Source organism: Eucyclogobius newberryi, unplaced genomic scaffold, assembly GCF_026437365.1.
Source record: "Eucyclogobius newberryi isolate DKJ021-1_F unplaced genomic scaffold, fEucNew1.0.hap1 SCAF_3, whole genome shotgun sequence".
NCBI classification, from domain to species: Eukaryota; Metazoa; Chordata; class Actinopteri; order Gobiiformes; family Gobiidae; genus Eucyclogobius; species Eucyclogobius newberryi.
In genome coordinates, this window is record NW_027315945.1 from 43,271,204 (window position 1) to 43,415,382 (window position 144,179).

The 144,179-nt window shown below is 45.2% G+C and overlaps 1 protein-coding gene across 2 annotated transcripts; it reads right to left on the reverse strand.

The window, feature by feature from the left end:
• Window positions 1–3,248: 3,248 nt before the first annotated feature.
• pik3r4 (phosphoinositide-3-kinase, regulatory subunit 4) lies at window positions 3,249–76,051 on the reverse strand. Of its 2 annotated transcripts, XM_072460240.1 has the most exons (19): window positions 75,905–76,051; window positions 73,376–73,550; window positions 70,587–70,756; window positions 69,938–70,311; window positions 61,948–62,081; window positions 59,844–60,054; window positions 55,930–56,277; window positions 55,662–55,715; window positions 50,441–50,575; window positions 45,580–45,801; window positions 45,116–45,289; window positions 44,633–44,778; window positions 36,795–36,998; window positions 30,301–30,499; window positions 9,117–9,205; window positions 8,304–8,511; window positions 4,763–4,928; window positions 4,480–4,644; window positions 3,249–3,390 (listed from the first exon to the last, which is right to left on the reverse strand). In XM_072460240.1, exons 2-19 carry the CDS (start codon window positions 73,547–73,549, stop codon window positions 3,264–3,266), a joined length of 3,300 nt encoding a protein of 1,099 aa, XP_072316341.1. In that variant the 5' UTR covers window position 73,550; window positions 75,905–76,051; the 3' UTR covers window positions 3,249–3,263. The 2 variants fall into 2 exon arrangements, with proteins under 2 accessions (XP_072316341.1, XP_072316340.1); XM_072460239.1 differs by lacking the exon at window positions 75,905–76,051 and having other exon boundaries at window positions 73,376–73,553.
• Window positions 76,052–144,179: the final 68,128 nt, after the last annotated feature.

Below are 144,179 nucleotides of genomic sequence, written 5' to 3' on the forward strand. Positions count from 1 at the left end.
AACCACAGAGTCCCCCTCCACAAGGTCAAGAACCACAGAGTCCTCCTCCACCAGGTCCAGGCTCCTGACACCACAGGAACCAAGTTAGAACCACAGAGTCCCCCTCCACAAGGTCAAGAACCACAGAGTCCTCCTCCACCAGGTCAAGAACCACAGAGTCCCCCTCCACCAGGTTCAGGCTCCTGACACCACAGGAACCAAGTTAGAACCACAGAGTCCCCCTCCACAAGGTCAAGAACCACAGAGTCCTCCTCCACCAGGTCCAGGCTCCTGACACCACAGGAACCAAGTTAGAACCACAGAGTCCCCCTCCACAAGGTCAAGAACCACAGAGTCCTCCTCCACCAGGTCCAGGCTCCTGACACCACAGGAACCAAGTTAGAACCACAGAGTCCCCCTCCACAAGGTCAAGAACCACAGAGTCCTCCTCCACCAGGTCAAGAACCACAGAGTCCCCCTCCACCAGGTTCAGGCTCCTGACACCACAGGAACCAAGTTAGAACCACAGAGTCCCCCTCCACAAGGTCAAGAACCACAGAGTCCTCCTCCACCAGGTCCAGGCTCCTGACACCACAGGAACCAAGTTAGAACCACAGAGTCCCCCTCCACAAGGTCAAGAACCACAGAGTCCTCCTCCACCAGGTCAAGAACCACAGAGTCCCCCTCCACCAGGTTCAGGCTCCTGACACCACAGGAACCAAGTTAGAACCACAGAGTCCCCCTCCAAAAGGTCAAGAACCACAGAGTCCTCCTCCACCAGGTCCAGGCTCCTGACACCACAGGAACCAAGTTAGAACCACAGAGTCCCCCTCCACAAGGTCAAGAACCACAGAGTCCTCCTCCACCAGGTCAAGAACCACAGAGTCCCCCTCCACCAGGTTCAGGCTCCTGACACCACAGGAACCAAGTTAGAACCACAGAGTCCCCCTCCACAAGGTCAAGAACCACAGAGTCCTCCTCCACCAGGTCCAGGCTCCTGACACCACAGGAACCAAGTTAGAACCACAGAGTCCCCCTCCACAAGGTCAAGAACCACAGAGTCCTCCTCCACCAGGTCCAGGCTCCTGACACCACAGGAACCAAGTTAGAACCACAGAGTCCCCCTCCACAAGGTCAAGAACCACAGAGTCCTCCTCCACCAGGTCAAGAACCACAGAGTCCCCCTCCACCAGGTTCAGGCTCCTGACACCACAGGAACCAAGTTAGAACCACAGAGTCCCCCTCCAAAAGGTCAAGAACCACAGAGTCCTCCTCCACCAGGTCCAGGCTCCTGACACCACAGGAACCAAGTTAGAACCACAGAGTCCCCCTCCACAAGGTCAAGAACCACAGAGTCCTCCTCCACCAGGTCAAGAACCACAGAGTCCCCCTCCACCAGGTTCAGGCTCCTGACACCACAGGAACCAAGTTAAAACCACAGAGTCCCCCTCCACAAGGTCAAGAACCACAGAGTCCTCCTCCACCAGGTCCAGGCTCCTGACACCACAGGAACCAAGTTAGAACCACAGAGTCCCCCTCCACAAGGTGAAGAACCACAGAGTCCTCCTCCACCAGGTCAAGAACCACAGAGTCCCCCTCCACCAGGTTCAGGCTCCTGACACCACAGGAACCAAGTTAGAACCACAGAGTCCCCCTCCACAAGGTCAAGAACCACAGAGTCCTCCTCCACCAGGTCAAGAACCACAGAGTCCCCCTCCACCAGGTTCAGGCTCCTGACACCACAGGAACCAAGTTAGAACCACAGAGTCCCCCTCCACAAGGTCAAGAACCACAGAGTCCTCCTCCACCAGGTCAAGAACCACAGAGTCCCCCTCCACCAGGTTCAGGCTCCTGACACCACAGGAACAAAGTTAGAACCACAGAGTCCCCCTCCACAAGGTCAAGAACCACAGAGTCCTCCTCCACCAGGTCAAGAACCACAGAGTCCCCCTCCACCAGGTTCAGGCTCCTGACACCACAGGAACCAAGTTAGAACCACAGAGTCCCCCTCCACAAGGTCAAGAACCACAGAGTCCTCCTCCACCAGGTCCAGGCTCCTGACACCACAGGAACCAAGTTAGAACCACAGAGTCCCCCTCCACAAGGTCAAGAACCACAGAGTCCTCCTCCACCAGGTCAAGAACCACAGAGTCCCCCTCCACCAGGTTCAGGCTCCTGACACCACAGGAACCAAGTTAGAACCACAGAGTCCCCCTCCACAAGGTCAAGAACCACAGAATCCTCCTCCACCAGGTCCAGGCTCCTGACACCACAGGAACCAAGTTAGAACCACAGAGTCCCCCTCCACAAGGTCAAGAACCACAGAGTCCCCCTCCACCAGGTCAAGAACCACAGAGTCCCCCTCCACCAGGTTCAGGCTCCTGACACCGAAGGAACCAAGTTAGAACCACAGAGTCCCCCTCCACAAGGTCAAGAACCACAGAGTCCTCCTCCACCAGGTCAAGAACCACAGAGTCCCCCTCCACCAGGTTCAGGCTCCTGACACCACAGGAACCAAGTTAGAACCACAGAGTCCCCCTCCACAAGGTCAAGAACCACAGAGTCCTCCTCCACCAGATCCAGGCTCCTGACACCACAGGAACCAAGTTAGAACCACAGAGTCCCCCTCCACAAGGTCAAGAACCACAGAATCCTCCTCCACCAGGTCCAGGCTCCTGACACCACAGGAACCAAGTTAGAACCACAGAGTCCCCCTCCACAAGGTCAAGAACCACAGAGTCCTCCTCCACCAGGTCAAGAACCACAGAGTCCCCCTCCACCAGGTTCAGGCTCCTGACACCACAGGAACCAAGTTAGAACCACAGAGTCCCCCTCCACAAGGTCAAGAACCACAGAGTCCTCCTCCACCAGGTCAAGAACCACAGAGTCCCCCTCCACCAGGTTCAGGCTCCTGACACCACAGGAACCAAGTTAGAACCACAGAGTCCCCCTCCACAAGGTCAAGAACCACAGAGTCCTCCTCCACCAGGTCAAGAACCACAGAGTCCTCCTCCACCAGGTTCAGGCTCCTGACACCACAGGAACCAAGTTAGAACCACAGAGTCCCCCTCCACAAGGTCAAGAACCACAGAGTCCTCCTCCACCAGGTCAAGAACCACAGAGTCCCCCTCCACCAGGTTCAGGCTCCTGACACCACAGGAACCAAGTTAGAACCACAGAGTCCCCCTCCACAAGGTCAAGAACCACAGAGTCCTCCTCCACCAGATCCAGGCTCCTGACACCACAGGAACCAAATTAGAACCACAGAGTCCCCCTCCACAAGGTCAATAACCAAAGAGTCCTCCTCCACCAGGTCCAGGCTTCTGACACCACAGGAACCAAGTTAGAACCACAGAGTCCCCCTCCACAAGGTCAAGAACCACAGAGTCCTCCTCCACCAGGTCCAGGCTCCTGACACCACAGGAACCAAGTTAGAACCACAGAGTCCCCCTCCACAAGGTCAAGAACCACAGAGTCCTCCTCCACCAGGTCCAGGCTTCTGACACCACAGGAACCAAGTTAGAACCACAGAGTCCCCCTCCACAAGGTCAAGAACCACAGAGTCCTCCTCCACCAGGTCAAGAACCACAGAGTCCCCCTCCACAAGGTCAAGAACCACAGAGTCCCCCTCCACAAAGTCAAGAACCACAGAGTCCCCCTCCACCAGGTCCAGGCTCCTGACACCACAGGAACCATGTTAGAACCACAGAGTCCCCCTCCAAAAGGTCAAGAACCACAGAGTCCCCCTCCACCAGGTCCAGGCTCCTGACACCACAGGAACCAAGTTAGAACCACAGAGTCCTCCTCCACAAGGTCAAGAACCACAGAGTCCCCCTCCATAAGGTCAAGAACCACAGAGTCCCCCTCCACAAGGTCAAGAACCACAGAGTCCCCCTCCACAAGGTCAAAAACCACAGAGTCCTCCACCACAAGGTCAAGAACCACAGAGTCCCCCTCCACAATGTCAAGAACCACAGAGTCCCCCTCCACAAGGTCAAAAACCACAGAGTCCTCCACCACAAGGTCAAGAACCACAGAGTCCCCCTCCACAAGGTCAAGAACCACAGAGTCCCCCTCCACAAGGTCAAGAACCACAGAGTCCCCCTCCACAAGGTCAAGAACCACAGAGTCCCCCTCCACAAGGTCAAGAACCACAGAGTCCCCCTCCACAAGGTCAAGAACCACAGAGTCCCCCTCCACAAGGTCAAGAACCACAGAGTCCTCCACCACAAGGTCAAGAACCACAGAGTCCCCCTCCACAAGGTCAAGAACCAAAACTTCAGAACAAAAAGTATGGGAGAATCCTGCTCCTGGTACTTCATTAGTTCTGGTCCTGGTCCTGGTTTGGTCCTGGTGCTGGTCTCAACTAATCTGGTCCTGGTCTCACCTGGTCTGGTCCAGGTCTGGTCCTGGTCTGGTCCTGGTCTGGTCCTGGTCTGGTCCTGGTCTCACCTGGTCTGGTCCTGGTCTCACCTGGTCTGGTCCTGGTCCTGGTCTCACCTGGTCTGGAAGGCCTGGACTTTGGGAGACTTGGGGGGCTTGTTGGCCTCGATGGTGAGCAGTTGGATGGAGCCGTTGTCTGAGGCGGCGGCCAGATAATGAGACCCCTGACAGAAGGACAATGTCTTCACATGTCCCCCGAGACGAGAGTACGTCAGCACGGACCTGAAACACATGAGAGGAGGTCAGTACCTGGTGGTGCAGAGAGTACCTGGTGGTGGAGAGAGCACCTCACTGCAGAGAGCACCTGGTGGTGCAGAGCACCTGGTGGTGCAAAGAGTACCTGGTTGTGGTGGTCTTGCCCTCCATCTTCTGACTGTCCCACACTTTGACGGTGCCGTCGTTTGAAGCTGTGGCGAAGATGGAATGTTCGTCTGAAACCCGGATTCTGTTCACAGCAGCTTTGTGCTCATGAAGGTGAGCCACCAGGAGACCTTTAGGATGCCAACCTGAGGAAAGAGAGAAGAGGTAAGAGAGGCCACCAGGAGACCTTTAGGATGCCAACCTGAGGAAAGAGAGAAGAGGTAAGAGAGGCCACCAGGAGACCTTTAGGATGCCAACCTGAGGAAAGAGAGGCCACCAGGAGACCTTTAGGATGCCAACCTGAGGAAAGAGAGAAGAGGTAAGAGAGGCCACCAGGAGACCTTTAGGATGCCAACCTGAGGAAAGAGAGAAGAGGTAAGAGAGGCAACCAGGAGACCTTTAGGATGCCAACCTGAGGAAAGAGAGAAGAGGTAAGAGAGGCCACCAGGAGACCTTTAGGATGCCAACCTGAGGAAAGAGAGAAGAGGTAAGAGAGGCCACCAGGAGACCTTTAGGATGCCAACCTGAGGAAAGAGAGAAGAGGTAAGAGAGGCCACCAGGAGACCTTTAGGATGCCAATCTGAGGAAAGAGAGAAGAGGTAAGAGAGGCAACCAGGAGACCTTTAGGATGCCAACCTGAGGAAAGAGAGAAGAGGTAAGAGAGGCCACCAGGAGACCTTTAGGATGCCAACCTGAGGAAAGAGAGAAGAGGTAAGAGAGGCCACCAGGAGACCTTTAGGATGCCAACCTGAGGAAAGAGAGGCCACCAGGAGACCTTTAGGATGCCAACCTGAGGAAAGAGAGAAGAGGTAAGAGAGGCCACCAGGAGACCTGTAGGATGCCAACCTGAAGAAAGAGAGAAGAGGTAAGAGAGGCCACCAGGAGACCTTTAGGATGCCAACCTGAGGAAAGAGAGAAGAGGTAAGAGAGGCCACCAGGAGACCTTTAGGATGCCAACCTGAGGAAAGAGAGAAGAGGTAAGAGAGGCCACCAGGAGACCTTTAGGATGCCAACCTGAAGAAAGAGAGAAGAGGTAAGAGAGGCCACCAGGACACCTTTAGGATGCCAACCTGAAGAAAGAGAGAAGAGGTAAGAGAGGCCACCAGGAGACCTTTAGGATGCCAACCTGAAGAAAGAGAGAAGAGGTAAGAGAGGCCACCAGGAGACCTTTAGGATGCCAACCTGAGGAAAGAGAGAAGAGGTAAGAGAGGCCACCAGGAGACCTTTAGGATGCCAACCTGAAGAAAGAGAGAAGAGGTAAGAGAGGCCACCAGGAGACCTTTAGGATGCCAACCTGAAGAAAGAGAGAAGAGGTAAGAGAGGCCACCAAGGAGACCTTTAGGATGCCAACCTGAAGAAAGAGAGAAGAGGTAAGAGAGGCCACCAGGAGACCTTTAGGATGCTAACCTGAGGAAAGAGAGAAGAGGTAAGAGAGGCCACCAGGAGACCTTTAGGATGCCAACCTGAGGAAAGAGAGAAGAGGTAAGAGAGGCCACCAGGAGACCTTTAGGATGCCAACCTGAGGAAAGAGAGAAGAGGTAAGAGAGGCCACCAGGAGACCTTTAGGACGCCAACCTGAGGAAAGAGAGAAGAGGTAAGAGAGGCCACCAGGAGACCTTTAGGATGCCAACCTGAAGAGAGAGAGAAGAGGTAAGAGAGGCCATCAGGAGACCTTTAGGATGCCAACCTGAGGAAAGAGAGAAGAGGTAAGAGAGGCCACCAGGAGACCTTTAGGATGCCAACCTGAGGAAAGAGAGAAGAGGTAAGAGAGGCCACCAGGAGACCTTTAGGATGCCAACCTGAGGAAAGAGAGAAGAGGTAAGAGAGGCCACCAGGAGACCTTTAGGATGCCAACCTGAGGAAAGAGAGAAGAGGTAAGAGAGGCCACCAGGAGACCTTTAGGATGCCAATCTGAGGAAAGAGAGAAGAGGTAAGAGAGGCAACCAGGAGACCTTTAGGATGCCAACCTGAGGAAAGAGAGAAGAGGTAAGAGAGGCCACCAGGAGACCTTTAGGATGCCAACCTGAGGAAAGAGAGAAGAGGTAAGAGAGGCCACCAGGAGACCTTTAGGATGCCAACCTGAGGAAAGAGAGGCCACCAGGAGACCTTTAGGATGCCAACCTGAGGAAAGAGAGAAGAGGTAAGAGAGGCCACCAGGAGACCTGTAGGATGCCAACCTGAAGAAAGAGAGAAGAGGTAAGAGAGGCCACCAGGAGACCTTTAGGATGCCAACCTGAGGAAAGAGAGAAGAGGTAAGAGAGGCCACCAGGAGACCTTTAGGATGCCAACCTGAGGAAAGAGAGAAGAGGTAAGAGAGGCCACCAGGAGACCTTTAGGATGCCAACCTGAAGAAAGAGAGAAGAGGTAAGAGAGGCCACCAGGACACCTTTAGGATGCCAACCTGAAGAAAGAGAGAAGAGGTAAGAGAGGCCACCAGGAGACCTTTAGGATGCCAACCTGAAGAAAGAGAGAAGAGGTAAGAGAGGCCACCAGGAGACCTTTAGGATGCCAACCTGAGGAAAGAGAGAAGAGGTAAGAGAGGCCACCAGGAGACCTTTAGGATGCCAACCTGAAGAAAGAGAGAAGAGGTAAGAGAGGCCACCAGGAGACCTTTAGGATGCCAACCTGAAGAAAGAGAGAAGAGGTAAGAGAGGCCACCAAGGAGACCTTTAGGATGCCAACCTGAAGAAAGAGAGAAGAGGTAAGAGAGGCCACCAGGAGACCTTTAGGATGCTAACCTGAGGAAAGAGAGAAGAGGTAAGAGAGGCCACCAGGAGACCTTTAGGATGCCAACCTGAGGAAAGAGAGAAGAGGTAAGAGAGGCCACCAGGAGACCTTTAGGATGCCAACCTGAGGAAAGAGAGAAGAGGTAAGAGAGGCCACCAGGAGACCTTTAGGACGCCAACCTGAGGAAAGAGAGAAGAGGTAAGAGAGGCCACCAGGAGACCTTTAGGATGCCAACCTGAAGAGAGAGAGAAGAGGTAAGAGAGGCCATCAGGAGACCTTTAGGATGCCAACCTGAGGAAAGAGAGAAGAGGTAAGAGAGGCCACCAGGAGACCTTTAGGATGCCAACCTGAGGAAAGAGAGAAGAGGTAAGAGAGGCCACCAGGAGACCTTTAGGATGCCAACCTGAGGAAAGAGAGAAGAGGTAAGAGAGGCCACCAGGAGACCTTTAGGATGCCAACCTGAAGAAAAAGAGAAGAGGTAAGAGAGGCCACCAGGAGACCTTTAGGATGCCAACCTGAAGAAAGAGAGAAGAGGTAAGAGAGGCCACCAGGAGACGTAAGAGAGGCCACCAGGAGACCTTTAGGATGCCAACCTGAAGAAAGAGAGAAGAGGTAAGAGAGGCCACCAGGAGACCTTTAGGATGCCAACCTGAGGAAAGAGAGAAGAGGTAAAAGAGGCCATCAGGAGACCTTTAGGATGCCAACCTGCCAATGGGTGGTTAGGACCTGATAGAGGTGAGGACCTGATGGAGGTGAGGACCTGATAGAGGACAGAACATGACAGAGGTGAGTACCTGGTGGAGGGGGGCGGCTCTCCCACTCGGCGCTCTCCATCAGGTGCTTGGCCATCCTCTCTGCGCTACTCTGTTCTCGCTTCAGCTGCACCAGAGTCTGAAGGTCCGACCTGCAGCTGTGAACCTGCCGCAGGAACCCAGGACCGGACCAGGACTGGACCAACGGGACCGAGGGAGGAACCGAGGACCGCTTCTGAGACTCTGAGGGCTGAGAGAGATTGATGATCCAAAGCCAATGAACCGGGCCTAACCTGGACCTAAACGGGACCGGGCCAAACGGGACCTAAACGGGACCGGGCCTAACCTGGACCTAAACAAGACCGGGCCTAAACGGGACCTAAACAAGACCGGGCCTAAACGGAACCGGGCCTAAACGGGACCGGGCCTAAACGGGACCGGGCCTAAACGGGACCTAAACAAGACCGGGCCTAAACGGGGCCTAAACGGGACCGGGCCTAAACGGGACCTAAACGCGACCGGGCCTAAACAGGGCCTAAACGCGACCGGGCCTAAATGGGACCTAAACAAGACCGGGCCTGAACGGGGCCTAAACGGGATCGGGCCTAAATGGGACCTAAACGGGACTCGGCCTAAACACGACCTAAACAAGACCGGGCCAAAACGGGGCCTAAACGGGACCTAAACAAGACCGGGCCTAAATGAGACCGGAACTAAACGGGACCTAAACGGGACCGGGCCTAAACGGGACCCTGCCTAAACAGGACCTAAACAAGACCGGGCCTAAATGGGACCGGGCCTAAACGGGACCTAAACAGGACCGGGCCTGGGATCACAGGTGTAACAGACTCATACCAAAGCGGAGGCAGCAGTCGGCTCCTGGGACCCGAACATGCTCTTCCACTCCTCGTTCAACGTGGAGTCTTGCTTTGTATGTTTCCGAGCTGCAGATCAGAGTCAAAAGAACCAGGTCAGAACCAGGTAAGAACCAGATCAGAACCAGATTAGAACCAGGTCAGAACCAGATCAGAACCAGATCAGAACCAGGACTGACTGTACATCCTGTGAGTAAACAGAACCAGAAGAGTTATGACTCTGGAGATTGTGGACTTCTATGGAAGAAAGAGCTGAGGAGACGAGTGTGAGGAGACGAGTGTGAGTATGTGAGGAGACGAGTGTGTGAGGAGACGAGTGTGTGAGGAGACGAGTGTGTGAAGAGACGAGTGTGAGTGTGTGAGGACACGAGTGTGTGAGGACACAAGTGTGAGTGTGTGAGGAGACGAGTGTGTGAGGGCACGAGTGTGAGTGTGTGAGGAGACGAGTGTGTGAGGAGACGAGTGTGTGAGGAGACGAGTGTGTGAGGAGACGAGTGTGAGTGTGTGAGACGAGTGTGAGTGTGTGAGGAGACGAGTATGAGTGTGAGAGGAGACGAGTGTGTGAGGACACGAGTGTGAGTATGTGAGGAGACGAGTGTGTGAGGAGACGAGTGTGAGTGTGTGAGGACACGAGTGTGTGAGGAGACGAGTGTGTGAGGAGACGAGTGTGAGTGTGTGAGGAGACGAGTGAGTGAGGAGACGAGTGTGTGAGGACAAGAGTGTGAGTGTGTGAGGAGACGAGTGTGTGAGGACACGAGTGTGAGTGTGTGAGGAGACGAGTGTGTGAGGAGACGAGTGTGAGTGTGTGAGGACACGAGTGTGTGAGGACACAAGTGTGAGTGTGTGAGGAGACGAGTGTGTGAGGGCACGAGTGTGAGTGTGTGAGGAGACGAGTGTGTGAGGAGACGAGTGTGAGTGTGTGAGACGAGTGTGAGTGTGTGAGGAGACGAGTATGAGTGTGAGAGGAGACGAGTGTGTGAGGACACGAGTGTGAGTATGTGAGGAGACGAGTGTGTGAGGAGACGAGTGTGAGTGTGTGAGGAGACGAGTGTGAGTGTGTGAGGACACGAGTGTGTGAGGAGACGAGTGTGTGAGGAGACGAGTGTGAGTGTGTGAGGAGACGAGTGAGTGAGGAGACGAGTGTGTGAGGACAAGAGTGTGAGTGTGTGAGGAGACGAGTGTGTGAGGACACGAGTGTGAGTGTGTGAGGAGACGAGTGTGTGAGGAGACGAGTGTGAGTGTGTGAGGACACGAGTGTGAGTGTGTGAGGAGACGAATGTGTGAGTACACGAGTGTGAGTGTGTGAGGACACGAGTGTGTGAGGACACGAGAGTGAGTGTGTGAGGACACGAGAGTGAGTGTGTGAGGACACGAGTGTGTGAGGACACGAGTGTGTGAGGACACGAGTGTGAGTGTGTGAGGACACGAGAGTGAGTGTGTGAGGACACGAGTGTGTGAGGACACGAGTGTGTGAGGACACGAGAGTGAGTGTGTGAGGACACGAGTGTGTGAGGACACGAGTGTGTGAGGACACGAGAGTGAGTGTGTGAGGACACGAGTGTGTGAGGACACGAGTGTGTGAGGACACGAGAGTGAGTGTGTGAGGACACGAGTCTGTGAGGACACTGCATCATTCTGACACATTATCACTGCGTGTCATGTGACCTAGTGGCAGCATGTAGAGGTTGAACAGAAGTAGTCCCAGGACTGACCCTTGGGGAACCCCACATGTCAGGGGGTGTGGCCTGAGACACAGTTACCAATGTCAACAGCATTTCCTGTTTTCAAGGCATTTGTTTTTTATGCCTCAATTGAAAATGATCTGTATTTTCTTTATACTTGATAGATTCTACAGCGAATACTTCAGTATTTCAACTTAAGTCATAATTCCACAGAAATACTTTTACTTTGGAGTTTTATACTGTCCGTCCAAAAGTACAAATCAGCCGTGTTTTCCCCGCAACAGGAAGTGACTTCAGTTTAACTCTCTGCAGTACAGACATGTGACCTGCCTGGCATTATTCTGCTCTTTCCTCTTGAAAGCCACACGTGCAGAGTCTGGGTCGTTCTTACACTGGGGCGGAAACAAAACCCGGCTCTAGAATGTGCAGCTGTGACTCTGCGTGTGGCGAGCGCTCGCTGGATCCGGCTCTAGAATGTGCAGCTGTGACTCTGCGTGTGGCGAGCGCTCGCTGGACCCGGCTCTAGAATGTGCAGCTGTGACTCTGCGTGTGGCGAGCGCTCGCTGGATCCGGCTCTAGAATGTGCAGCTGTGACTCTGCGTGTGGCGAGCGCTCGCTGGACCCGGCTCTAGAATGTGCAGCTGTGACTCTGCGTGTGGCGAGCGCTCGCTGGATCCGGCTCTAGAATGTGCAGCTGTGACTCTGCGTGTGGCGAGCGCTCGCTGGACCCGGCTCTAGAATGTGCAGCTGTGACTCTGCGTGTGGCGAGCGCTCGCTGGATCCGGCTCTAGAATGTGCAGCTGTGACTCTGCGTGTGGCGAGCGCTCGCTGGACCCGGCTCTAGAATGTGCAGCTGTGACTCTGCGTGTGGCGAGCGCTCGCTGGATCCGGCTCTAGAATGTGCAGCTGTGACTCTGCGTGTGGCGAGCGCTCGCTGGATCCGGCTCTAGAATGTGCAGCTGTGACTCTGCGTGTGGCGAGCGCTCGCTGGATCCGGCTCTAGAATGTGCAGCTGTGACTCTGCGTGTGGCGAGCGCTCGCTGGACCCGGCTCTAGAATGTGCAGCTGTGACTCTGCGTGTGGCGAGCGCTCGCTGGATCCGGCTCTAGAATGTGCAGCTGTGACTCTGCGTGTGGCGAGCGCTCGCTGGACCCGGCTCTAGAATGTGCAGCTGTGACTCTGCGTGTGGCGAGCGTTCGCTGGACCCGGCTCTAGAATGTGTAGCTGTGACTCTGCGTGTGGCGAGCGCTCGCTGGACCCGGCTCTAGAATGTGCAGCTGTGACTCTGCGTGTGGCGAGCGCTCGCTGGACCCGGCTCTAGAATGTGCAGCTGTGACTCTGCGTGTGGCGAGCGCTCGCTGGACCCGGCTCTAGAATGTGCAGCTGTGACTCTGCGTGTGGCGAGCGCTCGCTGGATCCGGCTCTAGAATGTGCAGCTGTGACTCTGCGTGTGGCGAGCGCTCGCTGGATCCGGCTCTAGAATGTGCAGCTGTGACTCTGCGTGTGGCGAGCGCTCGCTGGACCCGGCTCTAGAATGTGCAGCTGTGACTCTGCGTGTGGCGAGCGCTCGCTGGATCCGGCTCTAGAATGTGCAGCTGTGATTCTGCGTGTGGCGAGCGCTCGCTGGACCCGGCTCTAGAATGTGCAGCTGTGACTCTGCGTGTGGCGAGCGCTCGCTGGATCCGGCTCTAGAATGTGCAGCTGTGACTCTGCGTGTGGCGAGCGCTCGCTGGACCCGGCTCTAGAATGTGCAGCTGTGACTCTGCGTGTGGCGAGCGCTCGCTGGATCCGGCTCTAGAATGTGCAGCTGTGACTCTGCGTGTGGCGAGCGCTCGCTGGACCCGGCTCTAGAATGTGCAGCTGTGACTCTGCGTGTGGCGAGCGCTCGCTGGATCCGGCTCTAGAATGTGCAGCTGTGACTCTGCGTGTGGCGAGCGCTCGCTGGACCCGGCTCTAGAATGTGCAGCTGTGACTCTGCGTGTGGCGAGCGCTCGCTGGATCCGGCTCTAGAATGTGCAGCTGTGACTCTGCGTGTGGCGAGCGCTCGCTGGACCCGGCTCTAGAATGTGCAGCTGTGACTCTGCGTGTGGCGAGCGCTCGCTGGATCCGGCTCTAGAATGTGCAGCTGTGACTCTGCGTGTGGCGAGCGCTCGCTGGATCCGGCTCTAGAATGTGCAGCTGTGACTCTGCGTGTGGCGAGCGCTCGCTGGATCCGGCTCTAGAATGTGCAGCTGTGACTCTGCGTGTGGCGAGCGCTCGCTGGACCCGGCTCTAGAATGTGCAGCTGTGACTCTGCGTGTGGCGAGCGCTCGCTGGATCCGGCTCTAGAATGTGCAGCTGTGACTCTGCGTGTGGCGAGCGCTCGCTGGACCCGGCTCTAGAATGTGCAGCTGTGACTCTGCGTGTGGCGAGCGTTCGCTGGACCCGGCTCTAGAATGTGTAGCTGTGACTCTGCGTGTGGCGAGCGCTCGCTGGACCCGGCTCTAGAATGTGCAGCTGTGACTCTGCGTGTGGCGAGCGCTCGCTGGACCCGGCTCTAGAATGTGCAGCTGTGACTCTGCGTGTGGCGAGCGCTCGCTGGACCCGGCTCTAGAATGTGCAGCTGTGACTCTGCGTGTGGCGAGCGCTCGCTGGATCCGGCTCTAGAATGTGCAGCTGTGACTCTGCGTGTGGCGAGCGCTCGCTGGATCCGGCTCTAGAATGTGCAGCTGTGACTCTGCGTGTGGCGAGCGCTCGCTGGACCCGGCTCTAGAATGTGCAGCTGTGACTCTGCGTGTGGCGAGCGCTCGCTGGATCCGGCTCTAGAATGTGCAGCTGTGATTCTGCGTGTGGATCTCATCAGGACCGACCAGCTGGGCGTGGCTGATAAAATTCTGCTTCTTCCATCTTCCTCCGTTCGCACCAATAATACATCCTGACTCAAAAGCACTTGAAGACGTTGACGATGAGGACGTTGACGATGAGGACGTTGACGATGAGGACGTTGACGATGAGGACGTTGTTGATGATGAGGACGTTGTTGACGATGAGGACGTTGAAGACGGTAACGATAGGCCGTTGACCTCTGCATAGAGGTCAGGGGTCATCCTGGACAGTGCCATGTGCAGACAGGATCACACGACAGGCGATGCCTCTGGACTCTGGAGGACCATATCAAGGCTGGAGGCAGTTGACCGTCTTGACCAGTGAAAGTCCAGCATCATAAGTCCAGCACCATAAGTCCAGCACCATATGTCCAGCACCATATGTCCAGCACCATATGTCCAGCACCATAAGTCCAGCACCATAAGTCCAGCACCATAAGTCCAGCACCATAAGTCCAGCACCATAAGTCCAGCACCATATGTCCAGCACCATATGTCCAGCACCATATGTCCAGCACCATAAGTCCAGCACCATAAGTCCAGTCCAGCACCATAAGTCCAGCACCATATGTCCAGCACCATAAGTCCAGCACCATAAGTCCAGCACCATATGTCCAGCACCATATGTCCAGCACCATATGTCCAGCACCATAAGTCCAGCAACATATGTCCAGCACCATATGTCCAGCACCATATGTCCAGCACCATAAGTCCAGCATCATAAGTCCAGCACCATAAGTCCAGCACCATAAGTCCAGCACCATAAGTCCAGCACCATAAGTCCAGCACCATAAGTCCAGCACCATAAGTCCAGCACCATATGTCCAGCACCATAAGTCCAGCACCATATGTCCAGCACCATAAGTCCAGCACCATAAGTCCAGCACCATAAGTCCAGCACCATAAGTCCAGCACCATATGTCCAGCACCATAAGTCCAGCACCATATGTCCAGCACCATAAGTCCAGCACCATAAGTCCAGTCCAGCACCATAAGTCCAGCACCATATGTCCAGCACCATAAGTCCAGCACCATAAGTCCAGCACCATAAGTCCAGCACCATATGTCCAGCACCATAAGTCCAGCACCATATGTCCAGCACCATAAGTCCAGTCCAGCACCATAAGTCCAGCACCATATGTCCAGCACCATAAGTCCAGCACCATATGTCCAGCACCATAAGTCCAGCACCATATGTCCAGCACCATATGTCCAGCACCATAAGTCCAGCAACATATGTCCAGCACCATATGTCCAGCACCATATGTCCAGCACCATAAGTCCAGCAACATATGTCCAGCACCATAAGTCCAGCAACATATGTCCAGCACCATATGTCCAGCACCATATGTCCAGCACCATATGTCCAGCACCATAAGTCCAGCACCATAAGTCCAGCACCATAAGTCCAGCACCAAAAGTCCAGCACCATATGTCCAGCACCATATGTCCAGCACCATAAGTCCAGCACCATAAGTCCAGCACCAAAAGTCCAGCACCATATGTCCAGCACCATATGTCCAGCACCATAAGTCCAGCACCATAAGTCCAGCACCAAAAGTCCAGCACCATAAGTCCAGCACCATATGTCCAGCACCATAAGTCCAGCACCATATGTCCAGCACCATAAGTCCTGGGATCCCACCAGAAAAGTGTCTTGGTCTTTGACACATTGACCCGTCTTCACTTTGGACCATGTCCTCACCACAAAGTGCTGGACTTCTGGAGGCTCCTGAGGACTTCACTTAGATGTTGATATTTTTGCGCTTCATGGTGGAGAAGGCAGTGACTCTGGATCTGTGGCTCCTGGAGACATGTGTGGCTCCTGGAGACATGTGTGGCTCCTGGGGACATGTGTGGCTCCTGGGGACATGTGTGGCTCCTGGAGACATCTGTGGCTCCTGGGGACATCTGTGGCTCCTGGGGACATCTGTGGCTCCTGGGGATATCTGTGGCTCCTGGGGACATCTGTGGCTCCTGGGGACATCTGTGGCTCCTGGGGACATCTGTGGCTCCTGGGGACATCTGTGGCTCCTGGGGACATCTGTGGCTCCTGGGGACATCTGTGGCTCCTGGGGACATCTGTGGCTCCTGGGGACATCTGTGCTGGGGCTTTAACTGAGACGTTTAATATTATATATATCATATATATATATATATATATATATGATATATATATATAATATATGTAGAGCTGGGTTTCCATTCAAATTTCAAAAATCGATTCGATTCTGATTTTTACATTTCAAAATTGTTTTTTTCCGATTTTCTCAGATTCCGTCTGATTTCGATCTGATTTCGATTGGATCTGATTTTGATTGGATCTGATTTTGATTGGATCTGATTTCGATTGGATCCGGGGGTTAATGTTATTAAAAATGAAAAATGTATTTGAAGCGTTTCCTTCAATTCATGACTGTGGAGAGAAGCAACATATTCAAACTAGTATTATATCAATATGAAACAGCAAATCTCACAAGTCTTGTAGTTACTGAAGGTCAAGGGTCAATCCACCTTCAAGAAACATCATCCAGGACTGTGTACTTGTACGTGACACGTGTATACTGTACATGACACGTGTATACTTGTACATGACACGTGTATACTTGTACATGACACGTGTATACTGTACATGACACGTGTATACTTGTACATGACACGTGTATACTGTACATGACACGTGTATACTTGTACACGTGTATACTTGTACATGACACGTGTATACTGTACATGACACGTGTATACTTGTACATGACACGTGTATACTGTACATGACACGTGTATACTTGTACATGACACGTGTATACTGTACATGACACGTGTATACTGTACATGACACGTGTATACTTGTACACGTGTATACTGTACATGACACGTGTATACTTGTACATGACACGTGTATACTGTACATGACACGTGTATACTTGTACATGACACGTGTATACTGTACATGACACGTGTATACTTGTACACGTGTATACTTGTACATGACACGTGTATACTTGTACATGACACGTGTATACTTGTACACGTGTATACTTGTACATGACACGTGTATACTTGTACACGTGTATACTTGTACATGACACGTGTATACTTGTACACGTGTATACTTGTACATGACACGTGTATACTTGTACACGTGTATACTTGTACATGACACGTGTATACTTGTACATGACACGTGTATACTTGTACACGTGTATACTTGTACATGACACGTGTATACTTGTACACGTGTATACTTGTACATGACACGTGTATACTTGTACACGTGTATACTTGTACATGACACATGTATACTTGTACACGTGTATACTTGTACATGACACGTGTATACTTGTACACGTGTATACTTGTACATGACACATGTATACTTGTACACGTGTATACTTGTACATGACACATGTATACTTGTACACGTGTATACTTGTACATGACACATGTATACTTGTACACGTGTATACTTGTACATGACACATGTATACTTGTACACGACACATGTATACTTGTACACGTGTATACTTGTACACGACACATGTATACTTGTACACGACACATGTATACTTGTACACGTGTATACTTGTACACGACACATGTATACTTGTACACGTGTATACTTGTACATGACACATGTATACTTGTACACGTGTATACTTGTACATGACACATGTATACTTGTACATGACACATGTATACTTGTACACGTGTATACTTGTACATGACACGTGTATACTTGTACACGTGTATACTTGTACACGACACATGTATACTTGTACACGTGTATACTTGTACATGACACGTGTATACTTGTACACGTGTATACTTGTACACGACACATGTATACTTGTACACGTGTATACTTGTACATGACACATGTATACTTGTACACGTGTATACTTGTACATGACACGTGTATACTTGTACACGTGTATACTTGTACATGACACATGTATACTTGTACACGTGTATACTTGTACATGACACATGTATACTTGTACACGTGTATACTTGTACATGACACATGTATACTTGTACACGTGTATACTTGTACATGACACATGTATACTTGTACACGTGTATACTTGTACATGACACGTGTATACTTGTACACGTGTATACTTGTACATGACACATGTATACTTGTACACGTGTATACTTGTACATGACACATGTATACTTGTACACGTGTATACTTGTACATGACACGTGTATACTTGTACACGTGTATACTTGTACATGACACATGTATACTTGTACACGTGTATACTTGTACATGACACATGTATACTTGTACACGTGTATACTTGTACATGACACATGTATACTTGTACATGACACGTGTATACTTGTACACGTGTATACTTGTACATGACACGTGTATACTTGTACACGTGTATACTTGTACATGACACATGTATACTTGTACACGTGTATACTTGTACATGACACATGTATACTTGTACACGTGTATACTTGTACATGACACATGTATACTTGTACATGACACATGTATACTTGTACACGTGTATACTTGTACATGACACGTGTATACTTGTACACGTGTATACTTGTACATGACACATGTATACTTGTACACGTGTATACTTGTACATGACACATGTATACTTGTACACGTGTATACTTGTACATGACAAATGTATACTTGTACACGTGTATACTTGTACATGACACATGTATACTTGTACACGTGTATACTTGTACATGACAAATGTATACTTGTACACGTGTATACTTGTACATGACACATGTATACTTGTACACGTGTATACTTGTACATGACACGTGTATACTTGTACATGACACGTGTATACTTGTACACGTGTATACTTGTACATGACACGTGTATACTTGTACATGACACATGTATACTTGTACATGACACATGTATACTTGTACACGTGTATACTTGTACATGACACGTGTATACTTGTACACGTGTATACTTGTACATGACACATGTATACTTGTACACGTGTATACTTGTACATGACACATGTATACTTGTACACGTGTATACTTGTACATGACACGTGTATACTTGTACACGTGTATACTTGTACATGACACATGTATACTTGTACATGACACATGTATACTTGTACACGTGTATACTTGTACATGACACATGTATACTTGTACACGTGTATACTTGTACATGACACATGTATACTTGTACATGACACATGTATACTTGTACACGTGTATACTTGTACATGACACATGTATACTTGTACACGTGTATACTTGTACATGACACATGTATACTTGTACACGTGTATACTTGTACATGACACATGTATACTTGTACACGTGTATACTTGTACATGACACGTGTATACTTGTACACGTGTATACTTGTACATGACACATGTATACTTGTACATGTGTATACTTGTACATGACACATGTATACTTGTACACGTGTATACTTGTACATGACACATGTATATTTGTACACGTGTATACTTGTACATGACACATGTATACTTGTACATGACACATGTATACTTGTACACGTGTATACTTGTACATGACACATGTATATTTGTACACGTGTATACTTGTACATGACACATGTATACTTGTACATGACACATGTATACTTGTACACGTGTATACTTGTACATGACACATGTATACTTGTACACGTGTATACTTGTACATGACACATGTATACTTGTACACGTGTATACTTGTACATGACACATGTATACTTGTACATGTGTATACTTGTACATGACACATGTATACTTGTACACGTGTATACTTGTACACGTGTATACTTGTACATGACACATGTATACTTGTACATGACACATGTATACTTGTACACGTGTATACTTGTACATGACACATGTATACTTGTACACGTGTATACTTGTACATGACACATGTATACTTGTACACGTGTATACTTGTACATGACACATGTATACTTGTACACGTGTATACTTGTACATGACACATGTATACTTGTACACGTGTATACTTGTACATGACACATGTATACTTGTACACGTGTATACTTGTACATGACACATGTATACTTGTACACGTGTATACTTGTACATGACACATGTATACTTGTACACGTGTATACTTGTACATGACACATGTATACTTGTACACGTGTATACTTGTGTATCCTAAACCTAAAGAGACTATGTCGGAAAACTGAGCGTCTGTGGAAAACCTCCAGTCTTGAGGTCAAAGGTCACACCTCAGAGATCTTGTGTCATCAACAATGAAATGATGGAAAGTTCCAGATCTGATTACTTCCGTCAGCTAATAACATCCAACAAGAAAAACCCCAAAGTGTTTGATGTTATTGGCCCCTGGGGGACCAAAATGGTAAATCTCTCTCTTTCTACCGGTGTGTTTCCTGCTCCATTTAAACATGCCATAGTTGAGCCTTTACTGAAAAAAACTAACTTGGAGCCGACAGACCCTAAAGTTTCAGACCCATATTAAAGCTTCAGTTCATCAGATCCTGGAGAATGTGGCTCTGAACAACTGTCAGATTTCCTTGATCAGTCAAACATTCACGACTCTTTTCAATCTGGTTTCCTCAAACATCATTCTACAGAAACCGCATTGCTCAAAGTGTCCAGTGACATTATGATGTCTGCTGATTCTGGAACATGCACGGTTCTAGTTCTGCTGGATCTGTCTGCACGGTTGACCTTTGACACTGTCGACCATCATATCCTGTTGAACAGACTGAGGGACCTGATTGGACTGTCGGGGTCAGTTCTTCATTGGTTTTCCTCATATTTATCCGGTCGGAGTTTTAGTGTTGCTACAAACCAAATCATGTCTGACTCAGCTGATCTGTTGTGTGGAGTTCCTCAGGGCTCCGTCTTGGGTCCCATCTTATTTCTGCTTTATATAATTCCCCTGGGAATGATCATTAAAGAGTTTAGTGATGTGTCCTACCACCTGTTCCTGACGATATTCAGCTCTATTGCTCTTTTAAACCTTCTGAGATCCAGAAGCTGAACTCCTTGGTCAGTTGTTTAGTGCAAATAAAACAATGGCTGAGTCAAAACTCGTTGCAGCTAAAAACAGACAAAACAGAAACTCTGATTATTGCCCTTGATGATGCCATTCCAGGGATAAACCAGTACTTGGGTGTTTTAGGTCAGACTGTAAAACCAAGTCTTAGAAACTTGGGTGTTGTCTTTGACAAAGACATGTCTTTAGAGCTCTAAAGACATGTCTTTGACAAAGACATGTCTTTAGAGCACCACTCGAGCTGTTGACCAGGAACTGTTTCTTTCAGTTGAGGAAAATCTCTAAGCTCAGGAAAATGGTGTCTCAAAATGACCTGAAACTTATAATTCATGCATTTGTGTCTCACGTTTAGACTAATGTAACAGTTTGTTTTCCTCTTAAAAAGAAGGAACTCTCTCGTCTGCAGCTGGTCCAGAACTCTGCAGTGAGGATCTTGACCCGCACAAATAGAAGGGCCATATTTCACCCTCAGAGCCCTTCACTGGAGCCCGTCTCCATGGATACAGTTTAAAATTCTTGTTTTAACTTTTAGAGCTTTAAATGGTCAGGTCCCATCGTACATTATCGATCTGATCACACCGTACACTCCCTCTCGCTCACTAAGGTCCTTGGACCAGGAACTGTTGGTTCCTCGCACCCGTTTTGGGACCAGAGGAGACAGATCCTTCCAGGCTGTGGCCCCCAGACTCTGGAACCATCTTCCGTTCTCCCTACGGTCACTGGACTCAGTTACTGCTTTTAAGGCTCAGCTTAAAACCTTTTTATTTAGTCGAGCCTTTTAAATGCACTTGTTTTAGGGACTGATTTTACTGTATATTGTTGTATATGTATTGTTCACTGTAAAAAAATTTTTGTGTGTTTATTGTTTTATTCTGTGTTTTGTGAAGCACTTTGTGACTTCTGTCTGTGAAAGGTGCTATAGAAATAACATTGACTTACTTACTTACTTACTTGTACACATGTATACTTGTACTTGAACCACTGCAGTATTATTATGCTTGAAAAGAATGAAGAATTCACCCAAAAGCGTTTCTATCTTTGGACGTACGAATCGATAATCGGTCATTAATATGCGAATCGATTAAAATTCGGAAAATCGTTTTTTTCAACCCAGCTCTACTAAAGACTACTGTCCTTCCAGACTCTGTCCTTGGTCCTCCCTGAGCTCCTCCTCAGACGTCTCCCTCTGCTCTCACATGGAGGTGATTAGTTCCATCTGGCGCCTCCTCTTATGGTCTTGTTTACCCGTTGGGAGCGTTCTACAGCTCTGAGGTCAGTGCCAGGACCAACAAAAGGATTTACGAGAAAATAAAGTCACGACCAAGTGTGAGCAATTATTTATAAATGTAAACATGAGTCTGAGGGCCCCGAGCAGGAACCAGAGCTCCAGCATGTCCCGCTCTCTGGGGCCCCCTCTGTCCTTTAGAGAGACTTCAACTAAACCCCTGAAGTATGTAGGTCTGGTCCTCTAGAAAGAACCATCAACACTCTTAGGTCTGGTCCTCTAGAAAGAACCATCAACACTCTTAGGTCTGGCCCTCTAGAAAGAACCATCAACACTCGTAGGTCTGGCCCTGTATAAATAACCATCAACACTCTTAGGTCTGGCCCTCTAGAAAGAACCATCAACACTCTTAGGTCTGGTCCTCTAGAATGAACCATCAACACTCTTAGGTCTGGTCCTCTAGAAAGAACCATTAACACTCTTAGGTCTGGCCCTCTATAAAGAACCATCAACACTCTTAGGTCTGGCCCTCTATAAAGAACCATCAACACTCTTAGGTCTGGCCCTGTATAAATAACCATCAACACTCTTAGGTCTGACCCTCTAGAAAGAACCATCAACACTCTTAGGTCTGGTCCTCTAGAAAGAACCATCAACACTCTTAGGTCTGGCCCTCTATAAAGAACCATCAACACTCTTAGGTCTGGCCCTCTAGAAAGAACCATCAACACTCTTAGGTCTGGCCCTCTATAAAGAACCATCAACACTCTTAGGTCTGGCCCTCTAGAAAGAACCATCAACACTCTTAGGTCTGGTCCTGTATAAATAACCATCAACACTCTTAGGTCTGGCCCTCTATAAAGAACCATCAACACTCTTAGGTCTGGTCCTCTAGAAAGAACCATCAACACTCTTAGGTCTGGCCCTGTATAAATAACCATCAACACTCTTAGTTCTGACCCTCTAGAAAGAACCATCAACACTCTTAGGTCTGGTCCTCTATAAAGAACCATCAACACTCTTAGGTCTGGCCCTCTATAAAGAACCATCAACACTCTTAGGTCTGGCCCTCTATAAAGAACCATCAACACTCTTAGGTCTGGTCCTCTAGAAAGAACCATCAACACTCTTAGGTCTGGCCCTGTATAAATAACCATCAACACTCTTAGTTCTGACCCTTTAGAAAGAACCATCAACACTCTTAGGTCTGGTCCTCTAGAAAGAACCATCAACACTCTTAGGTCTGGCCCTCTATAAAGAACCATCAACACTCTTAGGTCTGGCCCTCTAGAAAGAACCATCAACACTCTTAGGTCTGGCCCTCTATAAAGAACCATCAACACTCTTAGGTCTGGTCCTCTAGAAAGAACCATCAACACTCTTAGGTCTGGCCCTCTATAAAGAACCATCAACACTCTTAGGTCTGGCCCTCTAGAAAGAACCATCAACACTCTTAGGTCTGGTCCTGTATAAATAACCATCAACACTCTTAGGTCTGGCCCTGTATAAATAACCATCAACACTCTTAGGTCTGACCCTCTAGAAAGAACCATCAACACTCTTAGGTCTGGTCCTCTAGAAAGAACCATCAACACTCTTAGGTCTGGCCCTCTATAAAGAACCATCAACACTCTTAGGTCTGGCCCTCTAGAAAGAACCATCAACACTCTTAGGTCTGGCCCTCTATAAAGAACCATCAACACTCTTAGGTCTGGCCCTCTAGAAAGAACCATCAACACTCTTAGGTCTGGTCCTGTATAAATAACCATCAACACTCTTAGGTCTGGCCCTCTATAAAGAACCATCAACACTCTTAGGTCTGGTCCTCTAGAAAGAACCATCAACACTCTTAGGTCTGGCCCTGTATAAATAACCATCAACACTCTTAGTTCTGACCCTCTAGAAAGAACCATCAACACTCTTAGGTCTGGTCCTCTAGAAAGAACCATCAACACTCTTAGGTCTGGCCCTCTATAAAGAACCATCAACACTCTTAGGTCTGGCCCTCTAGAAAGAACCATCAACACTCTTAGGTCTGGCCCTCTATAAAGAACCATCAACACTCTTAGGTCTGGTCCTCTAGAAAGAACCATCACCACTCTTAGGTCTGGCCCTCTAGAAAGAACCATCAACACTCTTAGGTCTGGTCCTGTATAAATAACCATCAACACTCTTAGGTCTGGCCCTCTATAAAGAACCATCAACACTCTTAGGTCTGGTCCTCTAGAAAGAACCATCACCACTCTTAGGTCTGGTCCTCTAGAAAGAACCATCAACACTCTTAGGTCTGGCCCTCTATAAAGAACCATCAACACTCTTAGGTCTGGTCCTCTAGAAAGAACCATCAACACTCTTAGGTCTGGTCCTCTAGAAAGAACCATCAACACTCTTAGGTCTGGCCCTCTAGAAAGAACCATCAACACTCTTAGGTCTGGCTCTCTAGAAAGAACCATCAACACTCTTAGGTCTGGTCCTCTAGAAAGAACCATCGACATACATTTTAATTTTGGGGTGCGCTCTTGCCTCCCAAGAAAGAGGTCATGGGTTCGATTCCCGGACCAGACCAACATCACATGATCTCTCTGGGTGGAGTCTGCATGTTCTCCCCGTGTTACCGGGGGTTCTCTCTGGCTCCTCCCCCCGTCCAATCATATGATGTGTGAGGTAAACATTGGTTAGGGTTAACTCATACTAACTCTAACCCTAACCCTAACTCTAACTCTAACTCTAACTCTAACTCTAACTCTAACTCTAACTCTAACTCTAACTCTAACTCTAACTCTAACTCTAACTCTAACCCTAACCCTAACCCTAACTCTAACTCTAACTCTAACTCTAACCCTAACCCTAACCCTAACCCTAACTCTAACTCTAACTCTAACCCTAACCCTAACTCTAACTCTAACTCTAACCCTAACCCTAACTCTAATGCACTCTTAGGTCTGACCCTCTAGAAAGAACCATCAACACTCTTAGGTATGGTCCTCTAGAAAGAACCATCAACACTCTAAGGTCTGGCCCTCTATAAAGAACCATCAACACTCTTAGGTATGGCCCTCTAGAAAGAACCATCAACACTCTTAGGTCTGGCCCTCTAGAAAGAACCATCAACACTCTTAGGTCTGGCCCTCTATAAAGAACCATCAACACTCTTAGGTCTGGTCCTCTATAAAGAACCATCAACACTCTTAGGTCTGGTCCTCTAGAAAGAACCATCAACACTCTTAGGTCTGGTCCTCTAGAAAGAACCATCAACACTCTTAAGTCTGGTCCTCTAGAAAGAACCATCAACACTCGTAGGTCTGGCCCTGTATAAATAACCATCAACACTCTTAGGTCTGACCCTCTAGAAAGAACCATCAACACTCTTAGGTCTGGTCCTCTAGAAAGAACCATCAACACTCTTAGGTCTGGCCCTCTATAAAGAACCATCAACACTCTTAGGTCTGGCCCTCTAGAAAGAACCATCAACACTCTTAGGTCTGGCCCTCTATAAAGAACCATCAACACTCTTAGGTCTGGCCCTCTAGAAAGAACCATCAACACTCTTAGGTCTGGTCCTCTAGAAAGAACCATCAACACTCTTAGGTCTGGCCCTCTATAAAGAACCATCAACACTCTTAGGTCTGGCCCTCTATAAAGAACCATCAACACTCTTAGGTCTGGCCCTCTATAAAGCACCATCAACACTCTTAGGTCTGGCCCTCTAGAAAGAACCATCAACACTCTTAGGTCTGGTCCTCTAGAAAGAACCATCAACACTCTTAGGTCTGGCCCTCTATAAAGAACCATCAACACTCTTAGGTCTGGTCCTCTAGAAAGAACCATCAACACTCTTAGGTCTGGTCCTCTAGAAAGAACCATCAACACTCTTACGTCTGGCCCTCTATAAAGAACCATCAACACTCTTAGGTCTGGCCCTCTATAAAGAACCATCAACACTCTTAGGTCTGGCCCTCTATAAAGCACCATCAACACTCTTAGGTCTGGTCCTCTAGAAAGAACCATCAACACTCTTAGGTCTGGTCTTCTAGAAAGAACCATCAACACTCTTAGGTCTGGCCCTCTATAAAGAACCATCAACACTCTTAGGTCTGGCCCTCTAGAAAGAACCATCAACACTCTTAGGTCTGGCCCTCTATAAAGAACCATCAACACTCTTAGGTCTGGCCCTCTAGAAAGAACCATCAACACTCTTAGGTCTGGTCCTCTAGAAAGAACCATCGACACTCTTAGGTCTGGCCCTCTATAAAGAACCATCAACACTCTTAGAGAAAATGATACTCCTCTTTTCTCCACTATAAAGAAAGATCGATAGGGTTAGGCTTAGGGGTTTAGGGTTCAGAATAAGCGGCATCGCAAAATGCGACGCAATTTCGCTCAAATGCGATGCGTTCGTCAGAAAAAAGTGTGTTTGTCGCAGCTTTTGTGATACAAAAATGTGTCAATTGTAAAACCAAAGCTCCAAAAAAAAGTACTGACATGACATCTGTAGGACACTGTGTGGGACACATGTAGGACGCTGTGTGGGACACATGTAGGACACTGTGTGGGACACATGTAGGACGCTGTGTGGGACACATGTAGGACGCTGTGTGGGACACATGTAGGACGCTGTGTGGGACACATGTAGGACACTGTGTGGGACACATGTAGGACGCTGTGTGGGACACATGTAGGACGCTGTGTGGGACACATGTAGGACGCTGTGTGGGACACATGTAGGACACTGTGTGGGACACATGTAGGACGCTGTGTGGACATGACACATGTAGGACACTGTGTTGACATGACACATGTAGGACGCTGTGTGGGACACATGTAGGACGCTGTGTGGACATGACACATGTAGGACACTGTGTTGACATGACACATGTAGGACGCTGTGTGGGACACATGTAGGACGCTGTGTGGACATGACACATGTAGGACACGGTGTTGACATGACACATGTAGGACGCTGTGTGGACATGAGACATGTAGGACGCTGTGTGGACATGACACATGTAGGACACTGTGTGGGACACATGTAGGACGCTGTGTGGACATGACACATGTAGGACGCTGTGTGGACATGACACATGTAGGACACTGTGTGGGACACATGTAGGACGCTGTGTGTACATGACACATGTAGGACGCTGTGTGGACATGACACATGTAGGACGCTGTGTGGACATGACACATGTAGGACACTGTGTGGGACACATGTAGGACACTGTGTGGACATGACACATGTAGGACACTGTGTGGGACACATGTAGGACGCTGTGTGGACATGACACATGTAGGACACTGTGTGGACATGACACATGTAGGACACTGTGTTGACATGACACATGTAGGACGCTGTGTGGACATGAGACATGTAGGACGCTGTGTGGACATGACACATGTAGGACGCTGTGTGGACATGACACATGTAGGACACTGTGTGGACATGACACATGTAGGACGCTGTGTGGACATGACACACTGTAGGACGCTGTGTGGACATGACACATGTAGGACACTGTGTGGACATGACACATGTAGGACGCTGTGTGGACATGACACACTGTAGGACGCTGTGTGGACATGACACATGTAGGACACTGTGTGGACATGACACATGTAGGACACTGTGTGGACATGACACATGTAGGACACTGTGTGGACATGACACATGTAGGACGCTGTGTGGACATGACACACTGTAGGACGCTGTGTGGACATGACACACTGTAGGACGCTGTGTGGACATGACACATGTAGGACGCTGTGTGGACATGACACACTGTAGGACGCTGTGTGGACATGACACACTGTAGGACGCTGTGTGGACATGACACATGTAGGACGCTGTGTGGTCATGACACATGTAGGACACTGTGTGGACATGACACATGTAGGACGCTGTGTGGACATGACACACTGTAGGACGCTGTGTGGACATGACACATGTAGGACACTGTGTGGACATGACACATGTAGGACGCTGTGTGGACATGAGACATGTAGGACGCTGTGTGGACATGAGACATGTAGGACGCTGTGTGGACATGAGACATGTAGGACGCTGTGTGGACATGAGACATGTAGGACGCTGCTGTCTCAGATGGAGTCTGAAAGTGGGAGGAGCCACAGGTCAATAACTCTAAACACTAAAGTCTTTTCAGATCATTTACATAAATATTCATATTTACAGTGTCACGTGACACGACCTCGTTTTAACAATCAGATGTGTATTTTGGGCTCAGCCAATCACACGCTCCGAATGTGCTGCTTAGGGACTGTCATCAAATAACAAAAGGAAAAATGGAATGGAAGGTGAAATAGAGCGGTACAATGTGAATAAGACATAAATACACCATGATGGTCGCCACGGCAACCTTTATGTTTCCATCAGAAGCTTAAGACATATTTGTGTAAAGACGATTCATATGAGACTCTGAGAATAATCACCTGATGATGAGGATGTGGACCAAAGTTGTAAATAAAACCGTCTGACTTGGTTTTATTTGCAAGTTGTTGTTTTTTTTAATGTTTAAAAAGTGTTTCAAAGTTCATTTGTTAAGAGTTTTATCAAATTGAATGTTACAAATACATTTTAATTTTGGGGTGCGCTCTTGCCTCCCAAGAAAGAGGTCATGGGTTCGATTCCCGGACCAGACCAACATCACATGATCTCTCTGGGTGGAGTCTGCATGTTCTCCCCGTGTTACCGGGGGTTCTCTCTGGCTCCTCCCCCCGTCCAATCATATGATGTGTGAGGTAAACATTGGTTAGGGTTAACTCATACTAACCCTAACCCTAACCCTAACCCTAACCCTAACCCTAACTCTAACTCTAACTCTAACCCTAACTCTAACTCTAACTCTAACCCTAACACTCTAACACTCTAACACTCTAACACTCTAACACTCTAACACTCTAACACTCTAACTCTAACCCTAACCCTAACCCTAACTCTAACACTCTAACACTCTAACACTCTAACACTCTAACACTCTAACACTCTAACTCTAACCCTAACCCTAACCCTAACTCTAACACTCTAACTCTAACACTCTAACTCTAACACTCTAACTCTAACACTCTAACTCTAACACTCTAACACTCTAACTCTAACACTCTAACTCTAACACTCTAACTCTAACACTCTAACTCTAACACTCTAACTCTAACTCTAACTCTAACTCTAACCCTAACTCTAACCCTAACTCTAACCCTAACCCTAACCCTAACCCTAACCCTAACCCTAACCCTAACCCTAACTCTAACTCTAACTCTAACTCTAACCCTAACTCTAACTCTAACTCTAACCCTAACTCTAACACTCTAACACTCTAACACTCTAACACTCTAACTCTAACCCTAACCCTAACCCTAACTCTAACACTCTAACTCTAACACTCTAACTCTAACACTCTAACTCTAACACTCTAACTCTAACACTCTAACTCTAACACTCTAACTCTAACACTCTAACTCTAACACTCTAACTCTAACACTCTAACACTCTAACTCTAACACTCTAACTCTAACACTCTAACTCTAACACTCTAACTCTAACACTCTAACTCTAACTCTAACTCTAACCCTAACTCTAACTCTAACTCTAACCCTAACCCTAAATATGTCTATGTTGACCCTGCGACGAGTTTGCCACTGTCCAGGATGTACCCCGCCTAAGGCCCCAAGTCACTGGGACAGGCTGCAGTCGCCCGTGACCCCGAAAGGGAACAAGCCGTAGAAAATGGAAAAATAATCTTGAAATGATTGATTGTCACTTTCGTGTTTTGCTGCTCAATTATCAGATGCTTTACAAATTTGAAAAAATGTACGGATTGTTTAGCAGCGCCGCTTTACAGGTGAAAACCCTTCATCTGAGCCTGTTGTTAGGGGTTTAGGGTAAGGGGGTTAGGGTTAGGGGTTTAGGGTAAGGGGGTTAGGGTTAGTGTTAGGGGTTTAGGGTAAGGGGGTTAGGGTTAGTGTTAAGGGTTTAGGGTAAGCGGGTTAGGGTTAGTGTTAGGGGTTTAGGGTAAGGGGGTTAGGGTTAGTGTTAAGGGTTTAGGGTAAGCGGGTTAGGGTTAGTGTTAGGGGTTTAGGGTAAGGGGGTTAGGGTTAGTGTTAAGGGTTTAGGGTAAGCGGGTTAGGGTTAGTGTTAGGGGTTTAGGGTAAGGGGGTTAGGGTTAGGGGATTAGGGTAAGGGGGTACAGGGGTTAGGGTAAGGTGATTAGTGTTAGTGTTAGGGGTTTAGGGTAAGGGGGTAAAGGGTTAGTGTTAGGGGCTTAGGGTAAGGGGGTAAAGGGGTTAGGGTAAGGTGGTTAGTGTTAGTGTTAGTGTTAGGGGTTTAGGGTAAGGGGGAGTTACCTCTCTTGTCGTCGGTGTCGGGGCGTGGCTTGATGAGGTCCACCTGACGTCCCATGATGCCGAGCGTGGCCAGGTCGATGAGTCCGCTCTGAGCGTGCTCAGACTGACTCTGCTCCACCATCGACGCCTTGGCTTTGTTTGACTTTAACATGAAGTCTTTAAGGGCCAGAAGTTTGTCCTCCTCCGACTCTGTCATGCCCTGGAAGAGAAGGACCAGGTGAGGACCAGGTGAGGACCAGGTGAGGACCAGGTGAGGACCAGGTGAGGACCAGGTGAGAACCAGGTGAGAACCAGGTGGGGACCAGGTGAGGACCAGGTGGGGACCAGGTGAGGACCAGGTGAGAACCGGGTGAGAACCAGGTGGGGACCAGGTGAGGACCAGGTGAGGACCGGGTGAGAACCGGGTGAGAACCAGGTGAGCACCAGGTGAGGACCAGGTGAGAACCAGGTGAGGACCATGTGAGGACCAGGTGAGAACCAGATGAGAACCAGGTGAGCACCAGGTGAGGAACAGGTGAGGACCAGGTGAGGACCGGGTGAGAACCAGGTGAGCACCAGGTGAGGACCAGGTGAGAACCAGGTGAGGACCATGTGAGGACCAGGTGAGAACCAGATGAGAACCAGGTGAGCACCAGGTGAGGAACAGGTGAGGACCAGGTGAGGACCGGGTGAGAACCAGGTGAGCACCAGGTGAGGAACAGGTGAGGACCAGGTGAGAATCAGGTGGGGACCAGGTGAGGACCAGGTGAGGACCAGGTGAGGACCAGGTGAGAACCAGGTGAGAACCAGGTGGGGACCAGGTGAGAACCAGGTGGGGACAAGGTGAGGACCAGGTGAGAACCAGGTGAGAACCGGGTGAGAACCAGGTGGGGACCAGGTGAGGACCAGGTGAGGACCGGGTGAGGACCAGGTGAGAACCAGGTGAGAACCGGGTGAGAACCAGGTGGGGACCATGTGAGGACCAGGTGAGAACCAGATGAGAACCAGGTGAGCACCAGGTGAGGAACAGGTGAGGACCAGGTGAGGACCAGGTGAGGACCGGGTGAGAACCAGGTGAGCACCAGGTGAGGAACAGGTGAGGACCAGGTGAGAATCAGGTGGGGACCAGGTGAGGACCAGGTGAGAACCAGGTGAGGAACAGGTGAGAACCAGGTGAGGACCAGGTGAGAACCAAGTGAAGACCAGGTGAGAACCAGGTGAGGACCAGGTGAGAACCAGGTGGGGACCAGGTGAGAACCAAGTGAAGACCAGGTGAGAACCAGGTGAGAACCAGGTGAGGAACAGGTGAGAACCAGGTGGGGACCAGGTGAGAACCAAGTGAAGACCAGGTGAGAACCAGGTGAGGACCAGGTAAGCACCAGGTGAGGAACAGGTGAGGACCAGGTGAGAACCAGGTGGGGACCAGGTGAGGACCAGGTGAGAACCGGGTGAGGACCGGGTGAGAACCAGATGAGAACCAGGTGAGCACCAGGTGAGGAACAGGTGAGGACCAGGTGGGGACCAGGTGAGGACCAGGTGAGGACCAGGTGAGAACCAGATGAGAACCAGGTGAGCACCAGGTGAGGAACAGGTGAGGACCAGGTGAGAATCAGGTGGGGACCAGGTGAGGACCAGGTGAGAACCAGGTGAGGAACAGGTGAGAACCAGGTGGGGACCAGGTGAGAACCAGGTGAAGACCAGGTGAGAACCAGGTGAGGACCAGGTGAGAACCAGGTAAGCACCAGGTGAGGAACAGGTGAGGACCAGGTGAGAACCAGGTGAGGACCAGGTGAGAACCAGGTAAGCACCAGGTGAGGAACAGGTGAGGACCAGGTGAGAACCAGGTGAGAACCAGGTGAGGACCGGGTGAGAACCGGGTGAGAACCAGGTGAGAACCAGGTGAGAACCAGGTGAGGAACAGGTGAGAACCAGGTGGGGACCAGGTGAGGACCAGGTGAGAACCAGGTGAAGACCAGGTGAGAACCAGGTGAGGACCAGGTGAGGAACAGGTGAAAACCAGGTGGGGACCAGGTGAGAACCAAGTGAAGACCAGGTGAGAACCAGGTGAGGACCAGGTAAGCACCAGGTGAGGAACAGGTGAGGACCAGGTGAGAACCAGGTGGGGACCAGGTGAGGACCAGGTGAGAACCGGGTGAGGACCGGGTGAGAACCAGATGAGAACCAGGTGAGCACCAGGTGAGGAACAGGTGAGGACCAGGTGGGGACCAGGTGAGGACCAGGTGAGGACCAGGTGAGAACCAGATGAGAACCAGGTGAGCACCAGGTGAGGAACAGGTGAGGACCAGGTGAGAATCAGGTGGGGACCAGGTGAGGACCAGGTGAGAACCAGGTGAGGAACAGGTGAGAACCAGGTGGGGACCAGGTGAGAACCAGGTGAAGACCAGGTGAGAACCAGGTGAGGACCAGGTGAGAACCAGGTAAGCACCAGGTGAGGAACAGGTGAGGACCAGGTGACAACCGGGTGAGAACCGGGTGAGGACCGGGTGAGAACCAGGTGAGAACCAGGTGAGAACCAGGTGAGGAACAGGTGAGAACCAGGTGGGGACCAGGTGAGGACCAGGTGAGAACCAGGTGAAGACCAGGTGAGAACCAGGTGAGGACCAGGTGAGGACCAGGTGAGCACCGGGTGAGAACCAGGTGAGAACCATGTGAGAACCAGGTGGGGACCAGGTGAGAACCAAGTGAGCACCAGGTGAGGAACAGGTGAGGACCAGGTGAGAACCAGGTGAGGACTAAAGCAGGACTAAAGCAGGTCTAAAGCAGGACTAAAGCAGGACTAAAGCAGGACTAAAGCAGGACTAAAGCAGGACTAAAGCAGGACTAAAGCAGGACTAAAGCAGGACTAAAGCAGGACTAAAGCAGGTCTAAAGCAGGACTAAAGCAGGACTAAAGCAGGACTAAAGCAGGACTAAAGCAGGACTAAACCAGGACTAAAGCAGGTCTAAAGCAGGACTAAAGCAGGACTAAAGCAGGTCTAAAGCAGGACTAAAGCAGGTCTAAAGCAGGACTAAAGCACCCTTTATGATGTTTCATGTCTTTAACATGCTGCAGATGTGAGCCGGATGTTTCTGAACAAAAACATCAAGTTCCACAGAATTTGTTTCTGAGTCAATGTCTGAGGAATCCAGATGTTCAGAGTCAAATTCTGCAGAATTCAGAAGGAGGCCCTCAGACACATTTGTATTGGCCCCCCGGCTTCCTGCTAAGTTGGCTAAGTTGGTAAATACTAATGTTCCAACTCTGACTAAAGGTGAAACAACGTCCACTGCAACATTTGGACTGGTTCACTTCATTGTCTGTCCTCTGTCCCTGTCCTACAGGCTCATTCTGACCTCTGGTGGACACACGGAGAACTACATCCAAAACTACAGTCCAGCAACTCAAGAGTCAGAGAGAGTAAAACGTGCAAACTCAACTCAGCAGAAGTCTACATTTCTCACCCGGGACAGTAGTTTCTCACCCGGGACAGTAGTTCGGGACAGTAGTTCGGGACAGTAGGGCGGGACAGTAGTTTCTCACCCGGGACAGTAGTTCGGGACAGTAGTTCGGGACAGTAGTTCGGGACAGTAGTTCGGGACAGTAGTTTCTCACCCGGGACAGTAGTTCGGGACAGTAGTTTCTCACCCGGGACAGTAGTTCGGGACAGTAGTTCGGGACAGTAGTTCGGGACAGTAGTTCGGGACAGTAGTTTGGGACAGTAGTTTCTCACCCGGGACAGTAGTTCGGGACAGTAGTTCGGGACAGTAGTTCGGGACAGTAGTTTCTCACCCGGGACAGTAGTTCGGGACAGTAGTTTCTCACCCGGGACAGTAGTTCGGGACAGTAGTTCGGGACAGTAGTTCGGGACAGTAGTTTCTCACCCGGGACAGTAGTTCGGGACAGTAGTTTCTCACCCGGGACAGTAGTTCGGGACAGTAGTTCGGGACAGTAGTTCGGGACAGTAGTTTCTCACCCGGGACAGTAGTTCGGGACAGTAGTTTCTCACCCGGGACAGTAGTTCGGGACAGTAGTTCGGGACAGTAGTTCGGGACAGTAGTTCGGGACAGTAGTTCGGGACAGTAGTTTCTCACCCGGGACAGTAGTTCGGGACAGTAGTTCGGGACAGTAGTTCGGGACAGTAGTTCGGGACAGCAGTTCGGGACAGTAGTTTCTCACCCGGGACAGTAGTTCGGGACAGTAGTTCGGGACAGTAGTTTCTCACCCGGGACAGTAGTTCGGGACAGTAGTTCGGGACAGTAGTTCGGGACAGTAGTTTCTCACCCGGGACAGTAGTTCGGGACAGTAGTTCGGGACAGTAGTTTGGGACAGTAGTTTCTCACCTGGGACAGTAGTTCGGGACAGTAGTTCGGGACAGTAGTTCGGGACAGTAGTTCGGGACAGTAGTTCGGGACAGTAGTTTCTCACCCGGGACAGTAGTTCGGGACAGTAGTTCGGGACAGTAGTTCGGGACAGTAGTTCGGGACAGTAGTTCGGGACAGTAGTTCGGGACAGTAGTTTCTCACCCGGGACAGTAGTTCGGGACAGTAGTTCGGGACAGTAGTTCGGGACAGTAGTTCGGGACAGTAGTTTCTCACCCGGGACAGTAGTTCGGGACAGTAGTTTCTCACCCGGGACAGTAGTTCGGGACAGTAGTTCGGGACAGTAGTTCGGGACAGTAGTTCGGGACAGTAGTTCGGGACAGTAGTTTCTCACCCGGGACAGTAGTTCGGGACAGTAGTTCGGGACAGTAGTTCGGGACAGTAGTTTCTCACCCGGGACAGTAGTTCGGGACAGTAGTTCGGGACAGTAGTTCGGGACAGTAGTTTCTCACCTGGGACAGTAGTTCGGGACAGTAGTTCGGGACAGTAGTTCGGGACAGTAGTTCGGGACAGTAGTTTCTCACCCGGGACAGTAGTTCGGGACAGTAGTTTCTCACCCGGGACAGTAGTTCGGGACAGTAGTTCGGGACAGTAGTTCGGGACAGTAGTTCGGGACAGTAGTTTGGGACAGTAGTTTCTCACCCGGGACAGTAGTTCGGGACAGTAGTTCGGGACAGTAGTTTCTCACCCGGGACAGTAGTTCGGGACAGTAGTTCGGGACAGTAGTTTCTCACCCGGGACAGTAGTTCGGGACAGTAGTTTCTCACCCGGGACAGTAGTTCGGGACAGTAGTTCGGGACAGTAGTTCGGGACAGTAGTTTCTCACCCGGGACAGTAGTTCGGGACAGTAGTTTCTCACCCGGGACAGTAGTTCGGGACAGTAGTTCGGGACAGTAGTTCGGGACAGTAGTTCGGGACAGTAGTTCGGGACAGTAGTTTCTCACCCGGGACAGTAGTTCGGGACAGTAGTTCGGGACAGTAGTTCGGGACAGTAGTTCGGGACAGCAGTTCGGGACAGTAGTTTCTCACCCGGGACAGTAGTTCGGGACAGTAGTTCGGGACAGTAGTTTCTCACCCTGGACAGTAGTTCGGGACAGTAGTTCGGGACAGTAGTTCGGGACAGTAGTTTCTCACCCGGGACAGTAGTTCGGGACAGTAGTTCGGGACAGTAGTTCGGGACAGTAGTTTCTCACCCGGGACAGTAGTTCGGGACAGTAGTTCGGGACAGTAGTTCGGGACAGTAGTTTCTCACCTGGGACAGTAGTTCGGGACAGTAGTTCGGGACAGTAGTTCGGGACAGTAGTTCGGGACAGTAGTTCGGGACAGTAGTTTCTCACCCGGGACAGTAGTTCGGGACAGTAGTTCGGGACAGTAGTTCGGGACAGTAGTTCGGGACAGTAGTTCGGGACAGTAGTTTCTCACCCGGGACAGTAGTTCGGGACAGTAGTTCGGGACAGTAGTTCGGGACAGTAGTTCGGGACAGTAGTTTCTCACCCGGGACAGTAGTTCGGGACAGTAGTTCGGGACAGTAGTTCGGGACAGTAGTTTCTCACCCGGGACAGTAGTTCGGGACAGTAGTTCGGGACAGTAGTTCGGGACAGTAGTTTCTCACCTGGGACAGTAGTTCGGGACAGTAGTTCGGGACAGTAGTTCGGGACAGTAGTTTCTCACCCGGGACAGTAGTTCGGGACAGTAGTTTCTCACCCGGGACAGTAGTTCGGGACAGTAGTTCGGGACAGTAGTTTGGGACAGTAGTTCGGGACAGTAGTTCGGGACAGTAGTTTGGGACAGTAGTTTCTCACCCGGGACAGTAGTTCGGGACAGTAGTTCGGGACAGTAGTTCGGGACAGTAGTTTCTCACCTGGGACAGTAGTTCGGGACAGTAGTTCGGGACAGTAGTTCGGGACAGTAGTTCGGGACAGTAGTTTCTCACCTGGGACAGTAGTTCGGGACAGTAGTTCGGGACAGTAGTTCGGGACAGTAGTTTGGGACAGTAGTTCGGGACAGTAGTTTCTCACCTGGGACAGTAGTTCGGGACAGTAGTTCGGGACAGTAGTTCGGGACAGTAGTTTCTCACCTGGGACAGTAGTTCGGGACAGTAGTTCGGGACAGTAGTTCGGGACAGTAGTTTCTCACCTGGGACAGTAGTTTCTTCAGTAACTGTCCGATGTTGGGGTCTTCTGGGGCGGGGCACTCGGGCAGCAAGCCGCTGCGTTGCTTCTGTCTCAACAGCAGGTGGCGGAAGAGGCTGGAGATGTCTTTAGAGCGCAGCGTGTAATCGAAGATGGAGCGACTCACAGGAGCTTTGAGGACGCTGAGAAGAACCAGCTCGTTATCAATCTGAGGACAGAAAGAACCCATGAGAACATGTAAAGAACCCATGAGAACATGTAAAGAACTCATGAGAACATGTAAAGAACCCATGAGAATATGTAAGAAAGAACCCATGAGAACATGTAAAGAACCCATGAGAACATGTAAAGAACTCATGAGAACATGTAAAGAACCCATGAGAATATGTAAGAAAGAACCCATGAGAACATGTAAAGAACCCATGAGAACATGTAAGAAAGAACCCATGAGATCATGTAAGAAAGAACCCATGAGAATATGTAAAGAACCCATGAGAACATGTAAAGAACTCATGAGAACATGTAAAGAACCCATGAGTAAATTTAAGAAAGAACCCATGAGAACATGTAAAGAACCCATGAGAACATGTAAGAAAGAACCCATGAGATCATGTAAGAAAGAACCCATGAGAACATGTAAGAAAGAACCCATGATATCATGTAAGAAAGAACCCATGAGAATATGTAAGAAAGAACCCATGATATCATGTAAGAAAGAACCCATGAGAACATGTAAAGAACCCATGAGAACATGTAAAGAACTCATGAGAACATGTAAAGAACCCATGAGAATATGTAAGAAAGAACCCATGAGAACATGTAAAGAACCCATGAGAACATGTAAGAAAGAACCCATGAGATCATGTAAGAAAGAACCCATGAGAACATGTAAGAAAGAACCCATGATATCATGTAAGAAAGAACCCATGAGAATATGTAAGAAAGAACCCATGATATCATGTAAGAAAGAACCCATGAGAACATGTAAAGAACCCATGAGAACATGTAAAGAACCCATGAGAACATGTAAAGAACCCATGAGAATATGTAAGAAAGAACCCATGAGATCATGTAAGAAAGAACCCATGAGAATATGTAAGAAAGAACCCATGAGATCATGTAAGAAAGAACCCATGAGAATATGTAAGAAAGAACCAATGAGATCATGTAAGAAAGAACCCATGAGAACATGTAAAGAACCCATGAGAACATGTAAAGAACTCATGAGAACATGTAAAGAACCCATGATAATATGTAAGAAAGAACCCATGAGATCATGTAAGAACCCATGAGAACATGTAAAGAACCCATGAGAACATGTAAAGAACCCATGAGAACATGTAAGAAAGAACCCATGAGATCATGTAAGAAAGAACCCATGAGAATATGTAAGAAAGAACCCATGAGATCATGTAAGAAAGAACCCATGAGAACATGTAAAGAACCCATGAGAACATGTAAAGAACCCATGAGAACATGTAAAGAACTCATGAGAACATGTAAAGAACCCATGAGAATATGTAAGAAAGAACCCATGAGAACATGTAAAGAACCCATGAGAACATGTAAAGAACTCATGAGAACATGTAAAGAACCCATGAGAATATGTAAGAAAGAACCCATGAGAACATGTAAAGAACCCATGAGAACATGTAAGAAAGAACCCATGAGAACATGTAAGAAAGAACCCATGATATCATGTAAGAAAGAACCCATGAGAATATGTAAAGAACCCATGAGAACATGTAAAGAACTCATGAGAACATGTAAAGAACCCATGAGTACATTTAAGAAAGAACCCATGAGAACATGTAAAGAACCCATGAGAACATGTAAGAAAGAACCCATGAGATCATGTAAGAAAGAACCCATGAGAACATGTAAGAAAGAACCCATGATATCATGTAAGAAAGAACCCATGAGAATATGTAAGAAAGAACCCATGATATCATGTAAGAAAGAACCCATGAGAACATGTAAAGAACCCATGAGAACATGTAAAGAACCCATGAGAACATGTAAAGAACTCATGAGAACATGTAAAGAACCCATGAGAATATGTAAGAAAGAACCCATGAGAACATGTAAGAAAGAACCCATGAGATCATGTAAGAAAGAACCCATGAGAACATGTAAGAAAGAACCCATGATATCATGTAAGAAAGAACCCATGAGAATATGTAAGAAAGAACCCATGATATCATGTAAGAAAGAACCCATGAGAACATGTAAAGAACCCATGAGAACATGTAAAGAACCCATGAGAACATGTAAAGAACCCATGAGAATATGTAAGAAAGAACCCATGAGATCATGTAAGAAAGAACCCATGAGAATATGTAAGAAAGAACCCATGAGATCATGTAAGAAAGAACCCATGAGATCATGTAAGAAAGAACCCATGAGAACATGTAAGAAAGAACCCATGATATCATGTAAGAAAGAACCCATGAGAATATGTAAGAAAGAACCCATGATATCATGTAAGAAAGAACCCATGAGAACATGTAAAGAACCCATGAGAACATGTAAAGAACCCATGAGAACATGTAAAGAACTCATGAGAACATGTAAAGAACCCATGAGAATATGTAAGAAAGAACCCATGAGAACATGTAAAGAACCCATGAGAACATGTAAGAAAGAACCCATGAGATCATGTAAGAAAGAACCCATGAGAACATGTAAGAAAGAACCCATGATATCATGTAAGAAAGAACCCATGAGAATATGTAAGAAAGAACCCATGATATCATGTAAGAAAGAACCCATGAGAACATGTAAAGAACCCATGAGAACATGTAAAGAACCCATGATAACATGTAAAGAACCCATGAGAATATGTAAGAAAGAACCCATGAGATCATGTAAGAAAGAACCCATGAGAATATGTAAGAAAGAACCCATGAGATCATGTAAGAAAGAACCCATGAGAATATGTAAGAAAGAACCCATGAGATCATGTAAGAAAGAACCCATGAGAACATGTAAAGAACCCATGAGAACATGTAAAGAACCCATGAGAACATGTAAGAAAGAACCCATGAGATCATGTAAGAAAGAACCCATGAGAATATGTAAAGAATCCATGAGAACATGTAAGAAAGAACCCATGAGATCATGTAAGAAAGAACCCATGAGAACATGTAAAGAACCCATGAAAACATGTAAAGAACCCATGAGAACATGTAAAGAACCCATGAGAACATGTAAGAAAGAACCCATGAGAACATGTGACCCATATCCACATAATGGGCTGTGTGAGGGGTAGTTCCAGTCTAAAGGTTCCTGTACCTGTATGATGGGCTGTGTGAGGGGTAGTTCCTGTCTAACGGTTCCTGTACCTGTATGATGGGCTGTGTGAGGGGTAGTTCCAGTCTAACGGTTCCTGTACCTGTATGATGGGCTGTGTGAGGGGTAGTTCCAGTCTAACGGTTTCTGTACCTGTATGATGGGCTGTGTGAGGGGTAGTTCCTGTCTAAAGGTTCCTGTACCTGTATGATGGGCTGTGTGAGGGGTAGTTCCAGTCTAAAGGTTCCTGTACCTGTATGATGGGCTGTGTGAGGGGTAGTTCCTGTCTAACGGTTCCTGTACCTGTATGATGGGCTGTGTGAGGGGAAGTTCCAGTCTAAAGGTTCCTGTACCTGTATGATGGGCTGTGTGAGGGGTAGTTCCTGTCTAACGGTTCCTGTACCTGTATGATGGGCTGTGTGAGGGGTAGTTCCAGTCTAAAGGTTCCTGTACCTGTATGATGGGCTGTGTGAGGGGTAGTTCCTGTCTAAAGGTTCCTGTACCTGTATGATGGGCTGTGTGAGGGGTAGTTCCTGTCTAAAGGTTCCTGTACCTGTATGATGGGCTGTGTGAGGGGTAGTTCCTGTCTAAAGGTTCCTGTACCTGTATGATGGGCTTTGTGAGGGGTAGTTCCAGTCTAAAGGTTCCTGTACCTGTATGATGGGCTGTGTGAGGGGTAGTTCCAGTCTAAAGGTTCCTGTACCTGTATGATGGGCTGTGTGAGGGGTAGTTCCAGTCTAAAGGTTCCTGTACCTGTATGATGGGCTGTGTGAGGGGTAGTTCCAGTCTAAAGGTTCCTGTACCTGTATGATGGGCTGTGTGAGGGGTAGTTCCAGTCTAAAGGTTCCTGTACCTGTATGAAGGGCTGTGTGAGGGGTAGTTCCTGTCTAAAGGTTCCTGTACCTGTATGATGGGCTGTGTGAGGGGTAGTTCCAGTCTAAAGGTTCCTGTACCTGTATGATGGGCTGTGTGAGGGGTAGTTCCAGTCTAAAGGTTCCTGTACCTGTATGATGGGCTGTGTGAGGGGTAGTTCCAGTCTAAAGGTTCCTGTACCTGTATGATGGGCTGTGTGAGGGGTAGTTCCTGTCTAAAGGTTCCTGTACCTGTATGATGGGCTGTGTGAGGGGTAGTTCCAGTCTAAAGGTTCCTGTACCTGTATGATGGGCTGTGTGAGGGGTAGTTCCTGTCTAAAGGTTCCTGTACCTGTATGATGGGCTGTGTGAGGGGTAGTTCCAGTCTAAAGGTTCCTGTACCTGTATGATGGGCTGTGTGAGGGGTAGTTCCAGTCTAAAGGTTCCTGTACCTGTATGATGGGCTGTGTGAGGGGTAGTTCCAGTCTAAAGGTTCCTGTACCTGTATGATGGGCTGTGTGAGGGGTAGTTCCAGTCTAAAGGTTCCTGTACCTGTATGATGGGCTGTGTGAGGGGTAGTTCCAGTCTAAAGGTTCCTGTACCTGTATGATGGGCTGTGTGAGGGGTAGTTCCAGTCTAAAGGTTCCTGTACCTGTATGATGGGCTGTGTGAGGGGTAGTTCCAGTCTAAAGTTTCCTGTACCTGTATGATGGGCTGTGTGAGGGGTAGTTCCAGTCTAAAGGTTCCTATACCTGTATGATGGGCTGTGTGAGGGGTAGTTCCAGTCTAAAGGTTCCTGTACCTGTATGATGGGCTGTGTGAGGGGTAGTTCCAGTCTAAAGGTTCCTGTACCTGTATGATGGGCTGTGTGAGGGGTAGTTCCAGTCTAAAGGTTCCTGTACCTGTATGATGGGCTGTGTGAGGGGTAGTTCCAGTCTAAAGGTTCCTGTACCTGTATGATGGGCTGTGTGAGGGGTAGTTCCTGTCTAAAGGTTCCTGTACCTGTATGATGGGCTGTGTGAGGGGTAGTTCCAGTCTAAAGGTTCCTGTACCTGTATGATGGGCTGTGTGAGGGGTAGTTCCAGTCTAAAGGTTCCTGTACCTGTATGATGGGCTGTGTGAGGGGTAGTTCCAGTCTAAAGGTTCCTGTACCTGTATGATGGGCTGTGTGAGGGGTAGTTCCAGTCTAAAGGTTCCTGTACCTGTATGATGGGCTGTGTGAGGGGTAGTTCCAGTCTAAAGGTTCCTGTACCTGTATGATGGGCTGTGTGAGGGGTAGTTCCAGTCTAAAGGTTCCTGTACCTGTATGATGGGCTGTGTGAGGGGTAGTTCCAGTCTAAAGGTTCCTGTACCTGTATGATGGGCTGTGTGAGGGGTAGTTCCAGTCTAAAGGTTCCTGTACCTGTATGATGGGCTGTGTGAGGGGTAGTTCCAGTCTAAAGGTTCCTGTACCTGTATGATGGGCTGTGTGAGGGGTAGTTCCAGTCTAAAGGTTCCTGTACCTGTATGATGGGCTGTGTGAGGGGTAGTTCCAGTCTAAAGGTTCCTGTACCTGTATGATGGGCTGTGTGAGGGGTAGTTCCAGTCTAAAGGTTCCTGTACCTGTATGATGGGCTGTGTGAGGGGTAGTTCCAGTCTAAAGGTTCCTGTACCTGTATGATGGGCTGTGTGAGGGGTAGTTCCAGTCTAAAGGTTCCTGTACCTGTATGATGGGCTGTGTGAGGGGTAGTTCCAGTCTAAAGGTTCCTGTACCTGTATGATGGGCTGTGTGAGGGGTAGTTCCAGTCTAAAGGTTCCTGTACCTGTATGATGGGCTGTGTGAGGGGTAGTTCCAGTCTAAAGGTTCCTGTACCTGTATGATGGGCTGTGTGAGGGGTAGTTCCAGTCTAAAGGTTCCTGTACCTGTATGATGGGCTGTGTGAGGGGTAGTTCCAGTCTAAAGGTTCCTGTACCTGTATGATGGGCTGTGTGAGGGGTAGTTCCAGTCTAAAGGTTCCTGTACCTGTATGATGGGCTGTGTGAGGGGTAGTTCCAGTCTAAAGGTTCCTGTACCTGTATGATGGGCTGTGTGAGGGGTAGTTCCAGTCTAAAGGTTCCTGTACCTGTATGATGGGCTGTGTGAGGGGTAGTTCCAGTCTAAAGGTTCCTGTACCTGTATGATGGGCTGTGTGAGGGGTAGTTCCAGTCTAAAGGTTCCTGTACCTGTATGATGGGCTGTGTGAGGGGTAGTTCCAGTCTAAAGGTTCCTGTACCTGTATGATGGGCTGTGTGAGGGGTAGTTCCAGTCTAAAGGTTCCTGTACCTGTATGATGGGCTGTGTGAGGGGTAGTTCCAGTCTAAAGGTTCCTGTACCTGTATGATGGGCTGTGTGAGGGGTAGTTCCAGTCTAAAGGTTCCTGTACCTGTATGATGGGCTGTGTGAGGGGTAGTTCCAGTCTAAAGGTTCCTGTACCTGTATGATGGGCTGTGTGAGGGGTAGTTCCAGTCTAAAGGTTCCTGTACCTGTATGATGGGCTGTGTGAGGGGTAGTTCCAGTCTAAAGGTTCCTGTACCTGTATGATGGGCTGTGTGAGGGGTAGTTCCAGTCTAAAGGTTCCTGTACCTGTATGATGGGCTGTGTGAGGGGTAGTTCCAGTCTAAAGGTTCCTGTACCTGTATGATGGGCTGTGTGAGGGGTAGTTCCAGTCTAAAGGTTCCTGTACCTGTATGATGGGCTGTGTGAGGGGTAGTTCCAGTCTAAAGGTTCCTGTACCTGTATGATGGGCTGTGTGAGGGGTAGTTCCAGTCTAAAGGTTCCTGTACCTGTATGATGGGCTGTGTGAGGGGTAGTTCCAGTCTAAAGGTTCCTGTACCTGTATGATGGGCTGTGTGAGGTAGTTCCTGTCTAAAGGTTCCTGTACCTGTATGATGGGCTTTGTGAGGGGTAGTTCCAGTCTAAAGGTTCCTGTACCTGTATGATGGGCTGTGTGAGGGGTAGTTCCAGTCTAAAGGTTCCTGTACCTGTATGATGGGCTGTGTGAGGGGTAGTTCCTGTCTAAAGGTTCCTGTACCTGTATGATGGGCTGTGTGAGGGGTAGTTCCAGTCTAAAGGTTCCTGTACCTGTATGATGGGCTGTGTGAGGGGTAGTTCCAGTCTAAAGGTTCCTGTACCTGTATGATGGGCTGTGTGAGGGGTAGTTCCAGTCTAAAGGTTCCTGTACCTGTATGATGGGCTGTGTGAGGGGTAGTTCCAGTCTAAAGGTTCCTGTACCTGTATGATGGGCTGTGTGAGGGGTAGTTCCTGTCTAAAGGTTCCTGTACCTGTATGATGGGCTGTGTGAGGGGTAGTTCCAGTCTAAAGGTTCCTGTACCTGTATGATGGGCTGTGTGAGGGGTAGTTCCTGTCTAAAGGTTCCTGTACCTGTATGATGGGCTTTGTGAGGGGTAGTTCCAGTCTAAAGGTTCCTGTACCTGTATGATGGGCTGTGTGAGAGGTAGTTCCAGTCTAAAGGTTCCTGTACCTGTATGATGGGCTGTGTGAGGGGTAGTTCCAGTCTAAAGGTTCCTGTACCTGTATGATGGGCTGTGTGAGGGGTAGTTCCAGTCTAAAGGTTCCTGTACCTGTATGATGGGCTGTGTGAGGGGTAGTTCCAGTCTAAAGGTTCCTGTACCTGTATGATGGGCTGTGTGAGGGGTAGTTCCTGTCTAAAGGTTCCTGTACCTGTATGATGGGCTGTGTGAGGAACGGGCTGAGGTGAGGCATCAGTTTGCAGTAAACGTCTGCCACGTTCAGGTGTTTGGCAACGACGGTGATGAAGCCGACGGCGCCGTATCGAATCCACAGGTTTGGATGGCACAGGAACGGAGCTGAGGAACATGAGGTCACACAGAGGTCACAGAGAGGTCACACAGAGGTCATACAAAGGTCACAGAGAGGTCACACAGAGGTCACAGAGAGGTCACACAGAGATCACAGAGAGGTCACACAGAGGTCATACAGGAGGTCACACAGAGGTCATAGAGAGGTCATACAGAGGTCACACAGAGGTCATAGAGAGGTCACGCCGAGGTAATACAGAGGTCATAGGAAGGTCACACAGAGGTCATAGAGAGGTCATACAAAGGTCACAGAGAGGTCACGCAGAGGTAATACAGAGGTCATACAGAGGTCATGTCTCTCAGCACGTGTGTGTTTGGTCTTCACCGATGTCGGACACAAACTCGTTGATGTGTGTCTTCTGCAGGAGGCCCAGGTCACACATGCAGGTCAGAGCGTCCAGAGCTTTGTAGATCACAAACTCCTCTGTGTCACTGAGGCCCTGCTGAAGGAGCGGCTTCAAGATGGACGAGCTCTGCCAGCCAACGTACGCCGCCACGCCTGAAACAGAGGTCAGAGGTCAGAGTCAGAGTTACACCTTTATTTCACCTGGTTTAGAACTGGTTCAGACCTGGTTTAGACCTGGTTTAGACCTGGTTTAGACCTGGTTCAGACCTGGTTCAGACCTGGTTCAGACCTGGTTCAGACCTGGTTCAGACCTGGTTTAGACCTGGTTCAGACCTGGTTCAGACCTGGTTCAGACCTGGTTCAGACCTGGTTCAGACCTGGTTTAGACCTGGTTCAGACCTGGTTCAGACCTGGTTCAGACCTGGTTCAGACCTGGTTCTTACCCACGATGGAGTCGAAGAAGGCTCCTCGCAGGTGCCAGTCGTTCTTGTCGTTGAGGAACGTGATCATGTGACTGAGCAGGACGTCGTTGGCCTTTTGTCGTCCGAAGAACACACAGAGTCTGGTGATGCCCGTGTCCATCAGGCTGTGCTTCACCATGTTCTCCTGGTCTGACAGCAGCGTCACCACCTTCTGCTGCACCATCTCATGGAGCGCCTGCAGCTCTGCACCAACAACACACGTCAACATCGCCATGGCAACCAGACCGTCACCCCCAGGTTCAAAGGTTGAGGTCAGGTGACTCGTAGTTGTCGCTGTAGTTTGTACCTGAGTCGTAGTTGTCGCTGTAGTTTGTAACTGAGTCGTAGTTGTCGCTGTAGTTTGTACCTGAGTCGTAGTTGTCGCTGTAGTTTGTACCTGAGTCGTAGTTGTCGCTGTAGTTTGTACCTGAGTCGTAGTTGTCGCTGTAGTTTGTACCTGAGTCGTAGTTGTCGCTGTAGTTTGTACCTGAGTCGTAGTTGTCGCTGTAGTTTGTACCTGAGTCGTAGTTGTCGCTGTAGTTTGTACCTGAGTCGTAGTTGTCGCTGTAGTTTGTACCTGAGTCGTAGTTGTCGCTGTAGTTTGTACCTGAGTCGTAGTTGTCGCTGTAGTTTGTACCTGAGTCGTAGTTGTCGCTGTAGTTTGTACCTGAGTCGTAGTTTGTACCTGAGTCGTAGTTTGTACCTGAGTCGTAGTTGTCGCTGTAGTTTGTACCTGAGTCGTAGTTTGTACCTGAGTCGTAGTTGTCGCTGTAGTTTGTACCTGAGTCGTAGTTGTCGCTGTAGTTTGTACCTGAGTCGTAGTTGTCGCTGTAGTTTGTACCTGAGTCGTAGTTTGTACCTGAGTCGTAGTTGTCGCTGTAGTTTGTACCTGAGTCGTAGTTTGTACCTGAGTCGTAGTTGTCGCTGTAGTTTGTACCTGAGTCGTAGTTGTCGCTGTAGTTTGTACCTGAGTCGTAGTTGTCGCTGTAGTTTGTACCTGAGTCGTAGTTGTCGCTGTAGTTTGTACCTGAGTCGTAGTTTGTACCTGAGTCGTAGTTGTCGCTGTAGTTTGTACCTGAGTCGTAGTTGTCGCTGTAGTTTGTACCTGAGTCGTAGTTGTCGCTGTAGTTTGTACCTGAGTCGTAGTTGTCGCTGTAGTTTGTAACTGAGTCGTAGTTGTCGCTGTAGTTTGTACCTGAGTCGTAGTTGTCGCTGTAGTTTGTACCTGAGTCGTAGTTTGTACCTGAGTCGTAGTTGTCGCTGTAGTTTGTACCTGAGTCGTAGTTTGTACCTGAGTCGTAGTTGTCGCTGTAGTTTGTACCTGAGTCGTAGTTGTCGCTGTAGTTTGTACCTGAGTCGTAGTTGTCGCTGTAGTTTGTACCTGAGTCGTAGTTGTCGCTGTAGTTTGTACCTGAGTCGTAGTTGTCGCTGTAGTTTGTACCTGAGTCGTAGTTGTCGCTGTAGTTTGTACCTGAGTCGTAGTTGTCGCTGTAGTTTGTACCTGAGTCGTAGTTGTCGCTGTAGTTTGTACCTGAGTCGTAGTTTGTACCTGAGTCGTAGTTGTCGCTGTAGTTTGTACCTGAGTCGTAGTTTGTACCTGAGTCGTAGTTGTCGCTGTAGTTTGTACCTGAGTCGTAGTTGTCGCTGTAGTTTGTACCTGAGTCGTAGTTGTCGCTGTAGTTTGTACCTGAGTCGTAGTTGTCGCTGTAGTTTGTACCTGAGTCGTAGTTGTCGCTGTAGTTTGTACCTGAGTCGTAGTTGTCGCTGTAGTTTGTACCTGAGTCGTAGTTGTCGCTGTAGTTTGTACCTGAGTCGTAGTTTGTACCTGAGTCGTAGTTGTCGCTGTAGTTTGTACCTGAGTCGTAGTTGTCGCTGTAGTTTGTACCTGAGTCGTAGTTGTCACTGTAGTTTGTACCTGAGTCGTAGTTGTCGCTGTAGTTTGTACCTGAGTCGTAGTTGTCGCTGTAGTTTGTACCTGAGTCGTAGTTGTCGCTGTAGTTTGTACCTGAGTCGTAGTTGTCGCTGTAGTTTGTACCTGAGTCGTAGTTGTCGCTGTAGTTTGTAACTGAGTCGTAGTTGTCGCTGTAGTTTGTACCTGAGTCGTAGTTGTCGCTGTAGTTTGTAACTGAGTCGTAGTTGTCGCTGTAGTTTGTACCTGAGTCGTAGTTGTCGCTGTAGTTTGTACCTGAGTCGTAGTTGTCGCTGTAGTTTGTACCTGAGTCGTAGTTGTCGCTGTAGTTTGTACCTGAGTCGTAGTTGTCGCTGTAGTTTGTACCTGAGTCGTAGTTTGTACCTGAGTCGTAGTTTGTACCTGAGTCGTAGTTGTCGCTGTAGTTTGTACCTGAGTCGTAGTTTGTACCTGAGTCGTAGTTGTCGCTGTAGTTTGTACCTGAGTCGTAGTTGTCGCTGTAGTTTGTACCTGAGTCGTAGTTGTCGCTGTAGTTTGTACCTGAGTCGTAGTTTGTACCTGAGTCGTAGTTGTCGCTGTAGTTTGTACCTGAGTCGTAGTTGTCGCTGTAGTTTGTACCTGAGTCGTAGTTGTCGCTGTAGTTTGTACCTGAGTCGTAGTTGTCGCTGTAGTTTGTAACTGAGTCGTAGTTGTCGCTGTAGTTTGTACCTGAGTCGTAGTTGTCGCTGTAGTTTGTACCTGAGTCGTAGTTGTCGCTGTAGTTTGTACCTGAGTCGTAGTTGTCGCTGTAGTTTGTACCTGAGTCGTAGTTTGTACCTGAGTCGTAGTTGTCGCTGTAGTTTGTACCTGAGTCGTAGTTTGTACCTGAGTCGTAGTTGTCGCTGTAGTTTGTACCTGAGTCGTAGTTGTCGCTGTAGTTTGTACCTGAGTCGTAGTTGTCGCTGTAGTTTGTAACTGAGTCGTAGTTGTCGCTGTAGTTTGTACCTGAGTCGTAGTTGTCGCTGTAGTTTGTACCTGAGTCGTAGTTGTCGCTGTAGTTTGTACCTGAGTCGTAGTTGTCGCTGTAGTTTGTACCTGAGTCGTAGTTGTCGCTGTAGTTTGTACCTGAGTCGTAGTTGTCGCTGTAGTTTGTACCTGAGTCGTAGTTGTCGCTGTAGTTTGTACCTGAGTCGTAGTTGTCGCTGTAGTTTGTACCTGAGTCGTAGTTGTCGCTGTAGTTTGTACCTGAGTCGTAGTTGTCGCTGTAGTTTGTACCTGAGTCGTAGTTTGTACCTGAGTCGTAGTTGTCGCTGTAGTTTGTACCTGAGTCGTAGTTTGTACCTGAGTCGTAGTTGTCGCTGTAGTTTGTACCTGAGTCGTAGTTGTCGCTGTAGTTTGTACCTGAGTCGTAGTTGTCGCTGTAGTTTGTACCTGAGTCGTAGTTGTCGCTGTAGTTTGTACCTGAGTCGTAGTTGTCGCTGTAGTTTGTACCTGAGTCGTAGTTGTCGCTGTAGTTTGTACCTGAGTCGTAGTTGTCGCTGTAGTTTGTACCTGAGTCGTAGTTTGTACCTGAGTCGTAGTTGTCGCTGTAGTTTGTACCTGAGTCGTAGTTGTCGCTGTAGTTTGTACCTGAGTCGTAGTTGTCACTGTAGTTTGTACCTGAGTCGTAGTTGTCGCTGTAGTTTGTACCTGAGTCGTAGTTGTCGCTGTAGTTTGTACCTGAGTCGTAGTTGTCGCTGTAGTTTGTACCTGAGTCGTAGTTGTCGCTGTAGTTTGTACCTGAGTCGTAGTTGTCGCTGTAGTTTGTAACTGAGTCGTAGTTGTCGCTGTAGTTTGTACCTGAGTCGTAGTTGTCGCTGTAGTTTGTAACTGAGTCGTAGTTGTCGCTGTAGTTTGTACCTGAGTCGTAGTTGTCGCTGTAGTTTGTACCTGAGTCGTAGTTGTCGCTGTAGTTTGTACCTGAGTCGTAGTTGTCGCTGTAGTTTGTACCTGAGTCGTAGTTGTCGCTGTAGTTTGTACCTGAGTCGTAGTTTGTACCTGAGTCGTAGTTTGTACCTGAGTCGTAGTTGTCGCTGTAGTTTGTACCTGAGTCGTAGTTTGTACCTGAGTCGTAGTTGTCGCTGTAGTTTGTACCTGAGTCGTAGTTGTCGCTGTAGTTTGTACCTGAGTCGTAGTTGTCGCTGTAGTTTGTACCTGAGTCGTAGTTTGTACCTGAGTCGTAGTTGTCGCTGTAGTTTGTACCTGAGTCGTAGTTGTCGCTGTAGTTTGTACCTGAGTCGTAGTTGTCGCTGTAGTTTGTACCTGAGTCGTAGTTGTCGCTGTAGTTTGTAACTGAGTCGTAGTTGTCGCTGTAGTTTGTACCTGAGTCGTAGTTGTCGCTGTAGTTTGTACCTGAGTCGTAGTTGTCGCTGTAGTTTGTACCTGAGTCGTAGTTGTCGCTGTAGTTTGTACCTGAGTCGTAGTTTGTACCTGAGTCGTAGTTGTCGCTGTAGTTTGTACCTGAGTCGTAGTTTGTACCTGAGTCGTAGTTGTCGCTGTAGTTTGTACCTGAGTCGTAGTTGTCGCTGTAGTTTGTACCTGAGTCGTAGTTGTCGCTGTAGTTTGTAACTGAGTCGTAGTTGTCGCTGTAGTTTGTACCTGAGTCGTAGTTGTCGCTGTAGTTTGTACCTGAGTCGTAGTTGTCGCTGTAGTTTGTACCTGAGTCGTAGTTGTCGCTGTAGTTTGTACCTGAGTCGTAGTTGTCGCTGTAGTTTGTACCTGAGTCGTAGTTGTCGCTGTAGTTTGTACCTGAGTCGTAGTTGTCGCTGTAGTTTGTACCTGAGTCGTAGTTGTCGCTGTAGTTTGTACCTGAGTCGTAGTTGTCGCTGTAGTTTGTACCTGAGTCGTAGTTGTCGCTGTAGTTTGTACCTGAGTCGTAGTTGTCGCTGTAGTTTGTACCTGAGTCGTAGTTTGTACCTGAGTCGTAGTTGTCGCTGTGCTGCAGAGTTTCCTCCTGGTCTTCATTCACTTCCTGTTCGCAGTTGTTCACATGATTCTCCTGAACGAGCTCCAAAAACCTCAGAGCGCTCTCAGCCAAGTGAGCAATGTTCTCTACAGAGACCAGAGAGAGACCAGAGTGAGACCAGAGAGAGACCAGAGTGAGACAAGAGTGAGACCAGAGTGAGACCAGAGAGAGACAAGAGTGAGACCAGAGTGAGACCAGAGAGAGACCAGAGAGAGACAAGAGAGAGACCAGAGTGAGACAAGAGTGAGACCAGAGTGAGACCAAAGAGAGACAAGAGAGAGACCAGAGTGAGACAAGAGTGAGACCAGAGTGAGACCAGAGAGAGACCAGAGTGAGACAAGAGTGAGACCAGAGTGAGACAAGAGAGAGACCAGAGAGAGACCAGAGAGAGACCAGAGAGAGACAAGAGTGAGACCAGAGTGAGACCAGAGAGAGACCAGAGTGAGACAAGAGTGAGACCAGAGAGAGACCAGAGAGAGACCAGAGTGAGACCAGAGTGAGACAAGAGTGAGACCAGAGTGAGACAAGAGTGAGACCAGAGTGAGACCAGAGAGAGATCAGAGAGAGACCAGAGAGAGACAAGAGTGAGACCAGAGTGAGACCAGAGAGAGACCAGAGTGAGACAAGAGTGAGACCAGAGAGAGACCAGAGAGAGACCAGAGTGAGACCAGAGTGAGACCAGAGTGAGACAAGAGTGAGACCAGAGTGAGACCAGAGAGAGACAAGAGAGAGACCAGAGTGAGACAAGAGTGAGACCAGAGTGAGACCAGAGTGAGACCAGAGTGAGACCAGAGAGAGACAAGAGAGAGACCAGAGAGAGACCAGAGAGAGACCAGAGTGAGACAAGAGTGAGACCAGAGTGAGACAAGAGAGAGACCAGAGAGAGACCAGAGAGAGATCAGAGAGAGACCAGAGAGAGACAAGAGTGAGACCAGAGTGAGACCAGAGAGAGACCAGAATGAGACAAGAGTGAGACCAGAGAGAGACCAGAGAGAGACCAGAGTGAGACCAGAGTGAGACAAGAGTGAGACAAGAGTGAGACCAGAGTGAGACCAGAGAGAGACCAGAGAGAGACCAGAGAGAGACCAGAGTGAGACCAGAGTGAGACCAGAGTGAGACCAGAGAGAGACCAGAGAGAGACCAGAGAGAGACCAGAGTGAGACAAGAGTGAGACCAGAGAGAGACCAGAGAGAGACAAGAGAGAGACCAGAGTGAGACAAGAGTGAGACCAGAGTGAGACCAGAGAGAGACCAGAGTGAGACAAGAGTGAGACCAGAGTGAGACAAGAGAGAGACCAGAGAGAGACCAGAGAGAGACAAGAGTGAGACCAGAGTGAGACCAGAGAGAGACCAGAGTGAGACAAGAGTGAGACCAGAGTGAGACCAGAGTGAGACCAGAGAGAGACCAGAGAGAGACCAGAGAGAGACCAGAGAGAGACAAGAGAGAGACCAGAGTGAGACCAGAGAGAGACCAGAGTGAGACAAGAGTGAGACCAGAGAGAGACCAGTGAGAGACCAGAGTGAGACCAGAGTGAGACAAGAGTGAGACCAGAGTGAGACCAGAGAGAGACCAGAGAGAGACCAGAGAGAGACCAGAGTGAGACCAGAGAGAGACCAGAGTGAGACCAGAGAGAGACCAGAGAGAGACAAGAGAGAGACCAGAGTGAGACCAGAGAGAGACCAGAGTGAGACAAGAGTGAGACCAGAGAGAGACCAGAGAGAGACCAGAGTGAGACCAGAGTGAGACAAGAGTGAGACCAGAGTGAGACCAGAGAGAGACCAGAGAGAGACCAGAGAGAGACCAGAGTGAGACCAGAGTGAGACCAGAGAGAGACAAGAGAGAGACCAGAGTGAGACAAGAGTGAGACCAGAGTGAGACCAGAGTGAGACCAGAGAGAGACAAGAGAGAGACCAGAGAGAGACCAGAGAGAGACCAGAGTGAGACAAGAGTGAGACCAGAGTGAGACCAGAGAGAGACCAGAGAGAGACCAGAGAGAGACCAGAGAGAGACAAGAGAGAGACCAGAGTGAGACCAGAGAGAGACCAGAGTGAGACAAGAGTGAGACCAGAGAGAGACCAGAGAGAGACCAGAGTGAGACCAGAGTGAGACAAGAGTGAGACCAGAGTGAGACCAGAGAGAGACCAGAGAGAGACCAGAGAGAGACCAGAGTGAGACCAGAGAGAGACCAGAGTGAGACCAGAGAGAGACCAGAGTGAGACCAGAGTGAGACCAGAGAGAGACCAGAGTGAGACCAGAGAGAGACCAGAGAGAGACCAGAGTGAGACCAGAGTGAGACCAGAGTGAGACCAGAGAGAGACAAGAGAGAGACAAGAGAGAGACAAGAGAGAGACCAGAGTGAGACCAGAGTGAGACAAGAGTGAGACCAGAGTGAGACAAGAGTGAGACAAGAGTGAGACCAGAGTGAGACCAGAGAGAGACCAGAGAGAGACCAGAGAGAGACCAGAGAGAGACCAGAGTGAGACCAGAGAGAGACCAGAGAGAGACCAGAGTGAGACCAGAGAGAGACCAGAGTGAGACAAGAGTGAGACCAGAGTGAGACCAGAGAGAGACCAGAGAGAGACCAGAGAGAGACCAGAGAGAGACCAGAGAGAGACCAGAGTGAGACAAGAGTGAGACCAGAGTGAGACCAGAGAGAGACCAGAGTGAGACAAGAGTGAGACCAGAGAGAGACTAGAGAGAGACCAGAGAGAGACCAGAGAGAGACCAGAGAGAGACCAGAGAGAGACCAGAGAGAGACAAGAGAGAGACCAGAGAGAGACCAGAGAGAGACCAGAGAGAGACCAGAGAGAGACCAGAGAGAGACAAGAGAGAGACCAGAGTGAGACAAGAGTGAGACCAGAGTGAGACCAGAGAGAGACCAGAGAGACCAGAGAGAGACCAGAGAGAGACCAGAGAGAGAGACCAGAGTGAGACCAGAGAGAGACCAGAGAGAGACCAGAGAGAGACCAGAGAGAGACCAGAGAGAGAGACCAGAGTGAGACCAGAGAGAGACCAGAGTGAGACCAGAGTGAGACCAGAGAGAGACCAGAGAGAGACAAGAGAGAGACCAGAGTGAGACAAGAGTGAGACCAGAGTGAGACCAGAGAGAGACCAGAGTGAGACAAGAGAGAGACCAGAGAGAGACAAGAGAGAGACCAGAGTGAGAGACCAGAGTGAGACCAGAGAGAGACAAGAGTGAGAGACCAGAGTGAGACCAGAGAGAGACCAGAGTGAGACCAGAGAGAGACCAGAGTGAGACCAGAGAGAGACAAGAGAGAGACCAGAGTGAGACCAGAGTGAGACAAGAGTGAGACCAGAGTGAGACCAGAGAGAGACCAGAGTGAGACAAGAGAGAGACCAGAGAGAGACAAGAGAGCGACCAGAGAGAGACCAGAGAGAGACAAGAGTGAGAGACCAGAGTGAGACCAGAGAGAGACAAGAGTGAGAGACCAGAGTGAGACCAGAGAGAGACCAGAGTGAGACCAGAGTGAGACCAGAGTGAGACCAGAGAGAGACCAGAGAGAGACCAGAGAGAGACCAGAGTGAGACCAGAGTGAGACCAGAGAGAGACAAGAGTGAGACCAGAGAGAGACAAGAGTGAGACCAGAGAGAGACCAGAGAGAGACCAGAGTGAGACCAGAGTGAGACAAGAGTGAGACCAGAGTGAGACCAGAGAGAGAGACCAGAGTGAGACCAGAGAGAGACCAGAGAGAGACCAGAGAGAGACCAGAGAGAGAGACCAGAGAGAGACAAGAGTGAGACCAGAGTGAGACCAGAGTGAGACAAGAGTGAGACCAGAGTGAGACCAGAGTGAGACCAGAGTGAGACCAGAGAGAGACCAGAGAGAGACCAGAGAGAGACCAGAGAGAGAGACCAGAGTGAGACCAGAGAGAGACCAGAGAGAGACCAGAGAGAGACCAGAGAGAGAGACCAGAGAGAGACAAGAGTGAGACCAGAGTGAGACCAGAGTGAGACAAGAGTGAGACCAGAGTGAGACCAGAGAGAGAGACCAGAGTGAGACCAGAGAGAGACCAGAGAGAGACAAGAGTGAGACCAGAGTGAGACCAGAGTGAGACAAGAGTGAGACCAGAGTGAGACCAGAGTGAGACCAGAGTGAGACAAGAGTGAGACCAGAGTGAGACCAGAGAGAGAGACCAAAGAGAGACCAGAGAGAGACCAGAGAGAGACAAGAGTGAGACCAGAGTGAGACAAGAGTGAGACCAGAGTGAGACCAGAGTGAGACCAGAGTGAGACAAGAGTGAGACCAGAGTGAGACCAGAGTGAGACCAGAGTGAGACCAGAGAGAGAGACCAAAGAGAGACCAGAGTGAGACCAGAGAGAGACAAGAGTGAGACCAGAGTGAGACCAGAGTGAGACCAGAGTGAGACCAGAGTGAGACAAGAGTGAGACCAGAGTGAGACAAGAGTGAGACCAGAGTGAGACCAGAGTGAGACCAGAGAGAGACCAGAGAGAGACCAGAGAGAGACCAGAGAGAGACCAGAGAGAGAGACCAGAGTGAGACAAGAGTGAGACCAGAGAGAGACCAGAGAGAGACCAGAGAGAGACCAGAGAGAGACCAGAGAGAGAGACCAGAGTGAGACAAGAGTGAGACCAGAGTGAGACAAGAGTGAGACCAGAGTGAGACCAGAGTGAGAGACCAGAGAGAGACCAGAGTGAGACCAGAGTGAGACAAGAGTGAGACCAGAGTGAGACAAGAGTGAGACCAGAGTGAGACCAGAGTGAGAGACCAGAGAGAGACAAGAGTGAGACCAGAGAGAGACCAGAGAGAGACCAGAGAGAGACAAGAGTGAGACCAGAGTGAGACCAGAGAGAGACCAGAGTGAGACAAGAGTGAGACCAGAGTGAGACCAGAGTGAGACAAGAGTGAGACAAGAGAGAGACCAGAGAGAGACAAGAGAGAGACCAGAGAGAGACCAGAGAGAGACAAGAGAGAGACCAGAGAGAGACCAGAGTGAGACCAGAGAGAGACCAGAGTGAGACAAGAGAGAGACCAGAGAGAGACAAGAGCGAGACCAGAGAGAGACCAGAGTGAGACCAGAGAGAGACCAGTGAGACAAGAGAGAGACCAGAGAGAGACAAGAGTGAGACCAGAGTGAGACAAGAGTGAGACCAGAGTGAGACCAGTTAAATGAACACTAAACAGTCTCTCACCAGCGTATGCGAGCCGTACGATGGTGGCTTCGTCTTGAGCCAGCTGAGCAATTCCTGAGACATAAGTTTGATGAATAAAATAATAATTTCTCTAATGGTCACGTTAGTCTGGACTAAACAGACTCTAAACACAAACCTCAACAGTGACAGTGGCATTATTCAATCTAAATATCAAAAAAGAATAAACCATTTCTGATTTTCCTCAATAATACAATTTATTCATAAATATTCTCTCTAGAAGCTTTGGCTGCAGCTCCAGGACACAAACCTGGGAGAATATACTCTGGGTAGATGTTGGTGTCGTTGCGCGGGGCCCCGTTGACCATGCCCAGGACGCGGGTGAGGGTCCTGAGGGCCTGGGCGCGGATGCGTGGCACGGCGTCGGCGCACATGTGCAGCAGGTACGGCGTGATGCGGTCCAGGAGCACGTCCACGCTCAGACGAGGGCCCAGCCGCAGGACCAGGTCCAGAGCGGCCAGTTTACTGTGGCAGGAGTGCAGCGTCTGAAGGCACGAGGTCAACAAAGACACCAGCACCGTGAGGCCCTGCTCCTCCCGAGAGCTGAGAGAGGCGTCTGGGGAGAGGGAAGGCTCCGGCAGAGAGGACGAGGAGGGGCCTGAGGAGACAGCAGAGATGTTTGACAGAGATCCAAGACATATCACTAAACCCGGTCTAAACCCGGTCTAAGACCAATGTAAACCCGGTCTAAACCCGGTCTAAGACCAATGTAAACCCGGTCTAAGACCAATGTAAACCCGGTCTAAACCCGTTCTAAGACCAATGTAAACCCGGTCTAAGACCAATGTAAACCCGGTCTAAACCCGGTCTAAGACCAGTGTAAACCCGGTCTAAGACCAATGTAAACCCGGTCTAAACCCGGTCTAAGACCAATGTAAACCCGGTCTAAGACCAATGTAAACCCGGTCTAAACCCGGTCTAAGACCAGTGTAAACCCGGTCTAAGACCAATGTAAACCCGGTCTAAACCCGGTCTAAGACCAATGTAAACCCGGTCTAAACCCGGTCTAAGACCAATGTAAACCCGGTCTAAACCCGGTCTAAGACCAGTGTAAACCCGGTCTAAGACCAATGTAAACCCGGTCTAAACCCGGTCTAAGACCAATGTAAACCCGGTCTAAGACCAATGTAAACCCGGTCTAAACCCGGTCTAAGACCAGTGTAAACCCGGTCTAAGACCAATGTAAACTTGGTCTAAACCCGGTCTAAGACCAATGTAAACCCGGTCTAAACCCGGTCTAAGACCAATGTAAACCCGGTCTAAACCCGTTCTAAGACCAATGTAAACCCGGTCTAAGACCAATGTAAACCCGGTCTAAACCCGGTCTAAGACCAGTGTAAACCCGGTCTAAGACCAATGTAAACCCGGTCTAAACCCGGTCTAAGACCAATGTAAACCCGGTCTAAGACCAATGTAAACCCGGTCTAAACCCGGTCTAAGACCAGTGTAAACCCGGTCTAAGACCAATGTAAACCCGGTCTAAACCCGGTCTAAGACCAATGTAAACCCGGTCTAAACCCGGTCTAAGACCAATGTAAACCCGGTCTAAGACCAGTGTAAACCCGGTCTAAGACCAATGTAAACCCGGTCTAAACCCGGTCTAAGACCAATGTAAACCCGGTCTAAGACCAATGTAAACCCGGTCTAAACCCGGTCTAAGACCAGTGTAAACCCGGTCTAAGACCAATGTAAACCCGGTCTAAACCCGGTCTAAGACCAATGTAAACCCGGTCTAAACCCGGTCTAAGACCAATGTAAACCCGGTCTAAGACCAATGTAAACCCGGTCTAAACCCGGTCTAAGACCAGTGTAAACCCGGTCTAAGACCAATGTAAACCCGGTCTAAACCCGGTCTAAGACCAATGTAAACCCGGTCTAAGACCAATGTAAACCCGGTCTAAACCCGGTCTAAGACCAGTGTAAACCCGGTCTAAGACCAATGTAAACCCGGTCTAAACCCGGTCTAAGACCAATGTAAACCCGGTCTAAGACCAATGTAAACCCGGTCTAAACCCGGTTTAAGACCAGTGTAAACCCGGTCTAAGACCAATGTAAACCCGGTCTAAAACCGGTCTAAGACCAATGTAAACCCGGTCTAAACCCGGTCTAAGACCAATGTAAACCCGGTCTAAGACCAATGTAAACCCGGTCTAAACCCGGTCTAAGACCAGTGTAAACCCGGTCTAAGACCAATGTAAACCCGGTCTAAACCCGGTCTAAGACCAATGTAAACCCGGTCTAAGACCAATGTAAACCCGGTCTAAACCCGGTCTAAGACCAGTGTAAACCCGGTCTAAGACCAATGTAAACCCGGTCTAAACCCGGTCTAAGACCAATGTAAACCCGGTCTAAGACCAATGTAAACCCGGTCTAAGACCAATGTAAACCCGGTCTAAACCCGGTCTAAGACCAATGTAAACCCGGTCTAAAACCAATGTAAACCCGGTCTAAACCCGGTCTAAGACCAATGTAAACCCGGTCTAAGACCAATGTAAACCCGGTCTAAACCCGGTCTAAGACCAATGTAAACCCGGTCTAAGACCAATGTAAACCCGGTCTAAACCCGGTCTAAGACCAGTGTAAACCCGGTCTAAGACCAATGTAAACCCGGTCTAAACCCGGTCTAAGACCAATGTAAACCCGGTCTAAGTCCAATGTAAACCCGGTCTAAACCCGGTCTAAGACCAGTGTAAACCCGGTCTAAACCCGGTCTAAGTCCAATGTAAACCCGGTCTAAGACCGGTGTAAAGCCAGTGTAAACCCTGTGTAAACTCGGTCTAAACCTGGTCTAAACCCGATCTAAACCCAGTCTAAACCCAATCCAAACCTGGTGTAAACCCAATCTAAACCCTAGCGCAGGGGTGGGCAAACTGTGGCCCGCGGGCCACATCTGGTCCGCAGGACCTTTCAATCCGGCCGCCAAGTTTGTCCAAGTAATATTTTTTTTAAAAAGAGATGGAAAAAAAAGTTTTTTGTTTGTTTCCCTTCTGTCTGCTCTTGTGTCCTTCACACACATCCTTCTGTCTGCTCTTGTGTCCTTCACACACATCCTTCTGTCTGCTCTTGTGTCCTTCACACACATCCTTCTGTCTGCTCTTGTGTCCTTCACACACATCCTTCTGTCTGCTCTTGTGTCCTTCACACACATCCTTCTGTCTGCTCTTGTGTCCTTCACACACATCCTTCTGTCTGCTCTTGTGTCCTTCACACACATCCTTCTGTCTGCTCTTGTGTCCTTCACACACATCCTTCTGTCTGCTCTTGTGTCCTTCACACACATCCTTCTGTCTGCTCTTGTGTCCTTCACACACATCCTTCTGTCTGCTCTTGTGTCCTTCACACACATCCTTCTGTCTGCTCTTGTGTCCTTCACACACATCCTTCTGTCTGCTCTTGTGTCCTTCACACACATCCTTCTGTCTGCTCTTGTGTCCTTCACACACATCCTTCTGTCTGCTCTTGTGTCCTTCACACACATCCTTCTGTCTGCTCTTGTGTCCTTCACACACATCCTTCTGTCTGCTCTTGTGTCCTTCACACACATCCTTCTGTCTGCTCTTGTGTCCTTCACACATGACGTGAAGTGAATTCAATAATAGATTCAATGGCCTGTATTTGACAGAAAAGTGATATTTTATTTTTTTCCGCTACTTGCCTGGATTTGAATATGGCCCTCGGAGGGGAATAATTGCCCCCCCTGGTGTAGTGGGTCTCACCCCTGGTGTAGTGGGTCTCACCCCTGGTGTAGTGGGTCTCACCCCTGGTGTAGTGGGTCTCACCCCTGGTGTAGTGGGTCTCACCCCTGGTGTAGTGGGTCTCACCCCTGCTTTAGGGTCTCACCCCTGGTGTAGTGGGTCTCACCCCTGGTGTAGTGGGTCTCACCCCTGGTGTAGTGGGTCTCACCCCTGGTGTAGTGGGTTTCACCCCTGCTTTAGGGTCTCACCCCTGGTGTAGTGGGTCTCACCCCTGCTTTAGGGTCTCACCCCTGGTGTAGTGGGTCTCACCCCTGGTGTAGTGGGTCTCACCCCTGCTTTAGGGTCTCACCCCTGCTTTAGGGTCTCACCCCTGGTGTAGTGGGTCTCACCCCTGGTGTAGTGGGTCTCACCCCTGCTTTAGGGTCTCACCCCTGGTGTTGTGGGTCTCACCCCTGCTTTAGGGTCTCACCGGTGCTGAGGCGGTCCAGGATGTGGTCCAGGTCTCGGTGCACCAGCAGCACTCGGTCGTCGGCCGGCTGCAGAGACTCTGTGGTGAACTGGACCATGTAGTTCTGGAGAAAAGAGTAGAAGACGTCGGGAAACGCTCGTCCTCGCTGCTGTTTGAGGTACTCTTCTGCTGAGAGACGCTTTTCTGGATCCAACTGGACCATGTGAGACACCTGCCAGAGAACAGGGTCAGAACCAGGACTAAAGCGGGTCTAAAGCAGGACTAAAGCAGGACTAAAGCAGGACTAAACCAGGACTAAAGCAGGACTAAACCAGGACTAAAGCAGGTCTAAACCAGGACTAAAGCAGGACAAAAGCAGGACTAAAGCAGGACTAAAGCAGGTCTAAAGCAGGACTAAAGCAGGTCTAAAGCAGGACTAAAGCAGGACTAAAGCAGGTCTAAAGCAGGACTAAAGCAGGACTAAAGCAGGACTAAAGCAGGTCTAAAGCAGGTCTAAACCAGGACTAAAGCAGGTCTAAAGCAGGACTAAAGCAGGACTAAAGCAGGTCTAAAGCAGGTCTAAACCAGGACTAAAGCAGGTCTAAAGCAGGACTAAAGCAGGACTAAAGCAGGACTAAAGCAGGACTAAACCAGGACTAAAGCAGGACTAAAGCAGGACTAAAGCAGGACTAAAGCAGGTCTAAAGCAGGACTAAACCAGGACTAAACCAGGACTAAACCAGGACTAAAGCAGGACTAAAGCAGGTCTAAAGCAGGACTAAAGCAGGTCTAAAGCAGGACTAAAGCAGGTCCAAAGCAGGTCTAAAGCAGGTCTAAAGCAGGACTAAAGCAGGACTAAAGCAGGTCTAAAGCAGGTCTAAACCAGGACTAAAGCAGGACAAAAGCAGGACTAAAGCAGGACTAAAGCAGGACTAAAGCAGGTCTAAAGCAGGTCTAAAGCAGGACTAAACCAGGACTAAAGCAGGACAAAAGCAGGACTAAAGCAGGTCTAAAGCAGGACTAAAGCAGGACTAAAGCAGGTTTAAAGCAGGACTAAACCAGGACTAAAGCAGGACTAAAGCAGGTCTAAAGCAGGACTAAAGCAGGTCTAAAGCAGGTCCAAAGCAGGTCTAAAGCAGGACTAAAGCAGGTCTAAAGCAGGACTAAAGCAGGACTAAAGCAGGACTAAAGCAGGTCTAAAGCAGGACTAAAGCAGGACTAAAGCAGGTCTAAAGCAGGACTAAAGCAGGTCTAAAGCAGGACTAAAGCAGGACTAAAGCAGGACTAAAGCAGGTCTAAAGCAGGTCTAAAGCAGGTCTAAAGCAGGACTAAAGCAGGACTAAAGCAGGACTAAAGCAGGACTAAAGCAGGACTAAAGCAGGACTAAAGCAGGACTAAAGCAGGTCTAAAGCAGGACTAAAGCAGGACTAAAGCAGGACTAAAGCAGGACTAAAGCAGGTCTAAAGCAGGACTAAAGCAGGACTTAAGCAGGACTAAAGCAGGTCTAAAGCAGGACTAAAGCAGGTCTAAAGCAGGACTAAAGCAGGACTAAAGCAGGACTAAAGCAGGTCTAAAGCAGGACTAAAGCAGGACTAAAGCAGGTCTAAAGCAGGACTAAAGCAGGACTAAAGCAGGACTAAAGCAGGACTAAAGCAGGTCTAAAGCAGGACTAAAGCAGGACTTAAGCAGGTCTAAAGCAGGTCTAAAGCAGGACTAAAACAGGTCTAAAGCAGGACTAAAGCAGGATTAAAGCAGGACTAAAGCAGGACTAAAGCAGGTCTAAAGCAGGACTAAAGCAGGACTAAAGCAGGACTAAAGCAGGTCTAAAGCAGGTCTAAAGCAGGACTAAAGCAGGACTAAAGCAGGACTAAAGCAGGACTAAAGCAGGACTAAAGCAGGTCTAAAGCAGGACTAAAGCAGGACTTAAGCAGGTCTAAAGCAGGTCTAAAGCAGGACTAAAACAGGTCTAAAGCAGGACTAAAGCAGGATTAAAGCAGGACTAAAGCAGGACTAAAGCAGGTCTAAAGCAGGACTAAAGCAGGACTAAAGCAGGACTAAAGCAGGACTAAAGCAGGACTAAAGCAGGACTAAAGCAGGACTAAAGCAGGTCTAAAGTGGTCCCGTACCAGCTGGCGCACACAGGGGTCTTCGATCTTCATCAGAACAGGTTCAGTCTGGTAAAGGCCTTTACGATACGCCAAGAGCTGAGAGAGATCGAAGAGAGGAACGCCTTCAGTGAAGAGTTCAGCGATCACACAACCTGCACACAAACAACACAACTGTGACACACTGAGACACAAACACAACTGTGACACACTGAGACACAGAAACAACACAACTGTGACACACTGAGACACAAACACAACTGTGACACACTGAGACACAGAAACAACACAACTGTGACACACTGAGACACAAACACAACTGTGACACACTGAGACACACAAACAACACAACTGTGACACACTGAGACACACAAACAACACAACTGTGACACACTGAGACACAAACACAACTGTGACACACTGAGACACACAAACAACACAACTGTGACACACTGAGACACACAAACAACACAACTGTGACACACTGAGACAAACAAACACAACTGTGACACACTGAGACACACAAACAACAAAACAGTGACACACTGAGACACACAAACAACACAACTGTGACATACTGAGACACACAAACAACACAACTGTGACACACTGAGACACACAAACAAAACAACTGTGACACACTGAGACACACAAACAACACAACTGTGACACACTGAGACACACAAACAACACAACTGTGACACACTGAGACACACAAACAACACAACTGTGACACACTGAGACACACAAACACCACAACTGTGACACACTGAGACACACAAACAACACAACTGTGACATACTGAGACACACAAACAACACAACTGTGACACACTGAGACACACAAACAAAACAACTGTGACACACTGAGACACACAAACAACACAACTGTGACACACTGAGACACACAAACAACACAACTGTGACACACTGAGACACACAAACAACACAACTGTGACATACTGAGACACAAAAACACCACAACTGTGACACACTGAGACACACAAACAACACAACTGTGACACACTGAGACACACAAACAACACAACTGTGACACACTGAGACACACAAACAACACAACTGTGACACACTGAGACACACAAACAACACAACTGTGACACACTGAGACACACAAACAAAACAACTGTGACACACTGAGACACACAAACAACACAACTGTGACACACTGAGACACACAAACAACACAACTGTGACACACTGAGACACACAAACAACACAACTGTGACATACTGAGACACAAAAACACCACAACTGTGACACACTGAGACACACAAACAACACAACTGTGACACACTGAGACACACAAACAACACAACTGTGACACACTGAGACACACAAACAACACAACTGTGACACACTGAGACACACAAACAACACAACTGTGACACACTGAACACACAAACAACACAACTGTGACACACTGTGACACACAAACACAACTGTGACACACAGACACACAAACAACACAACTGTGACACACTGAGACACACAAACAACACAACTGTGACACACTGAGACACACAAACAACACAACTGTGACACACTGAGACACACAAACACAACTGTGACACACTGAGACACACAAACAACACAACTGTGACACACTGAGACACACAAACAACACAACTGTGACACACTGAGACACACAAACAACACAACTGTGACACACTGAGACACACAAACACCACAACTGTGACACACTGAGACACACAAACACAACAGTGACACACTGAGACACACAAACACAACTGTGACACACTGAGACACACAAACAACAAAACAGTGACACACTGAGACACACAAACAAACACAACTGTGACACACTGAGACACACAAACACCACAACTGTGACACACTGAGACACACAAACACAACTGTGACACACTGAGACACACAAACAACACAACTGTGACACACTGAGACACACAAACAACACAACAGTGACACACTGAGACACACAAACAACACAACAGTGACACACTGAGACACACAAACAACACAACTGTGACACACTGAGACACACAAACAACACAACTGTGACACACTGAGACACACAAACAACACAACTGTGACACACTGAGACACACAAACAACACAACTGTGACACACTGAGACACACAAACAACACAACTGTGACACACTGAGACACACAAACAACACAACTGTGACACACTGAGACACAAAAACAACACAACTGTGACACACTGAGACACACAAACAACACAACTGTGACACACTGAGACACACAAACAACACAACTGTGACACACTGAGACACACAAACACAACAGTGACACACTGAGACACACAAACAACACAACTGTGACACACTGAGACACACAAACAACACAACTGTGACACACTGAGACACACAAAGCAACACAACTGTGACACACTGAGACACACAAACAACACAACTGTGACACACTGAGACACACAAACAACACAACTGTGACACACTGAGACACACAAACAACACAACTGTGACACACTGAGACACACAAACAACACAACTGTGACACACTGAGACACACAAACAACACAACTGTGACACACTGAGACACACAAAAACACAACTGTGACACACTGAGACACACAAACACAACTGTGACACACTGAGACACACAAACACACAACTGTGACACACTGAGACACACAAACACCACAACTGTGACACACTGAGACACACAAACACAACTGTGACACACTGAGACACACAAACAACACAACTGTGACACACTGAGACACACAAACAACACAACTGTGACACACTGAGACACACAAAAAACACAACTGTGACACACTGAGACACACAAACACAACTGTGACACACTGAGACACACAAACAACACAACTGTGACACACTGAGACACACAAACACCACAACTGTGACACACTGAGACACACAAACACAACTGTGACACACTGAGACACACAAACAACACAACTGTGACACACTGAGACACACAAACAACACAACTGTGACACACTGAGACACACAAACAACACAACTGTGACACACTGAGACACACAAACAACACAACTGTGACACACTGAGACACACAAACACAACAGTGACACACTGAGACACACAAACAACACAACTGTGACACACTGAGACACACAAACAACACAACTGTGACACACTGAGACACACAAACAACACAACTGTGACACACTGAGACACACAAACACCACAACTGTGACACACTGAGACACACAAACAACACAACTGTGACACACTGAGACACACAAACAACACAACTGTGACACACTGAGACACACAAACAACACAACTGTGACACACTGAGACACACAAACAACACAACTGTGACACACTGAGACACACAAACAACACAACTGTGACACACTGAGACACACAAACAACACAACTGTGACACACTGAGACACACAAACAACACAACTGTGACACACTGAGACACACAAACACAACAGTGACACACTGAGACACACAAACACAACTGTGACACACTGAGACACACAAACAACAAAACAGTGACACACTGAGACACACAAACAACAAACAGTGACACACTGAGACACACAAACACCACAACTGTGACACACTGAGACACACAAACAACAAAACAGTGACACACTGAGACACACAAACAAACACAACTGTGACACACTGAGACACACAAACAACACAACTGTGACACACTGAGACACACAAACAACACAACTGTGACACACTGAGACAAACAAACACAACTGTGACACACTGAGACACACAAACAACACAACTGTGACACACTGAGACACACAAAAAACACAACTGTGACACACTGAGACACACAAACACAACTGTGACACACTGAGACACACAAACAACAAACAGTGACACACTGAGACACACAAACAACACAACTGTGACACACTGAGACACACAAACAACACAACTGTGACACACTGAGACCACACAAACAACACAACTGTGACACACTGAGACACACAAACAACACAACTGTGACACACTGAGACACACAAACAACACAACTGTGACACACTGACACACAAACAACACAACTGTGACACACTGAGACACACAAAAAACACAACTGTGACACACTGAGACACACAAACAACACAACTGTGACACACTGAGACACACAAACACAACTGTGACACACTGAGACACACAAACAACACAACTGTGACACACTGAGACACACAAACACCACAACTGTGACACACTGAGACACACAAACACAACTGTGACACACTGAGACACACAAACAACACAACTGTGACACACTGAGACACACAAACAACACAACTGTGACACACTGAGACACACAAAAAACACAACTGTGACACACTGAGACACACAAACACAACTGTGACACACTGAGACACACAAACAACACAACTGTGACACACTGAGACACACAAAAAACACAACTGTGACACACTGAGACACACAAACAACACAACTGTGACACACTGAGACACACAAAAAACACAACTGTGACACACTGAGACACACAAACACAACTGTGACACACTGAGACACACAAACAACACAACTGTGACACACTGTGACACACAAACAACACAACTGTGACACACTGAGACACACAAACAACACAACTGTGACACACACAGAGCCCATGACAGATTTCACAGGAAGTCTCACTCCTCGACACCATTTGACCAAACGTCCTGGGAGGAGTTTGGAAAAACTCCCGAGTCATGCTTAGCAAATTTTGATCCAATATGGCCGACATTTAGTTGGGCGGACGGCGTTGCCGTAGTAACATCTTTCACATCTTGTCACTACCTCTGTGATGATTCTGCGATCAGATTTTGTTTTTGCATAATGCATGTTTTGTACATTTGGGGGCGGAGCTAACCAGAATGTAGAGAGTGACTGTTGGTGGTGAAAAGAGGCGTGGTCCCGAGGTCCTGGTCAGTTACATCAGGGCGTGGCTCCTGGTCAGTTACATCAGGGCGTGGCTCCTGGTCAGTTACGTCAGGGCGTGGCTCCTGCTCAGTTACGTCAGGGCGTGGCTCCTGGTCAGTTACGTCAGGGCGTGGCTCCTGGTCAGTTACATCAGGGCGTGGCTCCTGGTCAGTTACATCAGGGCGTGGCTCCTGGTCAGTTACATCAGGGCGTGGCTCCTGGTCAGTTACATCAGGGCGTGGCTCCTGGTCAGTTACATCAGGGCGTGGCTCCTGGTCAGTTACATCAGGGCGTGGCTCCTGGTCAGTTACATCAGGGCGTGGCTCCTTGTCAGTTACGTCAGGGCGTGGCTCCTGGTCAGTTACATCAGGGCGTGGCTCCTTGTCAGTTACGTCAGGGCGTGGCTCCTGGTCAGTTACGTCAGGGCGTGGCTCCTGGTCAGTTACATCAGGGCGTGGCTCCTTGTCAGTTACGTCAGGGCGTGGCTCCTGGTCAGTTACATCAGGGCGTGGCTCCTGGTCAGTTACGTCAGGGCGTGGCTCCTGGTCAGTTACGTCAGGGCGTGGCTCCTGGTCAGTTACGTCAGGGCGTGGCTCCTGGTCAGTTACGTCAGGGCGTGGCTCCTGGTCAGTTACGTCAGGGCGTGGCTCCTGGTCAGTTACGTCAGGGCGTGGCTCCTGGTCAGTTACATCAGGGCGTGGCTCCTGGTCAGTTACATCAGGGCGTGGCTCCTGGTCAGTTACGTCAGGGCGTGGCTCCTGGTCAGTTACGTCAGGGCGTGGCTCCTGGTCAGTTACGTCAGGGCGTGGCTCCTGGTCAGTTACGTCAGGGCGTGGCTCCTGGTCAGTTACGCCAGGGCGTGGCTCCTGGTCAGTTACGTCAGGGCGTGGCTCCTGGTCAGTTACATCAGGGCGTGGCTCCTGGTCAATTACGTCAGGGCGTGGCTCCTGGTCAGTTACGTCAGGGCGTGGCTCCTGGTCAGTTACATCAGGGCGTGGCTCCTGGTCAGTTACGTCAGGGCGTGGCTCCTTGTCAGTTACGTCAGGGCGTGGCTCCTGGTCATTTACATCAGGGCGTGGCTCCTTGTCAGTTACGTCAGGGCGTGGCTCCTGGTCAGTTACGTCAGGGCGTGGCTCCTTGTCAGTTACGTCAGGGCGTGGCTCCTTGTCAGTTACGTCAGGGCGTGGCTCCTGGTCAGTTACGTCAGGGCGTGGCTCCTGGTCAGTTACGCCAGGGCGTGGCTCCTGGTCAGTTACGCCAGGGCGTGGCTCCTGGTCAGTTACATCAGGGCGTGGCTCCTGGTCAATTACGTCAGGGCGTGGCTCCTGGTCAGTTACGTCAGGGCGTGGCTCCTGGTCAGTTACGTCAGGGCGTGGCTCCTGGTCAGTTACGTCAGGGCGTGGCTCCTGGTCAGTTACATCAGGGCGTGGCTCCTGGTCAGTTACGTCAGGGCGTGGCTCCTGGTCAGTTACGTCAGGGCGTGGCTCCTGGTCAGTTACGTCAGGGCGTGGCTCCTGGTCAGTTACATCAGGGCGTGGCTCCTTGTCAGTTACGTCAGGGCGTGGCTCCTGGTCAGTTACATCAGGGCGTGGCTCCTTGTCAGTTACGTCAGGGCGTGGCTCCTGGTCAGTTACGTCAGGGCGTGGCTCCTGGTCAGTTACATCAGGGCGTGGCTCCTTGTCAGTTACGTCAGGGCGTGGCTCCTGGTCAGTTACATCAGGGCGTGGCTCCTTGTCAGTTACGTCAGGGCGTGGCTCCTGGTCAGTTACGTCAGGGCGTGGCTCCTGGTCAGTTACATCAGGGCGTGGCTCCTGGTCAGTTACGTCAGGGCGTGGCTCCTTGTCAGTTACGTCAGGGCGTGGCTCCTGGTCATTTACATCAGGGCGTGGCTCCTTGTCAGTTACGTCAGGGCGTGGCTCCTGGTCAGTTACGTCAGGGCGTGGCTCCTGGTCAGTTACATCAGGGCGTGGCTCCTGGTCAGTTACGTCAGGGCGTGGCTCCTTGTCAGTTACGTCAGGGCGTGGCTCCTGGTCAGTTACGTCAGGGCGTGGCTCCTGGTCAGTTACATCAGGGCGTGGCTCCTGGTCAGTTACGTCAGGGCGTGGCTCCTTGTCAGTTACGTCAGGGCGTGGCTCCTGGTCATTTACATCAGGGCGTGGCTCCTTGTCAGTTACGTCAGGGCGTGGCTCCTGGTCAGTTACGTCAGGGCGTGGCTCCTGGTCAGTTACATCAGGGCGTGGCTCCTGGTCAGTTACGTCAGGGCGTGGCTCCTTGTCAGTTACGTCAGGGCGTGGCTCCTGGTCATTTACATCAGGGCGTGGCTCCTTGTCAGTTACGTCAGGGCGTGGCTCCTGGTCAGTTACGTCAGGGCGTGGCTCCTTGTCAGTTACGTCAGGGCGTGGCTCCTTGTCAGTTACGTCAGGGCGTGGCTCCTGGTCAGTTACGTCAGGGCGTGGCTCCTGGTCAGTTACGTCAGGGCGTGGCTCCTTGTCAGTTACGTCAGGGCGTGGCTCCTGGTCAGTTACATCAGGGCGTGGCTCCTGGTCAGTTACATCAGGGCGTGGCTCCTGGTCAGTTACATCAGGGCGTGGCTCCTGGTCAGTTACATCAGGGCGTGGCTCCTGGTCAGTTACGTCAGGGCGTGGCTCCTTGTCAGTTACGTCAGGGCGTGGCTCCTGGTCATTTACATCAGGGCGTGGCTCCTTGTCAGTTACGTCAGGGCGTGGCTCCTTGTCAGTTACGTCAGGGCGTGGCTCCTGGTCAGTTACGTCAGGGCGTGGCTCCTGGTCAGTTACATCAGGGCGTGGCTCCTGGTCAGTTACGTCAGGGCGTGGCTCCTTGTCAGTTACGTCAGGGCGTGGCTCCTGGTCATTTACATCAGGGCGTGGCTCCTTGTCAGTTACGTCAGGGCGTGGCTCCTGGTCAGTTACGTCAGGGCGTGGCTCCTTGTCAGTTACGTCAGGGCGTGGCTCCTGGTCAGTTACGTCAGGGCGTGGCTCCTTGTCAGTTACGTCAGGGCGTGGCTCCTGGTCAGTTACATCAGGGCGTGGCTCCTGGTCAGTTACCTGCAGAGAAGATGTCCATGGCGGCCTTGAGCTCGCCGCGGCTCCTCTGGTTGTTATTGGTCAGGTCGACGAGGGGCGTGGTCTGGTCGCTCTCCGTGGCGAACATAGTTCCGTCCACAAACCTCTCGGGGGCGATGTAGCACGTGCGTCTGCGAGAAGTGTCAAAGAAGTAGTTGAAGTCGGCGGGATTGTCCTCGGGTAAGAACGTGGGCTTGAAGCTGGCGAAGTCGGTCAGCAGGATCCAGTTCCAGCTGGTCACCATGATGTTCTCAGACTTGATGTCTCCGTGTCTCACGCCCGACTTGTGCGACTGGTCCACGGCGCTGACCATCTGGAACGCCAACCAGCGCTTCTCGATGTCGTTCAGGAACGGCCTCGAAGGACAAGGAAACCACACGTTATGTTTGAGACGCAATCGTGTCCTCTCACCTGGTGCTGAGTCCTCACCTGGTGCAGAGTCCTCACCTGGTGCTGATGCGGTCGTACAGATTGTCCCTCACATGGTGCTCACCTGGTGCTGATGCGGTCGTACAGATTGTCCCTCACATGGTGCTCACCTGGTGCTGATGCGGTCGTACAGATTGTCCCTCACATGGTGCTCACCTGGTGCTGATGCGGTCGTACAGATTGTCCCTCACATGGTGCTCACCTGGTGCTGATGCGGTCGTACAGATTGTCCCTCACATATTGTCTGAACAGAATGCCGGCCTTCTCGGTGAGCGAGGCTTTGTGGAAGGGAAGACAGTTGTGACACGAGTGAAGACGGATCTTCAGCTCCTCCAGCTCCTGACGGTGACTGGTCAGAGGCAGAGACGGGTCCTGGACACACGGGTCACAGACGGGTCACAGGCGGGTCACAGACGGGTCACAGGCGGGTCACAGACGGGTCACAGGCGGGTCACAGGCGGGTCACAAGCGGGTCACAGGCGGGTCACAGGCGGGTCACAGGCGGGTCACAAGCGGGTCACAAGCGGGTCACATACGGGTCATAGACGGGTCACAGACGCGTCACAGGTGGGTCACACACGGGTCACAGACGGGTCATAGACGGGTCACAGGCGGGTCACAGGCGGGTCACACACGGGTCACAGGCGGGTCACAGACGGGTCACAGACGGGTTACAGACGGGTCACAGGCGGGTCACAGGCGGGTCACAGGCGGGTCACAGGCGGGTCACAGGCGGGTCACAAGCGGGTCACAGGCGGGTCACAGGCGGGTCACAGGCGGGTCACAGGCGGGTCACAAGCGGGTCACAAGCGGGTCACATACGGGTCATAGACGGGTCACAGACGCGTCACAGATGAGTCACACACGGGTCACAGACGGGTCATAGACGGGTCACAGGCGGGTCACAGGCGGGTCACAGACGGGTCATAGACGGTCACAGGCGGGTCACAGACGGGTCACAGGCGGGTCACAGGCGGGTCACAGGCGGGTCACAGACGGGTCACAGACGGGTCACAGGCGGGTCACAGGCGGGTCACAGGCGGGTCACAAGCAGGTCACAGGCGGGTCACAGGCGGGTCACAGGCGGGTCACAAGCGGGTCACAAGCGGGTCACATACGGGTCATAGACGGGTCACAGGCGGGTCACAGGCGGGTCACACACGGGTCACAGACGGGTCATAGACAGGTCACAGGCGGGTCACAGACGGGTCATAGACGGGTCACAGGCGGGTCACAGGCGGGTCACAGGCGGGTCACAGACGGGTTACAGACGGGTCACAGGCGGGTCACAGGCGGGTCACAGGCGGGTCACAGGCGGGTCACAAGCGGGTCACAAGCGGGTCACATGCGGGTCACATGCGGGTCACAGGCGGGTCACAGGCGGGTCACAAGCGGGTCACAAGCGGGTCACATACGGGTCACAGACGGGTCATAGACGGGTCACAGGCGGGTCACAGGCGGGTCACAGACGGGTCATAGACGGTCACAGGCGGGTCACAGGCGGGTCACAGGCGGGTCACAGACGGGTCACAGACGGGTCACAGGCGGGTCACAAGCGGGTCACAAGCGGGTCACATACGGGTCATAGACGGGTCACAGGCGGGTCACAGACGGGTCACAGATGAGTCATAGACGGGTCACACACGGGTCATAGACGGGTCACAGGCGGGTCACAGGCGGGTCACAGGCGGGTCACAGACGGGTCACACACGGGTCACAGACGGGTCATAGACGGGTCACAGGCGGGTCACAGGCGGGTCACACACGGGTCACAGGCGGGTCACAGACGGGTCACAGACGGGTTACAGACGGGTCACAGGCGGGTCACAGGCGGGTCACAGGCGGGTCACAAGCGGGTCACAGGCGGGTCACAGGCGGGTCACAAGCGGGTCACAAGCGGGTCACATACGGGTCATAGACGGGTCACAGACGCGTCACAGATGAGTCACACACGGGTCACAGACGGGTCATAGACGGGTCACAGGCGGGTCACAGGCGGGTCACAGACGGGTCATAGACGGTCACAGGCGGGTCACAGGCGGGTCACAGGCGGGTCACAGGCGGGTCACAGACGGGTCACAGGCGGGTCACAGGCGGGTCACAGGCGGGTCACAGGCGGGTCACAAGCGGGTCACAAGCGGGTCACAAGCGGGTCACAAGCGGGTCACATACGGGTCACAGACGGGTCACATGCGGGTCACACACGGGTCACAGACGGGTCATAGACGGGTCACAGGCGGGTCACAGACGGGTCATAGACGGGTCACAGGCGGGTCACAGGCGGGTCACAGACGGGTCACAGACGGGTCACAGGCGGGTCACAGGCGGGTCACAGGCGGGTCACAGGCGGGTCACAGGCGGGTCACAGGCGGGTCACAAGCGGGTCACATGCGGGTCACAGGCGGGTCACAGGCGGGTCACAAGCGGGTCACATACGGGTCATAGACGGGTCATAGACGGGTCACAGGCGGGTCACAGACGGGTCATAGACGGTCACAGGCGGGTCACAGGCGGGTCACAGGCGGGTCACAGGCGGGTCACAGACGGGTCACAGACGGGTCACAGGCGGGTCACAAGCGGGTCACAAGCGGGTCACATACGGGTCATAGACGGGTCACAGGCGGGTCACAGACGGGTCACAGATGAGTCATAGACGGGTCACACACGGGTCACACACGGGTCATAGACGGGTCACAGGCGGGTCACAGGCGGGTCACAGGCGGGTCACAGGCGGGTCACAAGCGGGTCACATACGGGTCATAGACGGGTCACAGACGCGTCACAGATGAGTCATAGACGGGTCACACACGGGTCACACACGCACATGGGATGCTCGGACGTGGGACACTTGGACATGGGATGACATGGGACGCTCGGACGTGGACGCTCGGACGTGGGACGACATGGGACGCTCGGACGTGGACGCTCGGACATGGGACGACATGGGACGCTCGGACGTGGGACGCTCGGACGTGGGACGCTCGGACGTACCTGAATGGCGAACACTTTGACCACAACCAGTCCCTCTCGATGTTTGGCCCGGGCCACTTTGAAGAAGCGCGTGCTGCCCAGGCTCCGGTCGTACTCGTAATCGTGGATGTCTGAGAAGTAACTGTCCACGGAGAGGATCTGAGACGGAGCGATGCCGGCCAGCTGGTTCCCCATCCTGAAGGTCAGAGGGACACACCAGAGGTCAGAGGGACACACCAGAGGTCAGAGGGACACACCAGAGGTCAGAAGGACACACCAGAGGTCAGAGGGACACACCAGAGGTCAGAAGGACACACCAGAGGTCAGAGGGACACACCAGAGGCACCAGAGGTCAGAAGGACACACCAGAGGTCAGAGGGACACACCAGAGGTCAGAAGAACACACCAGAGGTCAGAAGGACACACCAGAGGTCAGAGGGACACACCAGAGGTCAGAAGAACACACCAGAGGTCAGAGGGACACACCAGAGGTCAGAAGGACACACCAGAGGTCAGAAGGACACACCAGAGGTCAGAAGGACACACCAGAGGTCAGAGGGACACACCAGAGGTCAGGAGGACACACCAGAGGTCAGAGGGACACACCAGAGGTCAGAGGGACACATCAGAGGTCAGAGGGACACACCAGAGGTCAGAGGGACACACCAGAGGTCAGAAGGACACACCAGAGGTCAGAGGGACACACCAGAGGTCAGAGGGACACACCAGAGGTCAGAGGGACACACCAGAGGCACCAGAGGTCAGAGGGACACACCAGAGGTCAGAGGGACACACCAGAGGTCAGAGGGACACACCAGAGGTCAGGAGGACACACCAGAGGTCAGAAGGACACACCAGAGGTCAGAGGGACACACCAGAGGTCAGAGGGACACACCAGAGGTCAGAAGGACACACCAGAGGTCAGAAGGACACACCAGAGGTCAGAGGGACACACCAGAGGTCAGAAGGACACACCAGAGGTCAGAAGGACACACCAGAGGTCAGAAGGACACACCAGAGGTCAGAGGGACACACCAGAGGTCAGAAGGACACACCAGAGGTCAGAGGGACACACCAGAGGTCAGAAGGACACACCAGAGGTCAGAAGGACACACCAGAGGTCAGAAGGACACACCAGAGGTCAGAGGGACACACCAGAGGTCAGGAGGACACACCAGAGGTCAGAGGGACACACCAGAGGTCAGAGGGACACACCAGAGGTCAGAGGGACACACCAGAGGTCAGAAGGACACACCAGAGGTCAGAAGGACACACCAGAGGTCAGAGGGACACACCAGAGGTCAGAAGGACACACCAGAGGTCAGAGGGACACACCAGAGGCACCAGAGGTCAGAAGGACACACCAGAGGTCAGAGGGACACACCAGAGGTCAGAGGGACACACCAGAGGTCAGGAGGACACACCAGAGGTCAGAAGGACACACCAGAGGTCAGAGGGACACACCAGAGGTCAGAAGGACACACCAGAGGTCAGAAGGACACACCAGAGGTCAGAGGGACACACCAGAGGTCAGAAGGACACACCAGAGGTCAGAAGGACACACCAGAGGTCAGAAGAACACACCAGAGGTCAGAGGGACACACCATAGGTCAGAAGGACACACCAGAGGTCAGAAGGACACACCAGAGGTCAGAGGGACACACCAGAGGTCAGAGGGACACACCAGAGGTCAGAAGGACACACCAGAGGTCAGAGGGACACACCAGAGGTCAGAAGGACACACCAGAGGTCAGAAGGACACACCAGAGGTCAGAAGGACAGTTCCAGTTCATGTTTTATCATTATCTGTTCCTTGACGATGAGAATAAACCTTCTCGGATTCTGACCAGTGAAGCTGCTTTTGACGTCGTTCCTGCTAAACTTTTATCATTTATTTACATTTTTGAGTTTGCATCTTGATTTTAATAATACATTATATTATTGCCCTTTTCAAGACAGAAAAAACAGTAAATCAAGAACATGTATTATATTCATCACATGTATTATATTCATCACATGTATTATATTCATCACATGTATTATATGTATCACATGTATTATATTCATCACATGTATTATATGTATCACATGTATTATATGTATCACATGTATTATATGTATCACATGTATTATATTCATCACATGTATTATATTCATCACATGTATTATATGTATCACATGTATTATATTCATCACATGTATTATATTCATCACATGTATTATATTCATCACATGTATTATATGTATCACATGTATTATATTCATCACATGTATTATATGTATCACATGTATTATATTCATCACATGTATTATATTCATCACATGTATTATATGTATCACATGTATTATATTCATCACATGTATTATATTCATCACATGTATTATATGTATCACATGTATTATATTCATCACATGTATTATATTCATCACATGTATTATATGTATCACATGCATTATATTCATCACATGTATTATATTCATCACATGTATTATATTCATCACATTTATGCACATTATGCCGTTGGAAGCAGACTTTAAAGCTGTTTGTACCTGAGGCTCGGGTTTGTCCGGGTTTGTTGATGTCGTTAGCTTTAGCCGCGATGCTAACTGTCAGCTCCGCAGAGACGAACGGATTTTCAGGCCAAACGCCGCGATGTTCTACATGTTTAAAGTGCGTGAAGCTGCCTGAGCTTTAAGACTTATTCTACGTGTTTAAAGTGAATGAAGCTGCCTGAGCTTTAAGAGTTATTAAAAGATGTTACACTGGAGGAAAAGTGACAACTCACTGGAGCTAAACGGGCAGCGGCTGATGTTGTATTTCCGGGTTGGAGCTGTCATGTGACTGACGTCATGACGCAGAGGCAGAACGTGAACGTGACAAACCATCATCTATTATAATATACAAACCATGATATCATATCATCATATAATATCTATTATATAAACTCAGATAGGCTAGACACAATAAAGACTGGAGTTTGAACAAAATCTAGACGGCACAATCTGCTCATGTGTGTATTTGTGTGTATTTGTGTGTATTTGTATTTGTGTGTATTTGTGTGTATTTATGTGTATTTGTGTGTATTTGTGTGTATTTGTGTGTGTGTGTGTGTGTATTTGTGTGTATTTGTGTATATTTGTATTTGTGTGTATTTGTGTGTATTTGTATTTGTGTGTATTTGTATTTGTGTTTATTTGTGTGTATTTGTATTTGTGTGTATTTGTGTGTATTTGTATTTGTGTGTATTTGTGTGTATTTGTGTGTATTTGTATTTGTGTGTATTTGTGTGTATTTGTATTTGTGTGTATTTGTGTTTATTTGTGTGTATTTGTATTTGTGTGTATTTGTGTGTATTTGTGTGTATTTGTGTGTATTTGTATTTGTGTGTATTTGTATTTGTGTGTATTTGTATTTGTGTGTATTTGTGTGTATTTGTATTAGTGTGTATTTGTGTGTATTTGTATTTGTGTGTATTTATATTTGTGTGTATTTGTATTTGTGTGTATTTGTACTTATGTGTATATATTTGTATTTGTGTGTATTTGTATTTGTGTGTATTTGTATTTGTGTGTATTTGTGTGTATTTGTATTTGTGTGTATTTGTATTTGTGTGTATTTGTATTTGTGTGTATTTGTATTTGTGTGCATTTGCATTTGTGTGTATTTGTGATTGTGTGTATTTGTATTTGTGTGTTTGTGTGTATTTGTATTTGTGTGTATTTGTGTGTATTTATATTTGTGTGTATTTGTGTGTATTTGTACCTGCAGTGTGAGGGACCTGCAGTGTGGGGGACCTGCCCATGTGCAATACTGTCATACCCATGTGCAATACTGTCATACCCATGTGCAATACTGTCATACCCATGTGCAATACTGTCATACCCATGTGCAATACTGTCATACCCATGTGCAATACTGTCATACCCATGTGCAATACTGTCATAATCATGTGCAATACTGTCATGCCCATATGCAATACTGTCATACCCATGTGCAATACTGTCAGACCCATGTACAATACTGTCATACCCATGTGCAATACTGTCATACATATGTGCAATACTGTCATACCCAAGTGCAATACTGTCATACCCATGTGCAATACTGTCATACCCATGACCAATACTGTCATACCCATGTACAATACTGTCATACCCATGTGCAATACTGTCATACCCATGTGCAATACTGTCATATACATGTGCAATACCGTCATACCCATGTGCAATACTGTTATATCCATGTGCAATACTGACATACACATGTGCAATACTGTCATACACATGTGCAATACTGTCATACACATGTGCAATACTGTCATACCCATGTACAATACTGTCATACCCATGTACAATACTGTCATACCCATGTGCAATACTGTCATACCCATGTGCAATACTGTCAATACTGTCATAATCATGTGCAATACTGTCATACCCATGTGTAATACTGTCATACCCATGTGCAACACTGTCTTACATATGTGCAATACTGTCATACCCATGTGCAATACTGTCATAATCATGTGCAATACTGTCATGCCCATATGCAATACTGTCATACCCATGTGCAATACTGTCATACCCATGTGCAATACTGTCATACCCAAGTGCAATACTGTCAAACCCATGTGCAATACTATCATACCCATGTGCAATACTGTCATACCCATGTGCAATACTGTCATACCCATGTACAATACTGTCATACCCATGTGCAATACTGTCATATCCATGTGCAATACTGTCATACCCATGTGCAATACTGTTATATCCATGTGCAATACTGTCATATCCATGTGCAATACTGTCATACCCAAATGCAATACTGTCATACCCATGTGCAATACTGTCATAACCATGTGCAATACTGTCATACCCATGTGCAATACTGTCATACCCGTGTGCAATACTGTCATACACATGTACAATACTGTCATACACATGTGCAATACTGTCATACACATGTGCAATACTGTCATACCCATGTGCAATACTGTCATACCCATGTGCAATACTGTTATATCCATGTGCAATACTGTCATACTCATGTGCAATACTGTCATACACATGTGCAATACTGTCATACCCATGTGCAATACTGTCATACCCATGTGCAATACTGTTTTATCCATGTGCAATACTGACATACACATGTGCAATACTGTCATACACATGTGCAATACTGTCATACCCATGTGCAATACTGTCATACCCATGTACAATACTGTCATACCCATGTGCAATACTGTCATACCCATGTGCAATACTGTCATACCCATGTGCAATACTGTCATACACATGTGCAATACTGTAATACACATGTGCAATACTGTCATACCCATGTGCAATACTGTAATACCCATGTGCAATACTGTCATACCCATGTGCAATACTGTCATACCCATTTGCAATACTCTCATACCCATGTGCAACACTGTCATACCCATGTGCGATACTGTCATACCCATGTGTAATACTGTCATACACATGTGCAATACCGTCATACCCAAGTGCAATACTGTCAAACCCATGTGCAATACTGTCATACCCATGTGCAATACTGTCATAACCATGTACAATACTGTCATACCCATGTGCAATACTGTCATACACATGTGCAATACTGTCATATCCATGTGCAATACTTTCATACCCAAATGCAATACTGTCATACCCATGTGCAATACTGTCATACACATGCACAATACTGTCATACACATGTGCAATACTGTCATACACATGTGCAATACTGTCGTACCCATGTGCAATACTGTCATACCCATGTGCAATACTGTTATATCCATGTGCAATACTGTCATACCCATGTGCAATACTGTCATACACATGTGCAATACTGTCATACCCATGTGCAATACTGTCATACCCATGTGCAATACTGTTATATCCATGTGCAATACTGACATAAACATGTGCAATACTGTCATACACATGTGCAATACTGTCATACACATGTGCAATACTGTCATACCCATGTGCAATACTGTCATACCCATGTACAATACTGTCATACCCATGTACAGTACTGTCATACCCATGTACAATACTGTCATACCCATGTACAATACTGTCATACCCATGTGCAATACTGTCATACCCATGTGCAATACTGTCAATACTGTCATAATCATGTGCAATACTGTCATACCCATGTGTAATACTGTCATACCCATGTGCAACACTGTCTTACATATGTGCAATACTGTCATACCCATGTGCAATACTGTCATAATCATGTGCAATACTGTCATGCCCATATGCAATACTGTCATACCCATGTGCAATACTGTCATACCCATGTGCAATACTGTCATACCCAAGTGCAATACTGTCAAACCCATGTGCAATGCTATCATACCCATGTGCAATACTGTCATACCCATGTGCAATACTGTCATACCCATGTACAATACTGTCATACCCATGTGCAATACTGTCATATCCATGTGCAATACTGTCATACCCATGTGCAATACTGTTATATCCATGTGCAATACTGTCATATCCATGTGCAATACTGTCATACCCAAATGCAATACTGTCATACCCATGTGCAATACTGTCATAACCATGTGCAATACTGTCATACCCATGTGCAATACTGTCATACCCGTGTGCAATACTGTCATACACATGTACAATACTGTCATACACATGTGCAATACTGTCATACACATGTGCAATACTGTCATACCCATGTGCAATACTGTCATACCCATGTGCAATACTGTTATATCCATGTGCAATACTGTCATACTCATGTGCAATACTGTCATACACATGTGCAATACTGTCATACCCATGTGCAATACTGTCATACCCATGTGCAATACTGTTTTATCCATGTGCAATACTGACATACACATGTGCAATACTGTCATACACATGTGCAATACTGTCATACCCATGTGCAATACTGTCATACCCATGTACAATACTGTCATACCCATGTGCAATACTGTCATACCCATGTGCAATACTGTCATACCCATGTGCAATACTGTCATACACATGTGCAATACTGTAATACACATGTGCAATACTGTCATACCCATGTGCAATACTGTAATACCCATGTGCAATACTGTCATACCCATGTGCAATACTGTCATACCCATTTGCAATACTCTCATACCCATGTGCAACACTGTCATACCCATGTGCGATACTGTCATACCCATGTGTAATACTGTCATACACATGTGCAATACCGTCATACCCAAGTGCAATACTGTCAAACCCATGTGCAATACTGTCATACCCATGTGCAATACTGTCATAACCATGTACAATACTGTCATACCCATGTGCAATACTGTCATACACATGTGCAATACTGTCATATCCATGTGCAATACTTTCATACCCAAATGCAATACTGTCATACCCATGTGCAATACTGTCATACACATGCACAATACTGTCATACACATGTGCAATACTGTCATACACATGTGCAATACTGTCGTACCCATGTGCAATACTGTCATACCCATGTGCAATACTGTTATATCCATGTGCAATACTGTCATACCCATGTGCAATACTGTCATACACATGTGCAATACTGTCATACCCATGTGCAATACTGTCATACCCATGTGCAATACTGTTATATCCATGTGCAATACTGACATAAACATGTGCAATACTGTCATACACATGTGCAATACTGTCATACACATGTGCAATACTGTCATACCCATGTGCAATACTGTCATACCCATGTACAATACTGTCATACCCATGTACAGTACTGTCATACCCATGTACAATACTGTCATACCCATGTGCAATACTGTCATACCCATGTACAATACTGTCATACCCATGTACAATACTGTCATACCCATGTACAATACTGTCATACCCATGTGCAATACTGTCAGACCCATGTGCAATACTGTCACACACATGTGCAATACTGTCATACCCATGTGCAATACTGTCATAATCATGTGCAATACTGTCATACCCATGTGCAATACTGTCATACCCATGTGCAATACTGTCATAATCATGTGCAAAACTGTCATGCCCATATGCAATACTGTCATACCCATGTGCAATACTGTCAGACCTATGTACAATACTGTCATACCCATGTGCAATACTGTCATACCCATGACCAATACTGTCATACCAATGTACAATACTGTCATACCCATGTGCAATACTGTCATACCCATGTGCAATACTGTCATACACATGTGCAATACCGTCATACCCATGTGCAATACTGCTATATCCATGTGCAATACTGACATAAACATGTGCAATACTGTCATACCCATGTGCAATACTGTCATACACATGTGCAATACTGTCATACCCATGTGCAATACTGTCATACCATGTACAATACTGTCATACCCATGTACAATACTGTCATACCCATGTACAATACTGTCATACCCATGTGCAATACTGTCATACCCATGTGCAATACTGTCAATACTGTCATAATCATGTGCAATACTGTCATACCCATGTGCAACACTGTCATACCCATGTGCAATACTGTCATACCCATGTGCAATACTGTCATAATAATGTGCAAAACTGTCATGCCCATGTGCAATACTGTCATACCCATGTGCAATACTGTCATACCCATGTACAATACTGTCATACACATGTGCAATACTGTCATACACATTTGCAATACCGTCATACCCAAGTGCATTACTGTCAAACCCATGTGCAATACTGTCATACCTATGTCTAATACTGTCATACCCATGTGCAATACTGTCATACCCATGTACAATACTGTCATACCCATTTGCAATACTGTCATATCCATGTGCAATACTGTCATACCCAAATGCAATACTGTCATACCCATGTGCAATAATGTCAAATCCATGTGCAATACTGTCATACCCATGTGCAATACTGTCATACCCGTGTGCAATACTGTCATACACATGTACAATACTGTCATACACATGTGCAATACTGTCATACACATGTGCAATACTGTCATACCCATGTGCAATACTGTCATACCCATGTGCAATACTGTTATATCCATGTGCAATACTGTCATACCCATGTGCAATACTGTCATACACATGTGCAATACTGTCATACCCATGTGCAATACTGTCATACCCATGTGCAATACTGTTATATCCATGTGCAATACTGACATAAACATGTGCAATACTGTCATACACATGTGCAATACTGTCATACCCATGTGCAATACTGTCATACCCATGTGCAATACTGTCATACCCATGTGCAATACTGTCATACACATGTGCAATACTGTCATACCCATGTGCAATACTGTCATACCCATGTGCAATACTGTTATATCCATGTGCAATACTGTCATACACATGTGCAATACTGTCATACCCATGTGCAATACTGTCATACCCATGTGCAATACTGTTTTATCCATGTGCAATACTGACATACACATGTGCAATACTGTCATACACATGTGCAATACTGTCATACCCATGTGCAATACTGTCATACCCATGTACAATACTGTCATACCCATGTGCAATACTGTCATACACATGTGCAATACTGTCATACCCATGTGCAATACTGTAATACCCATGTGCAATACTGTCATACCCATGTGCAATACTGTCATACCCATTTGCAATACTCTCATACCCATGTGCAACACTGTCATACCCATGTGCAATACTGTCATACCCATGTGCAATACTGTCATACCCATGTGCAATACTGTCATAATCATGTGCAAAACTGTCATGCCCATATGCAATACTGTCATACCCATGTGCAATACTGTCAGACCTATGTACAATACTGTCATACCCATGTGCAATACTGTCATACCCATGTGCAATACTGTCATACACATGCACAATACTGTCATACACATGTGCAATACTGTCATACACATGTGCAATACTGTCGTACCCATGTGCAATACTGTCATACCCATGTGCAATACTGTTATATCCATGTGCAATACTGTCATACCCATGTGCAATACTGTCATACACATGTGCAATACTGTCATACCCATGTGCAATACTGTCATACCCATGTGCAATACTGTTATATCCATGTGCAATACTGACATAAACATGTGCAATACTCTCATACACATGTGCAATACTGTCATACACATGTGTAATACTGTCATACCCATGTGCAATACTGTCATACCCATGTACAATACTGTCATACCCATGTACAGTACTGTCATACCCATGTACAATACTGTCATACCCATGTGCAATACTGTCATACCCATGTACAATACTGTCATACCCATGTACAATACTGTCATACCCATGTACAATACTGTCATACCCATGTGCAATACTGTCATACCCATGTGCAATACTGTCACACACATGTGCAATACTGTCATACCCATGTGCAATACTGTCATAATCATGTGCAATACTGTCATACCCATGTGCAATACTGTCATACCCATGTGCAATACTGTCATAATCATGTGCAAAACTGTCATGCCCATATGCAATACTGTCATACCCATGTGCAATACTGTCAGACCTATGTACAATACTGTCATACCCATGTGCAATACTGTCATACCCATGACCAATACTGTCATACCAATGTACAATACTGTCATACCCATGTGCAATACTGTCATACCCATGTGCAATACTGTCATACACATGTGCAATACCGTCATACCCATGTGCAATACTGCTATATCCATGTGCAATACTGACATAAACATGTGCAATACTGTCATACCCATGTGCAATACTGTCATACACATGTGCAATACTGTCATACCCATGTGCAATACTGTCATACCCATGTACAATACTGTCATACCCATGTACAATACTGTCAAACCCATGTACAATACTGTCATACCCATGTGCAATACTGTCATACCCATGTGCAATACTGTCAATACTGTCATAATCATGTGCAATACTGTCATACCCATGTGCAACACTGTCATACCCATGTGCAATACTGTCATACCCATGTGCAATACTGTCATAATAATGTGCAATACTGTCATGCCCATGTGCAATACTGTCATACCCATGTGCAATACTGTCATACCCATGTACAATACTGTCATACACATGTGCAATACTGTCATACACATTTGCAATACCGTCATACCCAAGTGCATTACTGTCAAACCCATGTGCAATACTGTCATACCTATGTCTAATACTGTCATACCCATGTGCAATACTGTCATACCCATGTACAATACTGTCATACCCATTTGCAATACTGTCATATCCATGTGCAATACTGTCATACCCAAATGCAATACTGTCATACCCATGTGCAATAATGTCAAACCCATGTGCAATACTGTCATACCCATGTGCAATACTGTCATACCCGTGTGCAATACTGTCATACACATGTACAATACTGTCATACACATGTACAATACTGTCATACCCATGTACAATACTGTCATACCCATGTGCAATACTGTCATACCCATGTGCAATACTGTCATACCCATGTGCAATACTGTCATACACATGTGCAATACTGTCATATACTGTCATACCCATGTGCAATACTGTCATACCCATGTGCAATACTGTCATACCCATGTGCAATACTGTCATACACATGTACAATACTGTCATACACATGTGCAATACCGTCATTCCCAAGTGCAATACTGTCAAACCCATGTGCAATACTGTCATACCCATGTACAATACTGTCATACCCATGTACAATACTGTCATACCCATGTGCAATACTGTCATACCCATGTGCAATACTGTCATACACATGTGCAATACTGTCATAATCATGTGCAATACTGTCATACACATGTGCAATACCGTCATACCCAAGTGCAATACTGTCAAAACCATGTCAATACTGTCTTACCCATGTGCAATACTGTCATACCCATGTGCAATACTGTCATACCCATGTACAATACTGTCATACCCATGTGCAATACTGTCATACCCATGTGCAATACTGTCATACCCATGTGCAATACTGTCTTATCCATGTGCAATACTGTCATTCCCATGTGCAATACTGTCAAACCCATGTGCAATACTGTCATACCTATGTCTAATACTGTCATACCCATGTGCAATACTGTCATACCCATGTACAATACTGTCATACCCATGTGCAATACTGTCATATCAATGTGCAATACTGTCATACCCAAATGCAATGCTGTCATACCCATGTGCAATACTGTCAAACCCATGTGCAATACTGTCATACCCGTGTGCAATACTGTCATACACATGTACAATACTGTCATACACATGTGCAATACTGTCATACCCATGTGCAATACTGTCATACCCATGTGCAATACTGTTAAATCCATGTGCAATACTGTCATACCCATGTGCAATACTGTCATACACATGTGCAATACTGTCATACCCATGTGCAATACTGTCATACCCATGTGCAATACTGTTATATCCATGTGCAATACTGACATACACATGTGCGATACTGTCATACACATGTGCAATACTGTCATACCCATGTGCAATACTGTCATACCCATGTGCAATACTGTCATAACCATGTGCAATACTGTCATACACATGTGCAATACTGTCATATACTGTCATACCCATGTGCAATACTGTCATACCCATGTGCAATACTGTCATACACATGTGCAATACTGTCATATACTGTCATACCCATGTGCAATACTGTCATACCCATGTGCAATACTGTCATACACATGTGCAATACTGTCATACACATGTGCAATACCGTCATACCCAAGTGCAATACTGTCAAACCCATGTGCAATACTGTCATACCCATGTACAATACTGTCATACCCATGTACAATACTGTCATACCCATGTGCAATACTGTCATACCCATGTGCAATACTGTCATACCCATGTGCAACACTGTCATACCCATGTGCAATACTGTCATACCCATGTGCAATACTGTCATAATAATGTGCAATACTGTCATGCCCATGTGCAATACTGTCATACCCATGTGCAATACTGTCATACCCATGTACAATACTGTCATACCCATGTGCAATACTGTTAAATCCATGTGCAATACTGTCATACCCATGTGCAATACTGTCATACACATGTGCATTACTGTCATACCCATGTGCAATACTGTCATACCCATGTGCAATACTGTTATATCCATGTGCAATACTGACATACACATGTGCAATACTGTCATACACATGTGCAATACTGTCATACCCATGTGCAATACTGTCATACCCATGTGCAATACTGTCATACCCATGTGCAATACTGTCATACACATGTGCAATACTGTCATATACTGTCATACCCATGTGCAATACTGTCATACCCATGTGCAATACTGTCATACACATGTGCAATACTGTCATATACTGTCATACCCATGTGCAATACTGTCATACCCATGTGCAATACTGTCATACACATGTGCAATACTGTCATACACATGTGCAATACCGTCATACCCAAGTGCAATACTGTCAAACCCATGTGCAATACTGTCATACTCATGTACAATACTGTCATACCCATGTACAATACTGTCATACCCATGTGCAATACTGTCATACCCATGTGCAATACTGTCATACACATGTGCAATACTGTCATAATCATGTGCAATACTGTCATACACATGTGCAATACCGTCATACCCAAGTGCAATACTGTCAAACCCATGTCAATACAGTATTGCACAAGGGTATGACAGTATTGCACATGTGTGTGACAGTATTGCACATGGGTATGACAGTATTGTACATGGGTATGACAGTATTGTACATGGGTATGACAGTATTGTACATGGGTATGACAGTATTGCACATGGGTATGACAGTATTGCACATGTGTATGACAGTATTGCACATGTGTATGTCAGTATTGCACATGGATATAACAGTATTGCACATGGGTATGACAGTATTGCACATGGGTATGACAGTATTGCAATCATATGCAATACTGTCATACACATGTGCAATACTGTCATACCCAAGTGCAATACTGTCATACCCATGTGCAATACTGTCATACCATGTGCAATACTGTCATACCCATGTGCAATACTGTCATACCCATGTGCAATACTGTCATACACATGTGCAATACTGTCATATACTGTCATACCCATGTGCAATACTGTCATACCCATGTGCAATACTGTTATATCCATGTGCAATACTGTCATACTCATGTGCAATACTGTCATACACATGTGCAATACTGTCATACCCATGTGCAATACTGTCATACCCATGTGCAATACTGTTTTATCCATGTGCAATACTGACATACACATGTGCAATACTGTCATACACATGTGCAATACTGTCATACCCATGTGCAATACTGTCATACCCATGTACAATACTGTCATACCCATGTGCAATACTGTCATACACATGTGCAATACTGTCATACCCATGTGCAATACTGTAATACCCATGTGCAATACTGTCATACCCATGTGCAATACTGTCATACCCTTTTGCAATACTCTCATACCCATGTGCAACACTGTCATACCCATGTGCGATACTGTCATACCCATGTACAATACTGTCATACCCATGTGCAATACTGTCATACACATGTGCAATACTGTCATATCCATGTGCAATACTTTCATACCCAAATGCAATACTGTCATACCCATGTGCAATACTGTCATACACATGCACAATACTGTCATACACATGTGCAATACTGTCATACACATGTGCAATACTGTCGTACCCATGTGCAATACTGTCATACCCATGTGCAATACTGTTATATCCATGTGCAATACTGTCATACCCATGTGCAATACTGTCATACACATGTGCAATACTGTCATACCCATGTGCAATACTGTCATACCCATGTGCAATACTGTTATATCCATGTGCAATACTGACATAAACATGTGCAATACTGTCATACACATGTGCAATACTGTCATACACATGGGCAATACTGTCATACCCATGTGCAATACTGTCATACCCATGTACAATACTGTCATACCCATGTACAGTACTGTCATACCCATGTACAATACTGTCATACCCATGTGCAATACTGTCATACCCATGTACAATACTGTCATACCCATGTACAATACTGTCATACCCATGTGCAATACTGTCACACACATGTGCAATACTGTCATACCCATGTGCAATACTGTCATAATCATGTGCAATACTGTCATACCCATGTGCAATACTGTCACACACATGTGCAATACTGTCATACCCATGTGCAATACTGTCATAATCATGTGCAATACTGTCATACCCATGTGCAATACTGTCATACCCATGTGCGAAACTGTCATGCACATATGCAATACTGTCATACCCATGTGCAATACTGTCAGACCTATGTACAATACTGTCATACCCATGTGCAATACTGTCATACCCATGACCAATACTGTCATACCAATGTACAATACTGTCATACCCATGTGCAATACTGTCATACCCATGTGCAATACTGTCATACACATGTGCAATACCGTCATACCCATGTGCAATACTGCTATATCCATGTGCAATACTGACATAAACATGTGCAATACTGTCATACCCATGTGCAATACTGTCATACACATGTGCAATACTGTCATACCCATGTGCAATACTGTCATACCCATGTACAATACTGTCATACCCATGTACAATACTGTCATACCCATGTACAATACTGTCATACCCATGTGCAATACTGTCATACCCATGTGCAATACTGTCAATACTGTCATACACATTTGCAATACCGTCATACCCAAGTGCATTACTGTCAAACTCATGTGCAATACTGTCATACCTATGTCTAATACTGTCATACCCATGTGCAATACTGTCATACCCATGTACAATACTGTCATACCCATTTGCAATACTGTCATATCCATGTGCAATACTGTCATACCCAAATGCAATACTGTCATACCCATGTGCAATAATGTCAAACCCATGTGCAATACTGTCATACCCATGTGCAATACTGTCATACCCGTGTGCAATACTGTCATACACATGTACAATACTGTCATACACATGTGCAATACTGTCATACACATGTGCAATACTGTCATACCCATGTGCAATACTGTCATACCCATGTGCAATACTGTTATATCCATGTGCAATACTGTCATACCCATGTGCAATACTGTCATACACATGTGCAATACTGTCATACCCATGTGCAATACTGTCATACCCATGTGCAATACTGTTATATCCATTTGCAATACTGACATAAACATGTGCAATACTGTCATACACATGTGCAATACTGTCATACCCATGTGCAATACTGTCATACCCATGTGCAATACTGTCATACCCATGTGCAATACTGTCATACACATGTGCAATACTGTCATATACTGTCATACCCATGTGCAATACTGTCATACCCATGTGCAATACTGTTATATCCATGTGCAATACTGTCATACTCATGTGCAATACTGTCATACCCATGTGCAATACTGTCAATACTGTCATAATCATGTGCAATACTGTAATGCCCATGTGCAATACTGTCATACCCATGTGCAATACTGTCATACCCATGTGCAATACTGTCATACACATGTGCAATACTGTCATAATCATGTGCAATACTGTCATACACATGTGCAATACCGTCATACCCAAGTGCAATACTGTCAAAACCATGTCAATACTGTCTTACCCATGTACAATACTGTCATACCCATGTGCAATACTGTCATACCCATGTACAATACTGTCATACCCATGTGCAATACTGTCATACCCATGTGCAATACTGTCATACCCATGTGCAATACTGTCTTATCCATGTGCAATACTGTCATTCCCATGTGCAATACTGTCAAACCCATGTGCAATACTGTCATACCTATGTCTAATACTGTCATACCCATGTGCAATACTGTCATACCCATGTACAATACTGTCATACCCATGTGCAATACTGTCATATCAATGTGCAATACTGTCATACCCAAATGCAATGCCGTCATACCCATGTGCAATACTGTCATACCCATGTGCAATACTGTTGTATCCATGTGCAATACTTACATACACATGTGCAATACTGTCATACCCATGTGCAATACTGTCATACCCATGTGCAATACTGTCATACCCATGTGCAATACTGTCATAATCATGTGCAATACTGTCATTTACTGTCATACCCATGTGCAATACTGTCATACCCATTTGCAATACTCTCATACCCATGTGCAACACTGTCATACCCATGTGCGATACTGTCATACCCATGTACAATACTGTCATACCCATGTGCAATACTGTCATACACATGTGCAATACTGTCATATCCATGTGCAATACTTTCATACCCAAATGCAATACTGTCATACCCATGTGCAATACTGTCATACACATGCACAATACTGTCATACACATGTGCAATACTGTCATACACATGTGCAATACTGTCGTACCCATGTGCAATACTGTCATACCCATGTGCAATACTGTTATATCCATGTGCAATACTGTCATACCCATGTGCAATACTGTCATACACATGTGCAATACTGTCATACCCATGTGCAATACTGTCATACCCATGTGCAATACTGTCATACACATGTGCAATACTGTCATACCCATGTGCAATACTGTCATACCCATGTGCAATACTGTTATATCCATGTGCAATACTGACATAAACATGTGCAATACTGTCATACACATGTGCAATACTGTCATACACATGTGCAATACTGTCATACCCATGTGCAATACTGTCATACCCATGTACAATACTGTCATACCCATGTACAGTACTGTCATACCCATGTACAATACTGTCATACCCATGTGCAATACTGTCATACCCATGTACAATACTGTCATACCCATGTACAATACTGTCATACCCATGTGCAATACTGTCACACACATGTGCAATACTGTCATACCCATGTGCAATACTGTCATAATCATGTGCAATACTGTCATACCCATGTGCAATACTGTCACACACATGTGCAATACTGTCATACCCATGTGCAATACTGTCATAATCATGTGCAATACTGTCATACCCATGTGCAATACTGTCATACCCATGTGCGAAACTGTCATGCCCATATGCAATACTGTCATACCCATGTGCAATACTGTCAGACCTATGTACAATACTGTCATACCCATGTGCAATACTGTCATACCCATGACCAATACTGTCATACCAATGTACAATACTGTCATACCCATGTGCAATACTGTCATACCCATGTGCAATACTGTCATACACATGTGCAATACCGTCATACCCATGTGCAATACTGATATATCCATGTGCAATACTGACATAAACATGTGCAATACTGTCATACCCATGTGCAATACTGTCATACACATGTGCAATACTGTCATACCCATGTGCAATACTGTCATACCCATGTACAATACTGTCATACCCATGTACAATACTGTCATACCCATGTACAATACTGTCATACCCATGTGCAATACTGTCATACCCATGTGCAATACTGTCAATACTGTCATACACATTTGCAATACCGTCATACCCAAGTGCATTACTGTCAAACCCATGTGCAATACTGTCATACCTATGTCTAATACTGTCATACCCATGTGCAATACTGTCATACCCATGTACAATACTGTCATACCCATTTGCAATACTGTCATATCCATGTGCAATACTGTCATACCCAAATGCAATACTGTCATACCCATGTGCAATAATGTCAAACCCATGTGCAATACTGTCATACCCATGTACAATACTGTCATACCCGTGTGCAATACTGTCATACACATGTACAATACTGTCATACACATGTGCAATACTGTCATACACATGTGCAATACTGTCATACCCATGTGCAATACTGTCATACCCATGTGCAATACTGTTATATCCATGTGCAATACTGTCATACCCATGTGCAATACTGTCATACACATGTGCAATACTGTCATACCCATGTGCAATACTGTCATACCCATGTGCAATACTGTTATATCCATTTGCAATACTGACATAAACATGTGCAATACTGTCATACACATGTGCAATACTGTCATACCCATGTGCAATACTGTCATACCCATGTGCAATACTGTCATACCCATGTGCAATACTGTCATACACATGTGCAATACTGTCATATACTGTCATACCCATGTGCAATACTGTCATACCCATGTGCAATACTGTTATATCCATGTGCAATACTGTCATACTCATGTGCAATACTGTCATACACATGTGCAATACTGTCATACCCATGTGCAATACTGTCATACCCATGTGCAATACTGTTTTATCCATGTGCAATACTGACATACACATGTGCAATACTGTCATACACATGTGCAATACTGTCATACCCATGTGCAATACTGTCATACCCATGTACAATACTGTCATACCCATGTGCAATACTGTCATACACATGTGCAATACTGTCATACCCATGTGCAATACTGTAATACCCATGTGCAATACTGTCATACCCATGTGCAATACTGTCATACCCATTTGCAATACTCTCATACCCATGTGCAACACTGTCATACCCATGTGCGATACTGTCATACCCATGTGTAATACTGTCATACACATGTGCAATACCGTCATACCAAAGTGCAATACTGTCAAACCCATGTGCAATACTGTCATACCCATGTACAATACTGTCATACCCATGTACAATACTGTCATACCCATGTGCAATATTGTCATACACATGTGCAATACTGTCATATCCATGTGCAATACTTTCATACCCAAATGCAATACTGTCATACCCATGTGCAATACTGTCATACACATGCACAATACTGTCATACACATGTGCGATACTGTCATACACATGTGCAATACTGTCGTACCCATGTGCAATACTGTCATACCCATGTGCAATACTGTTATATCCATGTGCAATACTGTCATACCCATGTGCAATACTGTCATACACATGTGAAATACTGTCATACCCATGTGCAATACTGTCATACCCATGTGCAATACTGTTATATCCATGTGCAATACTGACATAAACATGTGCAATACTGTCATACACATGTGCAATACTGTCATACACATGTGCAATACTGTCATACCCATGTGCAATACTGTCATACCCATGTACAATACTGTCATACCCATGTACAGTACTGTCATACCCATGTACAATACTGTCATACCCATGTGCAATACTGTCATACCCATGTACAATACTGTCATACCCATGTACAATACTGTCATACCCATGTACAATACTGTCATACCCATGTGCAATACTGTCATACCCATGTGCAATACTGTCACACACATGTGCAATACTGTCATACCCATGTGCAATACTGTCATAATCATGTGCAATACTGTCATACCCATGTGCAATACTGTCATACCCATGTGCGAAACTGTCATGCCCATATGCAATACTGTCATACACATGTGCAATACCGTCATACCCATGTGCAATACTGCTATATCCATGTGCAATACTGACATAAACATGTGCAATACTGTCATACCCATGTGCAATACTGTCATACACATGTGCAATACTGTCATACCCATGTACAATACTGTCATACCCATGTACAATACTGTCATACCCATGTACAATACTGTCATACCCATGTGCAATACTGTCATACCCATGTGCAATACTGTCAATACTGTCATAATCATGTGCAATACTGTCATACCCATGTGCAATACTGTCATACCCATGTGCAATACTGTCATACCCATGTGCAATACTGTCATAATAATGTGCAATACTGTCATGCCCATGTGCAATACTGTCATACCCATGTGCAATACTGTCATACCCATGTACAATACTGTCATACCCAAGTGCATTACTGTCATAATAATGTGCAATACTGTCAAACCCATGTGCAATACTGTCATACCTATGTCTAATACTGTCATACCCATGTGCAATACTGTCATACCCATGTACAATACTGTCATACCCATTTGCAATACTGTCATATCCATGTGCAATACTGTTATATCCATGTGCAATACTGACATAAACATGTGCAATACTGTCATACACATGTGCAATACTGTCATACACATGTGCAATACTGTCATACCCATGTGCAATACTGTCATACCCATGTACAATACTGTCATACCCATGTACAGTACTGTCATACCCATGTACAATACTGTCATACCCATGTGCAATACTGTCATACCCATGTACAATACTGTCATACCCATGTACAATACTGTCATACCCATGTACAATACTGTCATACCCATGTGCAATACTGTCATACCCATGTGCAATACTGTCACACACATGTGCAATACTGTCATACCCATGTGCAATACTGTCATAATCATGTGCAATACTGTCATACCCATGTGCAATACTGTCATACCCATGTGCGAAACTGTCATGCCCATATGCAATACTGTCATACACATGTGCAATACCGTCATACCCATGTGCAATACTGCTATATCCATGTGCAATACTGACATAAACATGTGCAATACTGTCATACCCATGTGCAATACTGTCATACACATGTGCAATACTGTCATACCCATGTACAATACTGTCATACCCATGTACAATACTGTCATACCCATGTACAATACTGTCATACCCATGTGCAATACTGTCATACCCATGTGCAATACTGTCAATACTGTCATAATCATGTGCAATACTGTCATACCCATGTGCAACACTGTCATACCCATGTGCAATACTGTCATACCCATGTGCAATACTGTCATAATAATGTGCAATACTGTCATGCCCATGTGCAATACTGTCATACCCATGTGCAATACTGTCATACCCATGTACAATACTGTCATACCCAAGTGCATTACTGTCATAATAATGTGCAATACTGTCAAACCCATGTGCAATACTGTCATACCTATGTCTAATACTGTCATACCCATGTGCAATACTGTCATACCCATGTACAATACTGTCATACCCATTTGCAATACTGTCATATCCATGTGCAATACTGTCATACCCAAATGCAATACTGTCATACCCATGTGCAATAATGTCAAACCCATGTGCAATACTGTCATACCCATGTGCAATACTGTCATACCCGTGTGCAATACTGTCATACACATGTACAATACTGTCATACACATGTGCAATACTGTCATACACATGTGCAATACTGTCATACCCATGTGCAATACTGTCATACCCATGTGCAATACTGTTATATCCATGTGCAATACTGTCATACCCATGTGCAATACTGTCATACACATGTGCAATACTGTCATACCCATGTGCAATACTGTCATACCCATGTGCAATACTGTTATATCCATGTGCAATACTGACATAAACATGTGCAATACTGTCATACACATGTGCAATACTGTCATACCCATGTGCAATACTGTCATACCCATGTATAATACTGTCATACCCATGTGCAATACTGTCATACCCATGTGCAATACTGTCATACCCATGTGCAATACTGTCATACCCATGTGCAATACTGTCATACCCATGTGCAATACTGTCATACACATGTGCAATACTGTCATATACTGTCATACCCATGTGCAATACTGTCATACCCATGTGCAATACTGTCATACACATGTGCAATACTGTCATATACTGTCATACCCATGTGCAATACTGTCATACCCATGTGCAATACTGTCATACACATGTGCAATACTGTCATACACATGTGCAATACCGTCATACCCAAGTGCAATACTGTCAAACCCATGTGCAATACTGTCATACCCATGTGCAATACTGTCATACCCATGTGCAATACTGTCATACACATGTGCAATACTGTCATATACTGTCATACCCATGTGCAATACTGTCATACCCATGTGCAATACTGTCATACACATGTGCAATACTGTCATATACTGTCATACCCATGTGCAATACTGTCATACCCATGTGCAATACTGTCATACACATGTGCAATACTGTCATACACATGTGCAATACCGTCATACCCAAGTGCAATACTGTCAAACCCATGTGCAATACTGTCATACCCATGTGCAATACTGTCATACACATGTGAAATACTGTCATACCCATGTGCAATACTGTCATACCCATGTGCAATACTGTTATATCCATGTGCAATACTGACATAAACATGTGCAATACTGTCATACACATGTGCAATACCGTCATACACATGTGCAATACTGTCATACCCATGTGCAATACTGTCATACCCATGTACAATACTGTCATACCCATGTACAGTACTGTCATACCCATGTACAATACTGTCATACCCATGTGCAATACTGTCATACCCATGTACAATACTGTCATACCCATGTACAATACTGTCATACCCATGTACAATACTGTCATACCCATGTGCAATACTGTCATACCCATGTGCAATACTGTCACACACATGTGCAATACTGTCATACCCATGTGCAATACTGTCATAATCATGTGCAATACTGTCATACCCATGTGCAATACTGTCATACCCATGTGCGAAACTGTCATGCCCATATGCAATACTGTCATACACATGTGCAATACCGTCATACCCATGTGCAATACTGCTATATCCATGTGCAATACTGACATAAACATGTGCAATACTGTCATACCCATGTGCAATACTGTCATACACATGTGCAATACTGTCATACCCATGTACAATACTGTCATACCCATGTACAATACTGTCATACCCATGTACAATACTGTCATACCCATGTACAATACTGTCATACCCATGTGCAATACTGTCATACCCATGTGCAATACTGTCAATACTGTCATAATCATGTGCAATACTGTCATACCCATGTGCAACACTGTCATACCCATGTGCAATACTGTCATACCCATGTGCAATACTGTCATAATAATGTGCAATACTGTCATGCCCATGTGCAATACTGTCATACCCATGTGCAATACTGTCATACCCCTGTACAATACTGTCATACCCAAGTGCATTACTGTCATAATAATGTGCAATACTGTCAAACCCATGTGCAATACTGTCATACCTATGTCTAATACTGTCATACCCATGTGCAATACTGTCATACCCATGTACAATACTGTCATACCCATTTGCAATACTGTCATATCCATGTGCAATACTGTCATACCCAAATGCAATACTGTCATACCCATGTGCAATAATGTCAAACCCATGTGCAATACTGTCATACCCATGTGCAATACTGTCATACCCGTGTGCAATACTGTCATACACATGTACAATACTGTCATACACATGTGCAATACTGTCAAACACATGTGCAATACTGTCATACCCATGTGCAATACTGCTATATCCATGTGCAATACTGACATAAACATGTGCAATACTGTCATACCCATGTGCAATACTGTCATACACATGTGCAATACTGTCATACCCATGTACAATACTGTCATACCCATGTACAATACTGTCATACCCATGTACAATACTGTCATACCCATGTGCAATACTGTCATACCCATGTGCAATACTGTCAATACTGTCATAATCATGTGCAATACTGTCATACCCATGTGCAACACTGTCATACCCATGTGCAATACTGTCATACCCATGTGCAATACTGTCATAATAATGTGCAATACTGTCATGCCCATGTGCAATACTGTCATACCCATGTGCAATACTGTCATACCCATGTACAATACTGTCATACCCAAGTGCATTACTGTCATAATAATGTGCAATACTGTCAAACCCATGTGCAATACTGTCATACCTATGTCTAATACTGTCATACCCATGTGCAATACTGTCATACCCATGTACAATACTGTCATACCCATTTGCAATACTGTCATATCCATGTGCAATACTGTCATACCCAAATGCAATACTGTCATACCCATGTGCAATAATGTCAAACCCATGTGCAATACTGTCATACCCATGTGCAATACTGTCATACCCGTGTGCAATACTGTCATACACATGTACAATACTGTCATACACATGTGCAATACTGTCATACACATGTGCAATACTGTCATACCCATGTGCAATACTGTCATACCCATGTGCAATACTGTTATATCCATGTGCAATACTGTCATACCCATGTGCAATACTGTCATACACATGTGCAATACTGTCATACCCATGTGCAATACTGTCATACCCATGTGCAATACTGTTATATCCATGTGCAATACTGACATAAACATGTGCAATACTGTCATACACATGTGCAATACTGTCATACCCATGTGCAATACTGTCATACCCATGTATAATACTGTCATACCCATGTGCAATACTGTCATACCCATGTGCAATACTGTCATACCCATGTGCAATACTGTCATACCCATGTGCAATACTGTCATACACATGTGCAATACTGTCATATACTGTCATACCCATGTGCAATACTGTCATACCCATGTGCAATACTGTCATAATCATGTGCAATACTGTCATACACATGTGCAATACCGTCATACCCAAGTGCAATACTGTCAAAACCATGTCAATACTGTCTTACCCATGTACAATACTGTCATACCCATGTGCAATACTGTCATACCCATGTACAATACTGTCATACCCATGTGCAATACTGTCATACCCATGTGCAATACTGTCATACCCATGTGCAATACTGTCTTATCCATGTGCAATACTGTCATTCCCATGTGCAATACTGTCAAACCCATGTGCAATACTGTCATACCTATGTCTAATACTGTCATACCCATGTGCAATACTGTCATACCCATGTACAATACTGTCATACCCATGTGCAATACTGTCATATCAATGTGCAATACTGTCATACCCAAATGCAATGCTGTCATACCCATGTGCAATACTGTCAAACCCATGTGCAATACTGTCATACCCATGTGCAATACTGTCATACCCGTGTGCAATACTGTCATACACATGTACAATACTGTCATACACATGTGCAATACTGTCATACACATGTGCAATACTGTCATACCCATGTGCAATACTGTCATACCCATGTGCAATACTGTTAAATCCATGTGCAATACTGTCATACCCATGTGCAATACTGTCATACACATGTGCAATACTGTCACACCCATGTGCAATACTGTCATACCCATGTGCAATACTGTTATATCCATGTGCAATACTGACATACACATGTGCAATACTGTCATACACATGTGCAATACTGTCATACCCATGTGCAATACTGTCATACCCATGTGCAATACTGTCATACCCATGTGCAATACTGTCATACACATGTGCAATACTGTCATATACTGTCATACCCATGTGCAATACTGTCATACCCATGTGCAATACTGTCATACACATGTGCAATACTGTCATATACTGTCATACCCATGTGCAATACTGTCATACCCATGTGCAATACTGTCATACACATGTGCAATACTGTCATACACATGTGCAATACCGTCATACCCAAGTGCAATACTGTCAAACCCATGTGCAATACTGTCATACCCATGTGCAATACTGTCATACACATGTGAAATACTGTCATACCCATGTGCAATACTGTCATACCCATGTGCAATACTGTTATATCCATGTGCAATACTGACATAAACATGTGCAATACTGTCATACACATGTGCAATACTGTCATACACATGTGCAATACTGTCATACCCATGTGCAATACTGTCATACCCATGTACAATACTGTCATACCCATGTACAGTACAGTCATACCCATGTACAATACTGTCATACCCATGTGCAATACTGTCATACCCATGTACAATACTGTCATACCCATGTACAATACTGTCATACCCATGTACAATACTGTCATACCCATGTGCAATACTGTCATACCCATGTGCAATACTGTCACACACATGTGCAATACTGTCATACCCATGTGCAATACTGTCATAATCATGTGCAATACTGTCATACCCATGTGCAATACTGTCATACCCATGTGCGAAACTGTCATGCCCATATGCAATACTGTCATACACATGTGCAATACCGTCATACCCATGTGCAATACTGCTATATCCATGTGCAATACTGACATAAACATGTGCAATACTGTCAAACCCATGTGCAATACTGTCATACACATGTGCAATACTGTCATACCCATGTACAATACTGTCATACCCATGTACAATACTGTCATACCCATGTACAATACTGTCATACCCATGTGCAATACTGTCATACCCATGTGCAATACTGTCAATACTGTCATAATCATGTGCAATACTGTCATACCCATGTGCAACACTGTCATACCCATGTGCAATACTGTCATACCCATGTGCAATACTGTCATAATAATGTGCAATACTGTCATGCCCATGTGCAATACTGTCATACCCATGTGCAATACTGTCATACCCATGTACAATACTGTCATACCCAAGTGCATTACTGTCATAATAATGTGCAATACTGTCAAACCCATGTGCAATACTGTCATACCTATGTCTAATACTGTCATACCCATGTGCAATACTGTCATACCCATGTACAATACTGTCATACCCATTTGCAATACTGTCATATCCATGTGCAATACTGTCATACCCAAATGCAATACTGTCATACCCATGTGCAATAATGTCAAACCCATGTGCAATACTGTCATACCCATGTGCAATACTGTCATACCCGTGTGCAATACTGTCATACACATGTACAATACTGTCATACACATGTGCAATACTGTCATACACATGTGCAATACTGTCATACCCATGTGCAATACTGTCATACCCATGTGCAATACTGTTATATCCATGTGCAATACTGTCATACCCATGTGCAATACTGTCATACACATGTGCAATACTGTCATACCCATGTGCAATACTGTCATACCCATGTGCAATACTGTTATATCCATGTGCAATACTGACATAAACATGTGCAATACTGTCATACACATGTGCAATACTGTCATACCCATGTGCAATACTGTCATACCCATGTATAATACTGTCATACCCATGTGCAATACTGTCATACCCATGTGCAATACTGTCATACCCATGTGCAATACTGTCATACCCATGTGCAATACTGTCATACACATGTGCAATACTGTCATATACTGTCATACCCATGTGCAATACTGTCATACCCATGTGCAATACTGTCATACCCATGTGCAATACTGTCATACACATGTGCAATACTGTCATACACATGTGCAATACCGTCATACCCAAGTGCAATACTGTCAAACCCATGTGCAATACTGTCATACCCATGTACAATACTGTCATACCCATGTACAATACTGTCATACCCATGTGCAATACTGTCATACCCATGTGCAATACTGTCATACACATGTGCAATACTGTCATAATCATGTGCAATACTGTCATACACATGTGCAATACCGTCATACCCAAGTGCAATACTGTCAAAACCATGTACAATACTGTCATACCCATGTACAATACTGTCATACCCATGTGCAATACTGTCATACCCATGTACAATACTGTCATACCCATGTGCAATACTGTCATACCCATTTGCAATACTGTCATATCCATGTGCAATACTGTCATACCCAAATGCAATACTGTCATACCCATGTGCAATAATGTCAAACCCATGTGCAATACTGTCATACCCATGTGCAATACTGTCATACCCGTGTGCAATACTGTCATACACATGTACAATACTGTCATACACATGTGCAATACTGTCATATCCATGTGCAATACTGTCATACCCAAATGCAATACTGTCATACCCATGTGCAATAATGTCATACACATGTGCAATACTGTCATACCCATGTGCAATACTGTCATACCCATGTGCAATACTGTTATATCCATGTGCAATACTGACATAAACATGTGCAATACTGTCATACACATGTGCAATACTGTCATACCCATGTGCAATACTGTCATACCCATGTATAATACTGTCATACCCATGTGCAATACTGTCATACCCATGTGCAATACTGTCATACCCATGTGCAATACTGTCATACCCATGTGCAATACTGTCATACACATGTGCAATACTGTCATATACTGTCATACCCATGTGCAATACTGTCATACCCATGTGCAATACTGTCATACCCATGTGCAATACTGTCATACACATGTGCAATACTGTCATACACATGTGCAATACCGTCATACCCAAGTGCAATACTGTCAAACCCATGTGCAATACTGTCATACCCATGTACAATACTGTCATACCCATGTACAATACTGTCATACCCATGTGCAATACTGTCATACCCATGTGCAATACTGTCATACACATGTGCAATACTGTCATAATCATGTGCAATACTGTCATACACATGTGCAATACCGTCATACCCAAGTGCAATACTGTCAAAACCATGTCAATACTGTCTTACCCATGTACAATACTGTCATACCCATGTGCAATACTGTCATACCCATGTACAATACTGTCATACCCATGTGCAATACTGTCATACCCATGTGCAATACTGTCATACCCATGTGCAATACTGTCTTATCCATGTGCAATACTGTCATTCCCATGTGCAATACTGTCAAACCCATGTGCAATACTGTCATACCTATGTCTAATACTGTCATACCCATGTGCAATACTGTCATACCCATGTACAATACTGTCATACCCATGTGCAATACTGTCATATCAATGTGCAATACTGTCATACCCAAATGCAATGCTGTCATACCCATGTGCAATACTGTCTTACCCATGTGCAATACTGTTGTATCCATGTGCAATACTTACATACACATGTGCAATACTGTCATACCCATGTGCAATACTGTCATACCCATGTGCAATACTGTCATACCCATGTGCAATACTGTCATAATCATGTGCAATACTGTCATTTACTGTCATACCCATGTGCAATACTGTCATACCCATGTGCAATACTGTCATACCCATGTGCAATACTGTCATACACATGTGCAATACTGTCATACACATGTGCAATACTGTCATACCCATGTGCAATACTGTCATACCCATGTGCAATACTGTTGTATCCATGTGCAATACTTACATACACATGTGCAATACTGTCATACCCATGTGCAATACTGTCATACCCATGTGCAATACTGCCATACCCATGTGCAATACTGTCATAATCATGTGCAAAACTGTCATACACTGTCATACCCATGTGCAATACTGTCATACCCATGTACAATACTGTCATACCCATGTGCAATACTGTCATACACTGTCATACCCATGTGCAATACTGTCATACCCATGTACAATACTGTCATACCCATGTGCAATACTGTCATACACATGTGTAATACCGTCATACTCAAGTGCAATACTGTCAAACCCATGTGCAATACTGTCATACCCATGTGCAATACTGTCATACTCATGTGCAATACTGTCATACACATGTGCAATACTGTCATACCCATGTGCAATACTGTCAAACCCATATGCAATACTGTTGTATCCATGTGCAATACTTACATACACATGTGCAATACTGTCATACCCATGTGCAATACTGTCATAATCATGTGCAATACTGTCATTTACTGTCATACCCATGTGCAATACTGTCATACCCATGTGCAATACTGTCATACCCATGTGCAATACTGTCATACACATGTGCAATACTGTAATATCCATGTGCAATACTTTCATACCCAAATGCAATACTGTCATACCCATGTGCAATACTGTCATACCCATGTGCAATACTGTCATACACATGTGCAATACTGTCATACCCATGTGCAATACTGTCATACCCATGTGCAACACTGTCATACCCATGTGCAATACTGTCATACCCATGTGCAATACTGTCATAATAATGTGCAATACTGTCATGCCCATGTGCAATACTGTCATACCCATGTGCAATACTGTCATACCCATGTACAATACTGTCATACACATGTGCAATACTGTCATACACATTTGCAATACCGTCATACCCAAGTGCATTACTGTCAAACCCATTTGCAATAATGTCATACCTATGTCTAATACTGTCATACCCATGTGCAATACTGTCATACCCATGTACAATACTGTCATACCCATGTGCAATACTGTCATATCCATGTGCAATACTGTCATACCCAAATGCAATACTGTCATACCCATGTGCAATACTGTCAAACCCATGTGCAATACTGTCATACACATGTGCAATACTGTCATACCCGTGTGCAATACTGTCATACACATGTACAGTACTGTCATACACATGTGCAATACTGTCATACACATGTGCAATACTGTCATACCTATGTGCAATACTGTCATACCCATGTGCAATACTGTTATATCCATGTGCAATACTGTCATACCCATGTGCAATACTGTCATACACATGTGCAATACTGTCATCCCCATGTGCAATACTGTCATACCCATGTGCAATACTGTTATATCCATGTGCAATACTGTCATACACATGTGCAATACTGTCATACCCATGTGCAATACCGTCATGCCCAAGTGCAATACTGTCAAACCCATGTCAATACTGTCTTACCCATGTACAATACTGTCATACCCATGTGCAATACTGTCATCCCCATGTACAATACTGTCATACCCATGTGCAATACTGTCGTACCCATGTGCAATACTGTCACACCCATGTGCAATACTGTTATATCCATGTGCAATACTGTCATACCCATGTGCAATACTGTCATACACATGTGCAATACTGTCATACCCATGTGCAATACTGTCATACACATGTGCAATACTGTCATACCCATGTGCAATACTGTCATACACATGTGCAATACTGTCATATACTGTCATACCCATGTGCAATACTGTCATACCCATGTGCAATACTGTCATACCCATGTGCAATACTGTCATACACATGTGCAATAGTGTCATCCACATGTGCAATACCGTCATACCCAAGTGCAATACTGTCAAACCCATGTGCAATACTGTCATACCCATGTACAATACTGTCATACCAATGTACAATACTGTCATACCCATGTGCAATACTGTCATACCCATGTGCAATACTGTCATACACATGTGCAATACTTTCATAATCATGTGCAATACTGTCATACACATGTGCAATACCGTCATACCCAAGTGCAATACTGTCAAACCCATGTCAATACTGTCTTACCCATGTACAATACTGTCATACCCATGTGCAATACTGTCATACCCATGTACAATACTGTCATACCCATGTGCAATACTGTCATACCCATGTGCAATACTGTCATACCTATGTCTAATACTGTCATACCCATGTGCAATACTGTCATACCCATGTACAATACTGTCATACCCATGTGCAATACTGTCATATCCATGTGCAATACTGTCATACCCAAATGCAATACTGTCATACCCATGTGCAATACTGTCAAACCCATGTGCAATACTGTCATACCCATGTGCAATACTGTCATACCCGTGTGCAATACTGTCATACACATGTACAATACTGTCATACACATGTGCAATACTGTCATACCCATGTGCAATACTGTCATACCCATGTGCAATACTGTCATACCCATGTGCAATACTGTCATACACATTTGCAATACTGTCATACACATGTGCAATACTGTCATATACTGTCATACCCATGTGCAATACTGTCATACCCATGTGCAATACTGTCATACACATGTGCAATACTGTCATATACTGTCATACCCATGTGCAATACTGTCATACCCATGTGCAATACTGTCATACACATGTGCAATACTGTCATACACATGTGCAATACCGTCATACCCAAGTGCAATACTGTCAAACCCATGTGCAATACTGTCATACCCATGTACAATACTGTCATACCCATGTACAATACTGTCATACCCATGTGCAATACTGTCATACCCATGTGCAATACTGTCATACACATGTGCAATACTGTCATAATCATGTGCAATACTGTCATACACATGTGCAATACCGTCATACCCAAGTGCAATACTGTCAAACCCATGTCAATAGTGTCTTACCCATGTACAATACTGTCATACCCATGTGCAATACTGTCATACCCATGTGCAATACTGCCATACCCATGTGCAATACTGTTATATCCATGTGCAATACTGTCATACCCAAGTGCAATACTGTCATACACATGTGCAATACTGTCATACCCATGTGCAATACTGTCATACCCATGTGCAATACTGTTATATCCATGTGCAATACTGACATACACATGTGCAATACTGTCATAAACATGTGCAATAATGTCATACCCATGTGCAAAACTGTCATACCCATGTACAATACTGTCACACACATGTACAATACTGTCATACCCATGTGAAATACTGTCATACCCATGTGCAATACTATCATACCCATGTGCAATACTGTCATATACTGTCATACCCATGTGCAATACTGTCATACCCATGTGCAATACTGTCATACACATGTGCAATACTGTCATATACTGTCATACCCATGTGCAATACTGTCATACCCATGTGCAATACTGTCATACACATGTGCAATACTGTCATACACTTGTGCAATACCGTCATACCCAAGTGCAATACTGTCAAACCCATGTGCAATACTGTCATACCCATGTACAATACTGTCATACCCATGTACAATACTGTCATACCCATGTGCAGTACTGTCATACCCATGTGCAGTACTGTCATACCCATGTGCAATACTGTCATACACATGTGCAATACTGTCATAATCATGTGCAATACTGTCATACACATGTTCAATACCGTCATACCCAAGTGCAATACTGTCAAACCCATGTCAATACTGTCTTACCCATGTACAATACTGTCATACCCATGTGCAATACTGTCATACACATGTACAATACTGTCATACCCATGTGCAATACTGTCATACCCATGTGCAATACTGTCATACCCATGTGCAATACTGTCTTATCCATGTGCAATACTGTCATACCCAAATGCAATACTGTCATACCCATGTGCAATACTGTCATACCCATGTGCAAAACTGTCATACCCATGTGCAATACTGTCATACCCATGTGCAATACTGTCATACACATGTGCAATACTGTCATATACTGTCATACCCATTTGCAATACTGTCATACCCATGTACAATACTGTCATACCCATGTGCAATACTGTCATACACATGTGTAATACCGTCATACCCAAGTGCAATACTGTCAAACCCATGTACAATACTGTCATACCCATTTACAATACTGTCATACCCATGTGCAATACTGTCATACACATGTGCAATACTGTCATATACATGTGCAATACTTTCATACCCAAATGCAATACTGTCATACCCATGTGCAATACTGTCATACCCATGTGCAATACTGTCATACCCATGTGCAATACTTTCATACCCAAATGCAATACTGTCATACCCAAATGCAATACTGTCATACCCATGTGCAATACTGTCAAACCCATGTGCAATACTGTCATACCCATGTGCAATACTGTCATACCCGTGTGCAATACTGTCATACACATGACTGTCATACACATGTGCAATACTGTCATACCCATGTGCAATACTGTCATACCCATGTACAATACTGTCATACCCATGTACAATACTGTCATACCCATGTGCAATACTGTCATACCCATGTGCAATACTGTCATACCCATGTGCAATACTGTCATACACATGTGCAATACTGTCATATACTGTCATACCCATGTGCAATACTGTCATACCCATGTGCAATACTGTCATACACATGTGCAATACTGTCATATACTGTCATACCCATGGGCAATACTGTCATACCCATGTGCAATACTGTCATACACATGTGCAATACTGTCATACACATGTGCAATACCGTCATACCCAAGTGCAATACTGCCAAACCCATGTGCAATACTGTCATACCCATGTACAATACTGTCATACCCATGTGCAATACTGTCACACACATGTGCAATACTGTCATAATTGTGTGCAATACTGTCATACACATGTGCAATACCGTCATACCCAAGTGCAATACTGTCAAACCCATGTCAATACTGTCTTACCTATGTACAATACTGTCATACCCATGTGCAATACTGTCATACCCATGTACAATACTTTCATACCCATGTGCAATACTGTCATACCCATGTGCAATACTGTCATACCCATGTGCAATACTGTCTTATCCATGTGCAATACTGTCATACCCAAATGCAATACTGTCATACCCATGTGCAATACTGTCATACCCATGTGCAATACTGTCATACCCATGTGCAATACGGTCATACACATGTACAATACTGTCATACACATGTACAATACTGTCATACCCATGTGCAATACTGTCATACCCATGTGCAATACTGTCATAACCATGTGCAATACTGTCATACCCATGTGCAATACTGTTATATCCATGTGCAATACTGACATACACATGTGCAATACTGTCATACCCATGTGCAATACTGTCATACCCATGTGCAATACTGTCATACCCATGTGCAAAACTGTCATACACTGTCATACCCATGTGCAATACTGTCATACCCATGTACAATACTGTCATACCCATGTACAATACTGTCATACCCATGTGCAATACTGTCATACACATGTGCAATACTGTCATATCCATGTGCAATACTTTCATACCCAAATGCAATACTGTCATACCCATGTGCAATACTGTCATACCCATGTGCAATACTGTCATACACATGTGCAATACTGTCATACCCATGTGCAATACTGTCATACCCATGTGCAATACTGTTGTATCCATGTGCAATACTTACATACTCATGTGCAATACTGTCATACCCATGTGCAATACTGTCATACCCATGTGCAATACTGTCATACCCATGTGCAATACTGTCATAATCATGTGCAATACTGTCATTTACTGTCATACCCATGTGCAATACTGTCATACCCATGTGCAATACTGTCATACCCATGTGCAATACTGTCATACACATGTGCAATACTGTCATATACTGTCATACCCATGTGCAATACTGTCATACACATGTGCAATACTGTCATATACTGTCATACCCATGTGCAATACTATTATATCCATGTGCAATACTGTCATACACATGTGCAATACTGTCATATACTGTCACACCCATGTGCAATACTGTCATACCCATGTGCAATACTGTCATACCCATGTGCAATACTGTCATACACATGTGCAGTACTGTCATATACTGTCATACCCATGTGCAATACTGTCATACCCATGTGCAATACTGTCATACACATGTGCAATACTGTCATATACTGTCATACCCATGTGCAATACTATTATATCCATGTGCAATACTGTCATACCCATATACAATACTGTCATACACATGTGCAATACTGTCATACACATTTGCAATACCGTCATACCCAAGTGCATTACTGTCAAACCCATGTGAAATACTGTCATACCTATGTCTAATACTGTCATACCCATGTGCAATACTGTCATACCCATGTACAATACTGTCAAACCCATGTGCAATACTGTCATACCCATGTGCAATACTGTCATACCCGTGTGCAATACTGTCATACACATGTACAACACTGTCATACACATGTGCAATACTGTCATACACATGTGCAATACTGTCATACCCATGTGCAATACTGTCATACCCATGTGCAATACTGTTATATCCATGTGCAATACTGTCATACCCATGTGCAATACTGTCATACCCATGTGCAATACTGTCATACCCATGTGCAATACTTTCATACCCATGTGCAATACTGTTATATCCATGTGCAATACTGACATACACATGTGCAATACTGTCATACACATGTGCAATACTGTCATACCCATGTGCAATACTGTCATACCCATGTACAATACTGTCATACCCATGTGCAATACTGTCATCCCCATGTACAATACTGTCATACCCATGTGCAATACTGTCGTACCCATGTGCAATACTGTCACACCCATGTGCAATACTGTTATATCCATGTGCAATACTGTCATACCCATGTGCAATACTGTCATACACATGTGCAATACTGTCATACCCATGTGCAATACTGTCATACACATGTGCAATACTGTCATACCCATGTGCAATACTGTCATACACATGTGCAATACTGTCATATACTGTCATACCCATGTGCAATACTGTCATACCCATGTGCAATACTGTCATACCCATGTGCAATACTGTCATACACATGTGCAATAGTGTCATCCACATGTGCAATACCGTCATACCCAAGTGCAATACTGTCAAACCCATGTGCAATACTGTCATACCCATGTACAATACTGTCATACCAATGTACAATACTGTCATACCCATGTGCAATACTGTCATACCCATGTGCAATACTGTCATACACATGTGCAATACTGTCATAATCATGTGCAATACTGTCATACACATGTGCAATACCGTCATACCCAAGTGCAATACTGTCAAACCCATGTCAATACTGTCTTACCCATGTACAATACTGTCATACCCATGTGCAATACTGTCATACCCATGTACAATACTGTCATACCCATGTGCAATACTTTCATACCCATGTGCAATACTGTCATACCTATGTCTAATACTGTCATACCCATGTGCAATACTGTCATACCCATGTACAATACTGTCATACCCATGTGCAATACTGTCATATCCATGTGCAATACTGTCATACCCAAATGCAATACTGTCATACCCATGTGCAATACTGTCAAACCCATGTGCAATACTGTCATACCCATGTGCAATACTGTCATACCCGTGTGCAATACTGTCATACACATGTACAATACTGTCATACACATGTGCAATACTGTCATACCCATGTGCAATACTGTCATACCCATGTGCAATACTGTCATACCCATGTGCAATACTGTCATACATATGTGCAATACTGTCATACACATGTGCAATACTGTCATATACTGTCATACCCATGTGCAATACTGTCATACCCATGTGCAATACTGTCATACACATGTGCAATACTGTCATATACTGTCATACCCATGTGCAATACTGTCATACCCATGTGCAATACTTTCATACACATGTGCAATACTGTCATACACATGTGCAATACCGTCATACCCAAGTGCAATACTGTCAAACCCATGTGCAATACTGTCATACCCATGTACAATACTGTCATACCCATGTACAATACTGTCATACCCATGTGCAATACTGTCATACCCATGTGCAATACTGTCATACACATGTGCAATACTGTCATAATCATGTGCAATACTGTCATACACATGTGCAATACCGTCATACCCAAGTGCAATACTGTCAAACCCATGTCAATAGTGTCTTACCCATGTACAATACTGTCATACCCATGTGCAATACTGTCATACCCATGTGCAATACTGCCATACCCATGTGCAATACTGTTATATCCATGTGCAATACTGTCATACCCAAGTGCAATACTGTCATACACATGTGCAATACTGTCATACCCATGTGCAATACTGTCATACCCATGTGCAATACTGTTATATCCATGTGCAATACTGACATACACATGTGCAATACTGTCATAAACATGTGCAATAATGTCATACCCATGTGCAAAACTGTCATACCCATGTACAATACTGTCACACACATGTACAATACTGTCATACCCATGTGAAATACTGTCATACCCATGTGCAATACTGTCATACCCATGTGCAATACTGTCATTTACTGTCATACCCATGTGCAATACTGTCATACACATGTGCAATACTGTCATACACATGTGCAATACTGTCATATACTGTCATACCCATGTGCAATACTGTCATACCCATGTGCAATACTGTCATACACATGTGCAATACTGTCATACACTTGTGCAATACCGTCATACCCAAGTGCAATACTGTCAAACCCATGTGCAATACTGTCATACCCATGTACAATACTGTCATACCCATGTACAATACTGTCATACCCATGTGCAGTACTGTCATACCCATGTGCAATACTGTCATACACATGTGCAATACTGTCATAATCATGTGCAATACTGTCATACACATGTTCAATACCGTCATACCCAAGTGCAATACTGTCAAACCCATGTCAATACTGTCTTACCCATGTACAATACTGTCATACCCATGTGCAATACTGTCATACACATGTACAATACTGTCATACCCATGTGCAATACTGTCATACCCATGTGCAATACTGTCATACCCATGTGCAATACTGTCTTATCCATGTGCAATACTGTCATACCCAAATGCAATACTGTCATACCCATGTGCAATACTGTCATACCCATGTGCAAAACTGTCATACCCATGTGCAATACTGTCATACCCATGTGCAATACTGTCATACACATGTGCAATACTGTCATATACTGTCATACCCATTTGCAATACTGTCATACCCATGTACAATACTGTCATACCCATGTGCAATACTGTCATACACATGTGTAATACCGTCATACCCAAGTGCAATACTGTCAAACCCATGTACAATACTGTCATACCCATTTACAATACTGTCATACCCATGTGCAATACTGTCATACACATGTGCAATACTGTCATATACATGTGCAATACTTTCATACCCAAATGCAATACTGTCATACCCATGTGCAATACTGTCATACCCATGTGCAATACTGTCATACCCAAATGCAATACTGTCATACCCAAATGCAATACTGTCATACCCATGTGCAATACTGTCAAACCCATGTGCAATACTGTCATACCCATGTGCAATACTGTCATACCCGTGTGCAATACTGTCATACACATGACTGTCATACACATGTGCAATACTGTCATACCCATGTGCAATACTGTCATACCCATGTACAATACTGTCATACCCATGTACAATACTGTCATACCCATGTGCAATACTGTCATACCCATGTGCAATACTGTCACACCCATGTGCAATACTGTCATACACATGTGCAATACTGTCATATACTGTCATACCCATGTGCAATACTGTCATACCCATGTGCAATACTGTCATACACATGTGCAATACTGTCATATACTGTCATACCCATGGGCAATACTGTCATACCCATGTGCAATACTGTCATACACATGTGCAATACTGTCATACACATGTGCAATACCGTCATACCCAAGTGCAATACTGCCAAACCCATGTGCAATACTGTCATACCCATGTACAATACTGTCATACCCATGTGCAATACTGTCACACACATGTGCAATACTGTCATAATTGTGTGCAATACTGTCATACACATGTGCAATACCGTCATACCCAAGTGCAATACTGTCAAACCCATGTCAATACTGTCTTACCTATGTACAATACTGTCATACCCATGTGCAATACTGTCATACCCATGTACAATACTTTCATACCCATGTGCAATACTGTCATACCCATGTGCAATACTGTCATACCCATGTGCAATACTGTCTTATCCATGTGCAATACTGTCATACCCAAATGCAATACTGTCATACCCATGTGCAATACTGTCATACCCATGTGCAATACTGTCATACCCATGTGCAATACGGTCATACACATGTACAATACTGTCATACACATGTACAATACTGTCATACCCATGTGCAATACTGTCATACCCATGTGCAATACTGTCATAACCATGTGCAATACTGTCATACCCATGTGCAATACTGTTATATCCATGTGCAATACTGACATACACATGTGCAATACTGTCATACCCATGCGCAATACTGTCATACCCATGTGCAATACTGTCATACCCATGTGCAAAACTGTCATACACTGTCATACCCATGTGCAATACTGTCATACCCATGTACAATACTGTCATACCCATGTACAATACTGTCATACCCATGTGCAATACTGTCATACACATGTGCAATACTGTCATATCCATGTGCAATACTTTCATACCCAAATGCAATACTGTCATACCCATGTGCAATACTGTCATACCCATGTGCAATACTGTCATACACATGTGCAATACTGTCATACCCATGTGCAATACTGTCATACCCATGTGCAATACTGTTGTATCCATGTGCAATACTTACATACACATGTGCAATACTGTCATACCCATGTGCAATACTGTCATACCCATGTGCAATACTGTCATACCCATGTGCAATACTGTCATAATCATGTGCAATACTGTCATTTACTGTCATACCCATGTGCAATACTGTCATACCCATGTGCAATACTGTCATACCCATGTGCAATACTGTCATACACATGTGCAATACTGTCATATACTGTCATACCCATGTGCAATACTGTCATACACATGTGCAATACTGTCATATACTGTCATACCCATGTGCAATACTGTCATACCCATGTGCAATACTGTCATACACATGTGCAGTACTGTCATATACTGTCATACCCATGTGCAATACTCTCATACCCATGTGCAATACTGTCATACACATGTGCAATACTGTCATATACTGTCATACCCATGTGCAATACTATTATATCCATGTGCAATACTGACATACACATGTGCAATACTGTCATACACATGTGCAATACTGTCATACCCATGTGCAATACTGTCATACCCATGTACAATACTGTCATACCCATGTGCAATACTGTCATATCCATGTGCAATACTGTCATACCCATGTGCAATACTGTCATACCCATGTGCAATACTGTCAAACCCATGTGCAATACTGTCATACCCATGTGCAATACTGTCATACCCGTGTGCAATACTGTCATACACATGTACAATACTGTCATACCCATGTGCAATACTGTCATACCCATGTTTAATACTGTTATATCCATGTGCAATACTGTCATACCCATGTGCAATACTGTCATTAACTGTCATACCCATGTGCAATACTGTCATACCCATGTACAATACTGTCATACCCATGTGCAATACTGTCATACACATGTGTAATACCGTCATACTCAAGTGCAATACTGTCAAACCCATGTGCAATACTGTCATACCCATGTGCAATACTGTCATACACATGTGCAATACTGTCATACCCATGTGCAATACTGTCATACCCATGTGCAATACTGTTGTATCCATGTGCAATACTTACATACACATGTGCAATACTGTCATACCCATGTGCAATACTGTCATACCCATGTGCAATACTGTCATACCCATGTGCAATACTGTCATAATCATGTGCAATACTGTCATTTACTGTCATACCCATGTGCAATACTGTCATACCCATGTGCAATACTGTCATACCCATGTGCAATACTGTCATACACATGTGCAATACTGTCATACACATGTGCAATACTGTCATACCCATGTGCAATACTGTCATACCCATGTGCAATACTGTCATACCCATGTGCAATACTGTCATACACATGTGCAGTACTGTCATATACTGTCATACCCATGTGCAATACTGTCATACCCATGTGCAATACTGTCATACACATGTGCAATACTGTCATATACTGTCATACCCATGTGCAATACTATTATATCCATGTGCAATACTGTCATACCCATATACAATACTGTCATACACATGTGCAATACTGTCATACACATTTGCAATACCGTCATACCCAAGTGCATTACTGTCAAACCCATGTGAAATACTGTCATACCTATGTCTAATACTATCATACCCATGTGCAATACTGTCATACCCATGTACAATACTGTCAAACCCATGTGCAATACTGTCATACCCATGTGCTATACTGTCATACCCGTGTGCAATACTGTCATACACATGTACAACACTGTCATACACATGTGCAATACTGTCATACACATGTGCAATACTGTCATACCCATGTGCAATACTGTCATACCCATGTGCAATACTGTCATACCCATGTGCAATACTGTCATACCCATGTGCAATACTGTCATACCCATGTGCAATACTGTCATACCCATGTGCAATACTGTTATATCCATGTGCAATACTGACATACACATGTGCAATACTGTCATACACATGTGCAATACTGTCATACCCATGTGCAATACTGTCATACCCATGTACAATACTGTCATACCCATGTGCAATACTGTCATATCCATGTGCAATACTGTCATACCCATGTGCAATACTGTCATACCCATGTGCAATACTGTCAAACCCATGTGCAATACTGTCATACCCATGTGCAATACTGTCATACCCGTGTGCAATACTGTCATACACATGTACAATACTGTCATACCCATGTGCAATACTGTCATACCCATGTTTAATACTGTTATATCCATGTGCAATACTGTCATACCCATGTGCAATACTGTCATACACATGTGCAATACTGTCATACCCATGTGCAATACTGTCATACCCATGTGCAATACTGTTATATCCATGTGCAATACGGTCATACACATGTACAATACTGTCATACACATGTACAATACTGTCATACCCATGTGCAATACTGTCATACCCATGTGCAATACTGTCATAACCATGTGCAATACTGTCATACCCATGTGCAATACTGTTATATCCATGTGCAATACTGACATACACATGTGCAATACTGTCATACCCATGTGCAATACTGTCATACCCATGTGCAAAACTGTCATACACTGTCATACCCATGTGCAATACTGTCATACCCATGTACAATACTGTCATACCCATGTGCAATACTGTCATTAACTGTCATACCCATGTGCAATACTGTCATACCCATGTACAATACTGTCATACCCATGTGCAATACTGTCATACACATGTGTAATACCGTCATACTCAAGTGCAATACTGTCAAACCCATGTGCAATACTGTCATACCCATGTGCAATACTGTCATACACATGTGCAATACTGTCATACCCATGTGCAATACTGTCATACCCATGTGCAATACTGTTGTATCCATGTGCAATACTTACATACACATGTGCAATACTGTCATACCCATGTGCAATACTGTCATACCCATGTGCAATACTGTCATACCCATGTGCAATACTGTCATAATCATGTGCAATACTGTCATTTACTGTCATACCCATGTGCAATACTGTCATACCCATGTGCAATACTGTCATACCCATGTGCAATACTGTCATACACATGTGCAATACTGTCATACACATGTGCAATACTGTCATACCCATGTGCAATACTGTCATACCCATGTGCAATACTGTTGTATCCATGTGCAATACTTACATACACATGTGCAATACTGTCATACCCATGTGCAATACTGTCATACCCATGTGCAATACTGCCATACCCATGTGCAATACTGTCATAATCATGTGCAAAACTGTCATACACTGTCATACCCATGTGCAATACTGTCATACCCATGTACAATACTGTCATACCCATGTGCAAAACTGTCATACACTGTCATACCCATGTGCAATACTGTCATACCCATGTACAATACTGTCATACCCATGTGCAATACTGTCATACACATGTGTAATACCGTCATACTCAAGTGCAATACTGTCAAACCCATGTGCAATACTGTCATACCCATGTGCAATACTGTCATACTCATGTGCAATACTGTCATACACATGTGCAATACTGTCATACCCATGTGCAATACTGTCAAACCCATGTGCAATACTGTTATATCCATGTGCAATACTGACATAAACATGTGCAATACTGTCATACACATGTGCAATACTGTCATACACATGTGCAATACTGTCATACCCATGTGCAATACTGTCATACCCATGTACAATACTGTCATACCCATGTACAGTACAGTCATACCCATGTACAATACTGTCATACCCATGTGCAATACTGTCATACCCATGTACAATACTGTCATACCCATGTACAATACTGTCATACCCATGTACAATACTGTCATACCCATGTGCAATACTGTCATACCCATGTGCAATACTGTCACACACATGTGCAATACTGTCATACCCATGTGCAATACTGTCATAATCATGTGCAATACTGTCATACCCATGTGCAATACTGTCATACCCATGTGCGAAACTGTCATGCCCATATGCAATACTGTCATACACATGTGCAATACCGTCATACCCATGTGCAATACTGCTATATCCATGTGCAATACTGACATAAACATGTGCAATACTGTCATACCCATGTGCAATACTGTCATACACATGTGCAATACTGTCATACCCATGTACAATACTGTCATACCCATGTACAATACTGTCATACCCATGTACAATACTGTCATACCCATGTGCAATACTGTCATACCCATGTGCAATACTGTCAATACTGTCATAATCATGTGCAATACTGTCATACCCATGTGCAACACTGTCATACCCATGTGCAATACTGTCATACCCATGTGCAATACTGTCATAATAATGTGCAATACTGTCATGCCCATGTGCAATACTGTCATACCCATGTGCAATACTGTCATACCCATGTACAATACTGTCATACCCAAGTGCATTACTGTCATAATAATGTGCAATACTGTCAAACCCATGTGCAATACTGTCATACCTATGTCTAATACTGTCATACCCATGTGCAATACTGTCATACCCATGTACAATACTGTCATACCCATTTGCAATACTGTCATATCCATGTGCAATACTGTCATACCCAAATGCAATACTGTCATACCCATGTGCAATAATGTCAAACCCATGTGCAATACTGTCATACCCATGTGCAATACTGTCATACCCGTGTGCAATACTGTCATACACATGTACAATACTGTCATACACATGTGCAATACTGTCATACACATGTGCAATACTGTCATACCCATGTGCAATACTGTCATACCCATGTGCAATACTGTTATATCCATGTGCAATACTGTCATACCCATGTGCAATACTGTCATACACATGTGCAATACTGTCATACCCATGTGCAATACTGTCATACCCATGTGCAATACTGTTATATCCATGTGCAATACTGACATAAACATGTGCAATACTGTCATACACATGTGCAATACTGTCATACCCATGTGCAATACTGTCATACCCATGTATAATACTGTCATACCCATGTGCAATACTGTCATACCCATGTGCAATACTGTCATACCCATGTGCAATACTGTCATACCCATGTGCAATACTGTCATACACATGTGCAATACTGTCATATACTGTCATACCCATGTGCAATACTGTCATACCCATGTGCAATACTGTCATACCCATGTGCAATACTGTCATACACATGTGCAATACTGTCATACACATGTGCAATACCGTCATACCCAAGTGCAATACTGTCAAACCCATGTGCAATACTGTCATACCCATGTACAATACTGTCATACCCATGTACAATACTGTCATACCCATGTGCAATACTGTCATACCCATGTGCAATACTGTCATACACATGTGCAATACTGTCATAATCATGTGCAATACTGTCATACACATGTGCAATACCGTCATACCCAAGTGCAATACTGTCAAAACCATGTACAATACTGTCATACCCATGTACAATACTGTCATACCCATGTGCAATACTGTCATACCCATGTACAATACTGTCATACCCATGTGCAATACTGTCATACCCATTTGCAATACTGTCATATCCATGTGCAATACTGTCATACCCAAATGCAATACTGTCATACCCATGTGCAATAATGTCAAACCCATGTGCAATACTGTCATACCCATGTGCAATACTGTCATACCCGTGTGCAATACTGTCATACACATGTACAATACTGTCATACACATGTGCAATACTGTCATATCCATGTGCAATACTGTCATACCCAAATGCAATACTGTCATACCCATGTGCAATAATGTCATACCCATGTGCAATACTGTCATACCCGTGTGCAATACTGTCATACACATGTACAATACTGTCATACACATGTGCAATACTGTCATACACATGTGCAATACTGTCATACCCATGTGCAATACTGTCATACCCATGTGCAATACTGTTATATCCATGTGCAATACTGTCATACCCATGTGCAATACTGTCATACACATGTGCAATACTGTCATACCCATGTGCAATACTGTCATACCCATGTGCAATACTGTTATATCCATGTGCAATACTGACATAAACATGTGCAATACTGTCATACACATGTGCAATACTGTCATACCCATGTGCAATACTGTCATACCCATGTATAATACTGTCATACCCATGTGCAATACTGTCATACCCATGTGCAATACTGTCATACCCATGTGCAATACTGTCATACCCATGTGCAATACTGTCATACACATGTGCAATACTGTCATATACTGTCATACCCATGTGCAATACTGTCATACCCATGTGCAATACTGTCATACCCATGTGCAATACTGTCATACACATGTGCAATACTGTCATACACATGTGCAATACCGTCATACCCAAGTGCAATACTGTCAAACCCATGTGCAATACTGTCATACCCATGTACAATACTGTCATACCCATGTACAATACTGTCATACCCATGTGCAATACTGTCATACCCATGTGCAATACTGTCATACACATGTGCAATACTGTCATAATCATGTGCAATACTGTCATACACATGTGCAATACCGTCATACCCAAGTGCAATACTGTCAAAACCATGTCAATACTGTCTTACCCATGTACAATACTGTCATACCCATGTGCAATACTGTCATACCCATGTACAATACTGTCATACCCATGTGCAATACTGTCATACCCATGTGCAATACTGTCATACCCATGTGCAATACTGTCTTATCCATGTGCAATACTGTCATTCCCATGTGCAATACTGTCAAACCCATGTGCAATACTGTCATACCTATGTCTAATACTGTCATACCCATGTGCAATACTGTCATACCCATGTACAATACTGTCATACCCATGTGCAATACTGTCATATCAATGTGCAATACTGTCATACCCAAATGCAATGCCGTCATACCCATGTGCAATACTGTCATACCCATGTGCAATACTGTTGTATCCATGTGCAATACTTACATACACATGTGCAATACTGTCATACCCATGTGCAATACTGTCATACCCATGTGCAATACTGTCATACCCATGTGCAATACTGTCATAATCATGTGCAATACTGTCATTTACTGTCATACCCATGTGCAATACTGTCATACCCATGTGCAATACTGTCATACCCATGTGCAATACTGTCATACACATGTGCAATACTGTCATACACATGTGCAATACTGTCATACCCATGTGCAATACTGTCATACCCATGTGCAATACTGTTGTATCCATGTGCAATACTTACATACACATGTGCAATACTGTCATACCCATGTGCAATACTGTCATACCCATGTGCAATACTGCCATACCCATGTGCAATACTGTCATAATCATGTGCAAAACTGTCATACACTGTCATACCCATGTGCAATACTGTCATACCCATGTACAATACTGTCATACCCATGTGCAATACTGTCATACACTGTCATACCCATGTGCAATACTGTCATACCCATGTACAATACTGTCATACCCATGTGCAATACTGTCATACACATGTGTAATACCGTCATACTCAAGTGCAATACTGTCAAACCCATGTGCAATACTGTCATACCCATGTGCAATACTGTCATACTCATGTGCAATACTGTCATACACATGTGCAATACTGTCATACCCATGTGCAATACTGTCAAACCCATATGCAATACTGTTGTATCCATGTGCAATACTTACATACACATGTGCAATACTGTCATACCCATGTGCAATACTGTCATAATCATGTGCAATACTGTCATTTACTGTCATACCCATGTGCAATACTGTCATACCCATGTGCAATACTGTCATACCCATGTGCAATACTGTCATACACATGTGCAATACTGTAATATCCATGTGCAATACTTTCATACCCAAATGCAATACTGTCATACCCATGTGCAATACTGTCATACCCATGTGCAATACTGTCATACACATGTGCAATACTGTCATACCCATGTGCAATACTGTCATACCCATGTGCAACACTGTCATACCCATGTGCAATACTGTCATACCCATGTGCAATACTGTCATAATAATGTGCAATACTGTCATGCCCATGTGCAATACTGTCATACCCATGTGCAATACTGTCATACCCATGTACAATACTGTCATACACATGTGCAATACTGTCATACACATTTGCAATACCGTCATACCCAAGTGCATTACTGTCAAACCCATTTGCAATAATGTCATACCTATGTCTAATACTGTCATACCCATGTGCAATACTGTCATACCCATGTACAATACTGTCATACCCATGTGCAATACTGTCATATCCATGTGCAATACTGTCATACCCAAATGCAATACTGTCATACCCATGTGCAATACTGTCAAACCCATGTGCAATACTGTCATACACATGTGCAATACTGTCATACCCGTGTGCAATACTGTCATACACATGTACAGTACTGTCATACACATGTGCAATACTGTCATACACATGTGCAATACTGTCATACCTATGTGCAATACTGTCATACCCATGTGCAATACTGTTATATCCATGTGCAATACTGTCATACCCATGTGCAATACTGTCATACACATGTGCAATACTGTCATCCCCATGTGCAATACTGTCATACCCATGTGCAATACTGTTATATCCATGTGCAATACTGTCATACACATGTGCAATACTGTCATACCCATGTGCAATACCGTCATGCCCAAGTGCAATACTGTCAAACCCATGTCAATACTGTCTTACCCATGTACAATACTGTCATACCCATGTGCAATACTGTCATCCCCATGTACAATACTGTCATACCCATGTGCAATACTGTCGTACCCATGTGCAATACTGTCACACCCATGTGCAATACTGTTATATCCATGTGCAATACTGTCATACCCATGTGCAATACTGTCATACACATGTGCAATACTGTCATACCCATGTGCAATACTGTCATACACATGTGCAATACTGTCATACCCATGTGCAATACTGTCATACACATGTGCAATACTGTCATATACTGTCATACCCATGTGCAATACTGTCATACCCATGTGCAATACTGTCATACCCATGTGCAATACTGTCATACACATGTGCAATAGTGTCATCCACATGTGCAATACCGTCATACCCAAGTGCAATACTGTCAAACCCATGTGCAATACTGTCATACCCATGTACAATACTGTCATACCAATGTACAATACTGTCATACCCATGTGCAATACTGTCATACCCATGTGCAATACTGTCATACACATGTGCAATACTTTCATAATCATGTGCAATACTGTCATACACATGTGCAATACCGTCATACCCAAGTGCAATACTGTCAAACCCATGTCAATACTGTCTTACCCATGTACAATACTGTCATACCCATGTGCAATACTGTCATACCCATGTACAATACTGTCATACCCATGTGCAATACTGTCATACCCATGTGCAATACTGTCATACCTATGTCTAATACTGTCATACCCATGTGCAATACTGTCATACCCATGTACAATACTGTCATACCCATGTGCAATACTGTCATATCCATGTGCAATACTGTCATACCCAAATGCAATACTGTCATACCCATGTGCAATACTGTCAAACCCATGTGCAATACTGTCATACCCATGTGCAATACTGTCATACCCGTGTGCAATACTGTCATACACATGTACAATACTGTCATACACATGTGCAATACTGTCATACCCATGTGCAATACTGTCATACCCATGTGCAATACTGTCATACCCATGTGCAATACTGTCATACACATTTGCAATACTGTCATACACATGTGCAATACTGTCATATACTGTCATACCCATGTGCAATACTGTCATACCCATGTGCAATACTGTCATACACATGTGCAATACTGTCATATACTGTCATACCCATGTGCAATACTGTCATACCCATGTGCAATACTGTCATACACATGTGCAATACTGTCATACACATGTGCAATACCGTCATACCCAAGTGCAATACTGTCAAACCCATGTGCAATACTGTCATACCCATGTACAATACTGTCATACCCATGTACAATACTGTCATACCCATGTGCAATACTGTCATACCCATGTGCAATACTGTCATACACATGTGCAATACTGTCATAATCATGTGCAATACTGTCATACACATGTGCAATACCGTCATACCCAAGTGCAATACTGTCAAACCCATGTCAATAGTGTCTTACCCATGTACAATACTGTCATACCCATGTGCAATACTGTCATACCCATGTGCAATACTGCCATACCCATGTGCAATACTGTTATATCCATGTGCAATACTGTCATACCCAAGTGCAATACTGTCATACACATGTGCAATACTGTCATACCCATGTGCAATACTGTCATACCCATGTGCAATACTGTTATATCCATGTGCAATACTGACATACACATGTGCAATACTGTCATAAACATGTGCAATAATGTCATACCCATGTGCAAAACTGTCATACCCATGTACAATACTGTCACACACATGTACAATACTGTCATACCCATGTGAAATACTGTCATACCCATGTGCAATACTATCATACCCATGTGCAATACTGTCATATACTGTCATACCCATGTGCAATACTGTCATACCCATGTGCAATACTGTCATACACATGTGCAATACTGTCATATACTGTCATACCCATGTGCAATACTGTCATACCCATGTGCAATACTGTCATACACATGTGCAATACCGTCATACCCAAGTGCAATACTGTCAAACCCATGTGCAATACTGTCATACCCATGTACAATACTGTCATACCCATGTACAATACTGTCATACCCATGTGCAGTACTGTCATACCCATGTGCAGTACTGTCATACCCATGTGCAATACTGTCATACACATGTGCAATACTGTCATAATCATGTGCAATACTGTCATACACATGTTCAATACCGTCATACCCAAGTGCAATACTGTCAAACCCATGTCAATACTGTCTTACCCATGTACAATACTGTCATACCCATGTGCAATACTGTCATACACATGTACAATACTGTCATACCCATGTGCAATACTGTCATACCCATGTGCAATACTGTCATACCCATGTGCAATACTGTCTTATCCATGTGCAATACTGTCATACCCAAATGCAATACTGTCATACCCATGTGCAATACTGTCATACCCATGTGCAAAACTGTCATACCCATGTGCAATACTGTCATACCCATGTGCAATACTGTCATACACATGTGCAATACTGTCATATACTGTCATACCCATTTGCAATACTGTCATACCCATGTACAATACTGTCATACCCATGTGCAATACTGTCATACACATGTGTAATACCGTCATACCCAAGTGCAATACTGTCAAACCCATGTACAATACTGTCATACCCATTTACAATACTGTCATACCCATGTGCAATACTGTCATACACATGTGCAATACTGTCATATACATGTGCAATACTTTCATACCCAAATGCAATACTGTCATACCCATGTGCAATACTGTCATACCCATGTGCAATACTGTCATACCCATGTGCAATACTTTCATACCCAAATGCAATACTGTCATACCCAAATGCAATACTGTCATACCCATGTGCAATACTGTCAAACCCATGTGCAATACTGTCATACCCATGTGCAATACTGTCATACCCGTGTGCAATACTGTCATACACATGACTGTCATACACATGTGCAATACTGTCATACCCATGTGCAATACTGTCATACCCATGTACAATACTGTCATACCCATGTACAATACTGTCATACCCATGTGCAATACTGTCATACCCATGTGCAATACTGTCATACCCATGTGCAATACTGTCATACACATGTGCAATACTGTCATATACTGTCATACCCATGAGCAATACTGTCATACCCATGTGCAATACTGTCATACACATGTGCAATACTGTCATATACTGTCATACCCATGGGCAATACTGTCATACCCATGTGCAATACTGTCATACACATGTGCAATACTGTCATACACATGTGCAATACCGTCATACCCAAGTGCAATACTGCCAAACCCATGTGCAATACTGTCATACCCATGTACAATACTGTCATACCCATGTGCAATACTGTCACACACATGTGCAATACTGTCATAATTGTGTGCAATACTGTCATACACATGTGCAATACCGTCATACCCAAGTGCAATACTGTCAAACCCATGTACAATACTTTCATACCCATGTGCAATACTGTCATACCCATGTGCAATACTGTCATACCCATGTGCAATACTGTCTTATCCATGTGCAATACTGTCATACCCAAATGCAATACTGTCATACCCATGTGCAATACTGTCATACCCATGTGCAATACTGTCATACCCATGTGCAATACGGTCATACACATGTACAATACTGTCATACACATGTACAATACTGTCATACCCATGTGCAATACTGTCATACCCATGTGCAATACTGTCATAACCATGTGCAATACTGTCATACCCATGTGCAATACTGTTATATCCATGTGCAATACTGACATACACATGTGCAATACTGTCATACCCATGTGCAATACTGTCATACCCATGTGCAATACTGTCATACCCATGTGCAAAACTGTCATACACTGTCATACCCATGTACAATACTGTCATACCCATGTACAATACTGTCATACCCATGTGCAATACTGTCATACACATGTGCAATACTGTCATATCCATGTGCAATACTTTCATACCCAAATGCAATACTGTCATACCCATGTGCAATACTGTCATACCCATGTGCAATACTGTCATACACATGTGCAATACTGTCATACCCATGTGCAATACTGTCATACCCATGTGCAATACTGTTGTATCCATGTGCAATACTTACATACACATGTGCAATACTGTCATACCCATGTGCAATACTGTCATACCCATGTGCAATACTGTCATACCCATGTGCAATACTGTCATAATCATGTGCAATACTGTCATTTACTGTCATACCCATGTGCAATACTGTCATACCCATGTGCAATACTGTCATACCCATGTGCAATACTGTCATACACATGTGCAATACTGTCATATACTGTCATACCCATGTGCAATACTGTCATACACATGTGCAATACTGTCATATACTGTCATACCCATGTGCAATACTATTATATCCATGTGCAATACTGTCATACACATGTGCAATACTGTCATATACTGTCACACCCATGTGCAATACTGTCATACCCATGTGCAATACTGTCATACCCATGTGCAATACTGTCATACACATGTGCAGTACTGTCATATACTGTCATACCCATGTGCAATACTGTCATACCCATGTGCAATACTGTCATACACATGTGCAATACTGTCATATACTGTCATACCCATGTGCAATACTATTATATCCATGTGCAATACTGTCATACCCATATACAATACTGTCATACACATGTGCAATACTGTCATACACATTTGCAATACCGTCATACCCAAGTGCATTACTGTCAAACCCATGTGAAATACTGTCATACCTATGTCTAATACTGTCATACCCATGTGCAATACTGTCATACCCATGTACAATACTGTCAAACCCATGTGCAATACTGTCATACCCATGTGCAATACTGTCATACCCGTGTGCAATACTGTCATACACATGTACAACACTGTCATACACATGTGCAATACTGTCATACACATGTGCAATACTGTCATACCCATGTGCAATACTGTCATACCCATGTGCAATACTGTTATATCCATGTGCAATACTGTCATACCCATGTGCAATACTGTCATACCCATGTGCAATACTGTCATACCCATGTGCAATACTTTCATACCCATGTGCAATACTGTTATATCCATGTGCAATACTGACATACACATGTGCAATACTGTCATACACATGTGCAATACTGTCATACCCATGTGCAATACTGTCATACCCATGTACAATACTGTCATACCCATGTGCAATACTGTCATCCCCATGTACAATACTGTCATACCCATGTGCAATACTGTCGTACCCATGTGCAATACTGTCACACCCATGTGCAATACTGTTATATCCATGTGCAATACTGTCATACCCATGTGCAATACTGTCATACACATGTGCAATACTGTCATACCCATGTGCAATACTGTCATACACATGTGCAATACTGTCATACCCATGTGCAATACTGTCATACACATGTGCAATACTGTCATATACTGTCATACCCATGTGCAATACTGTCATACCCATGTGCAATACTGTCATACCCATGTGCAATACTGTCATACACATGTGCAATAGTGTCATCCACATGTGCAATACCGTCATACCCAAGTGCAATACTGTCAAACCCATGTGCAATACTGTCATACCCATGTACAATACTGTCATACCAATGTACAATACTGTCATACCCATGTGCAATACTGTCATACCCATGTGCAATACTGTCATACACATGTGCAATACTGTCATAATCATGTGCAATACTGTCATACACATGTGCAATACCGTCATACCCAAGTGCAATACTGTCAAACCCATGTCAATACTGTCTTACCCATGTACAATACTGTCATACCCATGTGCAATACTGTCATACCCATGTACAATACTGTCATACCCATGTGCAATACTTTCATACCCATGTGCAATACTGTCATACCTATGTCTAATACTGTCATACCCATGTGCAATACTGTCATACCCATGTACAATACTGTCATACCCATGTGCAATACTGTCATATCCATGTGCAATACTGTCATACCCAAATGCAATACTGTCATACCCATGTGCAATACTGTCAAACCCATGTGCAATACTGTCATACCCATGTGCAATACTGTCATACCCGTGTGCAATACTGTCATACACATGTACAATACTGTCATACACATGTGCAATACTGTCATACCCATGTGCAATACTGTCATACCCATGTGCAATACTGTCATACCCATGTGCAATACTGTCATACATATGTGCAATACTGTCATACACATGTGCAATACTGTCATATACTGTCATACCCATGTGCAATACTGTCATACCCATGTGCAATACTGTCATACACATGTGCAATACTGTCATATACTGTCATACCCATGTGCAATACTGTCATACCCATGTGCAATACTTTCATACACATGTGCAATACTGTCATACACATGTGCAATACCGTCATACCCAAGTGCAATACTGTCAAACCCATGTGCAATACTGTCATACCCATGTACAATACTGTCATACCCATGTACAATACTGTCATACCCATGTGCAATACTGTCATACCCATGTGCAATACTGTCATACACATGTGCAATACTGTCATAATCATGTGCAATACTGTCATACACATGTGCAATACCGTCATACCCAAGTGCAATACTGTCAAACCCATGTCAATAGTGTCTTACCCATGTACAATACTGTCATACCCATGTGCAATACTGTCATACCCATGTGCAATACTGCCATACCCATGTGCAATACTGTTATATCCATGTGCAATACTGTCATACCCAAGTGCAATACTGTCATACACATGTGCAATACTGTCATACCCATGTGCAATACTGTCATACCCATGTGCAATACTGTTATATCCATGTGCAATACTGACATACACATGTGCAATACTGTCATAAACATGTGCAATAATGTCATACCCATGTGCAAAACTGTCATACCCATGTACAATACTGTCACACACATGTACAATACTGTCATACCCATGTGAAATACTGTCATACCCATGTGCAATACTGTCATACCCATGTGCAATACTGTCATTTACTGTCATACCCATGTGCAATACTGTCATACCCATGTGCAATACTGTCATACACATGTGCAATACTGTCATATACTGTCATACCCATGTGCAATACTGTCATACCCATGTGCAATACTGTCATACACATGTGCAATACTGTCATACACTTGTGCAATACCGTCATACCCAAGTGCAATACTGTCAAACCCATGTGCAATACTGTCATACCCATGTACAATACTGTCATACCCATGTACAATACTGTCATACCCATGTGCAGTACTGTCATACCCATGTGCAATACTGTCATACACATGTGCAATACTGTCATAATCATGTGCAATACTGTCATACACATGTTCAATACCGTCATACCCAAGTGCAATACTGTCAAACCCATGTCAATACTGTCTTACCCATGTACAATACTGTCATACCCATGTGCAATACTGTCATACACATGTACAATACTGTCATACCCATGTGCAATACTGTCATACCCATGTGCAATACTGTCATACCCATGTGCAATACTGTCTTATCCATGTGCAATACTGTCATACCCAAATGCAATACTGTCATACCCATGTGCAATACTGTCATACCCATGTGCAAAACTGTCATACCCATGTGCAATACTGTCATACCCATGTGCAATACTGTCATACACATGTGCAATACTGTCATATACTGTCATACCCATTTGCAATACTGTCATACCCATGTACAATACTGTCATACCCATGTGCAATACTGTCATACACATGTGTAATACCGTCATACCCAAGTGCAATACTGTCAAACCCATGTACAATACTGTCATACCCATTTACAATACTGTCATACCCATGTGCAATACTGTCATACACATGTGCAATACTGTCATATACATGTGCAATACTTTCATACCCAAATGCAATACTGTCATACCCATGTGCAATACTGTCATACCCATGTGCAATACTGTCATACCCAAATGCAATACTGTCATACCCAAATGCAATACTGTCATACACATGTGCAATACTGTCAAACCCATGTGCAATACTGTCATACCCATGTGCAATACTGTCATACCCGTGTGCAATACTGTCATACACATGACTGTCATACACATGTGCAATACTGTCATACCCATGTGCAATACTGTCATACCCATGTACAATACTGTCATACCCATGTACAATACTGTCATACCCATGTGCAATACTGTCATACCCATGTGCAATACTGTCACACCCATGTGCAATACTGTCATACACATGTGCAATACTGTCATATACTGTCATACCCATGTGCAATACTGTCATACCCATGTGCAATACTGTCATACACATGTGCAATACTGTCATATACTGTCATACCCATGGGCAATACTGTCATACCCATGTGCAATACTGTCATACACATGTGCAATACTGTCATACACATGTGCAATACCGTCATACCCAAGTGCAATACTGCCAAACCCATGTGCAATACTGTCATACCCATGTACAATACTGTCATACCCATGTGCAATACTGTCACACACATGTGCAATACTGTCATAATTGTGTGCAATACTGTCATACACATGTGCAATACCGTCATACCCAAGTGCAATACTGTCAAACCCATGTCAATACTGTCTTACCTATGTACAATACTGTCATACCCATGTGCAATACTGTCATACCCATGTACAATACTTTCATACCCATGTGCAATACTGTCATACCCATGTGCAATACTGTCATACCCATGTGCAATACTGTCTTATCCATGTGCAATACTGTCATACCCAAATGCAATACTGTCATACCCATGTGCAATACTGTCATACCCATGTGCAATACTGTCATACCCATGTGCAATACGGTCATACACATGTACAATACTGTCATACACATGTACAATACTGTCATACCCATGTGCAATACTGTCATACCCATGTGCAATACTGTCATAACCATGTGCAATACTGTCATACCCATGTGCAATACTGTTATATCCATGTGCAATACTGACATACACATGTGCAATACTGTCATACCCATGCGCAATACTGTCATACCCATGTGCAATACTGTCATACCCATGTGCAAAACTGTCATACACTGTCATACCCATGTGCAATACTGTCATACCCATGTACAATACTGTCATACCCATGTACAATACTGTCATACCCATGTGCAATACTGTCATACACATGTGCAATACTGTCATATCCATGTGCAATACTTTCATACCCAAATGCAATACTGTCATACCCATGTGCAATACTGTCATACCCATGTGCAATACTGTCATACACATGTGCAATACTGTCATACCCATGTGCAATACTGTCATACCCATGTGCAATACTGTTGTATCCATGTGCAATACTTACATACACATGTGCAATACTGTCATACCCATGTGCAATACTGTCATACCCATGTGCAATACTGTCATACCCATGTGCAATACTGTCATAATCATGTGCAATACTGTTATTTACTGTCATACCCATGTGCAATACTGTCATACCCATGTGCAATACTGTCATACCCATGTGCAATACTGTCATACACATGTGCAATACTGTCATATACTGTCATACCCATGTGCAATACTGTCATACACATGTGCAATACTGTCATATACTGTCATACCCATGTGCAATACTGTCATACCCATGTGCAATACTGTCATACACATGTGCAGTACTGTCATATACTGTCATACCCATGTGCAATACTCTCATACCCATGTGCAATACTGTCATACACATGTGCAATACTGTCATATACTGTCATACCCATGTGCAATACTATTATATCCATGTGCAATACTGACATACACATGTGCAATACTGTCATACACATGTGCAATACTGTCATACCCATGTGCAATACTGTCATACCCATGTACAATACTGTCATACCCATGTGCAATACTGTCATATCCATGTGCAATACTGTCATACCCATGTGCAATACTGTCATACCCATGTGCAATACTGTCAAACCCATGTGCAATACTGTCATACCCATGTGCAATACTGTCATACCCGTGTGCAATACTGTCATACACATGTACAATACTGTCATACCCATGTGCAATACTGTCATACCCATGTTTAATACTGTTATATCCATGTGCAATACTGTCATACCCATGTGCAATACTGTCATTAACTGTCATACCCATGTGCAATACTGTCATACCCATGTACAATACTGTCATACCCATGTGCAATACTGTCATACACATGTGTAATACCGTCATACTCAAGTGCAATACTGTCAAACCCATGTGCAATACTGTCATACCCATGTGCAATACTGTCATACACATGTGCAATACTGTCATACCCATGTGCAATACTGTCATACCCATGTGCAATACTGTTGTATCCATGTGCAATACTTACATACACATGTGCAATACTGTCATACCCATGTGCAATACTGTCATACCCATGTGCAATACTGTCATACCCATGTGCAATACTGTCATAATCATGTGCAATACTGTCATTTACTGTCATACCCATGTGCAATACTGTCATACCCATGTGCAATACTGTCATACCCATGTGCAATACTGTCATACACATGTGCAATACTGTCATACACATGTGCAATACTGTCATACCCATGTGCAATACTGTCATACCCATGTGCAATACTGTCATACCCATGTGCAATACTGTCATACACATGTGCAGTACTGTCATATACTGTCATACCCATGTGCAATACTGTCATACCCATGTGCAATACTGTCATACACATGTGCAATACTGTCATATACTGTCATACCCATGTGCAATACTATTATATCCATGTGCAATACTGTCATACCCATATACAATACTGTCATACACATGTGCAATACTGTCATACACATTTGCAATACCGTCATACCCAAGTGCATTACTGTCAAACCCATGTGAAATACTGTCATACCTATGTCTAATACTATCATACCCATGTGCAATACTGTCATACCCATGTACAATACTGTCAAACCCATGTGCAATACTGTCATACCCATGTGCTATACTGTCATACCCGTGTGCAATACTGTCATACACATGTACAACACTGTCATACACATGTGCAATACTGTCATACACATGTGCAATACTGTCATACCCATGTGCAATACTGTCATACCCATGTGCAATACTGTTATATCCATGTGCAATACTGTCATACCCATGTGCAATACTGTCATACCCATGTGCAATACTGTCATACCCATGTGCAATACTGTCATACCCATGTGCAATACTGTTATATCCATGTGCAATACTGACATACACATGTGCAATACTGTCATACACATGTGCAATACTGTCATACCCATGTGCAATACTGTCATACCCATGTACAATACTGTCATACCCATGTGCAATACTGTCATATCCATGTGCAATACTGTCATACCCATGTGCAATACTGTCATACCCATGTGCAATACTGTCAAACCCATGTGCAATACTGTCATACCCATGTGCAATACTGTCATACCCGTGTGCAATACTGTCATACACATGTACAATACTGTCATACCCATGTGCAATACTGTCATACCCATGTTTAATACTGTTATATCCATGTGCAATACTGTCATACCCATGTGCAATACTGTCATACACATGTGCAATACTGTCATACCCATGTGCAATACTGTCATACCCATGTGCAATACTGTTATATCCATGTGCAATACGGTCATACACATGTACAATACTGTCATACACATGTACAATACTGTCATACCCATGTGCAATACTGTCATACCCATGTGCAATACTGTCATAACCATGTGCAATACTGTCATACCCATGTGCAATACTGTTATATCCATGTGCAATACTGACATACACATGTGCAATACTGTCATACCCATGTGCAATACTGTCATACCCATGTGCAAAACTGTCATACACTGTCATACCCATGTGCAATACTGTCATACCCATGTACAATACTGTCATACCCATGTGCAATACTGTCATTAACTGTCATACCCATGTGCAATACTGTCATACCCATGTACAATACTGTCATACCCATGTGCAATACTGTCATACACATGTGTAATACCGTCATACTCAAGTGCAATACTGTCAAACCCATGTGCAATACTGTCATACCCATGTGCAATACTGTCATACACATGTGCAATACTGTCATACCCATGTGCAATACTGTCATACCCATGTGCAATACTGTTGTATCCATGTGCAATACTTACATACACATGTGCAATACTGTCATACCCATGTGCAATACTGTCATACCCATGTGCAATACTGTCATACCCATGTGCAATACTGTCATAATCATGTGCAATACTGTCATTTACTGTCATACCCATGTGCAATACTGTCATACCCATGTGCAATACTGTCATACCCATGTGCAATACTGTCATACACATGTGCAATACTGTCATACACATGTGCAATACTGTCATACCCATGTGCAATACTGTCATACCCATGTGCAATACTGTTGTATCCATGTGCAATACTTACATACACATGTGCAATACTGTCATACCCATGTGCAATACTGTCATACCCATGTGCAATACTGCCATACCCATGTGCAATACTGTCATAATCATGTGCAAAACTGTCATACACTGTCATACCCATGTGCAATACTGTCATACCCATGTACAATACTGTCATACCCATGTGCAAAACTGTCATACACTGTCATACCCATGTGCAATACTGTCATACCCATGTACAATACTGTCATACCCATGTGCAATACTGTCATACACATGTGTAATACCGTCATACTCAAGTGCAATACTGTCAAACCCATGTGCAATACTGTCATACCCATGTGCAATACTGTCATACTCATGTGCAATACTGTCATACACATGTGCAATACTGTCATACCCATGTGCAATACTGTCAAACCCATGTGCAATACTGTTGTATCCATGTGCAATACTTACATACACATGTGCAATACTTACATACACATGTGCAATACTGTCATACCCATGTGCAATACTGTCATACCCATGTGCAATACTGCCATACCATGTGCAATACTGTCATAATCATGTGCAATACTGTCATATACTGTCATACCCATGTGCAATACTGTCATACCCATGTGCAATACTGTCATACCCATGTGCAATACTGTCATACACATGTGCAATACTGTCATATACTGTCATACCCATGTGCAATACTGTCATACCCATGTGCAATACTGTCATACACATGTGCAATACTGTCATATACTGTCATACCCATGTGCAATACTATTATATCCATGTGCAATACTGTCATACACATGTGCAATACTGTCATATACTGTCACACCCATGTGCAATACTGTCATACCCATGTGCAATACTGTCATACCCATGTGCAATACTGTCATACACATGTGCAATACTGTCATATACTGTCATACCCATGTGCAATACTGTCATACCCATGTGCAATACTGTCATACACATGTGCAATACTGTCATATACTGTCTTACCCATGTGCAATACTATTATATCCATGTGCAATACTGTCATACCCATGTACAATACTGTCATACACATGTGCAATACTGTCATACACATTTGCAATACCGTCATACCCAAGTGCATTACTGTCAAACCCATGTGCAATACTGTCATACCTATGTCTAATACTGTCATACCCATGTGCAATACTGTCATACCCATGTACAATACTGTCAAACCCATGTGCAATACTGTCATACCCATGTGCAATACTGTCATACCCGTGTGCAATACTGTCATACACATGTACAATACTGTCATACACATGTGCAATACTGTCATACACATGTGCAATACTGTCATACCCATGTGCAATACTGTCATACCCATGTGCAATACTGTTATATCCATGTGCAATACTGTCATACCCATGTGCAATACTGTCATACCCATGTGCAATACTGTCATACCCATGTGCAATACTGTCAAACCCATGTACAATACTGTCATACCCATGTGCAATACTGTCATATCCATGTGCAATACTGTCATACCCATGTGCAATACTGTCATATCCATGTGCAATACTGTCATACCCATGTGCAATACTGTCATACCCATGTACAATACTGTCATACCCATGTACAATACTGTCATACCCATGTGCAATACTGTCATACCCATGTGCAATACTGTCATACCCATGTGCAATACTGTCATACACATGTGCAATACTGTCATATACTGTCATACCCATGTGCAATACTGTCATACCCATGTACAATACTGTCATACCCATGAACAATACTGTCATACCCATGTGCAATACTGTCATACACATGTGCAATACTGTCATATCCATGTGCAATACTTTCATACACATGTACAATACTGTCATACACATGTGCAATACTGTCATACCCATGTGCAATACTGTCATACCCATGTGCAATACTGTTGTATCCATGTGCAATACTTACATACACATGTGCAATACTGTCATAACCATTTGCAATACTGTCATACCCATGTGCAATACTGTCATACCCATGTGCAATACTGTCATATACTGTCATACCCATGTGCAATACTGTCATACCCATGTGCAATACTGTCATACACATGTGCAATACTGTCATATACTGTCATACCCATGTGCAATACTATTATATCCATGTGCAATACTGTCATACACATGTGCAATACTGTCATATACTGTCACACCCATGTGCAATACTGTCACACCCATGTGCAATACTGTCATACCCATGTGCAATACTGTCATACACATGTGCAATACTGTCATATACTGTCATACCCATGTGCAATACTGTCATACCCATGTGCAATACTGTCATACACATGTGCAATACTGTCATATACTATCATACACATGTGCAATACTGTCATACACATTTGCAATACCGTCATACCCAAGTGCATTACTGTCAAACCCATGTGCAATACTGTCATACCTATGTCTAATACTGTCATACCCATGTGCAATACTGTCATACCCATGTACAATACTGTCATACCCATGTGCAATACTGTCATATCCATGTGCAATACTGTCATACCCAAATGCAATACTGTCATACACATTTGCAATACCGTCATACCCAAGTGCCTTACTGTCAAACCCATGTGCAATACTGTCAAACCCATGTGCAATACTGTCATACCCATGTGCAATACTGTCATTCCCGTGTGCAATACTGTCATACACATGTACAATACTGTCATACACATGTGCAATACTGTCATACACATGTACAATACTGTTATATCCATGTGCAATACTGTCATACCCATGTGCAATACTGTCATACACATGTGCAATACTGTCATACCCATGTGCAATACTGTCATACCCATGTGCAATACTGTTATATCCATGTGCAATACTGTCATACCCATGTGCAATACTGTCATACCCATGTGCAATACTGTCATACCCATGTGAAATACTGTCATACACATGTGAAATACTGTCATATACTGTCATACCCATGTGCAATACTGTCATACCCATGTGCAATACTGTCATACACATGTGCAATACTGTCATATACTGTCATACCCATGTGCAATACTGTCATACACATGTGCAATACTGTCATACACATGTGCAATACCGTCATACCCAAGTGCAATACTGTCAAACCCATGTGCAATACTGTCATACCCATGTACAATACTGTCATACCCATGTACAATACTGTCATACCCATGTGCAATACTGTCATACCCATGTGCAATACTGTCATACACATGTGCAATACTGTCATACCCATGTGCAATACTGTCATACCAGTGTGCAATACTGTCTTATCCATGTGCAATACTGTCATACCCAAATGCAATACTGTCATACCCATGTGCAATACTGTCATACCCATGTGCAATACTGTCATACCCATGTGCAATACTGTCATACCCATGTGCAATACTGTCATACACATGTGCAATACTGTCATACACATGTGCAATACCGTCATACCCAAGTGCAATACTGTCAAACCCATGTGCAATACTGTCATACCCATGTACAATACTGTCATACCCATGTACAATACTGTCATACCCATGTGCAATACTGTCATACCCATGTGCAATACTGTCATACACATGTGCAATACCGTCATACCCAAGTGCAATACTGTCAAACCCATGTCAATACTGTCTTAACCATGTACAATACTGTCATACCCATGTGCAATACTGTCATACCCATGTACAATACTGTCATACCCATGTGCAATACTGTCATACCCATGTGCAATACTGTCATACCAGTGTGCAATACTGTCTTATCCATGTGCAATACTGTCATACCCATGTGCAATACTGTCATACCCATGTACAATACTGTCATACCCATGTACAATACTGTCATACCCATGTGCAATACTGTCATACCCATGTGCAATACTGTCATACACATGTGCAATACCGTCATACCCAAGTGCAATACTGTCAAACCCATGTGCAATACTGTCATACCCATGTACAATACTGTCATACCCATGTACAATACTGTCATACCCATGTGCAATACTGTCATACCCATGTGCAATACTGTCATAAACATGTGCAATACTGTCATACACATGTGCAATACTGTCATATACTGTCATACCCATGTGCAATACTGTCATACCCATGTGCAATACTGTCATACACATGTGCAATACTGTCATACACATGTGCAATACCGTCATACCCAAGTGCAATACTGTCAAACCCATGTCAATACTGTCTTACCTATGTACAATACTGTCATACCCATGTGCAATACTGTCATACCCATGTACAATACTTTCATACCCATGTGCAATACTGTCATACCCATGTGCAATACTGTCATACCCATGTGCAATACTGTCTTATCCATGTGCAATACTGTCATACCCAAATGCAATACTGTCATACCCATGTGCAATACTGTCATACCCATGTGCAATACTGTCATACCCATGTGCAATACGGTCATACACATGTACAATACTGTCATACACATGTACAATACTGTCATACCCATGTGCAATACTGTCATACCCATGTGCAATACAGTCATAACCATGTGCAATACTGTCATACCCATGTGCAATACTGTTATATCCATGTGCAATACTGACATACACATGTGCAATACTGTCATACCCATGTGCAATACTGTCATACCCATGTGCAATACTGTCATACCCATGTGCAAAACTGTCATACACTGTCATACCCATGTGCAATACTGTCATACCCATGTCCAATACTGTCATACCCATGTACAATACTGTCATACCCATGTGCAATACTGTCATACACATGTGCAATACTGTCATATCCATGTGCAATACTTTCATACCCAAATGCAATACTGTCATACCCATGTGCAATACTGTCATACCCATGTGCAATACTGTCATACACATGTGCAATACTGTTAACCCATGTGCAATACTGTCATACCCATGTGCAATACTGTCATACCCATGTACAATACTGTCATACCCATGTGCAATACTGTCATACCCATGTGCAATACTGTCATACCCATGTACAATACTGTCATACCCATGTGCAATACTGTCATACACATGTGTAATACCGTCATACTCAAGTGCAATACTGTCAAACCCATGTGCAATACTGTCATACCCATGTGCAATACTGTCATACTCATGTGCAATACTGTCATACACATGTGCAATACTGTCATACCCATGTGCAATACTGTCAAACCCATGTGCAATACTGTTGTATCCATGTGCAATACTTACATACACATGTGCAATACTTACATACACATGTGCAATACTGTCATACCCATGTGCAATACTGTCATACCCATGTGCAATACTGCCATACCCATGTGCAATACTGTCATAATCATGTGAAATACTGTCATATACTGTCATACCCATGTGCAATACTGTCATACCCATGTGCAATACTGTCATACCCATGTGCAATACTGTCATACACATGTGCAATACTGTCATATACTGTCATACCCATGTGCAATACTGTCATACCCATGTGCAATACTGTCATACACATGTGCAATACTGTCATATACTGTCATACCCATGTGCAATACTATTATATCCATGTGCAATACTGTCATACACATGTGCAATACTGTCATATACTGTCACACCCATGTGCAATACTGTCATACCCATGTGCAATACTGTCATACCCATGTGCAATACTGTCATACACATGTGCAATACTGTCATATACTGTCATACCCATGTGCAATACTGTCATACCCATGTGCAATACTGTCATACCCATGTACAATACTGTCATACACATGTGCAATACTGTCATACACATTTGCAATACCGTCATACCCAAGTGCATTACTGTCAAACCCATGTGCAATACTGTCATACCTATGTCTAATACTGTCATACCCATGTGCAATACTGTCATACCCATGTACAATACTGTCATACCCATGTGCAATACTGTCATACCCGTGTGCAATACTGTCATACCCATGTGCAATACTGTCATACACATGTGCAATACTGTCATACACATGTGCAATACTGTCATATACTGTCATACCCATGTGCAATACTGTCATACCCATGTGCAATACTGTCATACACATGTGCAATACTGTCATACACATGTGCAATACCGTCATACCCAAGTGCAATACTGTCAAACCCATGTCAATACTGTCTTACCTATGTACAATACTGTCATACCCATGTGCAATACTGTCATACCCATGTACAATACTTTCATACCCATGTGCAATACTGTCATACCCATGTGCAATACTGTCATACCCATGTGCAATACTGTCTTATCCATGTGCAATACTGTCATACCCAAATGCAATACTGTCATACCCATGTGCAATACTGTCATACCCATGTGCAATACTGTCATACCCATGTGCAATACGGTCATACACATGTACAATACTGTCATACACATGTACAATACTGTCATACCCATGTGCAATACTGTCATACCCATGTGCAATACAGTCATAACCATGTGCAATACTGTCATACCCATGTGCAATACTGTTATATCCATGTGCAATACTGACATACACATGTGCAATACTGTCATACCCATGTGCAATACTGTCATACCCATGTGCAATACTGCCATACCCATGTGCAATACTGTCATAATCATGTGCAATACTGTCATATACTGTCATACCCATGTGCAATACTGTCATACCCATGTGCAATACTGTCATACCCATGTGCAATACTGTCATACACATGTGCAATACTGTCATATACTGTCATACCCATGTGCAATACTGTCATACCCATGTGCAATACTGTCATACACATGTGCAATACTGTCATATACTGTCATACCCATGTGCAATACTATTATATCCATGTGCAATACTGTCATACACATGTGCAATACTGTCATATACTGTCACACCCATGTGCAATACTGTCATACCCATGTGCAATACTGTCATACCCATGTGCAATACTGTCATACACATGTGCAATACTGTCATATACTGTCATACCCATGTGCAATACTGTCATACCCATGTGCAATACTGTCATACCCATGTACAATACTGTCATACACATGTGCAATACTGTCATACACATTTGCAATACCGTCATACCCAAGTGCATTACTGTCAAACCCATGTGCAATACTGTCATACCTATGTCTAATACTGTCATACCCATGTGCAATACTGTCATACCCATGTACAATACTGTCATACCCATGTGCAATACTGTCATACCCGTGTGCAATACTGTCATACACATGTACAATACTGTCATACACATGTGTAATACTGTCATACACATGTGCAATACTGTCATACACATGTGCAATACTGTCATATACTGTCATACCCATGTGCAATACTGTCATACCCATGTGCAATACTGTCATACCCATGTACAATACTGTCATACACATGTGCAATACTGTCATACACATTTGCAATACCGTCATACCCAAGTGCATTACTGTCAAACCCATGTGCAATACTGTCATACCTATGTCTAATACTGTCATACCCATGTGCAATACTGTCATACCCATGTACAATACTGTCATACACATGTGCAATACTGTCATACACATTTGCAATACCGTCATACCCAAGTGCAATACTGTCATACCTATGTCTAATACTGTCATACCCATGTGCAATACTGTCATACCCATGTACAATACTGTCAAACCCATGTGCAATACTGTCATACCCATGTGCAATACTGTCATACCCGTGTGCAATACTGTCATACACATGTACAATACTGTCATACACATGTGCAATACTGTCATACACATGTGCAATACTGTCATACCCATGTACAATACTGTCATACCCATGTGCAATACTGTCATATCCATGTGCAATACTGTCATACCCAAATGCAATACTGTCATACACATTTGCAATACCGTCATACCCAAGTGCCTTACTGTCAAACCCATGTGCAATACTGTCAAACCCATGTGCAATACTGTCATACCCATGTGCAATACTGTCATTCCCGTGTGCAATACTGTCATACACATGTACAATACTGTCATACACATGTGCAATACTGTCATACACATGTACAATACTGTTATATCCATGTGCAATACTGTCATACCCATGTGCAATACTGTCATACACATGTGCAATACTGTCATACCCATGTGCAATACTGTCATACCCATGTGCAATACTGTTATATCCATGTGCAATACTGTCATACCCATGTGCAATACTGTCATACCCATGTGCAATACTGTCATACCCATGTGAAATACTGTCATACACATGTGAAATACTGTCATATACTGTCATACCCATGTGCAATACTGTCATACCCATGTGCAATACTGTCATACACATGTGCAATACTGTCATATACTGTCATACCCATGTGCAATACTGTCATACACATGTGCAATACTGTCATACACATGTGCAATACCGTCATACCCAAGTGCAATACTGTC

What these genes read in the sequence shown, in the direction of transcription:
- pik3r4 (XM_072460240.1), bottom strand. Translation starts at nt 73,549, where the DNA reads ATGGGGAACCAGCTGGCCGGCATCGCTCCGTCTCAGATCCTCTCCGTG. An exon ending in TACGACCGCATCAGCACCAG is followed by an intron (nt 70,312 to 70,586) that starts GTGAGCACCATG and finishes TTGTCCTTCGAG; the next exon opens with GCCGTTCCTGAACGACATCG. An exon ending in CTTCTTCGACTCCATCGTGG is followed by an intron (nt 45,290 to 45,579) that starts GTAAGAACCAGG and finishes CCTCTGTTTCAG; the next exon opens with GCGTGGCGGCGTACGTTGGC.